General features: G+C 36.9%; 1 protein-coding gene across 1 annotated transcript; it reads right to left on the reverse strand.

Moving 5' to 3' along the window:
• Positions 1-7,603: 7,603 nt before the first annotated feature.
• Positions 7,604-85,281, reverse strand: FAM81A (family with sequence similarity 81 member A). Its single transcript, XM_020981969.2, has 9 exons — positions 85,181-85,281; positions 64,424-64,492; positions 63,448-63,721; positions 43,223-43,341; positions 30,237-30,366; positions 27,795-27,901; positions 15,164-15,299; positions 11,453-11,648; positions 7,604-10,307 (listed from the first exon to the last, which is right to left on the reverse strand). Exons 2-9 carry the CDS (start codon positions 64,468-64,470, stop codon positions 10,183-10,185), a joined length of 1,134 nt encoding a protein of 377 aa, XP_020837628.1. The 5' UTR covers positions 64,471-64,492; positions 85,181-85,281; the 3' UTR covers positions 7,604-10,182.
• Between the last annotated feature and the right edge of the window lie 42,331 nt (positions 85,282-127,612).

Below are 127,612 nucleotides of genomic sequence, written 5' to 3' on the forward strand. Positions count from 1 at the left end.
ATCTATCTTATCCTATAGGAAAATAGGGAGGAAGGGGATAAGAGAAGGGGGGTGATAGAGGGAAGATTAGGGGAGGGAGTAATGAGAAGCAAACACTTCTGAGAAGGGACAGGGTCAAAAGAGAGAATAGAATAAATGGGGGGGCCGGATAGGATGAAGGGAAATATAGTTAGTTTTCCACAGCATGACTACTGTGGAAGTGTTTTGCATGACTACACATGTGTAACCTGTATTGAGTTGCTTGCCTTCTCAAGCAGGGTGAGTGGGGAGGAAAGAAGGGAGAAAATTTGGATCCCAAAGTTTTAAAAACAAATGTTAAAGATTGTTTTCACATGCAGTTGGGAAATACTGGGCAATGGGGATATTGCCCTACAGGAAAACAGAAGGGGAAGGGGATAAGAGAAGGGGGGTGATATAAGGGAGGGCAGATTAGGGGAAGGGGTATTCAGAAAGCATGCTGTCTTGGGGTTGGGGGGAGGGATGAGATGGGGAGAAAATTTGGAACTAAAAATCTTGCGGAAGTAAATGTTGAAAAGTAAAAATAAATAAATAATAATAAAAAGAAACAGTTGAATACAATTTTATATTATGCCATTTCTGTTTTTAAAATCCATCCATTATGTTGAAATTTTCTCGATGTGGCATTGCCGTCAACAGATTTTTCAAAGTAACAAATATTCCCAAATATAAGTTTCAAAACATATTATTATATATCTATTATCAAAGAAGCATCTTTAATTACATCTGTGTTTCATCCACTTGAAATGCAAAATTGGAAGATTTGTTCCTTAGTTAATTAGTCACAAAAGTTTTTAGGTATGTGTGTAGTTTTCCTTCCAACTATATTTTCTGCAAGTAGAATCATTCAAAGTTATTTTTCATATAATTTGTCAAGCATCATTTCAACTATATCAGTAACTACAGGTGGCAGTTTTTCTTATGAAATGAGGCTTTTTACATTTAGCCGTTCTGCCAGGGACTTTATACAAGTAAACCTTTTGCTGTCCAGACATGGTTTTTGAAAAAGTTTATTTTCGTTTATTGTTGTTGTTGTTGTGGCATCATTTCAGTTGTATCTGACTCTTTGTGACCCCATTTGAGGTTTTCTTGGCAAAGATACTGGATGCTTTGCCATTTCCTTCTCCAGCTCATTTTAGAGATGAAGAAACTGAGGCAAACAGGGTTAAGTAACTTGCCCAGGATCATACAGCAAGTGTCTGAGGCCAGATTTGAACGCAGGTCTTCTTGACTCCAGGCCCAACATTCTATCCACTGCTTCTTTTTTCCTCTTCACATGCTGCCCTTTTGCTTCTTCTTCTTCTTTTTTTTTTTTGGGTAGGCAATGGGGTTAAGTGACTTGCCCAGGGTCACACAGCTAGTAAGCGTTATGTGTCTGAGTCCAGATTTGAACTCAGGTTCTCCTGACTCCAGAGCCGGTGCCCAATCTACTGCACCACCTAGCTGCCCTTCTTTTGCTTCTTAAAAGCACCTAATTTTATCTGAAAAAGTCTTGTTTTGCCAATGTAGTCCACATAAACACATTCAAGAAAGTGTGAAACTAAGCAAATTGAAATGATTTCTACTAAGGCTTTTATACCACAGAAACCCAGTGGTTTTTCTAGTCTTTCAATAACAGCGCTTGAGAAGCCTGATGATAAATACAATAAGTTCTAATTTCTGTATTTAGGCTAGCTTTCTGTATCTTCACAATTTAAATAGACTCTACCGTCTTTGCTTATACTAGTTTAAGCTGCTCGAATGGATTTTCTGTTTGAACTAGTTATGTATTTATCCATCACAAAGCAATATTTAAAACTTTTAATTTTTAAAATTAGAGAAAAAAACTCGAGATATTATATATGTTAAAAAATTTTTAAGGGGCAGCTAAATGGCACAGTGGATAGAGCACCAGCCCTGGATTCAGAAGGACCTGAGTTCAAATCCAGCCTCCGACACATAACACTGCTAGCTGTGTGACCCTGGGCAAGCCACTTAATCTCCATTGCCCAACAAAAAAACAAAAAAACAAAATTTTTAAGTTATTATAACAGTTCTCAAGTTACTTTAATTTTTTAGGCATTGAAAATTTTATAGAAGCCAGTTTATTGTATGCTTCTTTCCAAAATAAGTGCCACTGAGAAACAGAATAGATATTAACGGTACTTTTAACCTCCACACTAGGTGTTTAACTTTGAGTTTACACATTTCTCATTCAAATTGCAGGTATCATCATTATGAGTTATATATATGTATATATATATATATATATATATATATATATGAGGTATATCATTGAGTCTAAAACCCAACCTGATGACTTTTTTTTTCAAAGAAAGCAAGTTTTAAATCAAAATGAACAAAAACAAGACTAACCTGGCAAATTTGCTCCAATTGAAAGTGAATATAGCACCATGTTTTCTGTATTACACATACACGTGAGGTAAAACTTCAGTCTGTATGTTCAATCTTAGCACTTAAGTCATCTGCCATTGTGAACACTCGTCAGTCAGTCAATAAACATTTACTAAGCACCTACTGTGTGTCAGGCACTGTGTGCTAACTGCTAGGAACCCAAATATGAAAAAGAAAAAGTAGTCCCTTCCCTCAAGGAGCTTACAATCTAATAAGAGAAGACAATACACAAAAAGAAGCTGAAAGGAGGTGGGAAAGAAGTAACTTTAAAGGTGTGAGAGTGATGATGGGGAGGAGTGATGGAGAAGTTCAAAGGAATGCAACTGGGTGGGAAATGAGGGGGTGGCTGGTCTGATTGATCATATCTATTAGATACAGCTAATAGGGACAGAAAAGGAACATAACAAATGTTGGAAGGAATGTGGGAAAAATGAGACATTAATGCACTGTTGCTGGAATTGTGACCTGATTCAACCGTTCTGTAGAGCAATTTGGAACTATGCCCAAAGGGCTATAAAACCATGCATACCCTTTGACCTAGCAATACCATTACTAGGTCTATATCCAAAGAGATTAAAAAAAAAAAGGAAAGGGACCTATATGTACAAAAATATTTATAGCAGCTCTTCTCTGGGGGCAAAGAATTGGAAATTGAGGGGATACCCATCAATTGGGGAATGGCTGAACAAATTGTGGTATGTGATTGTAAAGGAACATTATTGTGCTATAAGAAATGATGAGCAGGGTGCTCTCAGAAAAACCTGAACTTACAGAAACTAATGCAAAGTGACACGTACTGTGTACAAAGTAGAAGCAACATTATAAGATCATCAGCTGTGAATGACTTAGCTATTATCAGTACTACAATGATCTAAGACAACTCTGAAGGATTTATGATGAAAAATGCTATCCATCCCCAGAGAAAGAACTGATGGTGTCTGAATACAGATTGAAGCATACTTCTTTAACTTTCTCTATTTTCTGAGGTTTTTTGTGTGTTTTCTTTCACAACATGACAAAAAGGAAATGTGTTTTGCATGCCTACACATATATAACCTATATCAAATTGATTGCCTTCTTGATGAGGGGTGGGAAGGGAAGAGGGAGGAAGGGAGAGAATTTGGACCTCAATGTTCTAAAAACTAATGTTAAAAATTGTTTTTACATGTAATTGAGAGAAAATAAAATACTATAATAATAAGAAAAAGAAAAAAAGTCAGTGTGTTTTTATGTGAGTTGTACTTGAAAATATCCTATACCTTTGGCTGTTGCTTTTCCCCCAGGGTGACACATTCCAGATTGCAAAACTCTTGAGGTAAAGAGTAGGGATTATTGATAGTCATCAGTTTTGAGGGGGAAAAAACTATCAGCATCACCTTATTGATGGGATATATAGTGAGAGGTAACATGACCTAGTGGATAGAGGGCTTTCCTTGGGGTAAAGGAAACACAGATTCAAATCCTGCTTCTGATATATACTATCTCTGCGTGATCATAAGCAAGTCATTTAATCTCTTATGGTTCCAGACAATTCTCTAAGAATAAATTAGATGACTTGCTGATTTATATCAGTAGGGGGAGTTTCCATATTGGGGATTCCTAAACAAATGAAATCACAGGCCCAGACCAAAAAGTTAAATCTCTAACCATGACCCTGAACAAATCCTGATCTACAACATAATCCAAACTCTAACAAAAAGCCAAACCATTGGCTGAATATAAACTGTGACCCTAAATAAAGCTTTAACCATAACTATAAAATATAAGCCTACCACTAAAACAAGTGAAATATCTGACCACAACTTAACCCTAATGTGAACCTAGGCCCTAACCCAAACCCGAAACTTCATAACACTCCAACTCAAATAATAGTTCAGATTCTATGTAACTTTAGTGATAATTATAGCAATAATGTCAACCATCTCTCTGCTCCCTGTATTAACTCCACCACTATATCTGATCCTAGCTGTAATACATTGACAGTATCTCTGATCACAGGTGTGTTACAGCCAGTTCAGTATCAGCATTTAAACCTCAGAAGCAAGTGCAAATCAGGGCTTGATTTATTGTTTTGCTAACAGTCTAGAAAGCGATGGGAAAAATGTAAACAAAAAAGTGTGCCCTGCTTCAAAAAAATGTTTTTTTGGGAGCTGGTTGTTAAACATTTATCAGCACACCATTGCCTTTGATGATTCCAGTGGCACATCCACCTGGGAAAATGGGAAAATATGTACCCTAACAATATCCTATCTTCTCTTAACATTACAAGTTTCCCATCCTGCTGGAGTAATATTGTTTTTGACTGATATGAGAGATTCATCCAATGTCCTTGGGCAGACCTAGGTCTACAAACATTCCCAAACTCTCAACGTCCCACTAGAGCAAATTGATGGTTTTCCCCTATAAGTTGGCCTATTTACCCATAAAACCTGTCTTTGGCCATGCTGGCCTGACGAACCACAAAACGTTCAGTTTGATTTTATCTCATGATTCTTTGGATTTCCTAGGCAGGGGAGGAAATCCACACCCCTGACAATTGCCTGTGGCCATCACAGAACTCCTTTCTGTACCCAAACTGCTGAATTCCTAGTTTCTCATTAGTGTCCCAGGGCAGCCAGAGCAATAGGTTCACCAGACCAGTCCTGCCTGTTACTGGCAACATCCAGCTCTTATCCTCACTAGCAACAATAGCTATCACCAAGCTTGGCAAATTTGTCCCAGAATTCTGCCACTGACTTCCAGACATCTTGAACAAAAGAGAGTGTTGTCTTTCCCAAACTAACTATATTGCTGCTTGATTTATTTCTAACCAAGAACAAAAATTCTGTAATGTTTCCCAATATAATCTAAGTTCCTTGAAAGAAAGGATTTGGGGGCAGCTAGGTGGCACAGCAGATAGAGCACCAGCCCTGGAGTCAGGAGGTCCTGAGCTCAAATCTGGCCTCAGACAAATAATACTTACAAGCTGTGTGACTCTGGACAGGTCGCTTAACCTCAATTGCCTCACAAGAAGAAAGAAAGGATTTTTTACTTTTTCTTTGAAAAAGCAAGTGCTTTCCTCAAAACTACTTCTCTTCTGCCCCTGAGCTGGAGGGTACATCTGGGAAAATTTGGAATGGGGTTTTATCCACTCATTGAAAGCAAGAACTCTAACTTTATCCATAGGTAAGAAGAGCAGGGCTCGTATCTTTGCACTGATGACTGACAGAACCCTCAAACAGTTCACAATCTAAAGTAGCTGTCCCTTTGCTGTACATGCTAAGACCAAACAGGCATAGGAACATGCAAGCTAGTGTAGAGCAAGACAGAGCCTGAGTAGAAAGTAAAATTTTCCACAAAATAGTATTTTACATGCCGGACAATGGTATTGGAATTTTGCAGTGCCTCAGTCACATTTCAAGATCTCATAATAATACCCAGCAGAACTTCCTGAATCAATTCTTGATCACTTATACTTGATGACATTTTAATCATTACAGCATACTTCAAGCTTTTATGTCCAGCTATTCCTTTGATACCTGCCCAAGTATTGCATTTATGTCAAATTTCAAAAGGGTTTATTTGACCAAGAGGAAATGAATTTTCAAGAATGTCCTCCAGATTACTAACAAACAGTTCTGCTCAATAGAACAACTGACATTTAATCAGAACTTTAGGGTTTGCAAAGCATTGTACGTATATTATTATGCTCACCAGGACAATCTTGCCAAACGCTGGCAACACCCACCTCTCATCCTTCTCCAAAAGCCATGACTAATACGATTCCTGGCAAGATGATTCAGTGACTGGCCCAGCACTCCAACTTCCAGGACATCTTTACCACATGAACTTTATTCCTAACAGCAGTCCTAGAATCACACGATTAGTAAACATCAAAGGTCACACTCGAACCCAGATCCCTCCTGATTCCCAATTCAGTATTCTTTCCACTATACCAACTAGATTATAATCTATATTTAAATAGCAATTTAAGGTTCAAAAAGCACTTTTTCGACTTGTCAATGGGAAAGACAATGGGAAGTCACTGAAGGTTTTTGAACAAGGGAGTGATATAGTCATACCTGTATCTTGTGAAGGTAATTCTGGCAAATAGATATGTGGCTTGAGAAAGGAAGAGGGGAAAAATGAAAAGATGATTCTGAGGCTATGAATTTAATGAGAGCATTTTAGCATCCTCAAAAGAAACAAGGAAATTCAGAAGAGAGGTGGATTTAAAAGGGAAAGATATGAATTCATGTCCATTTTGAGGTATGAATTGGGGCATTAATGGGGAGATGTCCAGTATGTACTTGGAAATGTGGGACCACAGTTTGAGCTGAAGATTAAAGCTGGATAGATAAATCTGAAAATTAGCTGCCTAATAGAGGTGCTGACTGAATCCTATATAATTTACTTCTTGAACATGCCGATCTTTTCTGCCTGCTTTCCAATCTACTATTTGCCCTGATCTGTAACATTTGTATATCCTCTGAATTCTGCTTGTCCTCCTGGAAATGACCCATGACTTTGCTCGTGCTTTACTCTGGACTGCTCACCTGCTTCCAGTCTTCAGATTAAAACTTTTACCACTAGTTTCTACAAAGTGGCCCAAGTCCAACTTTTTCCCATACCCCTTCTCTATTCTGTACACTCAGTCTTGTCTCACTGTACTTAAATTCCCACTCTTTACCCTGTGATCCATAATATGCATCCATCTGCAGGACCAGTACTTAGTGAACCCTTAGACTTTTGCATTACAGTCTTATATTAAAGAAAAGTTATGTGATTTGCAAAAAAAAACCCAACCAAATATACTATTAGTGATATCTTTTTGCATGATACATTTATGCAACAGCATGAGGAAGCCATTGTATCAACTAAATCAATGAGATTTTTATGAAATAAAAATTGTCCCTTATACATCCGTTATAAATTTAAAAGTTCATTGTAACATCTATAGGGTGGAGTTCAGTATATCTTATCTCATCTATTTTGGACCCTCCTAAAGAGATTTAGTTACTTAAAAATATAAGAATTTGTAACAAGGCAACCACACAACACAGGCACTATGACAGTGTAAAGAATATATGGAGAATTTTGTACCACTGAGGAATCCATATAGACAGACAGCTTAATGAACATATAGCATCGATGGAAACTAAGCATTCTACAGAGTTAAGTCCACACATCAAATTTAACCATTTTTTTTATTAAAACCATACGTAGAATTTACATGTGGGGTTTTTATGGCACTGTTTATTACAAATTTCTGGAAAAGGAAAATAACATTGGAGATGTTTTACATTTAAACTTTGGTGATAAGAATACAATATAGTTCATTACATGAAGGACCATGATATCAGAAGCACCTGAGAAATTCAGCACACAGCTGATAATCATCTGCTTTCATGTGGTCTCTCCTTCATTAAGAACCTCATTTGGTATTCACCACTTCTTTTAAAGAAGTTCATGGATACTGATGCTCCCTCCTCAGGAACGGACAGATCAACAGCTAAGGAAAGACAAAGCTCCCATCACCATTTATCCTGTGTACCTGGCTTGAAAGGGAATTGGTCTAAATGACTTTGATGCCAAAGAGATAAAATAATTTCATACTTTCAAAGAATATTGTTTTCTTTGTAGCGACTGGCGTTTTTTCTCCTTGCTTAGCATATGTATATGTAAAGCTGTGCCGCCCCGAATGAAGCCCTAACAAACTAACCCATTTCCCCAGATGCTCAATCCCATGCCTGTATCCTGGATCCAAGGATATGAAAAGAACCATGGGCATAGGATCCTGGACTCCAGGGTGTCACAAGATCCTTGTCGTGTGTCTGGCCAACTTACACGTACTCCAACCATCCTGCTCAGACAAGCCTGAGAAGGAAGACCTCACATACCCTGTCACCCCAGAGGAGAGAAGGAACCACTACAGCATCCCTCACCACATCCCAGCCAGTTGCTCCCAATCACCATGTGCCTATTAGAGAGGACCCAAGGGCTCTACTAGGATTGGTTTCTACCTCAACAGGAGAAACAATTCTGGTGGTTTGTAGAGGAGAGAGCTGCCACAGCCATAGACATTCGTTTAGAGGCTGGAATCAAAGTAAAGAAAATATAGGTTGGTGGCCAAATGTTTACAACTACTAATGTCATCTATCTAATGCTAGGGGCTATTTTAATCTTTGCCGAGGCAAGGAGGAAAAAATGTTATGTGTTTTAGTAGCATATTTTACAAGTACAAACAGTAGTAGCCAGTTAAATGATTCACTTATGACTAATCTTAAAAACAGAAGGTGCTTCTTTTCCTGAGTCCTTAGCAAAAAAATAAAATAAAATAAAATAAAGTAACAAAAAATTTAAAATAATCCCTATTTTTATTTTTTTCTACAGCACCCTCACAGTTTAGAACGGTTTTCTCAGTATAGATCTTACATCCATAGACTTATAAGCATCTAGATTAGATTACAACATAGGTGTTAATTTTCAATTTATAATTAAATGTAGCAATTGAAAATAATACACCTAAAACATAAAAATTCATTCATCTGGATGAAAATATCTTAACAATGTTATAAATTCAATGCTAGCTTGAATCCCTGTCCATACAAAAGTATGAATTATTTATTTCATTAAAGAATATACTGAAGTATCATATTTTAACAATGATAAAATTTCTAGTACATTATACAATTAAAATACATAGCATCTCATTTTTACATCACATTTTTGAATTATCATGCCTTCTATTTTGTCAGCAAAACCTTCAGTGTACAATGCATCGACGTAACAAAAACAAGGCACAATAATATACTTACAATAATTATTATAATATACAAAGTATTTTTCTAGATTTTTAAGTTTCATTTTCGAAACATTTAGGAAATGGTTCATAAAAATTCTCAAAAACCTTCATATCATATTGTAGTTAATGTGGAATTCTGCATAAACAGCTTATCGTGAGCCATAATTCCATTATAAAGAATAAGGTTCTCATCATACAAGCTGTGGAGAGCCAAAAAATATTCAGGTAACTCATGTTTTGTTTTAGGCATCTGAAATATCCAGATAATTCAAGAAATGTTTGGCTCTGCATTTTCCAGAAAATTATCTTGATTGTCTACTTGATTTTCAAACAGATACTAATATGGCAGTTGAAGAAGCATTATGAATCCCTTATACCGTTTGAATTGGATTCCAGTAGTATTGAATCCAAATAGAATAAATTGCAATTTTTTTAAATTAAAACTCAAATTGTCATGAAAGTCCAAGGGAAAGGGAAAGAAGAATTAAAGGAAGGAAACAAAGCAGGGAATGTAGAGACAACAATAAAATCCAAACATGGACTTAAACATTGAATTATCTCTTCTGTCAAGAGAAATCTTTTGCATAACAACTGCTCTAACAAATTCATTAGCTTACTAACATAAACCTCCATACTGACATTTTAAAAATGCTAAACAGTCTTAAAGTGTTACCATAATAATTTAAAATTTTAATTCACAGAAGAAAAATATTTTGAAGAGTTTTCAATCTTAAAATGAATAAAAGCCTTTCCAAAATGGAACAAATTCCATAGAATTTATATTCATAAGTGAAATTAAGTTATAAAAAATGTACTTACTCTTCTTACCTAAAGATTGTCTTCACAACGCAAGTTAAAAATTTAGGCCCATGACACGTTGTTTCATACATGCACATCCTCGGGAGAGCAAACCATACTGACAAACATCCAGGCTCCTAGCCCCACTAACAAGCTCTTCTTTTAGATCATCACTGTCCCAAATCTCTTTACATGGGAGCCTCTTGTTTCTTTAGCTGATGGATTTGCTTCTGTATCTGGTCTTTATCAAGTTTCATTTTGGCTTCAAGAACTTGTCTGAGTGATCCTATGCTTTCATAGATGGCAGCAAACCCTTATAAAGATGGAAATTTCACAAAAGTTAAAAATTTGCAAATTCTGTATCAAGGCTAAATTCTATATCAAAATAAAAATTTTGATTATAATGTAATCTTACTGATTGCAGAAACAAGTTCAAAATGAAGTTTCAACCTTATATTTAAAAGACTCTAACACTGAAAAGTAACTTTTTAGGAAATGGTTAGGGAAAGACTCACTAACATTCCCTGTGCCACTTATTATTAATTCCCTCAGTGGTATATTGAAAGTATGCCCATAAACTAATTCATGAAATTACACAAAATTAAATGCTAATAAAATACTCCAACAAGAATTAATTATACTATGACATAATCCAATACACATTTCCCTAAGTAATTCAATAACCTATTTGGACAATATCATAACCCAAGAAAGTAGTTTCTACAGAACTATATTACCAAGCAATTATCTAATTTATACATTGAGTGTCAGTTTCTAGCTTTCAAAATAGTATTAAACCTTTAACATTTTCAACAAAGTCATTCCTGAACTAATAAATAATTTTATTTTCCACCTGACAAAAGAAAAACAAATTAGCACATATGGAGAATTAATTCCAAGTAGCACAAGCAGGTCTTTGAAATATGTTGAAAATCAAGTTTCCTGCCCCAGAAGCATGAAAGACTAGATTTCCTTATACCCTAAAAGGCAGAGGAAGGTGTATACTGATTTCTGCATCATAATAAGACCTTGGATATTATGCTAGCAACTTACTTGCTGTCTGTTTGACTAAAAGATGAAACCTAAAGAGGCAAGTTAAGTTGCTACCACAAGTTGGTTCCCAACATAGTCCTTTACAAAATGCTGGCATGGCAATAGCTTACTTTGGCCAGCAAAGGGTAATTGTCTGTATGGAATTTCAAAACCGTTTTTATATATTAATACACCATAACTGTTCAGGAAAGTGGCTTGGTATATTTTTGGGATACTACTTTTACTATTAACATAGTAAATGTAAATTTACTTTTACTATTGATACAGTAAATATTAATTTACTTTTATTTATTTTCTTACTTTTACTACTGACATAGTTTCTAGAAGATTGTAGAGAATGATACAAATTATTTTGTTTTTACATCAAAGAGAACATAAACTATAATTATATATTATTTGCTCTACCAGCATTGACTTCTGCTTTCATTTCTTTCATCTCTTCATTCATCTGCAATTCAATCTTACTGATCCGGATATTGATCTTCTCATCATCAGATTTCAGTCTCTGTGCTTCCATGTTTTTCTTCTGTATCTCTTCTATTTTATCAAGCTTTGCTGACATCTGACTGAACTTTTTCTCCATGGTCCTTTCACTGATTTCCTAGGATGGATGAAAATAACTGCACTTAATCACTTCAGGAATGAAACTGCATTCCATGTGGGGAGTATTGATGTCACTTAATTACTATGCTGGACATGGACATAAATAATGGGCCAATTAAATGTAATACATTTGTTAAGCACCTACAATATTCAAGGTATGGTACTAGGCAATGAGGATAGAATAATTAAAAATGACTGGAAACAACAATTCTTGCCTTAAAGAAAATTATCCAATGAAGAATTGAGAAAGTGGGAAAGAAAGCAGACATATAAAAATGAGAATAATATAAGGGCAAAAAATCAATCAATCAAACATTTATTAAGTGCCTACCATGTTCCAGGCACTGTGCTAATCACCAGTGATATAAATAAGAAAAAGAAACAGTTCCTGCCCTCAAGGAGCTTACAATCCAATAAAGGAGACATGCAAACAAATATATACAATGCAAGAGACATACAGGCTAAATAGGAGAGAGAAGCACTAGAATTAAGAGAGATTTGGAAAGGCTTCCTATAGGAGGTGGGATTTTAGTTGGGACTTACAGGAAGCCAGAGAGGTCAGTAGTCTGAGCAAAGGAAGGAGAGCATTCCAGGCATGGAGGACAAGCAGAGAAAATGCCCACAGCTGAGAAACAAAGTGCCTTGTTTGTGGAACAGCCAGGAGGCCAGCATCACTAGATCAAAGAGTATAGGGTTTTGGGTTTTAAGTTGTAAAGGTATGTGGTTTTAAGGTGTAAGAAGACTAGAAAGGTAAGAGGGGACTAGGTTATGAAGGATTTTTAATGTTAAACACAGCATTTTGTATATGATCCTGGAGGCAATAGGGAGCCTCTGCAGTTTACTGAGTAGGGAACATGGTCTGACCTGGGCTTTAGGAAAATCCTTTAGCAGCTGAATGGAGGATGGATGGGAGTGAGCAGAGACTAGAGGCAGGCAGACCCACCAGCAAGCTATTATGATAATTCAGGTCGGAGGTGATGAGGAACTGCACTAGAGTGATGGCAGTGTCAGAGAAGAGAAGGTGATGTATTCGAGAAATGTTGAAAAGGTGAAATTGACAGGCCTTGCCAATAGCTTGGAGATGGGGGAGAGGTTGTGAGAGATGGTGAGGAGCCCAGAATGACTCCTAGGTTGTGAGCCTGAGGGACTGAGAAGATGGTGTTGCCCTCTACAGTAATAGAGAAGGTAGGAGAGACGGAGTGTTCAAGGTGAAAGATACAGAGACAGGAAGTACTAGAAGAAAGTTTGAGATGCAGGAAAATCTTTTTCAACTGGAAGGGATCAGAGAATAAAAGAAATGGCAACTAAGTTAATCCTTAAGGAAGTAAAAGATTTCAAAAGGTAGAGATACGAAGTGCTTTCCAGGCATAAAGGAGAAAGAGTCAGCAAAAGGGTAGGAGAAGGCATAGAAAATGCAAGTCTTGTAAAATAAGGCCAGCAGCAGGGGATGGAGGGCCTTGAAAACCACCCTAAGGAGTTTGTCTCTTTTTCTCTAGGCATTAAGGAGGCACTGAAGGTTTTTGAATTAGGGGAGTTACCCTGATTAGATCTGTGTATTAGGGAAAGTTATTTTGGCAGTTGCATGAAGGATGGATTGGAGGGGGGAATAGTAGTCCAAGTCAGGACCTAGAGTAACAGTAATATGATTAGAGATGATGGAACCTAAGAGCTACAATGGAGATAGGCTCAGTGACAGGAGTTGGCACCTGATTCCACGGAGGGAGAGGGTGAGGAGTATAAGTTCCATATACCCAAAGTCTAAAGAAATCAATGTGAATCTAATGCATGTCAAACTATGGGTCAGTTGGATTCCAGCAGATGATCTGAAGGGAACTTGATAAGTCTTTTTCCCTGCTTGTCTTACTTTAAGAGTTGGTTCATGGAGGCCATGTCTAAGAGTCCCAAATATGCTGGCTGTGGTATGGCAAAATTAGAGGGAACCAGTCATTGATGATTTTCTTCATTACTAACCCAGATTCATGCATGGTCAATTCAGGAGCACTGAATTTGGGGAGAACAGAGACCTGTGTCAAACTGTACTGACCAAATCAATCATCAATCAACAAGCAAATATCTCAATCCACAAGTGCCTACCATGTGCCAGAAGTTTGTAAACATGAGCTCAGAGTATTTCTAGCAAGCAAATACTTTTCTTAGCTTAATGATAAAACAAAACACAAATTAGCAGGAGAAAGGGTTGGCTAAGAGGAAAATGGAGGGATAATGCTGATAAGTGATCATGGAATCATGTAAGTTATCAAGCACAACCTCTTATTTTACAGATGAAGAGATTAAGCCTAGAGAGGTAAAGGGAATTAGCCAAGATCACTGAGATATTATTATAAAACTTTGGTCCAATCACAAGGCCTATGATTGCAAATTCACTGTGTCATGCTAAGGTTAAAAACTAATAAAAATGAATTACCCAAAGAGTTTTGCTGCCCATTAACTTCTGAAAATCAGATGTATAGCTGGTTGGTCAAGGAAGTTCCCTGATCAACTTAAGCTGTAGAGTAGTTAATCTTTGTTTGGGACTTTGTATCTTCCTAGGGAAGGTGTGGACATGCCCCATAGAGGCTGTTGAGGGAGGAGCCACCTATTTGTGCCGACCTATTAAAGCATGGCATGAGACCTTTTTCCTTTTCTTCCAAAAAGGTCCTGGAAGCACATAAGAGCTAAGAGGGAATCTAAGTGCCTCGTTGGAAATATCTTACCCACATCTGTAGAAACCTAGGCCACATCTGAGTTTATATTAAAAGTCTCCTGGAGTAAACTCTGGGTGGGGACATAAAGAACTAAAGAGCATTATGAGGGAGAGGAGAGGAAGGACATCCTCTAAGCCAGAACCAAGTCCATGTAAAAGCCAGAGCTTAGGAATTCTTGACTATCTGCAATATCTTGGGAGCTATTTCAGCAATCATCATTCTCTTTGAATCACTACATATGCAAAATTTGTTCTACACCAAATTTTCAAATTAGTCTGTGGAACTCTGAGCAGTTACTAGGAGTCCTTAAGCACAATGACAGAAGCAAATGAGAAAAATAATGGCAGCTATAATTTTGTCTCTACTTTTTTAAATATAACTTCTTCAGATATATTTGATTTTAGGGCAAACAAAAATTACTCAAGGATAATAGAATCGCCAAAAATAGATCTCTGAGGTTAGGTGTCTACAAAGCCCAACGTCAAAAAGATAATAGCTGGCATTACTTGGTTTACTTGCTTAATGGGGATGATCAATTTGGATAACCCCAAATTAAATTTATTTAGTCCAAAGTCCCTGAATTTATCTATCCATACAGGATAAATAAGCCCAAACAAATCTAAGTCCCTTTGTCTCTTTAAAGTAAAATACAAAATACAGAAAAAGACTATGATTTAAAAAACCCTAAAAATTTACATAAAATTAAGTAAACTAACAGCTAGTTGGTATGTATAACCAAAACAATCCTTAATATGGATTTTTAAATGTCATTTTATTAGGTAATACAAACATAATAACAGATACCTACACTATTTTCCTTAACAACCAAGGCAAGTTGATCAATTTTCTGCAAAAGTTCTTTTTCTATCCGTTCTTGCTCCTGTTGCAACCAATTCCGTGCAGACAAAATCTGGCTGCTAAGTTCTTCCACTGTACCTTTAAATCTAAGAAAGGAAAATTAGTGAATTGAAAACCACTCCAAAGCATTTTACTCTCTCACTTATAGCTCTATACAAATATCAGGGTTCAAGAAATACTTATCATATACCAATTTGTGTTCTGAACTATGTTAAGATATGGAGAATAGGAAAGACCAACAACAGAAATGAATAAAACATGCTACTTGCTCTTAAGGAACCAATTCAGGTGATAATACTTAAACACATGAAACAATTAGAGGCAATAAGAAATTGAACATAATCAAGCACCATAATGCATGGTACAGCAATGTGTGCTATAGAAGATTAGAAAGTAGAGAAAGAATTATATAAATCACATTCCTTTTCAAATATTGAGAAAACCTCCCCAAATTTTAAAGTTATTTTATCCTCAAAAAGAAAAAACAATCATCCTTAGGTAGTATTCGTCTCTGTGACTTACAGATTGGAAATGTGGTTACAGTCAAATTGAAAAAGAACCTGTCATCAGCTGTCTCATCTTTGCAAGGAGATGACTCTGGAATCTCAAAAGCAATGCCAGCAAAACACAATCTCTGGCTGTTCCTAATTTTCTAAGGTGAAAAGACTTAGAGAAAAGGCCTTACAACAGACTTTATGTCTATCGTCTGAGGAATGGTCTAAGCTTATAATGGCTTATCACCAACTGAGTGATTTTTTGATCACAAAAATTCATGAGATAATCTCCCAATTGTGTGTGAGTGACAAAGAGGAGAGCTGCAGTTGCAATATGCATTGATGGAGAGGATACTAGCATTGATGCCCTTGAAGTATGTAGGTTTACAAAAAGGATAGAAAATTTTACTCCTTTTTAGAGATCATGACTAAACTAAAGCTGGTAATGTGCCTCCCTGTTTTCTTCAGAACAAGCTCCTACCATCTTTTTGCTGCTTCCTAAGCAGTTTATGTAATTGTGTTACCTAGAAGCTATGGGCTAACTAAGGGGAGAGCTTTTAGAGCAAAGAAACCAGGGAATGGAAATGAAAGAAATGTTCCTCCTCTTCATAACCAAGGAGTACTCTGCTACATCCAATACACCTAGAAAGAAAAATCTGGCTCTGGGTGGGTACACACACATATGCCGTGTAATTTTTACAAGATACAAGATTTTTTCATTGTTAGAATGGAAAAATAACATAGAAAAGAAAACGCTTTTGATTTTTCCAAATGTTAAAATGAACAGAAGAGCTTGGGAGATTAAGTATTGTTGGGTTTGGTTTTTTTTTTTACACTTAGATGAAAGGATACAAAATAAAAGGAACAAGAAAAATATGGGAAAAGTCAGCTACATTTCTTTCTCTACAGCCGCAAATGCTTCTGAGGAAAACATAAATCATGATACTTTTTAAGGTTTTGTATCTTTAGCTATTAAGAATGGTCAACACCTGCTCAAAGATGTTTTATTTAAATGTATCATTATAGTCACTAATCATTTTGTAATCTTAACCATTAAAAAACAGGCTAAGAGAAAATACACAAAAGAATTGTGGCATAATGGGGGGGTGGGAAGCACTGTAATTTTGAAATCAGATGATCTGAGTTCCAAAATCCTGTCTCAGCCATTATTACAGTACTTGTCTGTGGACAAGCCATTTTCCCTCTGGGCCTCAGTATCCTTATCTGCAAAATGAGAAATTCGGAATAAAGGGGCTGAATGTGGAGTAGAGGGGCTCTTAAGTCCCTTCTGGTTCTAAAACCAAGATACTATAACAAAAGGTTAAACTGTTTTGGCTGCCAATTCAGAGACAATACAATTCTAATCTATTGCACTTGGCAGAAGAAAGGTAGCTCAAGATTAGGCAGCTGGAATGAGCAATATGTGCTGTTGCAGCTCAGAAATTAAATGGCTAATGAGTTTAAACATTGATAAACCTTCACAGATTTATACAAAATATGTCAAAATGTTGTATAAATTATATTTCCCTTTGAATAATATGCCCCCCAGATTCTAAAGTAGTTTTTCCTTCACTAGTGGGAGCTATAGGTCTATACACACCTCACTTTACACAGAGGGTATTTACATAACCAACAAAGCTGCAAAGCCACATTCCTTACTGCTTCATAATGTAAGACCAAAAAATCCTCCACTCCTCCAAGGGAAAAAGAAACAAAGGCTGTGGCAAGGAACAAATAGGAACTGGGAGGAAATACATTCACATTTTCTTTGCACCTTATGATCTTGCAATTTTTTATTCCCATAACAACTCTGGAGGTCAGTTATGGTGAAAAGTAGTAAAAATATCTTATGGCCTTTTTCCAGATGAGGAAACAGAGGCTTAGAAATATCAAATAACTTACCTAGGGTCACATAGCTAATAAGTGATGGATAGCAATGAAGCTGGGACTCTATCCCAGGACTTTTGACACCAATGATGAACTAATTGCATATATTGTGAACTGAATTTTATTTAGAAGCAGCTATCTATTTGTCAAGGTCCATTTTCAGAGTCCTATACCAACGTCTGCTGTTCACACCTGGATTTGTCTCTTTTCAAATGAGCAAAAATAATTCTTCTAAATGTTGCCATAGCCCAGTCGTTTTGTTCGTGTCCGCAAAAAGAAATAGAATTACTTGCTTTTTTTGTAAACTTTCAGTAAATGTCTGAGGTATCCTCTTTGGCAAATATGAGTAGGGGAGACTTTGGCAGAGTGCTTGCTTTGATAGACTCATTTTAAATTTTGTTTCTTCTTTTAGTTGCCTGGAAAGAGGTGGGAGGGGATAATATACTACAAGTTAAAAGAAGTTTATCTATGAGCTGCCTGCTGTTCCTCCGAACGTACGGTTTCTTGGAAAGCCTAAGGTTACTACATTGAGAAGTTTTAGGGGAGAGTCTGATGGTGTCAGGAAAGAATGGGAGCATATATGAGACATGTTAATGATGGTACTTGGCAACAGATTAGATGTGGGGAGTGAGAGGGAGTGAGGGAAGAGTCAAAGATGACAGCTAGGCAGTGAGCCTGAGTGACTGGGAGAGTAGCACCACCCTTGACCTTGAAATAGGAAAGTCTAGAAGTGGAGAAGGGTTGGGGTGTTAGTGGGTTGTTTTGGATTGGGTGAGTTTAAAATGTTTATCAGACATCTAGTTCCAGATTGTGATAGGGAGTTGGAGATGAAAGACTACAGACAGAAGAGAGGTTAGATATGGATAAATAGATCTGATAATAAGATAAGTAGATTCTCAGCCTAGAGATGATCATTGAATCCATGAGAGCTAATGGAATCACCAAGCAACACAGGTGAAAAGTTGTTTTTCCTCCAAATAATATGTTTAGATAAAATTAATATGATTGGTTAAAAAACCCATACCATTTGTAACAACTGATTCAAGATGGAACATATAGGGGCAGCTAGGTGGCCCAGTGGATAGAGCTCCAGTTTTGGACCTGAGTTCAAATTCATCCTCAGACACTTGACACGTACTAGGTGTGTGACCCTGGGCAAGTCACTTCACCCTAACTGCCTCACCAAAAAAAAAGGAAATAAAAAGATGGAACATATAAATGGTTCTAGAAGAACCATAAATTGATTCTAGAAGAAAAAAAAAAACAAAGACAGGTGCTTGCAAACCAGTGATTTAGCCTGATCTGTTTAGCATCTCAGAAGCTTTGTGGGAAGTTCACCAAAGGACTATGGGTCTACCATACTATAAACTTTATTAGAAGGACAAATGGGAGAGGACAAGAAATTCCAACTGAGAAATAATTAACTAATACTACTGCTGTGAACCTGTGATCTTATCAATGTGGATAGTTCCTCCAACAACAGGGACCACAACCCATCGATGGCCTCTCATCCTGAGCAATACTTGTCCTTGCTCTTCCACATATCCTGTCAAGGGCCTTCCTCTAAATTCCATGATGTCGTATGAATACCAGTGAACTACACATTGGGGTGGCTATCATTAGCCATCTCTCACTCTTACATGACGGAACCACCTCTTCTAGTCTCACGTCTCTTTGACAACATCTTCTTGCACAATTCTTGGATGATGTCTTACAAGCTTCAGTACATTGGAAAAGCCACCTTGGGCTTCTCAGATGACCTCTGAATAACTTTAATTCCTCAGTGACCGTGGTATTCTAAGACTCTGGAAGAATATTGTTAAAGATTCTCAGGGAGAAGTTGTTGCTCATGAAAAGTACTATGCAGTTTCCCAAAGGCTAGAATTTAGGCCCCTCTGCTTTTCAATTCTGGGTCCAGCTCCCTGTTCATTTAGTGTCTGTCCAAAGCACATGGGCTGATGGACTGTCTATCCAACTATAAATCAGTCTGGACAAAAGGCATGCTCCATCAACTAGTTTTTGCCATGTGAAGAGTTAGGCTGAACTCTTGCAAGTCACTGTAGAGCTCATTTAAGAAGTCCTGTAATGTTCCAGGGCATATGAAATCAACACAATGTCATCTGCAAATAGGAACATGCGAAGAACTTCAGCACCCTCAAGGAATCCTTCTTCCATTTGGACTCTACTCTGAACATGCTCAATGATGGTGGCAAGCATCTTTGGTAAGTCTGCCTCATTTTATGTCTGGCTTGGTATTAACAGAGGATCAAATAAAATTATCTCAGCTGCAATATCTTTCAAGGAATTTTGTGTGATTTTGACAAATTCATGGGTAATGCCTTTTGGAGGAGGTGATGGTCTATCAAATCAATGCCTTTTTGTGGTCAGTGAACAATGGGATCTTATATTTCCCATATCTTTCATTCAGTCAGTTGTGTGACTATAAAGATGTGGCCTGCTGTCAATTATTACTTACAAAAGCATTACCAGTTTCCTTCTCATATTTTTATCAAAGATGCTGTTGATGAGTGCATAGACTAGTATCATAAAATGGTATAAAGATGGGAAAATAGGAATATGGGCTGGTAGTTATTAATATTCTTTTGATCATCTTTTTTTAAAAAAGGTAATAATAAAGTCAGATTGTTTTCTTTGGTATGCTCCCATCTTTGAGATACTTTCAGAATCCATGTGTTAATGCTCATAAAATTATTTCACCTTTAGCACAGACTTCCTCTGTGTATGCTTGGACTAGGCCAGCTGTTCTTCATCTCATCTTCATTTTCTCCTAGCTCATTTCTATTTCTTCATATAGAATTTTAGCTACTGTAATGTTATTGCCACATGTCAGTAGCAAAGCATAGTGAGAGTACCCGAAGAAGTTAGGAAGACCTGGGTTCATATCCCACCTCTTAATACCAGATGTGTGATCACTTCTTCGATCCTCAGGCAACTTTATAAAGCTGTAAGTTATATATAGGTTGCAATTTATGTCAATTAAGGGAGTTCCTACATTAACTAAATCACAGGTCCTCTTAAAAAGGAATAGTATAGAAATCTTACAGGTCTAAAAAAGTCATACGGAAATTCTATTGATGGAACTTCCACACTTTTATAAATACATGTGGCAAACAAGATCATCTATATTTGATGAAATTGAGCTATCAACATAAAAAATTGAAAAAGCTGGAAAATTAAGCCAGGCAGAAACAAAAGGAAATCTCAATTACCAATTCAAATACAAAACATGAATTGTACAAGGCCTTATCCAGACAAATATAGAGAACAGCTTTGGGATAGCAAAGTGGCCTTTCCTAGGAAAAACACTTTTAGAACTCAAGATAAACACAATGGATTTGTTCCTGAAGAGAGCCAAAGAACCAGTAGTTGAAAGTGAACCACTGAGGAGTCACAGCACAATTCACCATTCATCTGAGAGAAGCAAAACCAAAGAAATCCATCACAAAGTTATTCATTTTTAGCAAATACGGTACAATAATAAGGGAAGAAAATAAAAGAAGTTAATGTGACTAATCCACAGGAAGTCTGAAGACTATTTAAAGAATTCACTGAAAGCCCAGAATAAAAATCTGTTCTAAGGACTAAAAGTAAAAACAAATCATACATTTGAAAATTCATCTTGGAGACTTAGTGAAAGTAGAATATGGTGTTGCTATGCTCTTGAAACTTGAGAGGAAGGGGATCCCCACATGACAGGCAAAGGACAAGAAGCTATCACAGGGGAAAGGGGCATCTTTCAAAAAAAATACAATAATCTAATTAAGGAGTATGGGGAATCCCACAAAATTTAATGTGTCAAGTGAAAGTCATAAATTAGGTGGACCAAATAAGGAAACATTTTACAAAGGATTCTAGAGATTACAATAACAAGTTTCTTTAAAATGTTACAAAGGGAGAAAGCAAGGTAAAAAACAATCGGGATTACTTGATGATGGTACAAAAGATGGACTTAGTGATTAAAAGGAGGAAATAAGTTATTTACCTTGGTCTTTAGAAGGGGAAAATGGTCTAGAATAACTAACATGTAAAATAAACTATTAACTAACACGTGTAAGTAATTGCTACAATGACCACAGTACTAAAATACTTCCAAATTGCTACTGTGACTCACATGTATAAGAAAGTTCATAGCAGAAACCCTAGAGAAATACTTGATAGTCCACTGGAAACTAAAGAATGATGAAGGCTAAGAATCGACATTTATAAAATCCTGAGGAACAAGGGTAGGGTGAAAATACATAAAGAAAGAAGACTAGAATTAGCAAGCACCCCTTGATGTTTGACATTTATAGCATTTATTTCTTCAAGAGGCACAGAAACTTATACAGGCTATTTATTTTTAGAGTGAAGATATTTTTTTTAAATAGGCCAGAGACTTCAGGAAAAATGGAATGTTAGGGTACATATTCCTTACCTTCATGGCTAGTTCCAAGGACTATTACACCCTTATAATACATTTTTTCAGTGTTTCTACTAGACAGAATTCTAGGCATGAAAAACCGCTTGAGTTTGGCTCAATAATGCAATTTTTAAGTTCTTAAAAATAAGATGGACCTTATTATGTGTGGATGGACATTCTTTATGGAGATTTAGTCATCTGGAACTCTATTATGAGATGAAGAAAGTCAGGAACGCCAAGATCTTTACTATTCTGAACTCTGGCACAGACTAATTCTAAACTAAGGGTAGTGATGACTATCTATTAGTTAATATAATTTTTCCCACTTGGACCACAACCACTGTTCATTATTGTCTTTGTTCCCTCATTTATTTCACCCAAACACTGCAAAAGAAAAAAAATCCAAAATTAATTTACCAAAGCAAGCATCCCCTGCAAGATCTCCCATACCAATTGCTGAAATAATAAAAGACAAAAGACAAAATATTTGGTAAACTTTGAAAAATCACTCCAAAAGTTTATAAAAGCAAGGAAATAATTCCACTGTAATGCTGATGCAGCAAAACTAATGAAAATAACACAAGAAGCAGTTTCAGCATGCCTATATCTCTTCTGCTCATTTGCAAAATGACAAATAGGTAAGCTCAATTGAAGTTCATTTTAATTTGTTTTTTTTTATTGTGAACTAGAAAACCATCAACAAACATGAACATTTCCATACACAAAGACTAGAAAACAGAGATTACATGTGAATCCATGAATCTATTATACTTCTTGTTCCTTTTAAAATATAATGCACTGAAGCCAGCAGTAGGCCTTAAGGCTACTGAATCAGTGATGGAGGCTGCTGGAGCTCACAGCCCATAGATGGTAAGGAAGTCATACAAGTGGTCAGAATGAGATTACAGGAAACCCTTTGCTGTCACTAGGTATAGGATTCCGTTGCATTGCCCGTACATGGTTCTGGGTCAAAGTCCCAGAATGGGAAGGAGCATAGGACAGGAGAGCAGTGACTACATCTCTTTTTACATCATAACACCTTGGAAGAATTGAAAACTTGCAGACCCCCAGAACTACCTCCGAAAAGAACAGTACAAAAAAAGCTAAAGCATGAGACAATGCCCCCTCCACCCCAGGAGCAGAGCCCAATTTAATATAAAGTTAAAAGTCAAGAAATATGCTGGAAAAATGAGCAAACAACAAAAAATAATAATAATCTGACCACAGAAAGTTACTAAGACGACAGGGACGACCAAAACACAAACTCAGAAGAAGACAACAAAATGAAAACATCTACTTGCAAAGCTTCAAAGAAAAATGTGAATTGGTCTCAGGCCAAAAAAACAGGAATTTCTGGAAAGCCCAAAAAGGATTTGAAAAATCAAATAAGAGAGGTGGGGGGAAATAGGGAAAAGGAATGAGAGTGATGCAAGAAAATCATGAGAAAAGAGTCAACAGTTTGGTAAGGAAGGCACAAAAAAGTACTGAAGAAAATAACTCCTTAAAAAACAGAATAGGCCAAATAGTAAAAGAGCACAAAAATCCACTGAAGAGAAGAACTCTTTAAAAAAGCAGAATTGGCCAAATGGAAAAAGATGTTTTAAAAAAATTCACTGAAGAAAAGAACTCCCTAAAAAGTAGAATTGGCCAAATGGAAAAGGGGTACAAAAGCTCACTGAAGAAAAAAATAATTGCTTAAAAATTAGAATTGGGCAAGTGGAAGCTAATGACTCTATGAGACATCTAGAAAAAAATCAAACAAAATCAAACGAATGAATAAAAAAAGAAAATGTGAAATGTCTCATTGTAAAAATACTTGACCTAGAAAATAGATCCAAGAGAGATAATTTAAGAATTATTTGACTATCTGAAAGCCATGCTCAAAAAAAAAAAACCTAGACATCATCTTTCAAGAGTGTATCAAGGAACACTGCCCTGGTATCCTAGAACAGGGGTAGAGAACCTGCGAACTCAAGGCCACATGTGGCCCTCTAGGTGCTTGGGTACAGCCTTTTGACTGAGTTCAAGCTTTACAGAACAAATCCTTTTATTAAGGGGATTTGTTCTGTGAAGTTTGGATTCAATCAAAGAAACGCATTTGAGCACCTAAAAGGCCACATGTGACCTTGAGGCCACAGGTTCTCCATCCCTGTCCTAGAACCAGAGGATGAAATAGAAATTGAAAGAATCCACAATAGCCTCCTGAAAAAGATCCCAAAATAAAAACTCCCAAGAATATCAGAGTCAAATTCCAGTAATCCCAGGTCAAGAAGAATATATTGCAAGCAGACAGAAAGAAACAGTTCAAATGTTGAGGAGCCATAGTCAGGAATATACAAGATTTAGCAGCTTCCAAGTTAAAGAATTGGAGGGTTTTGGAATATGATATTCCATAAGGCAAAGGAGCTAAAATCACAACCAAGAATTACCTACCCAGCAAAACTGAGTATAATCCTTCAGGGTTAAAAACGGATATTCAATGAAATAGAGGATTTTCAAACATTCCTGATGAAAAGATTAGAACTGAATAGAAAATCTAACTTTCAAATACAAGACTCAAGAGAAGCATAAAAAGGCAAATATGAAAGAGAAATTATATGGGATTCAATAAGATTAAACTGTTTGCATTCCTCCATGGGAAGATGATACTTGTAACTCCTAAGTACTTTATCACTATTAGGGCAGTCAGAAGGAGTATACACAGGCAGAGAGCACAAGTGTGAGTTGACTATGATGAGATGATATCCAAAAAAATACAAATAAGGGGTGAAAAAGTGGGATGCACTGGAAGAAGGATGAAGGAAGAGGTAGAATGGGGTAAATTATCTCATGTGAAAGAGGCGTGAAATAGCTTTTACAATAGAGGGGAATTGGAGGGAGGGGGGAGGAGGGGCAGGCAACACTTGAACTTTACTGTCATTGGAATTGGCTCAAAAAAAGAAAATAATAGATACACTCAACTGGGTATAGAAATCAATCTTACCTAATGGAAAAGTAGGAGGGAAAGTGGATAAGAGAGGGGATACTGATAGAAGGGAGAATAGATTGGGGGAGACAGTGGTCAGAACCAAAACACTTTCAAGGAGGGAACAGGTGAATGGAAAGAGAGAAAAGGATAATGAGGAGGAAAAATTAGGATGGAAAGAAACACAATTAGTAATCATAACTGTGAATATGAATGGGATGAATTCATCCACAAAATGGAAACAGATAGCAAGAGTGGATTACATGATTTAGAAATAAAAGGAGATACCATAAGCAAACTAGGGAAACATGTAATAGTTTACCTGTAAAAATCTACGGATGAAGGAAGAATTTATGACCAAACAAGAGATACAGAGCATTATGGGATATAAAGTGGATAATTTTAATTACATCAAATTTAAAAGGTTTGCACAAACAAAACTAATGCAGACAAAATTAAAAGGAAAGCAGAAAACTGGGGGGAAATTTACAGCAAATTTCTCAGAAAAAGGCCTCATTTCTCAAATATATAGAGAACTGAGTCAAATTTATAAGAATACAAGCCATTCCTCAAATGATAAATGGTCAAAGGATATGAACAGGCAGTTTTCAGAAGAAGAAATCAAAGCTATCCATAGTCACACAAAAAAATGCTTTAAATCACTATTAGTTAATCTTCTAATTAACTTTCCCCAAGGTACCACCTCATACCTATGAGATAGGCTAATATGACAGAAAAGAAAAATGACAAATGCAGGAGGGATTCTGGGAAATTAGGACACTAATGCATTGTTGGCAGTATTGTGAACTGATCCAAACATTCTGGAGAGCAATTTGGAACAATGCCCAAAGGGCTATAAAACTGTACACACCCTTTGACCCAACAATACCTTTCTAGGTCTGTATTCCAAAGAAGTTAAAAGAAAAAGGGAAAGGATCTATTTGTACAAAAAATATTTGTAGCAGCACTTTTTGTGGAGGCAAAGAATTGGAAATTGAAGGGATGCCCAGCAATTGGGGAATGGCTGAACAAGTTGTGGTATATGATTGTGATGGAGTACTACTGCACTATAAGAAATGATAAGCAGGATGTTTTCAGAAAAACCTGGAAAGATTTACATGAACTCATGCAAAGTGAACTGAGCAAAACCAGGAGAACATTGTACACAGTAACAGCAATATTATACAATGATCAGCTATTCTCAGCAATACAATGATTTAAGACAATTCAGAAGGGTTTAGGATTAAAAATGGTACCCACCACTAGAGAATGAACTGATGGAGTCTGAATGCAGATCAAAGCATACTTTTATTAACATTATTTTTCTTGGAATTTTTTGTCTGTATTTTCTTTCACAACATGACTAATATGGAAATATGTTTTGCATGGCAGCACATGTATAACCTATATCAAATGCCTTGACTTCTTAATAAGGGGTGAGGGGAGGGAGAGAATTTGGAACTCAAAAATCTAAAAAACAAATTTAAAAATTGTTTTTACACAGAATTGGATAGCTGGGGAAAATATTGAAAATATATATTAAATTTAACATGTGTGGGGGCAGCGATATCCTGACCCATCTGTCCATGCAGATTAGACTAATTTTCCTTAAACAACACTGAGAACGTCCCACTGAGACATTCCTCAAGAGCTGGTTGGCTCAGAGGAGTAAGGGCACAGACTGAGGAGCTAGAGGAGCCTTCAGATGCTTATTTGGGGGGGTGATCTAAATGAGAGTTGCACTCAGCTGAATCAACTCAAGGAGTTTTGAATCCCTATTCTTGTTGAAAATCCTTCTCTAGCTCTAGCTAAGTAAATTTCTTTTTGTTAACACTGGAATGATCTATGAATTGTTCTAATATAAAACCTGAACTACTGTGAGACTAGCCTGAGTCAAGCCCAGAACAGCACAACATGGTAGTACCAACACTGCCCTATCAATCTTTGTCTCCTTCAGAACTTCCCCTCTGGTGTCATCTGTATATCCACTGAAAAGTTTTGTGAATCAGCTTTTCTTTTCTTTCCGCTCTTTCCTTTTTTTAAAATAACACTATCACTAATTGCCACCTTCCTTAACTTCTCCTGAAGCACTCTTTAAATAAAAGGCCTCCCTTTTGTCAAATGGTTGTATATGAAAATGCATGTCTTATACTGTATCTATAGTATATCACTTTTCCAACAAAAGGAGAGAGATGCTTCATCATCAATCTTCTGGAGTTGTTACTGATCACTGAATTGATTAAAGCCCTTAAGTCTTTCAAAAGTGTTAGTCTTTATGCTATTGTGGTCACTATATAAAACAGTTCTGTTTATATATTTTACTTGGCATCAATTCATATGTTTTCCCACATTTCTCTGAATTTGTCCCTTTCATCATTTCTTATAATGCAGTAATACTGCATTATATAATTCATAAAACACAATTTGTTCAGCCATTCCCCAACTGATAGATATTCAGTTCATCTCTAGCTCTTTGCTACAACAAAAAAAGTGAAGTTATAAATATTTTTATACATGAGTCCTTTCCCTCTTCATCCAATCTAGGAAGAGAATTTCTACTAGCAAATGAGCACTTCATGAACTACAACATATTCATTCCTGTAACTATTAAAAAACTTAAGAAGCACATTGGGAATTGTAGTATATGAACAGCATAGCAATTAAGAATGAATAACACTGCAGAAACTCACAGATCACCTCCATTTGGTTCAACTATGCTCCTAAAAATATATTGTAAATCATATGCACTTAATAAATGTTTACTAAGTTGAAATTTCTGAACCAAGAAAAATTTCTTAGTACAATGGCTACTCACTTAATGTCCAAAAGGTGAAGCTGATGGTTGCTATCTCTGTGGGTCATTTTCAGCTTTGTGCTTTGCTCTGATATTGACAGGTCTACTCTGCTTAAAAGCTGAGAAATCTGAAAAAAGTTATTCACACTTTAAAATTCCGTATTGGATCACAGAATTATAGATTTAAACTAACAAAGAACCTCAGAGGGCATCATCTATTTAAATCTTTACAAAAAGTAACTTTAGAAAAGAGAAATTAATTAATTATACCAAGAATTTTAAAAGTAATCAATAATCTTGTTTAGCATTTTTAGCTTTGTAATAAACCTTCCACTAAAACCCTACTCACAATGCCTCATCAAAGGGGAAGGTTACAGGGTTCCTGAGGTCTATGCCAGTGAAGTACAAGACCTGACAGATACCGTCAAGCTGGAAAAGCTTCTATACTGGTCCAGTAATGGGCTGTGGTCCATTGTCCTAAGATCAGCCTAGCTACAAGCAGAGATACTCATCTCCAGAAGTTCAGCCTTGAAGTAATGATTATTTGGGGCAGGGGGAGGAGGGGTTTCTTAGCAATTCATGAAGATTTTCTATTAAGGCATGGAAAATATTCCATATATATCAATGGAAGAACTCAAACAGAAGAGGAAGAAGAGGAAGAGGGGAAGGAGGAGGAAAAGGAGGTAAAAATCTTCCTCCTTGTCCCTCCTCCTTCTCCTCAACTCCTCCTCTTCCTTTTTCTCCCTCTCCTCCAGGTCAGAAGTGCCTGCTCCTAATACTGATTGGCATGAAAGCTAAAACCTGTTCTTTTTTTTCTAACCTGGGCTGGAAGACTTCTAGTGATGGAAAAGCCATGGAACATATAATACCATGTATTGCTATATAAATTCATGCACATTCACCTTTCTCTCCAACTACACTACATTTTTTTTTTACAATGGAGAACAATTCTTAGGTTTCTCTGTATTCCCTAGATTGCCTGGCACAGTACTATACACATGAAGATAAAAGTAAACCCAACCTTTTTGCTAGAAGGAACTACCCTAGTCTAGGATTATCTAGTGCTTTTTCCATTATCACAGCCACAATCATGGAGCTGAGTGGAAGGAGAGGAAATGGTTTTATTCATGTGCCATACCACCTCATCTCTTCCAATAAGTCCAAACTAATGACCCTATGGCTTTTTTACAATTGGCTGACTAGTAAAATGGACATTTTACTGCAGTCTCTGTACCATCTGTGTGACTGTGAGTGCTCTAATCTCTTGCCAACTTCAAGGTAGCTGGAACAATTCTAATTTTGATGACATATACCATGTGGGCAGGCTTTCTGGTGAAAGTTCTGAATAGACCCTACTCAGGAGACAAGGGGTTCCAGGCTGCAGCAGTAAACAACTCCTGGGAGGCTACAGCTCTCTTATTTTGTGCTTTGCTCTGATATCGCCACGAATGGCCATGTTTAACAAACTGACAAGGCTGCCTTATGAATTGCCCACACCTAGCTTAGTGTCTGGCACACAGTAGGTGCTGTGGAAATGCTCATTCCCTTTCCCTCTACAATAAACAATTGGTATCTAGGTGACCCACTTCTCAGCTATCCCTCCCCAGTCATCATAATTAAGTGAAAGCTCAGTATAAGGACTATAGAAGAAGACTAAGTAGCTCTATTCCCAGTCCATGCTGCCTTACTCCTAGCCCTGCCAACTCATCCCACATTGGCTAATGGAAAATGAGATCATTTTAAAGTCTAAAGAAGTCTGAAATGGAGTCAAATGCCCCTGGGTGAATGCCTAGGAAAATATATCAGCTAACTTCCACCCTTTTAGAAGCTGGCCTGGTATTGGCGAATGCTTAAGGATAGGAACTTAAATAATGGTAGATTGTGGATGAGGGGGGCAGGAAGAAGAGGGAAAGGAGGTATCCTCTAGTCTGGGTTTCTCTGAAGAGACTCGGCCTAGCCTCTGTATAGAAAATCCTCAGAAGGGATTAAGTTCATGCCCGCCCTGGAGTAGATGTGAGCCTTCATGACATCCCTGGACTCAACTGGGCTTCTTAAGGGTTTTAGGAATTAGAAATTACCTGGGACTGAGCCCAGCTTCCTTAGAATAGACCATCTGTACCTCTTAGCACTAGAGGCTGAACTATACTGCCACACCACCCAATACACTCAGGAATTTGCCTAGGTTTTTTTTTTCCTACCTGTCACACAATAACATCAATTGTTTCATTTCATGTATGCAACATATAAGCAAATAAGATGATACAAAAGGCTACTATGCTAATACATTTAAGATGACAAAGGACAGGAAGATGTGGGAAATAAAGGAAAAAAGTTCTAGTTCTACATAAACCCAGCCCCAATATTAAAAAAATGACTCATCTGCTTCAAGAAACTATTAACCTCAAGGTATTTGTGCTAACTGCAAATCAATCATTTTAGAAAATTATTTTTAAAATATCATACCTGTCCTTCTGCATCTTTGATTTTAGTTTCCAAAATAAGTTTGGCAGCCTGCTGTTCTTTGTTCAAGTGCTGAAGGCCTTCATATGTTGTTTTATGCTCTGCAGACAGTCTAGCTATGCTAGCATCACACCTGTCCAAGTGAACACCAAAGTTAAAAACAATTAAAGTTAAAACAGATGAACCAAAATTTTGTTTTAAATACCATAAGATACATTGTTTCTATTAAAATAACAATATGTTCCAGCAGTTTTCAAAGGAAGACATCCAAGCTATACACAAACATATGAAAAAAGGCTTCAAATCACTCATAGAGAAATGTAAAATAAAGTTGCTCTGAGGTTCTACCTCACACCAATGATATTGGCAAAGATGACAAAAAAAAGAAAATGACAATTGGAGGATGAGCTGTAGGAAAATGTTAACACTATCAGTAGAGCTGTGAATCAGTCCAACCATTCTGGAAAGCAGTTTAGAATTATGTCCCCAAAGTTACTAAGTTGTACATACCCTTTGACCTACCAATACTACTACTAGGTCTATGAAATGAATAGATTTTAAAAAGAGGAAAGGGGCCTATATCTACAAAAATATTTATAGCAGCTCTTTTTATTGTAGCAAAAACCTGGTAACTGTCTGTATAGGAAGAGCTAAACAAATTATGGCATAGGAATGTAACAGAATATTATTACACTATAATAATGCTAAAGTTGATGGCTTCAGAGAAAACTGAGAAAACCTGATACAAAATGAAGTAAGCAGAACCAAGAGAATAATTTATACAACAATGCCATTGTTATAAAGAAAAACAACTTAGAAAGACTTGAAAACTCTAATCAATGCAATGACCAGCCATAATTCCAGAATACTGAAGATGAAACATGCTAACTACTGCTAGCCAGTGATATGACAGTATATACATTTCTGGACAGGGCCAATGTGGAAATCTGCTTTGCTTGACTAGATATGTTACAAGTGTTTTTCATCTTTTTTTTTTCAAATGGGGGCTGGAGGTAAGCAGGTGATAGGAAGAAAAAATAAATGCTTGTTAATTTTTTTTTAAATTTTAAATAGTATGTTCTGCAAAGCTTTCCTTTGAAGAAAGGAACTGAACAACTCTCTTCAGAATAAATGTATTTCATCCAAATAACAAACAATTAAGTAGTAGAGTTCTCAACTCAAATCAGGGACTCTTATTTGGGGCAAAATTTGTATTATGCCTACTGAAATTAAAAGCTTGAAATGTAAGATTCTGGTATGACAACACAATTTCTAATATTCCTTATCAGTCACATACTTTTTGTGATTAAATGGATCTGAATAGAGAGAATTTTAAACTATAAGTAACAATGCTTTAACATGCTATCATGTGTACCTCACATGGCAGAACTGGAATGATAGTAGCGCTCTAACATTAGGTCAGAGTTTAAGAAATCAGAGAGATACCTACAATAGTATGGTATGTATCATAGAGCTATGGGATCTAATCTCCGTTTTGCTACTAAGTCTTCTTGTGACTTTGGGGAAGCCAGTTCATTTCCTGAGCCTCACTTTCATGGTCTATAAAAATGGGGATGGGACTAGATGGTATCAAAGGTGTCTTCCAGCTCAAAAGTTCTATGATTCTAAAATGGACTAGAGAGAGAAAGTAGATTTAAAACAAAGGTGGCTTTGGAATTTTCCTACAGTCCCCTGGGTCAAAGAGTAAAAAGATTTTAAATTATTGCTATGCTATTCTAGTTAGGATGTTATTGTTTTAATTCAAAACTTATTTCTGCTCTTTTCCCATAGAAAATAAGCTCAGGATTTTATGGCAAATCCCTAAACAGGTCTTTCTCAAGTCCATATTAACTTTCGTCTAATATACTGCAATAGCCTGCTAATTAGTCTTCTCCTGACTTATTCCAACCCAAACCATCAGTCAAACAGCTTCCAAAGTGATTTTACTAAAGCGAAGGTTGACTATGTCACTCACCTGCTCAATATACTCCAGTAACTCATTATTTTATCTAGTATCAAATATTAATTCTTCTGTTTTGTATTTAAAGCCCTTTACAACCTAAGCCCCAACCTACTTTTCTAGTCTTTATTATATATTACTCCCCTCTTTATGCACACTATGATCCCACCAAATTGGCCTTACTGTTCCTTCTATGTGGAAGCCAAAGTCTTTGCATTGGTTGTCCCTCATACTTGGGATATACTCCTCCCTTACCACCAAGTCCCAGTATCCCTAGTTTCCCTCAACTCTCAGCTCAAACACAACTATCTACATGAAGCCTTTCCTGATAGCCATGCCCCCATCCCCATTCTGGATATTTATGCCTTTCACCCAAAATTTGATTTTATTCACTTTCTCTTCAATATCTGACTTTCAAGGCAGAGAGGCAATTCTGTATAGTTTCAATAAACACTTATTAAGAATCTACTTTGTGCTGGGCACTGAGCTAAGAGCTAGAGATACAAGAAAGGCATAAAATAGTCTCTATACTCAAGGAACTCACAATCTAATGGAGAAAGGCAATTCATTTTTTAAAAAGGTGAAAAGAAGAGGGTCACTAGGGAAAAGGTCATGATGAAGTCCTATAGCTGGGGTTAGAATCTGAAGGAGTGAGTTTCAGAGTTGATTTTAAAGTTGGTTTCATCTTGCAGAATGATGAGTTTCTAAAGATGACAAAAATCTAGGAGCAGGCAAGGGAATAATGAGGAGAGTTCCCTGGGTGCCCTCCTTAAATGGTTGAGGATCAAGGAGGTGCTCCCAGATGTCCATCCTCAACCAGAAGGAGAGAGTGGAGAGTGCTGAACATGGAATCAGAAAGATTAGGGTTCAAATTTCACCTCTGACCCACAAGTTATGGGAAAATCACTTAACATTTCTGACCCTCAATTTCTTTTCAGTACCACCCTCCCCTGCTGAGCCATGTGGTATTAGAGAGTTGGCCTCCAAGTCAGGAAGATCTAGGTTCAAATCCTATCTCTGACACACATTAGCTTCTAAGTAAGTCACTTAACCACTCAGGGCCCTAGACATTGCTCTTTGTAGCACAGACCATTCCAACCTGTAAGCAGAAAGAGTTTCCTCAAGCAGGAATTCTCTAGACCGATGAAATCACAGGTGTAGTCCCATCCCTATCTCTCAAATGCTGGTTGTATACACCATATATATAAAATCTGCTAAGAGGTCACGCAGAATAAGGATTTTAAAAAGCCAGTGGGTACAGCAAAAGCCAAGAATGAAAAGTGATTAGTGCAAGCAAGAAAATAGAGACAACAAATGAAATACTGTGACACTTTTCAGTGATAGATTGTACTCATTGATTAGCTTTCTGAAATAGTTCTGAAGCTTATGGATTATCACCAACTAAGTCTTGGATCCTAATGCTAGCTCAGAGATGTGGGCATTCTCTTATTCACCAAAAACCATTATTTAAAACATCATTTAGGGATGTCAATTTAGTATATGGATGTCACAGCATTACCTGATATCTTTACTTAATTAAGAATTTTATCAGCTCTCCTTTCTAGACTTTAGTATTATAAGATGTAGATGAACCAATAGTGTTCTAATCATTCCAAATTTTCCCTGTGCTGGCCCTTTTCAAACTGTGTACAGATCTCTATTTTCTGGCAGGTTCATTTCCTAGGCTCAGTCATAAAGAAGCAGAGAGATTCCAGTCTCTTTCCAAAAGAAATAAAACAGAATGGGAGACAAGGATCTGTTAAGAGATTCCAGGAGAATTTGGTACAGTTGATAAGCCCAACAACTAAAACGATTTTGGCAAAGTGTTTCAATGAAACTCTTTCTAATTGTTAATAACAGGTTTTTAAGTATTTCCTGAATTGCTCATTTGCTTTAGAGATCTAAAGAATAGTTATAGTTAACATTCCTCAGCTCTTAGAAGCTAAAGGAAAAAATGGCTAACTTGATATTAGCTATGTATGAAGATTTTATATTTTAAGTTAATAGTGAATTGCCCTAAATGGAATACTAGTCTTACTGTTCTTAATTCTAAACTCAAGCATTTTCTAGTGGTAATAGCAATTAAACAAAACCACATTTCAAATTCAGTTCCATTTTAAAAAGTTATGAAGCACCTGCTCATGTGAGGTAGTAGGGATACAATAATGGAAAAACTGTGAACTTTCTTTGTGAACACATTAATGAGTTCATACATATTTGCATAGTATCTATCTTTGAAAAAGACAGCTATACCATTTAAAATAACCATAGACAGCATAAAATACTTGGAAGTATACCTGCCAAGACAAACCCAGGAACTACATGAATATAATTATAAAACACTTTTTATACAAATACAACCAGATTTAAATAATTGGAGAAATATTAATTGTTTAAGGGTGGACAGAGCCAATATAACAAAAATAACAATTCTATATAAACTAATCTACTTATTCAATGCCATCCCAATTAAATTACCAAAAAAAATTTATTGAGCTAGAAAAAATATGAAAATTCATTTAGAAGAACAAAAGGTCAACAATATCAAAAGAATTAATAAAAAAAATTTAAGAAAGAAAATAGTATCAGATCTCAAACTATATTATAAGGCAATAACTATCAAAACTATTTAGTACTGGCTAAGAAACAGAAAAGTGGATCAATGAAACAGAGTAGACATACAATACACAGTAGCAAATGATTATAGTAACCCTGTGTTTGATAAATGTAACAATTTAAGCTTTCGGGATAAGAATTTACTATTTAGTAAAAATTGGTGGGAAAACTTAAAAGCAGTCTAGCAAAAACTGGATATAGAGCAATATCTTACACCATTTACCAAGATGAGGACAAAATAGATACGTGACCTAAATATAAAGGGAGATATCATAAGTAAGTTAGAAGAACATGGAACTTATTGACTATCAGACCTATGGATAGAAGAATTTACGTGTAAACAAAAGATAGAAAGCATTGTGAGATGCTTTCTATGGATAATTTTGATTACATTAAATTTTTTAAAAATTGTACAAATAAAACAAATGTAGCCAAGATTAAAAGGAAATTAGAAAATGGGGGGGGGGAATTTTATGGACAGTTTTTCAGATAAAGGTCTCATATCTCAAATATATAGAGAACTTTGTCAAATTTATGAGAATAAGTCATTCCCCAGTTGATAAATGGTTAAAGGATATGAACAGGCAGTTTTTGGAAGAAGAAATCAAAATTATATATAGTCACATAAAAATGCTCTAAATCATTATTGATTAGAAAAATGCAAATTAAAACAACTTTGAGATATCATTTCATATGTATCAGATTGGCTAAAATGATAGAAGAGGAAAATGACAAATATTGGAGGGGATGTGGAAAAATTGGGACACAAATACATTGTTAGTGGAACTGTGAACTGATTCAACAATTTTGAAGAGCAATCTGGAATTATGACCAAAGAGTTATAAAACTATGTATACCATTTGACCCAACAATATCATTATTAGATCTGTTTCCCAAGATAATAAGGAAAAAGGAAAAGAACTTATATGTTCTAAAATATTTATAGCAGCTCTCTTTGTGGTGACAAAGAACTGGACATTGAGGGGATGCTAGTCAATTGGGGAATGGCTAAACAAGTTGTAGTGATGGAATACTACTGTGCTGTAAGAAATGATGAGCAGGTTGGTTTTAGAAAAACATGGAAAGACTTACTTGAAATAATGAAGAGTGAAATGAACAGAACCAAGAGAACATTGTATATAGTAACAGCCATATTGTTCAAAGAATAACTGTGAATGACTAAGTTATTCTGAGTATTATAAATACTCAAATCAACAAAGGACTTATGAAGGAAGATGTTATCTACTTCCAGAGAAAAAACTGACAAACAGAAGAGTGTGTGTGTGTGTGTGTGTGTGTGTGTGTGTGTGTGTATCTCTGTCAAATGGTGGCCTTCTCTAGTGCAGGGTGGGTAAGCAGTAAGGGAAACAAATCAGAACTTAAAATGTAACCAAAAAAACATTTTCTGAAAAGAAAAAGGCAGCTAGAGAGTTAATGCCACAGAATTAAAATGTCTAGCCCAGCTAAAAATGTGGTTAAATACACAGAACTTCCAGTATTCTCTGTTCATTTTCTTTTTATTGGGGAAAATATGGCTTCTCTCATGAAAAGGGGGTGCTACAACCAATGGGAACAAAATCAGGGAGCTTATATTTGCCAGTGGGCCAGAAAGGCCATCTTATTGATACACTGGCCACAAAATGCATTTGTCAGGGACCAAAAGATAGGTCTGACCTTCCAAAGCAGCTGTGCTAGTATTCAGACGTAGAAAAATAGCGTTAAGAGGATTGCAAAATCTTCTTGTATGGTCCCACTAAGTTCATTTTTTTTAAGAGGACAGAATGGACATTTTCCAGTTCAGATCATTTCCAGCTAAGCAGGGTCCAAGTCTGCCACAGGACTTGTGATTTCTGCTTATAGACTTCTCATTCACTAACTATCTTCTTAGAGACAAATATTCAGTCACCAGAAATTCACCATACTACATACAGGTGGAGCAAAGCAATCTGAGGAAGACTAAGCAGATGGCCATCCAGTAAAGCTAAAGAATAAAGTGCAGAAATTGAAAAAAAAAAAAAGGTGATTCAAAGGGATGGCAAAAAGGCCCTAGGTAAATAAGGTCATTTTTTAAATTATTCTAAGAAAACAAGCAAAAGCATTCCCCAAAACCACTACTAAGTACTTAAGGTTTTCTCTGGTTAATGATTTTCCCTGGTTATTACTGATGCCCTAGTATCAAGTTTGCTGATTAGGGTCATGGGACAAGGAAGAGAAGAGAGTGTTTTTTTTCTGATTTTTCTGATCTTTTCTTCTTCCAGAGTACTGACTATAGACCCTGGACATCTTAGTGCTTAGGTTAAGCACATTAACCCATCTTAGTTCCAGAGTGTACATAATGAAACACTTTCCTCCTTCTGCTAGAGAAATCAAGTACTCTCAAATATGGGATGCTGCACAGACTGTCAGATGCCATCATTACATTGGTTGCTTTGCTTGACTTTTGGTTGTGGTGGTCATGGTCATGGTCGTGGTGGTGCTACTGTTGTTGCTACAAAGGAGAGATCTATTAGAAGGGTAGAAAAACCAGGAAGTGACTCTGGTTTAAAAAAATAAAAAGCAGCCAAAAAAATTTTTTTAAGAATATATCTGTCTGACTTCCTATTTATCCATTTCTAAGTGTAATTGTGAAATCCACACTACAGAGAAATGGATTCAGAGCTGAAAGGTACCTCAGGCATCATCTAATCAAATATCTTTCTTTTATATAATTTCTTATTTACATAGCAAACAAGTTCTTAAATTGAATTGATAGGGAATCTTAGGACTGGCCTTGAGTCAATTGATTTAGTTTGAGAATAAAAATCCAGGGCTAGCAGATTTAGTGATTTAAAGGCCTCCAAGGATGTGACAAATTTCCAGCCAACCAATCCTAAACTCCCCTTGCAATTCAACCAAGGAACTTATAAAGAGATCACAGGGTAGCTATATTTTTACATTTAATGTAATGCCTTGTTAATATATTACCACTTCAATACTTCTGGTGTCTGCCCTTTGCTTTCTGTGACTAGTTTAGAGGGAGTGGAGGGAAACCAACTGGTCAAAAACCAACAACCCCTCTAACCCAACTACATGAGGAAGCTGAGGTCAGGAGGTGAGAAGTAAACTGAACACAGGCAAGAATGAAGCCTAGTTCCTCTAATTCCAAATCCAGAATTCTTTCAACTACACTACGCTGTCCTGAAAAGGAGTATGCCATCAAACAAAAAGTCTTCAGGACCTTAGTTTGAAGAGCTTTTCAGTCAAAGTCAATCAAAATCAAATATGCCAATGAGGCACATAAAGCCATTGATACATTATGATCCATAGCATCACAGTACTGCCTGAAGAGTCAAAATACCCACTTCAATATCCTTCCATTTCCATTTCTTTAAACCCTAGGTCCTGAGAAAAGTATTAAAAAAACTCATATGACTTCTGATATTGAGCCATCTTTATGAGGTATCTAAAAGATCCAATAGCATTAGAAGGAGGTTAAAATACTTTTCTCCCTAAACTACGTATTGACAAATGGCTATAGAGAGGTATAGGTACCAGATTCTCTATCATCCTATTTTTAAATGAGGCCATATATCCCCTGAATGAAGAATCATATTTAGTTTCAAGAAGGACAGGATAAGAAAGCGCCTGGCACACAATAGATGCTTAATAAATTTCTATTAATTGACTGATTCGTCTCTCAACTATGACAAAGGTTAGCAGATGTAAGATTAGCACTAATTAAAGTCCATAATATAGTCCAGTCATCTGCTAGCACCAACTGGAAGGGACAGACTCATCTATCTGGGAAGCCAGCAGATCCATTTTCCTTATCCAAAAGTAATCCAATAAGAGAACCTGCTGTATCAGAGTTCTGGCCCAATGTAGCTGGCAACTTCTCCTTATTTTGGGTGTGTGTGTATCAGGCTATCCTTCCCCAATGTTCCAGTATTCCACAGAAAAAGCAATGAACTTGTAAATGTGAGAAATGCTAAAAAAAAAAAAGGTCTTTTTTGAAGTTGTAATCCAAGCAATAGGATATGCAAGGAAAGTATGTGTCCATAGTGGGTAAAACGCTAACTAATGACAGAGAGAAAGTAAATTATTCAATTTTTACTCTGCCTCCATCTTCATCAGCAAGGAAAATGATATTTAAATTGGAAGGAATAAAACAAATGTCTAAGATCTATAAGAAAAATAAGATAGTAACTAAAGGATAGAGAAGAACTGACTTGACAGCAATTTGTGTGAAAAAGACCAGTGTCTTTTAGTCGATCACATGCTCAAAAGAAGAAGACAATATGAAGTGGTTAATAAACAAAAAAAAGAAAACCTAATGCATGGTTAGGCTACATTAATAAAATTAGAGTATACAGATCAAAGGGAATGACTATCCCCCTGTACTCTGAGCTGGTCAAACACACCAGGAATGTAACATTCAATTCTTGACACCATGCTTGAAAAAGGATAGCAGCAAAGTAGAGAGCACCTAATGGAGGATAACCAAGATGGTGAGAGATCTGGAAACTGCATCATATGAGGAATTATTGAGGAGCCAGGAAATGTTTAGCTTAGAGAAGAAAATACAAAAGGGAATATAATAACTGTCTTCAAGTTTTTGAAGGGCCAGTAAATGCTTGTAGATTGAACGGAAACAAAATAGTACAAGGGAAAGAACAATGACTCTGGAATCCTCCCTTAGCCTGATGCAATTGCCTACATGGACTTTGGAGAATTCAGTTCGTTTATAACTATTTCAGGTCTGCTTACTGCACAGTAAGGAAAGGCTTTTTGAGGCTTCTGAGCTACAACTGAGCACACATAAATAGGCCTCAACAAGTAGACTCTGCTCTCTTTCCTGGTGGTAAACAAGGCGAGGGCTGTTGTAAGCTTCTCAGTAAGAAGATGATGTAGCAGTGGCCTTCTGCTGACTGCTGCTAATTCCCCATCCAAGTAAATATGTGGCCATGAACATAGGGCCCCTATCTGCTGGTTCTTTGCATTTGTTCTTTCTTGTTCTTGGATGAAGGAGTATCGGAGATGGAATGGAACAGGCTATAATCTCACAATATCTCAAAAAGTCCCAGGCCAGTGGGCCATGCTATAGTTTGCCACCAGCGCAACCCCAAGCAGTAACTTACGGGACTCAGCCCAGTAGACCTGTCAGCCAAGATATCATTTTCTGATTCAACTTCATCCACTAACCTTGTCAATATGGTGGAGTTAGTGCATTGTAACAAATGCCTTAAGTTTCAGCCTGTTCTCCCCAAGGACCAAAGTGGCATGGGGAAAAGTGTGCCACTGATTCAGGAAGATGTTTTGGACTTCTGTTCTCACTATATCTTCTCAGTAAAATTCTTTTATAAAAGCTAACTGATAAAAATTAGTGAAATGATTCCCAGGCACTAATGAAGAAGAAATCATTATGTACAAACCAGATATTCAATAAGGAGAGAAGAAGCTGAAAGGAATAACAGTAAATCCCTTGCTAAAATTTCTCTCCTAATTAGGAAAAAAATTATCTTGGAAATTTACATAGATCAGGATCAAAGACACATGCTTTTCTCTAGTTTTTCCTCTACCTTCCCTCTTTCAGATCAGAAAAAATAATAGTGTGAATAGGAAAAAGTGGTTAAGTCTTTCCTTGAAATTATTGAGGGACTTCACTCTCAGGAGAGAGCTAACCTAAACTAACAATGTGTCATCAACAATTCTAAATCCATGTGAGAAAATAGATAAAAGGCACAGTAGCACTGCATAAGGAGATATGGTCATAAGAAATCTCAATGTTCATAAATACAAGAAAAATAAAATTATAGTTGTCCCTTACAACAGAATAAGAGAAACCAAAATTAGATTAAGCACTGATTAATCAGAGATTTAGTCAGAGATACACTATCCCTAAGTATTTAAAATTCTTTAAACTTTGTCTTAATTATGATTTATTTTCTTATATTCATTCATTGTCATTTTTAATAGTAAAATTTCAAGTGAAAAATGTTACTGGATCATGTACTAATCTATTGTCTTACTTGTTTGTCCTTCAAGTAAGGCTAAACATTTGGTCTATGTAGCCCAAGTCAGCTAAGGGTAGACCTGATAACCCGAACCAATTAAATGATGACAAATGTCACAGTCCTTTTAAAGTAACAATCAAATTGAGGAGTGAACTAGAAGACCGCCAGAGATACTATTATTTATTAGCTAATATGTAGGTTTAGGTATTCTATGAAAATTGTTATTTAAACAAGCTCTGACTTGAAAATAACAGGGATATACATACAGTCAGGTTCCTAGATCACTTAAGGGAAAGTCACACTAGGAAACAAGGAATACATAAAATATAAATACAAGCAACAAAACTGGTTTCCATGTGCATGGGAATGATCTCATTACTTTAAAGACATGACTTGTGCATAGTTGTGATTTTTTTCTTCTGAAAGGCCTCATGTAAAGAAAAGGCTGACTTCCGAAAGGAAAGGCACCAACCACTTTGAAAAAATTCTTCAGTAGACAATGAAGGTCATAAAGAGCCTATCTGATGAGAAAGTCTAACCAGAGACTACACTTACAAGTCCTAGAAAGTCATGCAGAATTTTAGGAATACAAGTTGGTCACTGATCCGGTATTACAAAGAGTTAGTGTAAGATCTGTACTGCACATCCTTCCAAAAGGATATGAATCAACTTAAAGACTAAAACACTGCAACTGAAGGAAATGGAAGAAATAGACATTTTCCAATGCTAGTCATCCAAACACCTACTATATGCCAAGCACTGTGCTAATGTTCAGATACAAAGAAAAAGAAAAAAGAATCAATCCCTCCCCTTAAGAAGCTCACAGTCTAACGGGAGAAAACAAACTCAAGCAAAGAGCAATACTTGGGTAATAAATATTCTGTTCTCAATCCTCATTCTTCTGGATCTTTCTGTAGCTTTATTACTATTGACCCCCCTCTACTCCTTGATACCCTCTTCTCTCTAGGTTTTGGAGACACCATTCTCTCCTCATTCTCCTCCTACCTATCACACCACTCCTTAGTTTCCTTTGCTGGATCCTCATTCGGATCACACCCTGGGCTCTTTTCTTTTCTCCCTCTGTACTACTTCACTTGGTGATCTCATATAAGCTCCAATGAATTTAATTTTCATCTCTATGCTGATAATTCTCAAATCTCCCTATCCTGCCCTAACCTCTCTGCTGACCTCTAATCTTGCATCTCTAATTGCCTTTCAGACATCTCAGACTGTATGTCCAATAGACATCTTAACTCAACATGTTCCAAGCTGAACTCATTTTCTTTCCCCAAATTCTTCCCTGCTTCTACCTTCCCTATTACTGTAGAGGGCAATGCCATCCTCCCAGTCCCTCAGGCTCCCAATGCAGGAGTCATTCTGGGCTCCCCATTATCTCTCACCCCACTCCCCATATTCAATCTGTTGCCAAGGCTTGTCAATTTCACCTTTACAATTTGTTCCCTTCACTCCTCTGACATTGTCACCACTCCAGTGCAGGCCTTCATCACTTCACACTTGGACTATTGCAACAATCTGCTGGTGGGTCTTCCTGCCTCAAGCCTCTCCCCACTCCACTCCAATCTTCATTCAGCCACTAACATGATTTTCCTAAAATTCAAGTCCAACCATGTCACACCTAATCATTAAACTCCAGTGGCTGTCTATTGCTTCCAAAATCAAATCATACCTTACCTTACTCCCCAACACTTACTCTTGAATCCAGTGACACTGTCTCCCAGCTGTTCCATAAACAAGATACCCCATCTCTCAGCTCTGAGTAGTTTCTCTGACTGACTGCCATGGCTGGAATGCTCTCCCTTCTCATCTCCTCCAGATGGCTTCCTTGGCTTCCTTTAAGTCCCAATAAATCCCATCTTCTATAGGAAGTCTTCCTTAATCCCTCTTAATTCTAATGCTTTCCTTTTTTTAATAACTTCTTATTTATCCTGTATATAGCTTGTTTGTACATTATTTGTTTCCTTGTTCTCTCCCCCATTAGACCATGAGTGAGCTCCTTGGTGAAAGGGAGTCTTTTGTCTCTTTGTATCCCCAGGCTTAGCACAGTTCCTCACACATAACAGGTGCATAATGTTAACTAACTGACTAAGACTTCCTCCAGAAGTTGGAGACACTTTGAATATACTCTTAAGAGTTCTGCATTAATCTGTTAACCAAAGAAGGGAAGCTTGTACATCTGCTCATAAACCCCAAACAATTAGGTCTGAGGAAACTCTCAGTAACACAACTGTGATTCCTACCAAAGAACTCTATTTCTTACCCCCATCCTGTATAATCAACCCGCAGTAATTCTCTAGAAGCAATGTAATACTGCAGTTTGTGTTTCTTGAAAATGTAGATAATATGAAATATGTTTTAAAATAACTTTACTAAAATAAATATACCAACTCCTGAAGCCTTACCTTGCTACTCTTCCTCGAAGATCTCCCAAACCAGAAAGTTGGCGCATCTCCAGACTCTTTAAGGCAGAATTTGTTCCATAACTGATGTTATCCCTGGCACGTATCTGTTCTTGTAGGACCTTAATTCAACAAGAAAATAGCAAACAAAGTCACTTGGACTTACAGGAAAGAAGTTTTAAGCTTCTTGTGTGAAAAAAAAAATTTCTCATCAATTACAAGAGGGTACATCTGAAACAATAACCTGATATAAAATTATATATGGAATGATGGAATTTTTGAGGTTCAAGATATCTCAGATTCTGCTCTTCCCCCCATTTCACAGATGAAGACACTGAAACCAAGAGGTGAAGTAGCTTTGTTCCACATCATCCAGAGAGTTGGTGAAAGAAACCAAACCAGAACCCAATTTTCCTAACTTCCAATCCAGCAGTCTTGTCTGATAACATTCATGGCTTTGCATGAAGCAATCTTCTACAACTTAATAGATGTAACACCTAAGGGAGGAGTTAAATTATTTCTAGCATTTTCTCATAGTGAAAGTCATTTTTTCACAAAATCCTTTGAGACTCAAGAGTTAGCTAACTTCATGGGTAGACACTAGTTAAGCTTAACACAGGATTTTATCTTATGCATGAAATATAGCATGTATCAAGAATTCCTAAAAAGAAAAAAAAACAAGAACAAAAATAGTATATATTGAGAAAGGTGTTAGACAGAGTGTTATATTGGGGAAATCACCTAAAAGAGAACCAAAAATGTTATCAACAGATTGATATCAGTCTTGGAAGAAGTGCACTAAATGTTGTCCCACAGAAAAAGGATTTAAAGTTAAGATAAATGGAACATAGAGACATTTTGAGATACTGTCCTATCTGGTGATCCTAGGAAATTCTGTCCCACCTCCAGTTATTCAAATTTGCATGTGCCCAATAATTAACTACCATATAACAGTGAAAAATTTCTTTATGTACAATTATGTTTAAACTAAAACAAAGATATTTCAGCCAAACATAAAGAAGGATTGCTAAACCATCAAGTATGGCAGTTATTAAGTCTCCATCTCACAAAATCTTCATAAAGAAAACAGACAAGCTCTCTGTTCTAGAAAGGGACAGAAGACAACCCCTAGTACAGCATAGGGAACACAGAACCAGACTTTGGGTCAAGAAGAGCAGGTTTCAAATACATACTGCCTCTGATATTTTCTAGCATAAACATAAACAAATCCCTTTGCCTCACTGAGCCTCACAACTTAGCTGTAAAATAGAGGCAAAAATAACTGGAATAAATTCCTTGTAGGATTCTGGGAAGCCCAAATGAGATAATACATTTAAAGTACTTTGCAAACCCTCAAGAATCATACAAATGTGAGATGCCAATATTATTATTTATTTTTTGGTCTAAACCTGTGATTTCATTGTGATTTCATTCAAGGGAGGAAATCTCTATCAGTGCAGGTCAGTAACCCTTCTGCAACTTAGAGAGATGCACTGAGCACTGAAGGGTTAACTGATGGACCAACGATCACATAGCCAATACACTTTCAGAGACTTAATTTGAACCACATCTTTTCAACTCCAAGGTGAGTGCTGGGTTCTGAGCCAGAAGTGTAATAATTTCCTTCCAGTTCTAGAAATCCACACAGGTATGTATTACTACCTATTTGCATAAAAACTGTCAATTTAGAGAGAACCAGAAATTTATGCACTCATGATTCTACACCAGTAGGGATTCCAAAATTTTACTTGCAGATGTGCAAATAAGCTTTATGATCAAAGGATCCCACAATCAGCACTCTTAGTGTGCAAATGTTGTCATATCAATGTAATTATTACTGTGCTTTCCATTATGTCTTTTCTCCTCTAATACCATCTTGACCCCATGATTGGGCACTTCAATGGTTCACTAGCCATTACCCTAGAATCCTTCAGTCTGACCTTCCATCCCCAACTTGTGGATTCTAATTTTCTACTAACCCCACCTTCCAATTTCTTTGTTGTTTTTCCAAGAGGAATGAGTATCACTACAGAAAAGTCACAAAATCAAGTTAATTTCATCCCCACATAATTCAAGTACTTAGGTTCAGCTGGACCCATGCTATTATTCAAAAACCCTTCAACTCTACCTTTATCTAATTCCACAACTTTTTCTTTCTTTTTTCACCACCAAATACAGTGCTTTTCCCTATATGTGCATCAGATTACCTAGCTATCTCCTTCTCTGAGGTGACTGAGCCCATTTGACATATAAATTCATTCAGCTCCCTCCTCTATTCCTCAAACTTTCTCAGCAGCAACATCTTTATCTCCTTCATTTCAATGGTCATACAAGAGATTGCACCTTCATTCACTAAGCATAATCCCTCTATTTGGACCAATGATCTCTTTACCTAGTTCTAGCAGTCATTCTTTCTCATGAGTGTTCAACCTCTCCTTCAACACTAGCTCCATCCCAATCTCCTAAAGATATGCTCAGTTCTCCTTAATCCTAAAAAAAGTTTTCCTTTAACCCTTCTCTCCCATCTTTTTACCTGCACTACTAAATTTCTAGAAGTGTGCCTTCACGCTGTTCTCCTTAATTCTTTGCAATCAGATTTCAATCCCAACCACTCCACTTAGAAAGTTACTAATAAACAAATCCAATCCAATTACCAAATCCAAATCTAATCCAATCACCAAATCCAAGAGTCTTTTCTTAGTCCTCATCTTCCTCAAGCATTCTGCTACTTTTGATGGTGTTGACCACTCCCTGCTAGTAGGATATACTCTCTTCATTTGGTTCTCCAGTTTCTTCTTCTTCTCTAAATGTTCCTCTCCTCCTTTCCAGGCTCCTCATCTCCAGAGCTTCTTAACGTGGGTTCTCCTCAACGGTCAGTCCTTGGCCCTCTTCTCCTGTCTTGGTGCCTTAGCCCCATCTACTCTGTCTTGCCAGTCTCATTCAATTTTGTAGCTTAAAGATAACTACAAAATTTGCAGCTCCAGAACTAAGCCTTATTTTTTAGCTCTAAACCTATAGTACTCACTAAGATACATCTCCAACTGGTTCTGCTATATCTCCTCAAATTCAACATACCTAAAACCAAATTCATTAACCTTCTCCATAAACTTCTAATTTTAATGTTTCTTTGTGACATCACCATTCACAAATTCTCCCATATTGCTAAGCTTATTATTATCTTTGACTTTTCCTTCTCTCTCATGTCTTGTTTTGAATCAGTTACCAGGTCTCATCATCCTACCTCCAAAACATCATTTGTATCTGTCTCCTCTTCTCTATTCACACTGCCATCATCCTAATTTATAGGCCCTTATTAATATCCATCTGGACAACTGCCTTCTTTAAGCGTTCAAACCTCCACTCTCTGCCTCTAATCCATCCTTCATACTGCTATCAGAAAAATCATCCTTTTACATTACTACATAGCCAAATTTCTACTCAAAAACCTCTAATGGCTCCCTATTATATACCAAGTTCAAGCTCCTTTACTTGATACTCTGGATCCTAGGCAATTAAGCACCATCCTACCTTTCTAGACATATCTTATTTCTCTGCTTTACTCTCCAACAAAACTGGACTATTCCCTGGCCCCTGAGCATGTGCTATATTCTCACACCTCCATGTTGCTCAGGCTGTTTCTTATACCCCAATTGCCCTCCTGCTCCTTTTTTGACTAACAAATTCCTATTAATCCTTTAAAGACCCAAATTAAGTGCCATCTCTATCAGGAAGTCTTCCCCACTTTTCCCTGAGTAGATATTGTCCTTGTCCCCCTGACCTCACATAGAACTGTATAGTTTTCTAATGCATTTATCACACATCAGTGTAGATATCTATGTTGCTGTGTTATCTCCCTACTGGATTCTAAATTCTGAAAGGGCAATAGCCTATCTAAATGGCACCTTCCTCTAGATGCCTTCCCCTCAACAACCTAGCTATAGGAAGCAAGTGCTTTCACAAATGTGTATTGTGTTGTATTGTACTCTATTGTACTGTATGGTACTGTATTGTTCTCAAGGTCTCTAGTAGAAATACTCTGTTGGATGTGAGTAATTAGTCATTGTTACTGCTGATATTGTTATATGCCACCACCAACCAGTAAAATTGGTCTCTAATTTCATTCCTTTCATAAAAGAACGATGGTGGAACAAGGTTTCAAAAGGGATAGCCAAGTGAATGGGGGTGGCTGGCTTAATAGGAGTAGCCATGGCAGCAGCAAGTCACAATTCTCTCTTACTGTTCTAGTGTCTTTTTCTTTTTCAAACAATTAAGAAAACAAAAATTCAAACAAGAGATACTCATCGGCAAATGCAAAAGTAACCTGGCCCATTTAAGTAGCCTTGCCTTCATAGAGCTAGACAAAGGAAAAGCAGCAGTTGGCAAAATATTAGAAGCCAAAAATACAAATTAAGGCTCAGACTGTCTCTATTAGTTCTAACACTATATGGATAAGAAACTTCAACAGAATGTGGTTCACTTTATACCTACGCAAATAATAAAATAATTTCTAGTAAATGCATGATGTCACAAATTTTCATCTCAATTTTTAAAAATAACAACTTTAAGTCTTTTACGGGATAAACTTGGGGGTTTTTTAACTGGAAATCATGAAAAGAGAAAGTTCATGAGGTCAAGCCATTGGCAGGGTCAAATAAGATAACACTGGTAAAGAGCCTTGTAAATTTTAAAGTATGATATAAATTATCATCATTATTATCACTTATTATTATTATTATTAAAAGTAATCTGGGAAATATTTAATGTATAACCTAACCATCACCAATCAAATGAGAAGTCAAACAAGAAAAAACAGGTCTAAGCTATCTCCAAAAGAAAAAGCAGCAAACACAAAAGTAAAGTTATAGAAGTAAACCGGTGAAAAAACCTAATGACATTTTTAAACTTTTTTTTAAATTTATTTGGGGGGGGGTTGGGGTTTTTGTTGTTGTTGTTGTTTTTTGCTCTTTAGCTAGGCAATGGGGTTAAGTGGCTTGCCCAGGGTCACACAGCTAGAAAGTGTCAAGTGTCTGAGGCCAGATTTGAACTCAGGTTCTCCTGACTCCAGGTCCTGTGCTCTATCCGCTGCACCACCTAGCTGCCCCCCAATTTATTATTTTTTACATTCATTATTTAAATTTTGATTTCTGAATTCTCTCCTCCCTCCTAGTCCTCCCCACTAACTGAAAAGGCAAGAAATGTGACATCAATCATACAGATGAAATAATGAAAAACATTGCCACATTTGTTGTTCTTGTTAAGTCATTTCAGTCATGCCCAACTTTTTGTGACCCTATTAGGGGTTTAATTGACAAAAAATGCTGGGTGATTTCTCATTTCCTTCTCCAGTTCATTTTACAGATGAGGAAACTGAGACAAACAGGGTTAATTGACTTTCCCAGGATCATACAGCTAGTAATGTCTGAAGACATAGTTGAACTCACAAAGCTGAGTCTTCCTGACTCTAGGCCCAGTACTCTAACCTCCATGCCACCTACCTGCCCAACTTTAGCCATTTTGAAGAAAAAGAAAGAAAGAAAGAAAGAAAGAAAGAAAGAAAGAAAGAAAGAAAGAAAGAAAGAAAGAAAGAAAGAAAGAAAGAAAGAAAGAAAGAAAGAAAGACAAGAAAAATAAAGTGGAAAAATTATGCTTCAACCTGCACACAGATTCTGTCAGTTTTTTCTCTGGAGGTGGATAGCATTTTATATCATAAGTCCTTCAAAATTGTCTTGGATCCCTGTACTGATCCGAGCAGCTAGGTCATTCACAGTCAATCATCATAAAATATTGCTGTTACTGAGTACAATGTTCTCCTGGTTCTACTCATTTCACTTTCCATCAGTTCATATACATCTTTTCAGGTTTTTCTGAAACCATCTTGCTCATCATTTCTTATAGCACAATAGTATTCCATCACAATCATGAACCACACTTGTCCAGCCATTCCCCAATTGATGGACATCCTTTCAATTTCCAATTCTTTGCCACCACAAAGAGTTGCTATAAATATTTATGTACATATAGGTCTTTTTCCTTTTTCTTTGACCTCTTTGGGATACAGAACCAGTAGTGGTATTTTGGGGTGAGAGGGTATTCACAGTTTTATTCTGTAATTATTCCCTATCATTCCCTTTGGGAATAGTTCCAAACTGCTCTCCAGAATGGTTGGATCAGTTCACAACTCTGTCAACAATTCATTAGTATTCCAGTTTTTCCATATCCCCTCCAACATGTGTCATTTTCCTTTTCTGCCATATTAGCCAATCTGATGGTATGAGGACGTACCTCAGAGTTGTTTTAATTTGCATTTCTCTAATCAATAGTGGCTTAGAGTATTTTTTTCATACTATAGAGAGCTTTGATTTCTTCTAAAAACTGCCTGTTAATATCCTTTGACCGTTTGTCAACTGGGGAATGACTCATATTTTTATAAATTTGATTCAGTTCTCTTTATAGTTGAGAAATAAGACCTTTATTGGAGAATCTTGTTGTAAAAAAAAAAACATTCCCAGCTTCCTGATTTATTTCTAATCTTGACTGCACCGGTTTTGTTTATGCAAAAACTTTTAAATTTCACATAATCCAAATTTATCATTTTACTATCCATGATCTTTCTATCTCTTGCTTGGTCATAAATTCTTCCCTTACCTATAGATCTGATAGGAAAAATTTTCCATGTTTCCCTTATTTCTTATGATATCACCCTTTATGTCTAAATATTGTACCCATTTTGACCTTTCTTCATATATGGTGTGAGATGTTGGTCTTTATCTAGTCTCTGCTAAACTGCTTTCCAGCAAGTTTTGTCAAATACTGTCCCAAAAGCTTAGAACTTTGGGTTTATCAAATTACTATGATTACTATGGTCATTAACTACTGTACATTGTGTTCCTAATCTATTCCAAATTTCTTAGCCAACAGCACATTGTTTTCATGATTACCACTTTGTTTGCAGTTTGAAATCTGGTACTGCTGGCCTGCCTTCCTGAAAAGTTTTTTTTTCATTCATTCTCTTGATATTCTTGACCTTTTGTACTTCCAGATAAATTTTATTATTTTTTTCTAGCTCTATAAAATAACTAATGGTGGTTGGATTGGTATGGCACTGAATAGGTAAATTCAGTAAGACAGAATTGTCATTTTTATTATATTGGTTCTGCCTATCCATGAGCAATTAATATTTCTCCACATGTTTAGATATGTCCTTTTTGGGAATTATGTTCATATAGTTCCTGAGTTTGTCTTGGCAGGTAGACTCCCAAGTATTTTATATTGCCCGCAGTTGTTTCAAAAAGAATTTCTCTATCTCTTCCTATTGGACTCTGTTGGTAATATATAGAAATGTCAATTATTTATGTGGGTTTAATTTGTATCCTGTAACTCTGCTAAAGTTGTTAACTGTTTCAGCTAGCTTTTTAGTTGATTTTCTAAGATTCTCTGAGTATACCATCATATCATCTGCAAAGACTAATAGTTTTGTTTCCTCATTGCCTATTTTAATTAGTTCCTTTTTCTTCTCTTATTGCTATAGCTAGCATTACTAGTACAATATTGAAATCATAGTGCTGATAATGAATCTTTGCTTTACCCTTGATCTTAGTGGGAAGGTTTCTAGCTTATCCCCATTACAGATGTTTGCTGACAGATTTAGATAAACACTACTTATCATTTTAAAGAAAGCTCCATTTATCTATGCTTTCTAATATTTTTAATAGTAATGAGTGTTGTATCTAGCCAAAATATTTTTCTGCATCTACTGAGAAAACTATGACTTTTGCTTTTTGTTGTTATTGTTATTGATATCATCAATTATATTGATAGTTTTCCTAATACTGAACCAGCCCTGCATTCTTGACATAAATCCAACCTGATCATAATGTATGATCTTTGTGATATATTGCTGTAATATCCTTCCTAGTATTTTATTTAAAATTTTTTCATCAATATTCATTAAGGAAATTGGTCTATAGCTTTCTTTCTCTGTTTTTGTGCCTCCTAGTTTAGGCATCAACACCATATTTCTGTCATAAAAGGAAACTGGTAGGACTTCTTCTTTGCCTATTTTCCCAAATAGTTTATATAGTATTGGAATTAATTATTTTTAAATGTTTGATAGAATTCCCTTGTGAATCCATCTGGTCCTAAATATTTTTTCTTGGGGAGCTCATTTATGGCCTATTCAATTTCTTTTTAAACGAAGATCAGTTTACTTAAGTATTCTGTTTCCTCTCTGTTAATCTGGGTAATTTATATTTTTATAAATACTCATCCATTTCACTTAGATTGTCACATTTATTGGCATATAATTAGGCAAAATAGTACCTGATAACTGCTTTAATTTCATCTTCACTGGTGGTACATTCACCCATTTCATTTTTGATACTTGTAATTTAGTTTTCTTCTGAATTTTTTTAATCAAATTAACCAATGGTTTATCTATTACATTGGAAGTTTTTTTCATAAAACCACCTTCTAGTTTTATTTATTAGTTCAATGATTCTTTTATTTTCAATGTTATTAATCTCTCATTTGATCTTCAGGATTTCTGTTTTAGTGTTTAATTGGGGATTTTAATTTGTTCTTTTTCTAATTTTTTAATTAAATGCCTAATTCACTGATCTGCTCTTTATCTATTTTACTGATATAAGTATTAAGAGATATAAATTTTCCCTTAAGTACTGCTTTAACTGCATACCATAAATTTTGGTATATTTTCTCATTGTTGTCATTCTCTTCAATGAAATTATTATTTCTATAATTTGTTCTTTGACCCCACTCCTCCTTTATAACTAAATTATTTAGTTTCCAATTAATTTTTAATCTATCTTTCCATGGCCCTTTTATTAAGTTTTTGCATCATGATCTGAAAAGGATGAATTTAACATTTCTACCATTCTGCATTTGATTGTGAGGTTTTATGTCCTAATATATGGTCAATTTTTGTGTAGTCTCACACACTGCTGAGAGACAAAGGTATATTCCTTTCTATCCCCATTCAATTTTCTCCACAGGTCTATCATATAAAACTTTTCTAAAATTCTTTCTTATTTATTTTGTGATTATATTTATCTAGTTTTGAGAATGGGAAGTTGAGGTCCCCAACTAGTACAGTTTTACTATTTCCTCCTGTAACTCATTTAACTTCTTTAAAAATTTGGATCCTATATATTTGGTGCATATATGTTTAGTATTGATGCTACTTCATTGTCTAGCAAGATGTAGTTTCCTCCCTTATCTCTTTTAATTAGATCTCTTTTTTTGCTTTTGCTTTGTCTGAGATCATGATTGCTACCCCTACTTTTTTTACTTCCACTGAAGCAAAATATTCTGTTCCAGCCTTTTACCTTTACTCTGTGTGCATGTCTCTGCTCCAAATGAGTTTCTTGTAAGCAACATATTGTAGGATTCTGAATTTTAATCCACTCTGCTCTCTGCTTCCATTTTATGAGTGACTTCATTCCCTTCACAATCATGGTTATGACTACTAACTGTATTTCCCTCCATCCCATTTTTCCCCTAAGTATTCTTCTTTCTCTCTCCTTTCACCCTATGCCCCCTCAAAAGTGTTTTGCTTTTGACTACCACCTCCCTCAATCTGCCCTCCCTTCTATCACCCACGCTTTCTTGTCCCCCACCTCTCCTACTTCCCTATAGGGTAAGATAAAGTTCTAGACCCATTTGAATGTGTATGTTATCCCCTCTTTCAGCCAAATCTGATGAGAGTAAGGTTCAAGCAATGTTCACCAAACCACTCCTCCCACTTTCCCTCCATTTTAATGGGGTTTTTGTGCCTCTTCATATGAAATAATTTACCCCATTTTACCTCTTAGTTCCCTCTTCTTCTCCCAATACATTTCTCTTTCTCACCCTTTAAGGTTTTTTATGTCATCCCATCAAGGTCAATTTATATCCACACCCTCTATCTATGTATATACTCTTTCTAACTTCCCTAATAAGTGATATATTTCTTAAGAGTTACAAGTATCATCTTTTCATGTAGGGATGCAAACAGTTTAACCTTCCTGAATCCCTTATACTTTCTCTATCCTATTTGCCTTTTTATGTTTCTCTTGAGCCTTGTATCTGAAAATCAAATTTTCTGTTTGGCTCTGGTCTTTTCATAAGGAATGCTTGAAAGTCCTCTATTTCATTGAATATCCATTTTCCCCCCAGAAGGATTATACTGTTTTGCTGGGTAGGTGATTCTTGGCGATAATGCAAGCTTTTTTGCCTTCCAGAATATCATATTTCAAGCCCTCCAATCCTTTAACTTGAAAGCTACTAAATCCTGTGCAATCCTGACTATGGCTCCTTAATATCTGAATTATTTCATTCTGGTGGTTTGCAGTATTTTCTCTTTGACCTGAGAGATCTGGAATTTGGCTATAATATTCCTGGGAGTTTTCATTTTCTAATATCTTTCAGGAAGGGACTAGTGGATTCTTTTAATTTCTATTTTACCCTCTGTTTCTAGGATATCTGGGCAGTCTTTCTTGATAATTTCTTGAAAGAAGATGTCCAGGCTCTTTTTTTTTATTTATCATGGCTTTTCGGTTGTCTAATAATTCTTAAATTATCTCTCCTCAATCTGTTTTCTAGGTCAGTTGTTTTTCCAATGAGATATTTCACATTTTCTTCTATTTTTTTTTCAATCTTTTGATTTTGCTTGATTGATTCTTTATGTTTCATGGAGTCATTAGCCTCCACTTGCCCAATTCTAATTTTTAAGGAATTATTTTCTTCAGTTAGCTTTTGTACATCCTTTTCCATTTGCCCAATTCTACTTTTTAAATATTTCTTTTCTTCAGTGAAGTTTTGTACATCTTCTTCCATGTTTTTGTGCTTCCTTCACCAAGATTTTGAGTCTTTTTTCATGTTTCTCTCATATAATACTCATTACTTTTCCCAATTTTTCTTTTACCTCTCTAATTTTATTTTTCAAATCCTTTCTTAGCTCTTCCAGGAGATCTTTTTGGGCCTGAGATCAATTCATATTTCTCTCTGAGGCTTCACATGTAGACATTTTGATATCATTATCCTCTTCTGAGTTGGTGTTTTGATCTTCCCTGTCACCATAGTAGCTTTCTATAGTCAGGGTTATTTTTTGGTTAGTTTTTGCTCATTTTCCAGCCCATTTCATTACTTTTAAAGTTGAGCTCTACTTCCTGGGGTGCAGGGGGACATTGTCCCAAGCTTCTTGCACCAGGGACCAGGGGCCTGACCTCTGGCCTGCTGCACTAGGGCCACTGGGCCTTCTGTACTTTGCTGCTCATATGCTATGCCAGAGACTAGAAGCCTCACAGCTAGTTCACTTTGCCACTGGCCTACTGTACCAGGGCTGCAGGGCTTAGGTTTCTGACTTGTGCTGGGGCTAAGAGCCTTCTACTGACTTGCCCACACATTGTCTGTTCTGGAATGCTCTCCCCTTTAACTCAAGTAAGATGGACCTTTTCAACAGTTCTTCCAAGTTATCTTGGGCTGGAAATTTATTTCACCCCATCCTTTTGAGGGTTCCACTGCTCCAAAATTCATTTTGAGACATTACTTAAAGTTGTTTGGAGGGGAATTTGGAAAAGTTCAAGCAAGTCCCTGCCTTTTCTCTGCCATCTTGGCTCTACCCCAAGGCATATTTTTTTTTGACATGGCCAATGTGGGAATTTGTTTTGCTTGACTATGCTTATTTGTGACAAGGGTTTTGTTTTTCTTCTTTTTTTCCAGTGGGGGGAGGGAGAGAGAAAATTAATTTTTGTTCATTGCAAAAAAAAAATTTAATTAAGAAAAAAGGCAAACTTTTAAATTTTTGTCTTTATATTCCCAGTGCCTGAGAGGTAGAGTGGCATAATGGTTAAAGGGCCAATTGAGGAATCAGGAAAACCCTAGCTTCAAATCCTGCTTCTGACATATACAATATTAGTTCTATGATCACAGAAAAGTTCTAAGTGTTTAAGGAAACTCTCTAGAGAATAAATGATAGATAAGTCTGCATCAGTCTGGGGAGTACCCACATACAAATGAAACTATGTGGCTAGACCAAAATTTTCTCAGTACCTAAAACACTGCCTTGTACATAAAAAGTATCAAATTGTTTGTGGAGAGCTTTCAATATTGGCTGAGTTTATATTTTTATCCTAGGAAGAACAGGGATCCATTAAAAAATTTAACAGACCACTGGTCTGGGCAGAACTGTGTCTTAGAAATATTACTTGGCAACTATGTGGAAGATGGATTGAACATAGCTGAAACTGAAAACAGTCTCATGGCCAATTAGAAAGCTAGTACAACAGTCCAGGTGAGAGGCAATAAGAGCCTAGAATACAGGATCAACAAGACTTATCAATTGATTTGGATATTAGAGGTGAGGGAAAAGGAAGAGTCAAAGGTTAGAAATTATATGACAAGAAGCATGGTGTTAATCTCAACAGAAATAGGGCTATGTATTACACAGGCAGGCATAAGGATGAAAGCAATGAGTTCTACTTTGTACATACTGAGTTGAGATGTAGCTGAGACACTTAAGTCAACTCCAGCAGGCAGTTAGTGACATGGGACTAGACTACAGGAGAGTACTATATGGTTTGGAGATTCATCTGTATAGATTCTAACTCAACTTGAGGGAGTAGATGTGATCACCAACAGAGTGGGAAGACACTATGATAGGACAGCATCTATGGGCAGGAGATGGATGATAAGTCACCAATAACTTATAGAGCCAAGATGACTGAGAGACAGAGAAAAAGAGAAAAGAGAGAAAGAAGAGATAGAGAGAGACAGAGAAAGAGAAATAGAGAGATATCTGCCAGAGATTTAAGGTAAAGAAAATACTGTACTTTCTTATACAAATACTAGAGTTAATAAGACTAGAGTCTTACACAAATACACAAATACTAGAGTTATTAAACACTTCAAGAGAGCTATCATAATACCTTCTATAGTCTTCTCTTTTCTAAGTTAAACATAGCTTCTTCAACTGATTGTCATATGGCATGATCTAAAGGCCCTTAACCATCCTAGTTGTCCTGCTCTTAATGTTCTCCAATTTATATATGTTCTCTAATATTCCCGTTTGAGTATGATCAGAGTGGAGCTCAACAGGACTGTCCCCTCCAGAAAGATATGCCTCTCTTACAGTAGCCTAAGATTACTTTAGTTTTTTTAACTGCCATATCACACTGCTGATTCATACAATTAACGGTCCATGAAAATGCCTAGATGTTTTCCAAATGAACTGCTATTCAGCAATACCCCCTTCCCACCTCTCACCCCAATTACCATACTTATGAAGTTGGAGGTTTTCTTTTAGTCCAAATATAAGATTTTACATTTACTCCTATTAAATGTGGTCCAACATTCAATCCTATCAATAAGGTTCTCAATATCCTGCCCTGTTTGTTCCCCTTATAAACTCCGTATTCCCCACCCCCATACCATATTTCACCCACCTCAACCTCCAGGGAAGGATCCCTTTTAAGTACTGAAGTCACACAATAAAGATTGGGGGTTAGGAAACACTAGAGAAATGAAAAGTAAATGTATAAATGATAAAAGAAAAACCCACTACAGACAGGAACACTTGGAAGAAGTAGAAAAGGCTTCTACTCTAGAACACAAAAAATCTCTTCCTTCTTTACTTAGAGTCACACATCATAGGATGATTTAGAAGAACTGAGAAAAATTAGAACATTATAAAAACTAGAAGAGTTAAAGGAATCGTGTGTTTTTAATGAATGCTTGGTTTTTCCATGACTTTTTTCTGGTGATGGAGAATATTAGGTGGAGTTCACCTAAGAACCACCTGTGCCTATGCAAAGACCAAGGAGGCACAGGTGAAGTCCAAAAAAGAGAAAGCAGAAAGCTGTCTGATTATGATTTGCACTGGGCTTTAAGGCTCCAGAAAGGGAAAGAGAGCCTTCAGTTTTAATACTGGCCTTGGCATCAGGAAACCTAGATTCAAATTATACCTGAGATATATACTAGATATATGACTACACATGACTCATTTGATTTCTGAGCACCTCTTTCTTCATCTGTAAAATAAGAGATAATTTCCAAGGTCCCTTCCGGCTGTGACTGTCTGACATTATGATCATTCTAATTTATCCTGTCCAGTTCACCAGGACAGAAGAAGAGAGAGGAATTAGAGTAAACACTGCATCCATGAATAGAGGCTGTACACTGTTTGGAACTTCCTTTGGGCCACCTGTATCAGACTAACGTGTGTCAGACAGAACTCAGGAGGGTAGAAATCTAATGCATCCAGGGATTGTAGCAACTGACAACATTTTTGTATTCCATAACTCTGCTGTTGATAGCACACTATGACAGATCCACTAGGCGGATAGGAAGAGAATGGGAACAAAACTGTTGCAGGGAGAATGTAAAAAATGTACGTAGGTGATCCCAGCCCTGAGAAAAACAGGCTGCACAGAAAATCAATGTCAACAGTGGCACAAGGACAAGTACAATTTTAGAAACCATTCTGACCTGAGTTATTTTCCCTTCCAAAACTCAAGCAGTTCTGTACTTGATGCCATCTGCATGGATACACTCTCAGCCTAGGCATGCTTGTCACCACTGGCTGAGAGCACTCTCTCTCCTTTCCTCTTCTCATAGATATAGATATAGTGATATAGATACATACAAGTATATGTGTATGTATATATTATATATACATGAGTATATGCATGTATACATGCATGTGTGTAAGGCTTAGCTGGAACTAGTTGATCAAGTACAAAGGACTATACTGTGGAGATGAAAACTTTTACAATTAAACATCTGACTCCATTTTTATATACATATATATAGCATGTGTGTGTATATACAGATGTATAAAACATCTATATGTAGTTAAGTCCCAATATCTAAGCTATGAAACACTTTCCCACCAAATTTAGAAGAATAGATCAGACATCTTCAGTAATTTAAGCTACTATGAAATATTGTTAGTGTACCGGCCCTGAAATCATTGTACTACAGTGCTTTGAAGGATTTGGCAGTGACTTTATGCAAATATTTCCAAACATGCTTAGTGGGAAACTATAGTGCCCAACTTAGTTTCTATTTTATATTATGTCATTTGAATTTAATTGGGGAGGAGATAACTGAAAAGCAATTTCAGGAATCTTGAATAATTTATTTAGATCATTCTTATACCCATTTTTGTTCTCTTATTCTTCATTTTGATATGGATCTTTGCCTTATGTCTCAGGTTAATCTTAACATTAACCAGTATTCTTTCTTTAGTCATGAAAAACTCATCTAGCTAGCTAACTGCTTAGAATAACCACATGTGACAGACTGTGGCACTAATGTTAGTACAGTATATTATTGTATGATATAATCTATATATGGTAGGCTATAAATTTTTACACAAAGCTTTTTCTGGACAGCTCTAAATTTAAAGTAGACTAGACAATTGAACATACTCCTATCCTTCCTATCTAATAAGAGATAAGGGAGGTACAGCTGGAATAGGGGTGATGAAAATATATGTGAATGGCCAAGGCAAAAAAAATCACAAATCAGAATGTCGAAAACTTCCAAGAAATGCTATAAAACTTAACATAGCCATGACAGAGAAAGACAGAGAGTTCAGAAAACTCCCAAGAGTAATGATTCTACAAAAAGTTCTCCTCTGTCACATTCAGAGAAAGAATGACTGTAGGTCTCAAGATCAGTTGTTAGAGGCTATAATTTTTTTCTACTCATTCCTCTCCAGGCTATACTCCAGACTTCCTCTATCATGCCCCAGTTCTTCATACCTCACTCCAGCCATGTAATCCACACATTGGAAATACCCTTGCTCCTGCGGCCTCACCCTCTGACTAAATGGCTCCTTCTAGAAGCTTCATTTAAGGAAAGAGCCCAGGTCAGCTATGTCTCATTCCTCTCCAGGCTGTACTACAGACTTCCTCCATCATATCCTAACACCAAGTACCTGTGTTCCCTCTCCCCTTTTTAGCTTCATTTTATTTGTTTTCCCCATTCAAATGTGAGCTCCTGGAGGGCAGGGACTGGCCATCTTTCTACTTGTATTTGTACACTTAACACAGTACCTTGAACATAGCAAGGGCTTAAAAAATGTTGGTTGACTGACCCTTAAATTAACAAAATATGGTGGAAAACTGAGTGTCAAGAGAAGAGATTAAGACTCACTTTACAGACTAACTTGGTATAGTAGATTTTCACTCTTAAGGTAGAATTCTATTTTAATATATGGCATTACAGTATGATATCCAGTTTTATGTCACAATATCTATGCAGGTTTCACAGCCCCAATGACAGCACATTCTCATGCCATTTTATTGATGAGAATACAACAAATTTTGTTGAATAAGAATATCCTTTATGACAAATATATTCACAGGTCCCATTCCATTTATTAGACAATGTATATAAAATACACAAAATTATATATTAATAAAATTTGACATGACTAATTTCTTCATGTTGACTATTGCATCAGGATTTCAGGGAATGGGAAGCACTAAATTTCTTGGGTTATCGTTTGTATTATATTATTAAATAAAAAGAGTTATTATTGTTCATTCGTTCGGTCATGTCCAACTCCTCATGATCCCATAGACCATAGCACCAGGCCCTTCTATCCTCCACTATCTCCTGAAGTCTATCTAAGCTCATGTTTGTTGCTTCCATGACACTATCTATCCACTCATCCTCTGCCATCCTTTTGCCTTCAATCTTTCCCAATATCATGGTCTTTTCCAGAGTCTTGTTTTCAAGCTTCAGCTTCAGTATTTGTCCTTCCCATGAGTACTCTAAATTAATTTCTTTAAGTATTGACTGATTTGATGTCCTTGCTGTCCAAAGGATTTTCAGAAAGTCTTCTCCAGCACCACAATTTGAAAGTGTCAATTCTGTGGAGCTCAGCTTTCCTAATAGTCCAACTCTCACAGCCACACATTACCACTGGAAAAACCATAGCTTTGACTACACAGACCTTTATCAGCAAGGTAACATCTCTGCTTTTTAGTATGCTGTCCAGATTTGCCATAACTGTCTTTACAAACATCTTTTAATTTCACGGCTGAAGTTGCCGTCTCAAGTAATCTTTGAGTCCAAGAATATAAAATCTAATACCATTTCTATTTCTTCTCCTTCTAGTTGAGAGGAAGTGATGGGACCAGTTGCCATGATCTTAGTTTTTTTAATATTAAGCTTCAGGACAGCTTTTACACTCTACTCTTTCACCCTTATCAAGAGGCTTTTTAATTCTTCTTCACTTTTTGCCATCAGAATGGTATCATCTGCATATCTGAGATTGTTGATATTTCTCCTGGCAACCTTAATTCCAGCTTTTTATTCATCTAGCCTGGCATTTCACATAATGTAGCTAACAACATACAGCCTTGTCATACTCCTTTCCCAATCTTAAACCAATCAGTTGTTCCATGTTCAGTTCTAACTGTTGCTTCTTGACCTGCATACAGGTTCCTCAGGAAATAAGTAAGATGATCTGGTATTCTCATTATTTTGAGGACTTGCCACATTTTGTCATGAGCCACAGAGCCAAAGGGGAGTAGCCAGCTGCTTATCATTGTCTTGGTGATGGCGTAGTGAGGGCTTATCCGTACTCACTCCTTTGTCCCCAACCAACTATATCTCATGCTTCCTACCTCTCTTGGCCTTTGGATACAAACAACAATCAGCACCCAAATGCACCTCCAACCCTGTAAGGGGATGTAAGCAGTAAACTGGGGTTGCTGCAGCTGCCTGGTTCTTCTTCCTTTTGGATCAAAAAGGCTTAAGCCTCAAATCTGAAACTTAAAAGGAAAGGAAATTCTAAATATAAAAACCACTTTTTAATCACTTGAAATTTTCCCAAGTTTATTTTTCTGTTTCTGTCTCACAAATAAACAGCAAGCAGTCTTTTTCTTTAAGCAACATAAGAAACAAAGGAGGGGAGACCTTTTCAAAACCTAGAGGCCAATTAACTTAGCTGCTGATTGCAGTGTAGTAAATTCAAAAGATTAAGAAAAGCTGGTATTACTTGTGATAAATTAATATCATAACTTACATGCACAGAGAATTTTTATTTGTACTATCAATTAAGTCTGGTCAAATGGAAAACAAAAGACCTTTTGGAAAGAACTCTAAGTATATGATATTTGTAATTAAAAACATTTTCTTTATATCTTTTATTCAGATATTTGACAACTATACATAGAGCATTTTAACCTCATATTAGCATTTGGTACCTATAAGTCTTTAGTTATCAAATGTTTTCCAAACTAGAGTTTAAGTTTCTTGAGAATAGCAATTGTCCCATGCTAGCACACTGCCTTGATCAGTGCCTTGCATACAGTAGGTATTTCATGAATACTTATTGATTATAAAAAACCAATGTCAGTTTTCACTGTGCACATTTAAGAGAAATTTGGAAAAATTAGAAGAGAGTCTAAATAGAGTACTAAAAATGAGCAAAAGCTGGAAAACAATATTTATGATAAAGGATTAAGAAAAGTGACACTACTTAATCTGATGAAAGGAAAGGTGATAAATGGCTCAATAAATGTGAAGTTCTTATAGAGAAAACTATTTGGTTTTTCTCCGTGAACAAAAAAAAGAAGCTGATAAAGGAGATACAAGGGAAATTTGGATTATCCATGAATATCACTGACTGTGGCAAATCTTAGAGGCAGGATGGAACAGTGAAAAGTGCCCTGGATCTAGAGCTGGAAGATCTGCATTTCAAATCTTGGCCTGGCAATTTCCTATGTGACCCTCAAAAAAAATTTATCTTCTCCAGACTTCAATTCCTTCATCCATAAAATGAAAAGATGACCCCTAAAGTCCCTTACAAATGTAAATATATGACTCTATTAAGAATAGCTGTGAAAGCTGCTTTCCTGGGGCAGCTAGGTAGTGCAGTGGATAGAGCACCAGCCCTGACCCAGCCTCAGACCAAACACTTGACACTAGCTGTGTGACCCTGGGCAAGTCACTTAACCCCAACTGCCAAAAAAAGAAAAAAAAAAGAAAGCTGCTTTCCTGGAAATCATTAGGAAAATGATAGAAAAATATTTGTTTGGGATAGTTTAGGCTCAGTATTGTCCATACAATCTCTTGAAATTTCTTCCAGTTCTAAGGTTTAATAATTATACTGATACTAAATAATCAAATTTTTAAATGTGACATTTTTAAAGTGCCTACTATGTGAAAAGCACTGAAGTAAAGGCTCTCTCCCACAAGCAGCAAAAGACTTGTATGCAAAGAGCTAAAATGCAAACTAGAATATGACAAAAGCATTATGACAGTTTTAAGTTCTAAAAGGAAAATCATTTCCAACTGAGGAAAGAAAAATCATTTCTCAACTAAAAGGGTTGGAGAAGGGTCTTGAAGGATGAATAAGATTTCGACAGGTAGAAATTGGGGGTAGAGAAATACATACATAGAAGACAGGTGGAGTAGAGGCATGGTATTAGGAAAACATAGGAAATATTCACAGAATAGTGAGTGGTCCAATTTGGCTGAAACACAGAGTATGTAAAAGAGTGTAGTGTAGGGAACCTGCAGCCTTGAGGCCCCATGTGGCCCTCTAGGTCCTTGGGCGAAGCCTTTTGACTGAGTCCAAGTTTTACAGAACAAATCCTTTTATTAAGGGGATTTGTTCTGTGAAGTTTGGATTCAGTGAAAGGGCCACACTTGAGGTCCTAGAGGGCCACATGTGTTCCCCACTCCTGTAGGATAAGGTTTCAAAGGCTGGCACCAGCTGGTGAAGGACTCTGTCAGGCAGAGGAGTTTGAACTTTATCTGATATGTAACAGAGAATCACTAAAGAGTTTTAAGCAACGGAGATGCTTAAATACTCAAGGCAATATGTAATGATGGCCAGGGGTGGTAGTGATGGTGGTAGGAATGGAAAGAGGCAATGGATACAAGAGATATTGTGAGAATATGAAGGACTTAGCAAGTGAATGGATATAGGAAGTGAAGGAGAAAAAGAAGTAAAAAATTACATGTCAGGGCAGCCAGGTGGCAGTAGATAGAGCACAGGCCCTGGCATCAAGAGAGCCTGAGTTCAAATCCAGTCTCAGACCAGATACTTGACACTTACTAGCTGTGTGACCCTGGGCAAGTCACTTAGCCCCAATTGCCTCGCCAAAAAAAAAAAAGAAAGAAAGAAAGAAAAAAATGACAAGTAGCCTTCAAGAATAGATAACTGCAACATCAACAACCAAGCACAATGTCTCGGCTTTAAAAAATCTTACCTCAATATCACGATTAAGCTGTTTCACTATTGCCGTGATATTTCTGATGTGCTCTTCTAAGAACAGTCTAGCCAAGCGATCTCCTCCACCTTTATTTTGCATTTTCTGCAAACTGTTAACAATGTCATCTTTTATACGAAAAGCATGTTCCACGAGTGCTGCAGTTGTTTTCTCATGGCACAGAATTCTATCTTCCAACTGCTCGACTAGGCTTGCAGATGAATATGGAGCCACACTCAAAGACTGGCTATGTCGTGGCATGGTTCTAACTCGCCTAAAAAAGGCAATAATTTCACGTGTATTGCTAACATAGGAAAAACCATGAGTGATTCTACATATTCCATAAAGCAAAAATAAGCATGTAAGCATTATGCACAAAAGGGGTATGGGGCAGGGTTTTCTTCGTTCTTCCTCCTAATTTTTCCCCCCAAGACTAGACAGCAGCTAGCATACTACCTGAATAATAGAGCAAGAGGGAAACAAATATATTAATATCTGGTCAAACATAATCCTCTAACCTTTGGGGCGCACAAAGCTACTATGACTAGGTAGGAAAATCTTCCATCTTACCCTATCCCTCAATACTTACAGACTTTATCTTCTCAGTGGGGATTCAACTGTTTCCCCAGTAGCCTGGGTGGGTCAAGAAATTAGGCAGAATTTCCAAGGGCAAAAATCTACGGCTACTGCCTCTTCTGTCCTTCTATCTTTATCCTTCTAAAAGTACAAAAATGGAGGTTACCCCTCTAGCCTTAGGGAAAACAGCTCACTACCTTCTGATATTGCATATTACAGGGTAGAACTTTGGAAAAGAGTAAACAATAATTCTCTTGCCCTTCAACAAAGCTATTCATGGTTAAATAGCCATAGGTTAAATACCCATATTACAAAACTATGCAGGATTATTACAGAAGAAAAGCAGTATTTGTATTAAAAAGATTAAGTCCTTGAAATTCATATTTTTCATATATTATACCTTTCCTCGGTGACAAGAGAAGGAAGTACAGTGCTTCGTTGTGCCATTTTCCTTTTCAATAATTCACATCTGTTGAAAAATATGCATCAAATTATTTAACAGTTTATATGTGGTACCAAAATAACTTCATAAATCCATAACAATGGGAACTATAAAAATGCGCAGAAAACTCCAGTCCTAAATTTTCACTCTTATTTTTAAGGAAGTTGGGGTTTAAATATGAAATAAACAACAAAAGATAAAAGTTAAGAAGAAACTTAGGTAAAACCAAAAAGCTTCTTAACATATACTAGTCTGATCAAAAAGCTTTTACCATAACAAAGCTTGAGCATTTTCCTTTATTATCAATATGTCTGAAGCAATAAATTTGTTAATAAAACTTAGAAAATTGTGAGTCTTTGTTAAAAATTAAATAATAAGTTATCATTGTACTATGATTCTGTGAGTCCATTACTGGTAACAATCATATTAATACTATATCTTTATTAATAGCTTACAGAATTTAGATCTAGAAGTCTTCACGAATCATCTAATCCAGAGGTTCCCAAACTTATTTAGCCTACTTCCCCTTTTCAAAAGAAAAAATTACTTAGCACCCCCTCCCAGAAATCAAGTTTTTTTAACCCCTTTAACAGTTTTTTTTTCAAATTTGCATCATTTCAAAAAAATTTTTTTTTAGTTGACACATCTTAAATTTAATAATTTATTGTAAATTTCTGGGTTTTTTCCTGCATTAAAATTTTGATGACATAATATTGCATCTTGTAACTATAAAGTATCATATTATAAACAAGTCACTACATGCGCATATTCCTGCTGATGCATACTGGACCTTCTGACAATGTGCAGCACACTTGCCTGCCAATACTGGTTTGTTAAGACTTGTTGGTGTACTTGACCACTGATCATTATAACATGCATTTTGTGGGTTTATCTGGAAAATAATATAATCACTACAACTTTAACTCTGTTACACAACAGATGAAACATGTACAAATGGTTTTTCAAAATTTTCTTCTCTTCTTTCCTTGTTTCCACTGCCCCCTTATTTTTATTCAATGCCCCCCCAATTGTACCTGAAGCTACTACCACCACAACCACCCCCACCATTCCAGCACCCCCCAGGAGGTGGTATCACCCACGTTGGGAAACTATGATTAGTCCAACCTCACCTATCAAAGGAAGAACTGTGGGTCAAAAATGTGAAGTATTCTGCATAAGGTTACACAGGGAGTAAAAGAATAGAAGCAAGACATGAATCCAGGTCCTCCTTGAAGAATTTCATCCTTCAGAGGTGGAAGAAAAAGGGGAAATTTAATTTTGGATCTGATTTTCACTAAGAGGTAGAAATGGGTTTTTAGGGTAAAAAATGATGGGAATCCTAGAAGAAAATGACCACTCTTTTAGAATTTGTGACACAGCAGAGGAAATTCAGGCATAGTGAGACATGCATTATGGATTTTGGAAAGCAGACATCAAAAGAGTGAGAGGAAAGAAAGGTATGAGCCGTATAGGCTCAGGAGGAAGGAAAGATGTTCAAGAACAAAATTCTGAAATACAAAAGGAAACAATTCTGGTGAGAAGGAAAAATATGATTTGTTTGTTTGTTTTTTGTTTGTTTTTTTTTTTTAGGCAACTGGGGTTAAGTGACTTGCCCAGGGTCACACAGCTAGTAAGTGTCAAGTGTTTGGTCTGAGGCCAGATTTGAACTCAGGTCCTCCTGACTTCAGGGCCAGTCTCTATCCACTGTACCACCTCGCTGCCTCGAAAAATATGATTTGTATGAAAAGACTGATATGGATACTCAGTGAATACACCAACCAACTTAGATTTAAGCAAAAATCATAGAGAAGTTGCAAGGCCAGATAACAAGATGAGTATAGCCTAGTCTTGTAAAAAGTATCAGGAATGCAAAAATTTGGAATGAGTTAAGGCCAGAGAAGGAAGCCAAGGATAATAGAAAAGGGTTGTTTGGTTTGGCTGGTTTTGGGGGGGGGGTAAGCTATTTTGAGAGAAAGAAGAGCACCAAAGAAGGGATGAGATGTCTGTCTGGAGCAGATGGGGCTATGATAACTGACAACAAAGAGAAAGCAAAGCTACTCCACTCTTATTTTGTTTCTGCTTCCCCTGCCAAGGAGAATGACTTTTGCAATAGGAATAACAGAACAAAAATGACTAACAAGCAACTAATACCCAGATAAGTAAAAAAGTAGCATGAGGGCACCTAGCTGCCCTAGGTAAACAAAAGAGAATGCATGAAAAAGCACTTATTAAGTGTCTACTATGTGCCAGGTACAGTGTTAGGCACAAGGGATTTAAAAAAAAAAAGATGACAGGCCTCATTCTCAGGGAATGTTCATATTCTAATTGGGAAAGATGATATATGTAAGAGATGATACTGCAAACAGGATGGAAAGACTAGCAGGTCCTAAGGAGGTGGCTGCAGGAGGGATTAAAACCCCATGAGTCCATGAGTCTGTAAGATGCATCAAGGTATCTTCCTCTCATCACTGGGCACTGGAGAGTGGATTCATCGGTCACAGCAGAATAGAGATTCCGGGTGTCTTCGGGCAGGGGTGGGAATGGGAAGGTCAATATCTGGCCAAGTAAGGGAAAAGCAAGAAAGTTAGAGGTGAGAAATGAGGCAGGGAAGGAGAAAGGCAATCCCAGTTCCAGCTTGGGCCCTCTAAGCAATCCCATTGAGTAGAAAGGGGAAAAGGCTCCACTTGGCACCAGCTATAGGAATGAATCCATGTCACCTGAGTCAGATGAACTACATGGTTGGGCACTGAAATATCTGGCATGTAAGTCTGCTGACCACTGCCAACAATATGAGAAACACCATGGGAAACAGGAAAAGCGCTCAAAAAGGGGAAAAGTCTCAGTTTTCAAAAGAAGGTAAGAAAACAGTCCATAAACAATAGGCCTGTGAACGTGACTTCAATTCTATAAAAATTCCACAATGGATCATTACAGAGATGCCTGGTGAACATTTACACAGGGAAACAGTGATTACAAAGCCAGCATGGCTTTACCAATAACAGTGCATGCTAAGCTAACTTCATATCCTTTTTTGTTGCAATTACTAAACTCAGAAAAAAGACAGCTTGGTGTAGTAGGCAGAAAGCTGGTCTTGCAGCCCAAGAAGACCTTGGTCCAGTTCTGACCCTAATACATCCTGGATATGTAACCCTTCACAAGTCTCTTAAGCTCTCCAGACAACTATCTAAACCTGTAAGTTGAAAAGTAGTTGCCAACTGCACTGGTAGAGAGAGTTTCCTCATCTTTAATCAATCAACATTTATTAAGCAACTACAATGTGCCCAGTGTTGTGCATTGCTATATCAATGAAATCACAGGTCCATCCCTCACCTCTAATCCCCCAAGTAATAGATGAGGAGAATGATGACAAGACAGAAAGATTTAGATTAAATAATAACATAAACAGACATATTCAGAAATGGTTGGATGGTTGCATTCAAAGAATAGCTGTTAATGGTTCAGTGTTAATACGGCAGGTCTCTAGTATACAACCCCCAGGGGATTTGTACTCGCTCTGTGCTAGCTGACATTTTCTTCAACCGTTTGGATAAAGGCATGGAAAGCGCGCTCATCAAATTTGTAGATGACTCAAAACTGAGAAGTATAGCCAACCCACTGGATCAAAGAATCAGGAACTAAAAGGTTCTTGAAACAGTAAAACAAGGAGTTGACTCTAATAAAATGAAATTCAATTGGGATAAATGTAAAATCTTATACTTTACAAAAAATCACCTATACAAGTACGAGGGGAAGATATCAATAATCCCACTGTACCCTGCCCTCAGCAGACCTTATCGGATATACTGTGCTCAAGTGAGATACCATAGTTTAAGAAGGACATTAGCTAAAGAAGATCTAGAGGAAGACAACCAGGACAGTAAAGGGCCTTAAATCCATTTCATCAAATATCAGCTGAAAGAAATGGGCATGATTAACCTAGAGAAGATTTAGCTGTTTTAATCAAGAAAAAAAAAATATATGAAAGGCTAGCATGTGGAAAGGGATTAGAATTATTCTCCTTGGCCCCAAAAGGCAGAATTAGAAGCAATAAGTAGAAGCTGCAAGAGTCCAGTTTAAACCTGATGTCAAGAAAAACTTTCTAACAGTTAAAGCTGTACAAAATTGAAACAGGCTACATCAAGAAGTGTTGGCTTCTCTGTCCTCAGAAGTATTCAAACAAAGGCTGTATATTAGAATAGGGATTCTTTTCATGTATGGGTTAGACTAGCTGGTTGCTATGGTCCCTTCCAATTCTCAGACTCTGTGATTCTACAGTTTTGTAATTCAAAGCAAGTACTCCTTTCATCATACCACACCATCTCACCAATTACTTGGATTACATTTTAGTTATAATAAATATTTCATAATCTCAACAAACAAATAAGAGAACCATATCAAAATCTTTTAGTTTTCATTTACTAAATGAATTAGTGTGATAATTTCTTACAAATGGTATTCTAGTTATTGATATTTAATTTGTTTTCACTTAACTTACAGATTTATTTTTACTAGTTTAAATATTTTATTTTTTCAATTACATGTAAAAATAATTTTAACATTAATTTTTTTATTTTAAATTCCAAATTATCTCCCTCCCTTCTCCCCTTATTGAGAAGGCTAGCAATTTTATATAGGTTATACATGCGCAGTCATGCAAAATATTTCCATATGAATCATGTTGTCAAAAAAAACACAAAAATAAAGTTTTAAAAGTATACTTCAATCTGCACTCAGATTCCATCAGTTCTTCCTCTGTAGATGGACAGCATTTTTCCTAAGTCCTTCCAAATTGTCTTGGATCACTGGACTGCTGAGAATAACTGTTATTTATAGCTGATCACTGTATAATATTGCAGTTAATGTATACAATGTTCTCTCGGTTCTGCTCATTTCACTTTGCCTTGTTTCATGTAAATCTTTCCAAGTTTTTCTGAAAGCATCCTGCTCATCATTTCTTATAGCACAATACTATTCCATCACAATCATATACTACAACTTGTTCCCCAATTAATAGGTATCCCCTCAATTTCCAAACCTTTGCCACCACAAAAACAGCTGCTATAAATATCTTTGTACATATAGGTCCTTTTTTTTTTTTAATCCTTTGGGATACAGACCTAGTAGTTGTATAGCTACGTCAGAAAGTATGCACAGCTTTATTGCCCTTTGGGCATAGTTAGCGTATAGATTTTTAAAATATTTTGTGAAAACCATGGTTTTGGCATCATTCTCCATCATATCTTATAGAGAGATTTCACCATTTTCTTAGTAAATATGTTATATTACAGAATTAATAAAAATAAAATGTCATGCCTAAAGATTTCTTCAATATCAAAGTTAACAATAATTTATGGCACTTGTAGAATACGAAAGCAAACTAGTAGAAAAAATTCAGCATAAACAAGTTCATTCATTGTTGGAGAAGACAGACGCATTCTTACACTATTGGTGAAACTGGTTGTAAATTGGTCCAACAATTCCAGAAAAGGGGGATATATATACGACACGTACACAGATATGCAAACACAAGATCATCTAAGGAATGAAAGAGCACCAAGAATTGGGGGCGATGGTCGGAAAAGCATTACCACAAGAAGTAGCGCCTGAGCACTGGAGGAAAACAAAGATTCTAAGTAGTAGCCTGAAGAGAAAGAGGTAGATCCTAGGGACAGAGGATAGCTTGTGCAAAGGCATGAGGCAGGAGACAGGATGCTTGGGGCCCGTGGGGAACAAGAAGGCCAGTTTGTCTAGAATAGTGTATAATTTGTGAAAATGTGAAATAAGTGTAGAAATGTATGATGGTACCAGGTTGTAGAGGGCTTTAAATGGCAAGTGAGAAGTTGGTAATTCGTCTTAGGAAGACATTAATGATTCTTGAGCAGGGGTGGTACATGATTAGGCCAATGCTTTAGGGAAATTATTTTTGTAACTATATGGATTATTTAATAAAAAGAGAAACTGGAAGTTACTGAAAAGCTATTAAGCTGTTCACACCTTTGGAGTAGTGGGTTCACTATTGGGTATGTATCCTAGGAAGATTAAAGACAGAAAGGTTCCATATGTACCAAAATATTCACAGCAGCATTATCTGTCATATCTAAAAGCTGGAAACAAATTATGTGTTCAATGACTGAGAAACAGTTGAGCAAACTGTATCATAAAAGCAGAATAATTTGAATTTTTTCTACAGGGGCAAAAATAGTTGAGGGGGCAGACACAGAAGTGTTGAGAATAAGAAGGGAATAGGGGGCAGAGGATAGTCTGACTGCTGGTGCAATCACGACATAAGATAGGATAGTATGTCTTCCCACCCCAATCAATCTCCTCTAAACTGAAATCCTACTCTCTTTCCCTGGGACTTCCCTCAGACCCAAGGGAAACCAGGCGGGTGATATACTGTGAGGTAAGAGGATAGTCTCTGGACCTCTGCAAAAAGAAAGCTATCTTCCCTAGCAAGTTGGCACAATGCACTGAAGCACAGGCTGCCATGCCCTAATTATGTTTCTATATATGAACGCAGAGGCAGTATAGTGCTGGCTTTGAAGCATAACAATAAATATATAGTAGAGTACCAGACTTAAAGTAAGGAAGACAGCTCAAGTCCTGCCTCTGGTACCCACTGTATTTGTGACCCTGGGCAAGTCACTAGAAAGCTCTCTAAGACTATTAGTTGCTGAGGAGGAGCCGACTTGCATTGGTAGAAGGTATGTCCTCATCTAGGAATTCCCTGTATCAACTGAAATCACAGGTTCAGTTCCTATTCCTAGCCTACATGAATATAGAAACATTTCTGGCCATAAGGAACAAAACTATAAAGAATGAAAGAAACATGGGAAGAGCTATATGAACTGACACAAAGCAAATAAGTCAGAACCAAAAGAACGATATCTACAATAACTGTGATCATGTAAATAAAGATAAAGCTAGAAGACTTTAATTCAGGCCGTCCAATGTTGGTTCCAGGTAGCTGATGTTAAAACACGCTATCTACTTTCCTTTCTATTAACATCAAAACATCACACTGCTGTCAAGGACAAACACTAATAATGGTGGGCTTGCTTAGCTTTTTTATGGAAAGGTTATGGGATTTCTGACATGCAAAAAAAGAAAAAATTGTGTCCATAAAAAAAATTTTAATACACATCATACAGTGCTTACAGAACTCTAATGTTAATCTATTAGAACAAAGAATAAACAGTGACAAAAGTTTAAGATATTAAATTTAAATTAGTGAGTCAGCTACAGTTGAATGATAATTAAAGCATATATTTCTATTAAGAATAGATAAGGGAGCTGAATCTAAGATAGGACACCATAAATGATGGCACAAGAACAAGTGTTTTGGTTATCCTTATTCTCCCTCTTCCCTCAGTTGTGTGTCTTCTTCATTACTGGATCTTTCTTTAGCACAAGGGCTGGCTCATATCACGAAGATGATCTGATATGGCACAAAACAAGAGGTCAGTAATCTATGGCATTCTTGCCAAAAGTAACATATAAGATGAACTTGGATGGTAGATCTGGAGGCTCCATCAAGGCTATGGCTCCATACTAGAGCACAGGAGTTCTTCTGCTTGACTAGGCTGCCCAGAACAAAGCAAGATATTTGTGCTGAACAAAACAGGGACTCCTGAGAACAATCCACTAAGGTATGTAGGGCCATGGTAATACTGGCAGATGTTTGCAATTGCAAGTTTAGACATGTGGATCAACAGCATAAGGACCAAAATGAAAGCATGCCGGTAGCTGATAACTGCAGGGATTAGGTAGATATTGGGCAATTAGCGTTGGGTAAGACCTATTAAAAGGCTGTAAGTTGAAAAAACGGAAGAGATATTCCATTTCCCAGATGGGCCACGGTGGGGACAGTCTATGAACAGTTAGCCTCCTCCATTAAGAATCTTTAAACACTTGTTGGAATTTTAAAATGAAATTCTCCCAGAGCAGGGGGCTTATGAGGCAAGACCCAAAAGTCTATTTCTGGTCAAGAGGATGAACAGGAAGCCCATCTTTATATGATCTCTGAGCAATTCAGCAGTTAGTCTGCTCCCCATGATGGCAATAAAATGTTCTCTCAGAATGATGCAAAGCAATAGACTAACCAGAACTACCTTCTTGCAAACCTTCTCTGCTAGAGAGACGATGGTTCTATGCTAGGATCTTAAAGTTTTCATCACTTTTTTAAATAGGCTAATAATAATGTAATCATAAATATGAGGCACTGTCAGCAAAGTAACATCAAAGAATTAAATGAGCTAATATTTGTAAAGCACTTAATACAGTGGCTGGAACAGTGGAAGTGCTTCATAAATGCTTGTTCCCTCCCTTTAAAAAAAATATACTGAGGGGCAGCTAGGTGGTGCAGTGGATAGAGCACCAGCTCTGGACTCAGGAAGACCTGAGTTCAAATCCAGCCTCAGATACATAACACTTACCAGCTGTGTGACCCTGGACAAGTCACTGAACCCCATTGCCTAGCCAAAAAATAATAATAATTATATATATATTTATATATATATATATATATATATATATATTTATATATACTGAACATATGCCATAATCTATATAACATAATTTTGACTCAGTATCTTTTTAAATGAAGAAATGATGACAAGATAAAGTCACACAAAATTTTATCAGAATTTGAATTTGAAATTGGTTTTAAAAGCAACTGTAGTTTTTCTGTAGGTATAAAAAAGTTTCACTCCTTTAGCCAAATTTATTCTAAATTGAAAAATAATTTGCATATTTAAAATCAAGAAAGTTTATCTTTTCCAACCTACAAATATACACAAATAATTAGAAATATTGGATTAAAAGCATAACCTGGTACAATAAAATATAGTTACACAGGAAGCTCAGTGAATGAGATTCCACGTAACTTGATTTTCTGATTTGGTATTAACCATTTAGGCATAATTATAAATTATAATATGTCAATTACAATCTTCAGGGACAATAACCTAAAAGTCCATGGCGGGTTTTGCTATTAAAGGATACTTTTTCTTATTTCCATGATGAAGTAAGTGATTCAGACATACAAGGACAACAGTCATTCCCCAACTGACAAGTGGTCAAAAAACGTGAACTGGCAATTTTCAAAAGAAGAAATCCAAGCTACCAACAGTTATGTGAGAAAAATTTCTGCCCCAAATCACTAATGATGAAAGAAATGCAGATTAAAGCCACTCTGAGGTTCTACCTCACACTCATCTGATTGGCAAAGATGACAAAAAAGGAACAAGAAAATGGCAAATGTCCAAGGCACTTCAGAAAAACAGGCACGTTAATGCATTGTTGGTAACTGTGAATTGATACTACATTCTAGAAAACAATTTGGAACTATGTCTTCAAAGTCACAAAGCTGTATATTCTTTGATCTAGCAATACCACCACCCATATCCCAGAGATCAAAGAAAGAGGAAAAGGACCTATATGTATCCCGCCCCCTGCAAAAAAAAAAAAAGTAGCAGATTTTTGTAATAGCAAAGTACTGAAAACTAAGGAAGTACCCATTAATTAGAGAACGGCTAAACAAATTATGTGAACGTAATGGAATATCATGGTGCCTTAAGGTCAATGTGAGACGGTTTTGCTTTACTAAGCATATTTTTATAAAAGTTTTGTTTTTATTCTTTTTTTCAGTCACGGTGGAGAGAAGGAGATGGTGGGGAGAGCATAGATAAAATAAATGCTTGCTAACTGAAGAATAAAGTCCAAAATATTTTTTAAATTTAGCTACATAGTCAGGAAAGTGGGTGCCTATCATTTGGAGAATGGCTGAATTAAACCTTAATAAACAAGGCCGTAAGAAAAAATTTTTAAAGCTAGTATTTTTGAACTGACAAAGTAAAGTTAGCAATACCAGAACAATTTATACAGTAACCACGATAATGTAAAAACAAACCAAAAAAATTTTTGAAATACTTCAGAACTTTGATCAATGCAATGACCATTTGAGATTTCAGAGAACTGATTTCAAAATAGGTGCTTCCACCTCTCATCAGAGAGGTGGTGTAACAAAGATGCAAAATTAGGTACATATTATCAGATATGATCTATGCGTTGATTTGTTTTGCTTAACTTTACTTCTTTGTTACAAGAAAGGTTTCTATTGGATGGAAGTGGAGAGAGAGTAAATGAGAAGTGACAGCAATGTTTTAAAAAAAATCAATAAGACTTTTTTAAAAAAATAAAGAGGTAGCTGACTAGAGGAAGTCACACAACCACAGTGACTGGGTTCACTGAAATTTTATGTTATCTAATCTCTACTGGGTCCTCATTACTTTCACTCTTCCCTAACTTTTCCACTTTCTTAAGCATTCCCATATCACCCCTACCTTTTTAGAAGTCCTTAACCCATAATTTACTGAGAAAATAGGTCATGTACCTTGTGCTCCCACTTGTCCCCCTACCCTACATCTCAAAACTCTTTAACACCATTCTGTCCTCCTTTATTCTAGTCTCCAAGAAAATACAAGACTCATCTCTTTACCCCTGATCCCACCTCCTACCATCTCCAGCAGATTGCTCCCATAATCACCCCTACTTTCTCACTAATCTCCAATCTCTCCCTCTCTATTCATTGCCCCCCTGCTACCTATTAAGATGCCCAGGTCTCCCCTATCCTTCAAAAAAAAAACCCTTCATTTGGCCCTACAATTCATTCAAGCTACTGTTATCTCTCCTCTCCCTTTCACAACCAAACTCCTAGAAAAAAAAAATTGTTTACACACATTGCCTCTGCTTCGTTTAATCTCACTCCACAACCCTTTACAATCTGGTTTATGACTTCATCATTCACCTGAAACTGCTCTCTCCCAAGGTACCAATGATTCCTGAATTGCCAAACGTAGGGACTCTTTTTCAATTCTCATCTTTCTTGATCTCTCAACAGTATTTGACACCGTTGACTACTCTCTCTTCATGAATACCCTCCTCTTTGGGCTTTTATGACACTTCTCTCTTGGTTCCCCCTCTTATCCACTTGGCTGATCTGGGTGTCCTTTGCTGAATTATAATCCATGTTCCACACTTTAATTATAGGTATATTTCTAGGGTTCTGTCTTGAGCATGACTCTCTCTCTCCATAACTCTTAGTGACTTAATCAGCTCCTATGGATTCAATTACCATCTCTATGAAGATTTCTAGATCTACCTATCCAACCCTACTGTCTTTGCTGAGCACCAGTCCCATATTGCTGTCTATTGGATATTTTCAACTTAATATCCTATAGCATCTCAAACTGAACATGTGCAAAACAGCACTCATTATCTTTCCCAAACCCACTCCTTCCGAATTTTTTTATTTCTGTCAAGAGAACCACCATTCTTCCAGTCCCCCAGGTTTGCAACCTAAGACTCATCCTTTACTTTTCACTAGCCTTCACTATCTCCCATATCCAAACAGTTACCAAGTTTTGATCATTCTGCCTCCATACCTACACTGGTTTTGGCCCTTATCACCCTCTTACCTGGCCTATTAAAACAAGCTCCTGTTTGGTTTTCTAATCCTTCTCTTCTCCAGTTCATATGCCACATCGTTAACAATGGGATGTTCCTAAAGAACGAATCTGATCATGTCACCCTGCTCAAGAAGTTCGAGTGGGTCTGTCACTTGGAGGATTACATACACACTCTGTCTGGCATTTAAAACTCTTTACCATCTGACTCCAGTCTCTCTTTCTAGATTTAGTACACATTGTTCCCTTTCACACATTCTATAGTCTAGCCAAACTGGCCTACTTGCTGTTTCTCAAACTCACACAGGACTCTATCCCCTGAGTCCCTGCCTTTGCAAAGCCTGCCCCCATGCCTGGAATGTGCTCCCTCCTCCTTGTCTCCTCTGTTAAAAATCTCATCCTAAGTTTCCCTTAAATCTTAGCCCGGGTGACCTCCTCCTTAAGGCTTTTCCTGCTCCTCTCCCCAACCCTAGTTACTATTATCTCACTTCCAAAAATTACCTCTGTTTATTTTGTTATCTACTTATAGGAGTACATATTTCCCCCAAAAGAAGTCAATCTCCTTAAAAGTACAGACCATATCATTTTTGTCATTTTGTTTCCAGTACAGCGCCTGGCGCAAAGCACGCCGAGTAATCGCTGAGAGATGGTTTGGAATGGGAGAACCTGGGTTCAAGTCAAGATTTTGTCATTTACCAACCTCTATGATCTGAAGCAAGTCACTTCACGATCTTGTAAGAAGGCAGGACAGATAGGCTGAGAGATCAGGAAGGCAATAAACTGCCAATAAACCTCTTTCCAATTCTAAGGAGTTTACAGGCAGCATGGAAGAGGAAGAGATACAGGCCTAGACACAGGTCTTCTTCAATTGGCTATTACTCAGACTGGCTATACAGTTAATTGACTGTGATAAATACTCTTTGCGGCAGATTATTGCAGCTATGACAAATCTGATTACCCTATCTGTGTCTGTGTTCTCCTATAATATGTATACACTGGGGCAAGTCTCCTGCAAAGAGATCTGCTGTAAGATACTGAAGGTTTTTGGCACAGAGTAAAATAAAGGGGTGGGCAATGGTGGTTCTATGTATACAGAGACAAAAGTCACAAATAGCATACTTTGTGTGCAACAGTAAACAAAGACATAGCTGGCTCCAGAAAAGACTAAGGTTGTACAAAAATGCTTGCTCCTCTCCGACTGGTACAGTACCAGATACGCCACTTGCAGTACCTCCTGAGGTCTTCCCTATTTTCTCCACGACAGAGCCAGAATTCACGGGACACACAGAGGTCATCTAGTTTGACTACTTATCCAAAACATGAATCCCCTCTACGACTATGACACTTGGGGAATATTTATCCCCTCTTGAAGACCCTCTGTGACAGGGATTCCATCAACTCATAAGGCAACCCATTCCATTTTTGGACATCTCTAATAATCAAAAAGTTCTTTTATTAAGCTGAAATCTGTCTCTCTAGTTTCTACCCAGTAGCCTTAGTTTTACCTAGTGGGCCAAGTAAACAAGTCTAAATCCTCTTCATATGGCATGGTTTCAAGGTTTCTCATTATCCCAGTCACCTTCTTCTGGATGTGTTCCAGTTCATCAATGCTCTTTATGATGCACAGCACCCAGAATGGAACACAATATTCCACATGTAGCCTGACCATATTTCTACAAATGCAACCTAACAGTACATTAGCTTTTTTTTGGCTATCAGATATCACTGCTCTCTCATACTGAGCTCACAGTTCACCAAAACCCGAGTCGACTTTTTTAAATCAACTGCAGTTGATTTCATCCTTTATTTATGCAAAAGATTAAATATGTCTTTTGTCTTGATGTTTCAAATAGACTATTAGCAGATCTCAAAGACAGAAATGTCTTTATATGTCTTTAATCTTCCATGGTGCTTAACTGTGCTTTACATATAAATGCACGATAAATATTTGTTGATTTGATTTTTGAGTCTTTAAATCTACAGTTTCAAATGTTTCCTTCCTTTTCTTTGAGTGATATTTCCTTTGCCAAAAGACAGTCCCATTCCACCTGCAAGTTTGGCAGGCTATTCCAGCTGGCCCTTCAGTAGAAAACAAAAGTCTGAATATTACTTTTTAGGGCAGGTTGCTTTTAATAATAATAATAATAATAATAATAATAATAATAATAATAATAATAATAATAATAATAATGCAGCCACTATATTTAGCAGCTTTTCTTTCTAACATTTGAAAAAAAAAGTTCTCAAAAGTTGAGGTATCTGCCAAATACACAAAAACAGAAAAATATTGTCCAAAAACTAATGTGTACATCCTAAGTGCACCAAATATGGGGGAGCAAGCATTTTTCTACAATCTCAATCTTTTCTATAGAGAACTATGCCTTTGTTTATTGTTGCACAGGGTACACTATTTGTGACTTGTCTTTATGTTAAACTATGTCATAGAAAAACTCACCTGTTAGTTTACTCATCTTTAAAGTGAAGGGGTTGGACTAAATGATCTCTAACATCTCTTTCAACTCCAAAAAGCCTCTAATTTTATGACAGTGAATATCTTCTATCTGAAGTAACCACTTGGGCTTGGTAAATTAATTTTATAACCATTTGGGAGAAAGGAGAAGGATCGTGAACTCTTCTCTACATAATTAAAAAAGAAAAGAAAACTGAAATCAACAAAAAAACAAGCTTAAGGTACCAGGAGTGTCTGAATAACATCTTCCCAGTTAAACAATTTTAAGAATCCCATGATGTGAAAGCAACCCCCCACACGTTCTCTCCCACATAAACACATTTTTTTAGAAGCTACACTAAGCAACGGAGCAGGCTCTCCCAGTTAACTTCTCTGCCTTATTCAGAAAATAATCTCCAACCAAAGTATTCTGTGCTAAACCAGGGCTGACCACTATACAGCATGACCAAAAAATATTTTGAGAGACGATGAAAGTTTCCATCTTAGCAACTTTTCACCAAGATTTGATTATATGACATCAGGTAACAATTCCTTCTAAGTAAAAAATGAAAATTCTGCCCCTTTTTTTACACATTTTATTTACATTTGCTTTACTTTTTATGTAGTCAAAGGTAACAAGAAATGCTTGTTTAAACAATTTAGATCACAAGTAAATAAACTTTTTTTTTAATCAAGAATCATCTAATTCGGGGAGGGAAGAAAGCAAAGGAAAGAGAAGGAAACCAACTGCTGGCCACATACAAACAACAGCAACTTTTTTTAGTTTAGTCATTTGGGGTGTGGAGGAAAAAGATTTAAGAGAAAAACAAACTCAATACATTTTAGATTAAAAACACAAAAAGAACATAAAACTTTATTTAATACACATGAAAATTTGGGAGAAAAGTGGAAGAAAGTGAGATATACACAGAGGTAAAGAAAGAAAATTTAAAAAGAGGAGAGAAGGACAGAAAAGATGAGTGAGGGAAAGGTGAGAGTCAGAGGGGGAAAGAAAAGGAAAGACAAAAAGAGATTCAATAGGTTGCGAGGTGAATGTGGTAACTGGAATTAAACTGTTCTTGTAACACCCAGCTATTTTTAAAAATTCCTACAGTGGTTTTTTTACTCTGTTGTCAGGCACTCTGGGTTTTTGTTTTGGGGCTATTATATACAAAATGGGTATGCTAAAAAAGAAAAAGAAAAAAGCCTCTCATATTTATAAAATGAACATGTTTTTTAATTATCCTAAACTCAATTCTTCAAACTGAGAATACAATTTTGTTAAACTGGCTTATCAATATTTTGGTTCAACCTTCCTAAACTAAAGTCTTATTGCTATTCTAAGGCCCATTCTGGTGCGTACATGGGTTCTAAAAGACTTTGCAAATGGAGCTCTGGTAAGTCCATCAATAAAGAAGCATTTATTTATTAAGTATGTTATTGTGAGCCAGGCACTGTTCTACCTTCAGTAGATCCAAATAAAAAAGTGAGACAGTCCTCAACCTCAGATAGCTTATAGTTTACTAAGATGGAAAGGCACTAGGTATAGCATAATAAGGAGTTCTGTGTTTTCGTCCAGAAATCAGACTAGCCAAATTCAAAGAGTGTCATTAATTCTCCATTCTAGAGAACTGGTCACCAGGTAATTAATTTTAACTACAACTAATAAAACCCAATTACTAAAGCAAGAGAGAGTTATAATCTAGCAGGCTTCTGGGTTAGTATCCACACAGATAAAATCCTTGAAGTACCTAAGGATAAATATTTTGTTCAGTACAGCATAGTTCCATGGGTGGGAAAGGTATTTTTTCTCCTTACTTTTTCAAAGTAAGGGAGATGAGCATATTTTGTAGACAGTGAGGAAAGAACCAATGGAGAGTTTGGAGGTTGTAGAGAAAGGAAATAACTGACAACCATGTGTTAGATGTCACAGGAGAAGTTACAATCAAGGGCATTTACAGAGAATTTAGCCTTAAAAAGGCTAAAGGAAAACCCTTTCCTCTATGGTGAGTAAGTAAGAAAAGTTGAGTTGAGAAATTCTGAAAAGATGAAGAGCTCAGAGGAGTTTGACTCTCCATATACATAGGAAAGATGAAATGATTAGACATCTATTGCCCAGATTTCAACATGTGTCTGAGCTGACCCTCTTGTCTAAAAGTATACATATCTGCAACACACTTTCCAGAAAGAAAATGAGCTGAAACCAGAGTTAAAAAGGAAGAAGAAGGTAGACTAGTTTGTTCTGGTTAAATTGTATAACACTTTTGCTGACACCAAACTTCCCATAACAGTAAAGGTCTATTTAGGGGTGAGAAGTCTTCGGTCTCAAGGCCACATGTGGCCCTCCAAGTCCTCAAGTGCAGCTCTTTGACTGAATCCAAACAAAACAAATCCCCTTAACAAAAGGATTTGTTCTGTAAAACTTGGGCTCAATCAAAGGGCCTCACCCAAGGACCTACAAGGCCATATGTGGCCTAGAGGATCCCCACCTCTGGTATATCTGCAATACATTTTGCCAGTGTTGATGTTTGGCAATAACAGCTGGAACACTTGTCAAAAACTAAAGATGAAAAATAATTAATTGATTGATTAAATGGTATAATAACAAAAAACACAAAAAACTAAAGATGAGCACCACACAGAGAACAATGGTATGGTAGACATAAGCATATAACTAACGAGGAACTCTGAAGAACAGGAGTAAAGGATGTTCATTTCCCAGTAGCTGTTCAGCTTGATTTCAAATCTAGGAACATCAGGCTTTCCTCAGGATAAACTCATCACCTGAAATGTCATCTTCACACAGACTGACACAGCTTTTGATACTCAACACCTTCTCAACACCCTCAGTCAACTCTCTTTTAAGACCAAGGGGCTGAGGGGGGGCAACTACATAGCACAGTGGATAGAGCTCTGTCCCTGGAGGCAGGAGGACCAGAGTTCAAATCTGGTCTCAGACTTGATACTTACTAGCTGTGTGACCCTGGGCAAGTCACTTAACCCCAACTGCCTCACCAAAAAAAAAAAAAAAAAGACAAAGGGGCTAAGGAACTCCTCAGTTAACTCTTCATTTCCTACCAGATGCTCTACTTGGTTTCCACTCTATGAATATGATGTCCCAGCTGCACACCTCCCCCTTTTCATTTTTCTTTTGCGTATTATTTTCCTCCTTTAAGTTGTAAATTCCTTAGGATTGTCTTTATTTATTTGTATTCCCAGCTTAGCACAATACATCCACAGAGTAGGCACTTAATAAATATTTATTGACTATTGGTTAAGGATACGAGAAGACATTATAATGGCAAATAGATGGCTAAAGTGTTACACTGGTTAGCCTCATGCCCCAGGGAGGAATGAGGAAGATCTCTAGCTCATCAGGTGAACACCTACCTCAAACTTTCAGAAAGACTTGATTGGATTTTGATAATGCATTGTTGGAGGGAACTCCTGAATTAATTAGATTATAGATCTATTTGGGAGGAGCTCAAGCAGCATATTCTTGATCATGACTCAGTAATGTAGGAGGCAAGTTTATAAGCATGAGAAAGGTGGGAGCGCAGATTGGGAAAAAAAAGGAACATAAAAAGGTATGGAATAGTCTCTGTTACAAGTTAGCAAGAGGTAAATAAAAGTATAAGTAACAGCAGTAACTGTCCAGTTGAAGTTGGATAGTAGCATGAATCTATAGGGGACCTAGTCAGCCATTTTTTGACTAGAAAGTATTGCTTGACAGTACATGTTTGAGAGTTGAGAAATCAAACACAAAGAATCCAGGACTGGCATTTGGCATGGGGTACTGGCAGAAGGTCAACGAAGTAAAGGATTCTAGGATGCTAGACAGGACTGCATCAAAATGGCAACTCTCCCTTCTAGAGGACAAGTGAAGCCAGCTGGGGACTGATGGACTGGAAGAACAGTAATGGATTGTCAAAGGAAAAGAGGTCACAAAGAAAGCTAAAAGAATTTCAGTTCCATGAAGAAGTGGGACATGAAGGGTAAACCAGATTATGGTCAGAAAGGAGAAGACGGCAGAGGTTAGAGGTAGAACAGTTCTCAGTATCAAGATGAAGTCTCCAACATGTGGCCAAACTAGTTGAAGCAGAATAGTGATGGAAACCATAGGAGTGGAAGAACTTTGAAGCCAGGTGATGGATGGGTAACTAACATAGATGCTAAGTAAGGATAATGGCAAGAGACAGGATAGAGAGGAAAACTTGAAGTCATAAAAGGCAGGTAGAAGAGTAGCATAGAAATTAATAATACCATCTTTTCTAGTTCTCCAGGAAGCTGACTCTGGACTTCAAAAGAAGCTTTCGGGGGGAGAAGGAAAGCTAAAGCAAAGACTGGGAGGAGAATTCATCCTTGTGGGACATTCCCTCTACTGAATCAGAGGTACAACTCATAGTCTCAGAAAGTTGCCTTGAGGCAGCTGGTAGAGCTCTGAGCCTGGAGTCAAGAAGACCCAAGTTCAAATCTGACCTCAGACACTTACTAGCTGTATTACCCTAGGCAAGTCACTTAACCTCTGTTTGCCTCAAACTGGAACTGGCAAACCACTCCAATATCTTTGCCAAGAAAAGCCCATGGGCCCCATGGTCCACGGGGTCATTAAGAATCAGACTCAACTGAATAACAACTGAGAGTGAGTTGTCCCACATCACAAAGCCAGGCAGCACTGGAACCCATGTCTCTCAAACTCCACAGCCTAGACCTTTAGCCTATATACAACACAGCCCTCTCTCAGCAATAGTTAAATTGACAAATATTTTGTTTCCAAATTGGCACACTTTTAGATTTTTTTTTTTATGTTTGCTTAGAGGGCATTTCCCAGGAGGTGGGAGGGATGGTAAATCATACAGAATGCTCCTCCCCACATCCCAGTCCCACATTTATATAAATACACATGAGCAAAAATGAACACCAGTGGTAAGATGGTAAGATGGTGATGATAATTCATGCTTACAGAGCCCTGAAATCCATACACTACAAAGCTTTGAGGTAGGTAAGAATTCTTCCCAATTTACAAAGCAGGTAATACAAGTTCAGCAAGGTTATAAAACTAGATCCCAGTTCTTCTAACGCTCTTTACACTACCCAATCTGCCTCGAGACAGAAGTCATAAAAGATAAACCTCAGAACTTTGTAAAGAAATGAGGAAAGGCAGAACCACCTGTTTTGCTTAAGTTAAGATGAGGAGTTAATTATGTGGATTTGAGCTCTGTAAGTTTTTTTTTAGTATTAAATTGCTGAGTCTAATTCCTATGTCCTCTCCCTACTCTCTCTCCCCCTGTACCCTTTTCCTTTGACTTCTGGTAGATGCCCAGGCAGCACCTGATTTGCTATATCCTAGGTGTGGCTCTAATTACAAAATGTATGTTCTTTCAGAGATTGTTAAATCTGAATTTAAAATCTAAAACCCAAATTTTTAAAACTAAATTATATCTGTGCACCTGTTCCTGAAAACCTAAAACTGAATCCACCTTTGTCAAGCCTAGCAGTTTCAGTTTATTCATGTTAAATCATTAACATCACCATACAGAGACTAAGCTGAATGCCAAAAAAAAAAAACCCCTCATACATATTGAAGAAATGACTCACATCATTCCCAGACTCATCTACTATTGGGTTTTGATTTTACCTGTGAAAAATGCAGAGTTACCTTCAAGTCTTACACTTCAGGAAACCAAGAACTCAGGAGGTTCCCAGTTCTGCTGATGATTTAGACAGCTAAATAGATAGCTCACAAAAAGTGGACAATGTCAAAGTGACTGCTCCCACAAGGATCTTTGATAAAAGTATTGGCATTTCTCTGGATTCCTGCTGCATTCCACAAAAGCAAATGATAAGTAATTAACCTTTCTGTCTCCAATCTGTTTATGCAAGTGAAAAAAGTAATTAACCCTTCTCTCTCTAATCTGTTTTTTCCCTCCTGAATAACTGTGCTCTTTCTCTTAACTCTTATCACATTAAAAAAAAGGGGGGGGCAGGATATTTGATGGAACTAGAATAATAACGACTGAGTTAGACATCACTTTATGGTTTTCAAAGTGCTTTCTGATCTTTACAACAACCTTGTGAGGTAAGTGCTAGTTCTTCTTTCAAATGAGAAAACTGAAGCCTGAGAGAGAGGACTTTAGGGATAATCTAGTCCAACCTCCCTCATGTTGCAGGTGAGGAAACTGAGGGCTGAAAAGTGACCTGAGAAGTCAGTCTGTCCAACCTCCTCATTGTGTAGACCAGGAAACTGAGGCCCAGCAAAAATGATGGGGCTGGAGTCAAAGGTACATTACAAATCCAAATCCTTGTTGTTGTCGTCCTATACTAAAAGTGAAATGAATAGCCCAAAGTCACACAATGACTTGGTGGTAAGGGCCAAACTAGAATGCAGGTCTCTATAATAACTCAATGCCCTCTCTATAATAACTCAAAAGAAATAGCTTGGGGGGGGGGAGCAACATTATCAGGGTTTTCTCAGCATGCAACACTCCCAAGTCCCAATGCAATGTCAGTTGTCTTAGGATCCAACTTCTGCCCCTCTGTCCATCACACGCTCTCCCTGGCAGCAGCCCTTCGCCCCTCCGTCCTGCCAGGCGACTGCCCCAAGGTCACGGTCCCGGAGGGGGCGCTCCAGCGGTGCCCGTGCCCGACCCCTCACCCCTAGACGTCCCCCCCTCCTCGGGCCGGGGGCTGGGGTGGGGGGGTGGGGAGACTACGAAGCCGCCGCCGTCTCAGCAGCAGCAGCCTCCCTTCCTTCCTTCCCACCCGCCTCCCGGGGTGGGTCCCGGCGGGAGCAGCACTCACCGGCACTGGGGGCGGGCGGGATGCGGCTACCCATTTCCTCCAGCCTCCCTGCTGGGCGGCGGCGGCGGCGGCGGCGGCCGAACCAAGGCGAACCAGCAGCGGAGCACGCGCCCCTCGCCGCCGACACCCCCCCCCCTCCCCGCCTCACCCCTCTCCCCTGCAGCGGGAAGCCCCGGCCAATCGGCTCGCGTCTAGCAGCCTCAGACCCAGCGCGTGCCAGCCCCCCCCCGCACCCCCCGCTCCGGGGGGTTCGCTTCTAGGCGTCTAGAGACCCGCCCCAGACCCACGGCGGGCGCCGGAGCCAAGCGGTTTCCGGGAGCCCGTTGCCTGGACGCGGTTGCTTGGCAGCCCGAAGTGGAGGCTTTCCCCGCCAACCCCAGCCCCTGACAGGTTGCACTACCCCTCCTCCCTCCCGTTCCCACACCGAAAATAGTCTCCCCTAGTCGTCGCTGTTGTCCCCACCCCCCCTCAACCCCCCACCGAGCTCCCGGTAGCTGACGGGGCGGGGATTTCTCCTGTTGGAAAATAAATCCCAGAGGTGGAACGGGCTGGATGCAGGGAAGGATGCAGCTCCGCGTGGCCCGTAAAAATAATATTTATTGCCCTTTAAAAAACAACAACAACAACCCACACTGGGGGGAGAAAGGCTTGCTGTGATTGGACCCGTAGATCTGACCCTCAGACTAGTAAGCACTGGTCACGCCTCACCTGAGCAAGGTGAATGAATACTCAGAGCAGGAGGAGGAAAGGGGGGTTTCATGAATTACCTTTCATCCTCAGCTGAGACACGAGTTGGTTACTTCCCTGGACAGTGCCTCACTTAGTCTGCATCCTTTACTTTGCACGCCCTTCAGCAGGAGATGCTCGCACCTCCACAGCATGTGGGTTCTCTTCGGAATTCATTCTTCTCTCTTCTGACAGCTTCCTTCCAATGCCCCCACCCCCTACTAAATATCCTTTCCAGACTTCGGTCTGCATTTTGTGTTCCGAGGGTGATGCACGAGGCATCCCACTTTATACATTTACAAATCTTACTGGCATTGCACCTATCAGCAGCATTCTTTTCAAAAGCAATCACCGCAGGGCGTAGGATCATAGGTATAGAGCCAGAAGAGATCTTACAAGTCTTTTAGTTCAAGCCCTCATTTTATAGGTAAAGAAACTGAGGCCCAGAAAAACTGAATGACTTACACAGTTAACAGAGAGAGACAGACAGACAGAGAGACACAGAGACAGAGGTCTATTTTTTTCTTTTTATGCTCTTTTTAAAGAACTCTCCACTCACATAGCTTCCTATCTGAAGAAAATTCGTCTATATTTTGGAAGATATTGCCCTGAATAATAATATTTGTTATAAAATATTAACAGTAGTATTAAGTATTAACTATACTGTATATATAAATGTATGCAGTACTGTTTTCAGGAGATATAAGCTGCATTATTACCTAACCACAACGTAAGAAGTTCATGAGAAAAAGTTTCTAACAGAAGATATCCATAATAAGGCTATTTTTTAAGTATACAGCCTCACTGGCAATTAAGGAAATGCAAACTAAAACAAGTTTAAGATATTATATTCCTGATACACTAATAAAAAATAAAATAACATTATAAAATCCAATATTGATGGGAGAAATAAGTACACTACTAGAAGTGGCAATGTGACATATTGCCAGATAGCTCTTCAGAAAATGTTAACTCTTCTGTACTATGAGCAGTGGAGAAAAGAAGACCATCTTGAAGGCAGTTGCTGAAGTAGTCAAGAGTGAGCGAGGCTCTTTGTAAGAGAGACAGTCAAGGAAATGTAAGAATACCGGTGGAAAAGATATTGCAGAAGTCCAACCTAGAGTACTTAAAGGCTGATTATATGGGGGTGGGGGAGAAGAAGAGAGAAGAATCAAAGATATATTACAGAGATCTCAAGTGTAGCTATCTGGGAGGATGGTGATATTGCTTTCTTAGGTCCAGAAATAAGCTCTCACTTTATAACAAAAACTTGCAAAAAGGGCATTCAGGAATCATTAAGGCCATGAATCAGGCCAATTAAGGTCAAGTACACAAAGGAAAGCTGCAAGAATCAGGTTGAAGACACAACCAAGTTCACAGTGCCAAGGGACAGTCATCGTTCCTGCTGCCCCAGGCCTGCTTTTCCATGCCAGCTGGCACTTAATAGGTAGTCTCTGCTCCAGTGCCAGAACAGCTGCTGGAAGTGTACAGGTGGTGACAGAAATAGGAAATTCAGGGGGATGAACAGGTTTTGAGGGGGAAGACAAAGTTTGAGCAGTTCTGAGGGATAATGGGATCCAGGGTGTGGCTTTGTATATATGACTGGCATAGTGGAGTAGAGATGAAAGTTTTTGGAGTTGAGGAGGAGAAACTGAATAACTATTAACATGGCAAGTATGTGTACTATGTCAATACATGGAAATGTGTATACGAATTAATATTTCAACACTTCTGGGGATCTAATCTATGCATCATTGTTCATACACCCTCAACTAGTGTTAAGTTCTAACCTTTTTATGCCCTGTCATCTTCTTTAATTCTTGTTCATTCCATTCTGTAAGTTCTCCAGAGAGGACCTGCCCAATGTACTTCAAGATCTCCCTCTTGCTTTTTTTATTTTATGGCTAGCAGTGTAACCTTCAGACTTAGTATCTGTTATCCCTCACTTCTGCTTTAGAATTGACACACCTCCTTTTCTGGTCATGCATATCTTTGATAATGTCTATTATGCCACTTATCAAATGAATCATTGGTAATATGTTCAGTGCTGGGTTTCAGGCATAAGCTAGTTAAGTAATGCTACAATTTAGGACCTTCCATTATTATTACACCCAAACACAATAAAGATACAGGTTAAAAAGGTTTATCATAAAGGATATCAGAATAATAAATATCTTAATACTCCAGTATGTATTTGTCCAGCCATGAATATTCTGCATCCCACTTATATTTATCATTCTTTCCATTTCCTTTCAGGCCACCTGAGATTTTGATTCTTTACAGGCTATAGTTTTATTAGCCATGTAACATCACTCTTAGAGTATTGATACTAAAATATAAAATAATGCTAAAGGTGAAAAGTAGACCATATAACAATTGGAAAAAGATTTGAAATTATGTAAAAAGAATTTAATTTTTGTGGATTTTTTGTTATGGGTATTTTGTTTATGCTGGTATTTGCTGGTATGTGTATAAAATTGCTTTAAATTCATGCTTACGTTCCAATGAATCCACAATCTCATCAGTGTGGGTGTTTTCTCCATTGGTGTAGATTGCAACACATCCAAGATTTCTTCTCTGGTGCAATTCTTGCCATACAACTTTCACAGAGGCCTTCCTGTAGGTCTTCTTACATTTTGTGAGTACCATTATGACATTTAGACTGTCTACCCATCCATCCCTCATACTTGCTTTATAACTGGCCCATTTCTTTTTTCACTCATACATTTTTCTGTAGAAGATACCTTAACTCTATTGTGCCTCAGTCATCAATGGGAATTTAATTCAACTTAAGTTCATGACTATACACATGTTTTTTCCATCCATCTATCTATATAATATGCATATGTCCCTTTCATGGTCCCCTTGAAAATTATTAATGATGAGGTCAATATTTACAAATAAAAAATAGTAACTGAGAAAAAAGAGAGATGCCACCTATTTGAACATCAGCTGGAGTTCTAGCTACCAAAAACACAGATGCCAAGACATTTTTTAATAATGATTTTTATTTTCCTCAATTACATGTTAAAGTAATTTTTAACTTTTTCAAGTTTTGAGTTCCATATTCTATCTACCTCTCCCTACCTTTCTTCTTCCCTGGAAGAGATGGTAAGTAATTCTATATAGATTATACATGTTTAATCATGTAAAACATTTCCATATTATTCATTTTGTACAGGAAGACTCAAATAAAAAAAAGTGAAAAATAGAATGCTTTAGTCTGTATTCAGTTCTTTCTCTGGAGGCAGATAGCATGTTTTAATATGACTCCTCTGGGATTATCTTGGATCATTGTATTGCCAAGAATAGCTAAGTCATTCACAGTTCTTCATTGTACAGTATTGCTTTTGCTATGTACGATGTTCTTCTGGTTTTCCTCACTTCACTTTGCATCAGCTCATGTAAGTCTTTTCAGGTTTTTCTGAAATCATATTATTTGTCATTTCTTATAGATGCCAAGACATTTGATGATATTGCAACTATAACTGTGAACTTGCAGATTCTGAAAAGCAATCTGAAAGTATACAAACTTATTAAAAATAAGTATATCCATTGATCCAATAACTCCAATGGTAACATTTTTTTAAAAACCCTCTGATAAGTGCTATCCAAAAGAAGGTATCTGTTCAAAAATTTTCATTGTAATTGCAAAAATTGGAAACAACCTAACTATCACTAATATGGGACTTGTTAAATGGTGGTACATTAATGTAATGCAATATTGTAACAAAACTAACAAGTATGAGAAATACAAAGAAATCTAGAGTTTTATGAAATAACGTAAAATGAAAAAAAAAACTAGCAGACTGTTTAAATTATATACAAACTACAACCATATAGAGAAAAAGTAAATTAGATGAACGAACAAAGAAACCTAATAGTAACTTAAAGAGAATTATTGAAAAATTCTTATATTTTACATGTTGAGATTAATTTATATGTAAATAGCTATTCATGATACTTATTGACTACATTTGTGCTCAGTGTCGAGTTTTTAATAAAACATTTACTTTAAAATACAGCATAAACAAAATACCTATTACAAAAAATCTACCAAAATTATTAATAGGTAGAGGTGACAAGTATTCCTAATTTAGACCTGATTCTGCCTAAGAAGGCAGAAATGGTTGACAGAATTAAAATGACAAAAACTTTAGGAAACTGATCATACCAAGTGACAGCAGAACTTTCTGAAGTGGTTGTTAAACTTTGAATGTTTGAAAAATTGTGGCAAACAAGGAAGTCACTACATTATTTTACTGGAAGTGAGCAAATGTCCTAAATTCCAAACAGAAGATAGATTCTCCAAATTATAGCTGGAGAGCTTGACTTTGATTCTTGGTAATATTCTAGAGTCCGTATCATTTCCTTAGCCAAGGAAATAAGAGCCAGCAGGACTTCATCAAACTAGACTAACCTAATTACTTTTTTGAAACATGGTTACAAGACTGGCAATGCTAGAAATCACATTATTACTATGTTTATTTTAGGAACCCATTACTGTCAAATGATTTCCATATTCTCAGCCTAGCATTTCTAAACATACATTCATTTTTTTCATTCAATAAACTTGTTAAGTGCCTAGAACATGCAAAGCCCTGTGCAGATATTCATAATAATACCTGATTTTCATATTTGAAGATATTGGTGCTGATAGTATTATTTAATACAATTTAACAAAAATGTTTTAAGCATCTACTATTTGCAAGGCACTCCAGTAAGAACTAGAAATTCAAAGATGAAAATGACAGAATCCTTGCCCCCAGGGAGCTTTCAATCTAATATGGACCTTGTATTTTTTTTATATATATTTACGATTCTAAATGTCCTAATACCAGCAAAATTTACTCTCAAATTTTCTACAGAATTATTAAATAATTTGTTACAAGCCATCTAAAAATGATGCACAAGATAAAATGTTTAGTTTTGTGAGCTTCCTTCCACTAGACTGGGTATTTTGGAATTTAGTGGGGAAAGAGACTATGATAGGATTGGAAGGTGGGGGAGGTATTCTAGAGGAAGGAAAATTCTTAAAGAATATGACCATAAAAATATAACCACTAATTTTCAATCCAAGTTCATCTGAGACTGGAATCCTGTCCCCAATATTCTAGTTATTATAAAAGATAATATAAAATCTCTAAAAGGTCTTTTAAAATTAACTTTAGTTTAATATATAAAATAAACACATGCTATATAGCATATTTAGAACCAGGAAGGGTGTTGTAAAATAAAACAAATGATCATAGTTGTGCCACAACTCTAAAAAGTTAGAGAACTTCTAACATGAAATTTATATAAAGATAAAAATAGAATCTAGCTTGTTGTTATAGAGATAAGGATATACTATGGTATAGTCAATGTATTAGCAGGCTACATGTTCCAAAAAACCCAGATTTTGGGGATGAGATCAGAAAATGTCACCCTGTGAAATTTAAGCTAATTAAAATCCACATGAAAATGTATGAGATTAGCGGTCTGCAGAAGCAATCCATTCTAACAGACTGTATGTAAATGTTTAAGAGCAGGTTGTCTTTCCATACTTATCAAGATTAGGCTATATCCCACACCCCATCAAGAAGATACTGATCCAATGTAATTAATGTAAAATAACTGTAATTTTGAAAATTGTGATTTGTGAATGGTAAATGCAAACAGAAGGGTGAGTAGTCTGCATGGAGTCTAGAAATAGGAAAGCCAAAATGTAATAATTTGTCAATGTGTCTCAAGCAGCGTCCAGGAGAGTGGGTGCTTTGATTCTTATGACTCATAGCAGTTATCAAGCCAGAAATATCCTTAGAATAGAGAAGGGCAATTACCAGCCTACTGTAGCTTGATAGAAATGTCCTTTAAGAACATGAAACTAAAGAACATGTACTCCTCCCACCCCAATTTTAACAAAATTCTCTCTGCTAAGCAGACTTCTAACTTTCAATTTGGTTTCTCATTTAGACTTGTATCAGAAAGAAGTACACTTTACAATTGACCAACACTGGTTATCTTGACAAAATGAATTCCAAAGTAAACATGGAAATATCCTCAAAGATTTCTTTTTCCCCTTCTGTCAGTTTTTTTGCAGTACTTTTTTAAGATAAATTTCCACATTTGAAAAAATGGACTGTCTAGTTCTCCACAGTGACTTTGGTCTCAACCTATTAAACAATAGACTTTGTTAAATTAATTCAGTGAATGAGCCCTGGCATCTTATAAATTGGTTTATACTGACAAACTTATATATTAAACGAAGGTCTTCATTTCACCAAATATGCCAATTTAATAAACTTGGTAATTGTTATCACTTTACTACTGGTCAGTGTTGACAAATGTTTACTAAGTGCTCTCTAAGTACAAGTCTTTGCTAAGCACTATAGAAATTACAAAGAAATAGAAATTAGCATACCTGAGCTCCAATTTTGGCTTTGCCACCCTGAGTCTAGTCTGTAAAATTAAAAGGTTGGATTAAATAATCTCTAAGGTCTTGTCTATTGTAAAATTTTATGAATCCATAAAAATAATTGCCCTTACTCTCTAGCAACTTATCACTTAATTGTGAAGATAAGACATACACATATGAAAAATAGCTAATAATGAGAAGTATTCATTATAGGAATTCAATGGCAAGAGATACCACTTTGGGTTAGGATAGTCTGGGACGCTTCACAGAGAACTGGGGTTTGATCTGAGTTTTAAAGAATTTGGAGGGAAGAGGGAAGGACCCTAGTTGGATTAGGTTGGAGTCAGTTTGTGAAGAATTCTGATTTTCAGGCCAACGAATTTAGCTCTTATTCATTCATTCATTCAAAAAGCATTTATTAAACCCCTACCATGTCCTAGGTACCCTGCTAGGTGCTAGGGATATGAAGACAAAAACAAAGCAGTTACTGCCCTCAAGGAACTTATATTCTACTGGTGGAAAACAAACATGTACTCAGATAAAATCACAAAATATATGAGGTAAATCCAAATTCTTTGAGAAACAACAGTAAGGAGATACTGATGAGAGAAAGCCTCATGTAGGAAACTGAGCTTGAGCTAAACTTCAAAGGATATTAGGATTCCAAGGAGTAGAGGTGTCAAGGGAATGCTTTGTAGGTATGGGGAACAATTTGTGCATAGATATGGAAGTGGGAGATGGAATGTATGTACAGAGATCAGTAAGTAAATTAATTTGGTTGGAATGTAGCGTATGTGAGGGGGAGTAATGCAAAAATCAGTCTGGAAAGATAGATTGGAATCACATTGTGAAGGATTCTACATGCTAAATAGAGGAGGTTTTGTTTTTGCTTTCGTTTTTTTTTATCCTAGACAACTGAAACATCTTGATCAAGAGAGTGGCATGATCAGATCTGTGTTTTAGATTATCAGTCTAGCAGCTGGCAGAAGAATAGACTGAATAGAGTAGAGATTGGAGAGGCAAGGTGACCATTTGGAAAGCTATTGCAATAGACTCGAAACACAAGAGCTTGTATAAACACAGAGTCCCTGAATTGAAGTGGCAGACATATGAGCAAAGAGAAGGGGATAGTTGTAGGAGATATCATAGAGAAAGAATTGACAAGACTTGAAAACTGATTGAATATTGGAAAGTAAAGAGTAGGGAGAATGAAGAATACAATATGACCCCACAGTTACAAAAATGGGTAACAAGAAGGATTCTATTGTTGGTGATACCCTCAAAAGAAATGGGGAAATTTGGAAGAGGAGTGGGTTTGGGGGGAAAGATGAGTTATGTTTTGGACATGTAGAGTTTAAAATATCTACAGGAATCTAATTGGAGATTTTCAATAGATGTCCAGTGTTGGTAGTATGAAATTGAAACTCAGTAGAGACTAGAGCTATACATACAGATTATCAGAGTCATCTGCATAGAGATAGTCACTGAACCTATAAGAACGAATGAGATCAACGACAGAGAAGACATGCAAAAAAGAAAAGAAAAGGGACCAGGAAACAAGACTTGTGGAGAGTCATTGAGCAGCTGTGTTCAATGTTTTAGGAAGATGAATATGGCCATTTTATGGGGAATGGATTAGAGAAGCAAAAGACCAGAAGCAGGAATGCCAATTAGGAGTCAACACAATGATGTAATAGAAAAAGAGCTGAATTTATCATCAGGAGACCTAGGTTCAATTCTGGTTTTCTTAATTACTGCCTGTGTGACCAGAACCTCTCTGGTCTTCAGTTTCCTCATCTGTAAAATAAGTGATGTTTATGGTTCCTTTCAGATTGAAATGTGTAAACCTATTGTAATAGTTCAAGAATTAAGAAATAAAATCCTAACTAGTACTGTGCCAGTAGGAAGGAATCCATTCAAAATACATTACAAAGGACTTGGTGAATGATTTAATATGGAGAAATGAGAATTTGACAAAAATGACTCAAAGCTTTTGAGCCTAATGAATAGGCCAATAGTGACAACACTTAAGGAATATAGAAGTTAGGGAAGACAATAAGCTTTGAAGGTCAAATGATGAGTTATACAGGTTGACTTTGATCTGATAGTAGTCTATCCAAATTCAAATGTCTTGCAAAGAGCTGAGGATTTAGGACTTTTCTCAAGATAGAAGTCTGGACGTGTAAATTTGGGAGTCATTCACTCAAAAGTGATAGGCTACACATTTGAGAATAAACATTCTCCAAAGGAAAAAAACATGTAGAGAGAAATACAGAAGACTGAAGCCTAAACCTTGAAGAACGTAGAGGAAAACCACATCGGAGAACCTGAAAGAGAAGCTTTTTGAAGAAGAGATAATTGGCATTCTGTATAAAGAAAGATTAAGAAGAATGGGTGCTGAGAAAAGTTACTGGATTTGGCAATGAGAAAGTCATTACTGAAAGTTGTTGATAACTTTTAAATGTTCCAATAAAGAGCCTGAGGCATAGAATTAAAAAGGGAATGGATGCCTTTTGACCCAGTGATACCAGTAGTAGGCTTATGCCCTAAAAGGCACCAAAGAACATGGGAAAGGGTTTATCCATACAAAAATGTTTATAGCAGTATTTTTTGTTGGCGTGAAGAAACAATTAACCTATTAATTGGAAAATGGCTGAACAAATTATGGCATATAAATGTAATAGAATATTATTGTACCGTAACAAATGACAAAAGATTCAGAATTGATGCAGAATGAAGTGGGTCAGGGAACAATTTATGTAATGACTAGAAAGACAACTATGAAGGATTTATAAACTGTGATCAACAATTTGATCAATTATTACTCTAGAAGAATAATGAATCATGCTTTCCAGCTCCTAGAGAAAGGTAATGAACTAGAGGTATAGAATATGACATATTTTTATCCTCAGAAAATGTGTGGACTTGTATTGCATGACTATGCTTATTTGTTACAAGGGAGGGGTTTTTTTTGAGAGGATTGAGAGTAGAGAGGAAGAGAAGTGAGAGGGAATTAATTGCATTGACACTTTTTTTTTAAATGCGCATCAATCAGTTATTTTAAAAATAAACAGAAGAGCAGTACAAAGTTCAGAAAGGGACACAAACAAACAGCGTAGTGTTGGAATCATCATATTAAATTTGAATTACACACACACTCTAATTTGTACATAATGAAGGGGAAAAGATAAACTTTTTATAAGAGAAGTTCACACTTTCACATAAAATCCCCTTTTTGTTTTTCTGTGCATACTGAAATGTGCGTATTGATGTTTATCAAGCTCATAATAAAAAAAATTTTTTTAAAAGAAGGAAGGGTATTCATAAAATAGAGGCAGGGGCTTTTAAACCATTCTGGCAGTTTGGTTGTACAATGAAGGAGAAAAACAGTACAGTAACTGGACAATTCAGCAAGATCAAGTTCATGGCTTTTTGGCATAGGAAAAACCTATGCACATTTGAAGACTTGTATATGTTGTAGCAGTTATATTAGAGTAGTCAACATTCCCTTTGATCTAACCTAAGATAAATATTATTTTATTTTGTGGCTGCAAGCTTTTACTTTTCTCTTTATATTTTTTTTAAGTATGTAACATTCTAATCAAATAGGAGTGTCCTACCTTGGGCAAATTTAGGGCTCAATCTATGTGACATTACCCTTTGGTTTATAGGTAAAAAAAATTGGGGCAGCTAGGTGGTGCAGTAGATAGAGCACCGGCCTTGAAGTCAGAAGGAGTTGAGTTCAAATCTGGTCTTAGACCAAACACTTGACACTTACTAGCTGTGTTACTCTGGGCAAGTCACTTAACCCCAACTGCCTAAAAGAAAAAAATAAGTAAACAAATTAGAAGACTGAGTTAACTATAAGTTGATAAATCCTAACAGGTCATTTTAAATGAATTTTTATTGATACCTTTTATTTTTACATTACCTAAGTGTCCTTTTGTATTCCCTTCCCCACACTCCTTTCTAGTGATCCATCTGTTAAAATTAAGATTTTTTTTCCAAATGAAAGAGAAATAGGAATTCAGCAAGACTAATCAACATAGCAAAAAAAAAAAGTCTGCCATTCTTATAGGTTGTTGTTGATGACTTTTCTTTTGTAGTACTCTGTTGTTGATAGAAACATCTTAGAACATAGGAAATCCATTTTTTTCTTTTTGCATTTCAAAAGCATTGTTTTTTCCTTATGAAATAAACCTAATTGTTTTTGTTAACAACTTCCCCTTATATGGAATGTAATTATTCCAGACACCTGGGTTTGTATAAAACATTATTGATGTCAGCTGCTCAAGGATTTTTAAAACCAGCTAATATTATTGCAGAACCAGCAGAGGGAGCACAAAATATTAGGATATATTTTTGCTGATCTTTTTGACATCATACATAATTGTTGCTATATTTATAAGGACAGAATTAGCCGTGGTTGGTGCTCTTGTTGACTTCGTGATTCTATGCTTTCTCTTTTTGAAAATTTGGTTGTAGATGATCTAAACAGGATAAAGTGGAATCTTACCACAGCAATCCTCACAAGAGTAGAATTTGTTATTTTTTGCTGTTCGGTCACGTCCAACTCTCTATGACTCCATTTGGGGTTTTCTTGGGAAAGATACTGGAGTGGTTTGCCATTTCCTTCGTCAGCTCATTTTACAGATGAGGAAACTGAGGCAAACAGTTAAATGACTTGCCCAATGTCACACAACTAGTAAGCATCTGAGGTGGTTTTTTAACTCAGTTCTTAACTCCAGCACTCTATCAACTGCGCCATCTAGCTGCTGCCTAACCTTTTTGGTATTCACTTTGCCACTTGCACATGGCATTTATTACTTAATATTGACATATTTCTGCTTCCAGTATGTACAACAATCCCATATCCTCAAGGAACTTAAAATCCAATTTTGGAGGGGCAGCTAGGTGGTGCAGTGCATAGAGCTCCAGTCTTGGAGTCAGGAGGACTTGAGTTCAACTCTGACCTCAGGCACTTAACACTACCTATGTGACCCTAGGCAGGTCACGATCCCAATCGCCTCACAAAAGAAAAAAATCTAATTTTGAAGATAAGACATATGCACATAAAGAAGGCAATACATGCATGAGGCCAGAGACAATGCACACTATAAAAGTTCGGAGCAAAGAGTTTACTTTTCACTGAGACTGTCAAGGAAGGCTTCACAGGGAGATGAGATTTGATCTGAGCTTGAAAGGGTGGAGAGAATTTCAGTAGATAGCATTTTAGATTGGAACAACAGAAGGAGGAAAGACAAAGAGGCAAGAATTTTGATATGAATTTATTTTCAAATATCTTAATTCTCTAAGAGAATAAGATATTAAATGAAACAAAATGGAAAGTACTTTGCAAACCTTAAAGGACCATATAAATGCTAGCTCTCATAATTATTATTTTTATTTATAATTTTTATTTTAAACAAATATAAAATGAGAAGAAAAAATAAATTTAAATACTAAAATTAAAATAATATAGAATAAGAAAAGGGGGGGAAGCATTGCCATGTGCACAGCAGAATGTGAGGCAGGATTCAAAACATATAGTAATAAATTTCCATTTCAAGAAAGCTTATATAATAAATACTACGCATTGTGTTGAGAGCTGTCCATCTTTTCTTTGCTTCCTTTGAAGTTTTCTTTTGTTCTCTGCTGTGCACTTTTTGCTTTGTTCTTTCTCCCCCTTTCTTTCCTCCAACCAAAAGGTTACAGTTAAGCACAGATACACACACACACATACATACACACACACATGCATGCATGTGTGCATATCTATATGTATACATACACATATGCATATAGACACACGCATATTTACACATACATACATGCATATACACACATATACCTATACATACATATGCTTACACACACATATACTTAGATATCAATAATCATAGTCCTACACAGACATATACATTCATATGCATCTATGTAAGACTTTACTATACTCATTTGTCCTCTGTTTCTCTGAGGGTAGATAACCTCTTCCTTCATAAGCCCAAGTCTTTCCATATTTTTCCAAGTCCACCAACTCATCATTTCTTAGCATTATTATTCTAGGAGCTTGGTGTTAATTTACTTAGCTGGTTTTGCTTCTCCTGTGTGACACATTAGTTGTATTGACAAATCTTGCCTACTTTGAAATTTTTACCTCTCGTAGATCCTGTTGTAATTTGATTTTTGACATTAATCAAAAACAAAATGTCAAGTAGGTAGCTATTATCTCTGCTGACTTCACTATTTTGATATGGATCATATCATCAGCTCCCCCAAGTTAAAGTATAATATATAGGGGATATATACAAATCGAGACCAATAGAAACCCTGCAAAAACCCCATATTCCTCCCAACAAAGGGTTGAATTCTCTAACAGAATAAAAGGGAAAAATCCAGTTCTAAAACCTCTGTTATGTTACTGAACCTCTTCTCCCAAACTCACTAGCCTTTCCTTCTACTCTGTGCCCACACACTTTCTTTCTTACATAAAGTTTGATCGATTATACATCAGTCCCATTTCTTCAGTCTGACTCCTTTCAATGCCCTCGCTAAATTCAGGCCAGTGGAGGAATGTTCACGAAATCAGCTCAAAACTCACCCCAGCTACTCCCCCTAGCCTTGACAAGGCAGAAGTGTTCTTGGCAAGCATCCAATACAAAATTCATGCATTTCTCCTTGATCTTTCTCCACCCCCAAGCCCTGCTATGCTTTTCTCTAACACTATGAATGTTCATAATCATGGGATCTAAACCATGTACGATGGCAACTACAGAATTTCAAGTTAATTTTAGTGGTAGTATTTTCATTATTGTAAGAATTTGTCCTAGAAATGGCTTTAGAGCTAGCAGTGTAGCCCAGTAATTCCATTTAAGTCAATAATAATCAGACATAGATTTTTTTACACATGAAGATATAAACCCAATAACCAGATTAGTCATGGAGAGTAGCATTAACCAAAGAAACCTCCCATTCTCTCTCCTATTTTTCAGACCTTTTATTGTTCATCTTTTCCTCCTCCTTAGTCTCACTTCCTTATTCACTATCTTCCTTCCATTTAAAAAAGTGTCAAAGTATGTGTGTCCAATTCAATACTATCAAAGAATAAAAATGGTGCAATTATCCAAACAGTTCAGATAAAGAGAAAAGATCTTGTTCAAAGTACCCTCTTCAATTAAACAATAGCTCACATTGATAGAATTTGCAAAGCATTTTCCCCACAACAGTCTAGTGGAAGGACAAATAGTATTATCCCCATTTTATAGATAAGGAAAATAGCATAGGTTTTTTTGAGTATTTTCAGTAACTTTTTTTCTTTTTTTAAATAATATTTTATTTTCCCCCAGTTACATGTAAAGACAATTTTTAACATTCTTTTTTTTTAATTTTTGAGTTCCAAATTTTCTCTCTCCCTCCCTTACCTCCCTCTTCCCTGAAACAGTAAGCAATTTATTATAGGTTATACATGTTCAATCATGCAAAACATATTACCGTATTAGTCATGTTGTGAAAGAAGACACAAATCCAAAGGGAGAAAAAAATGAAAAAAAAAGCAGAAAGTGAAAATAATATGCTTTGATCTACATTCAGATTACATCAATTCTTTCTCTATAGGTGGATAGTATTTTTCGTCATGAGCCCTTTGGAATTGTCTTGGATCATTGTATTTCTGAGAATAGCTAAGTCATTCACAGTTGATCATTGTACAATATTGCTGTTACTGTGTCCAATGTTCTCCTGATTCAGCTCAGTTCACTCTGCATCAGTTCATATAAGGTTTTTCGTTCCAGGTTTTTCTGAAATCCACCTACTCATTCATTATTCATTATAGCTCAGTAATATGCCATTATAATCATTTACCACAATTTGTTCAACTGTTCCCCAATTGATGAACATCCCCTCAATTCCCAATATTTTGCCATCACAAAAAGTGCTGCTATGAATATTTTTGTGCATATAAGTCCTTTTCCTCCTCCCTCTCCCCTTTTTTTAAAAATCTCTTTGGGATACAGACCTAGTGGTCATATTGCTGAGTCAAAATGTATGAACAGTTTCATAGCCTTTTGGGCATCATTCCAAATTGCTCTCCAGAATGGTTGAATCAGTTCACACTCCACTAATGGTGCATTAGTGTCACAATTTTTCCACATCCCCTCCAACATTTATTATTTTCCTTTTTGGTTATATTATCCAATTACAGTAACTTTTTAAAGAATAGAATTAAAGTAAACTCCTTGTGGTTGTATGACAGGCATTATTACTATAATACTTAAAAAATCCATGATTTCATTTCCTGATTTCCATTCACCAATACAAATTACAATCCATCCATAATGGAACAGATAATTTCAACACTCATTATGGTCAAACTATATTATCTGATAGCCAGCCTTCTGGTGATCAAGTTTCCCTGCATTTAGGTAAGTATAGATAACAGTCTCTCACAAGCCCACATTCAAAACCATCTCAAGTTGACAAAACCTTTAAGAACTTGGACTTACTGAGAATGTCCTTTAAGAATTCAAGGTCATAGTGGAGAGAGCACCAGCCCTGAAGTCAGGAGGACCTGAGTTCAAATGCAGACTCAGATGCTTGACACTTACTAGCTGTGTGACCCTGGGCAAGCCATTTAACCCCATTCCCTAGCAAAAACAAAACAAAACAAAAATACGAAAACAACAACAAAAAAAAGAATTCAGGCTCACTTTCAAGTTATAATGAGGCATCAGAACAAGACTTTAATGAAAGCTAGGCACTATGCAAAATAGCTAAATGTGGCCTGCAAATTTTAAATTTTAAAATCAAATTAGTGATTATATGTGCACATTGTCACATACATATAGAAATCCTTTATGCAGATTTCTGGAGAGGCAGAATGGCATAGTAGATAGAGCACTAGACTTGGAGTCAGGGAGATCCAAGTTTGAATCCTTCCTTAGACCCTCAGTAACTATATAAACCTATATAATCATCTAACCTTTCTGAGTCTCAGTTTCCTCACTTTCAAAATGGGAATAATAATAATGATGATGATAGTAATGGTACCTTCTTTACAGGGTTGTTATGAGGATCAAATGAAATAATGCATATAATACACTTTGGAAATATTAAAGTGCTATGTGAATGGGAACTGTTATTGTTCGTAGCGTTATCATCATCATCATCATTATAGAGGAAAGCCACAACTGCCTCCAGGAAACCTGAACTCTGAATTGTAAAGCTCTGAAGATGCCAAATTGAAAAGTAGATAGCTATTTTGGGAAAAAGACAAGGACATGCAGCTGCCTAAAGTACATACAGATGATAATTAAGTCCAAAAGTTTCTTCAGAGAGAGGAATAAATGAGATTAAAAAGAGGAACACACTCATGTGGAAAGGATTCAGAAGAAGGGAGTGGGACTTACTATTTCTCATAATGAGGAGTCAGGAGAATAGACATCAAGTGAACCTCACTCTTAGCTCAAATGAACAAAGGAAGATCTTGACCACTCAAACACAGACACATGCAAAAGTTTGATGTAGGAATATATCAAACTTAACAGAGAAACAGGTGGGGATGAGAGGAAGGGATTAAAAGGGAAAATAATATCAAGGAGAAAATAGGCATAAGCAAAACAAACTTGCTACTATTTAAAGGAAGAATTAAAAAGGGGAAAGAAAAGAACAAATCTAAACATTGTTTTTTTGACAACTGGGAAACGGATGAACAAATTGCAGTATTTGGATATAATCAAATTTGGAAAATCAAATAATTTTCCATAAGAAATAATGAAAGAGAATTTCAAAGAATCCTATATGATATGACTTGAAAGAGTGAAGTGATCAGAATCAGAACAATTTTAAAAGAGGCAGCACCATTGTAAAGAAAAGCAACTTTGACAGATTTAAGAACTCTGATTCAAATGATAATTAACCATGTCTCTGAAGGACCTGTGATGAAGGATGTTACCTATATGTTGGTATGGAGGTGATAGATAAAATGTGTAGATATACATTTTTGGATATAGCCACTCTATGGATTAATTTTGTTTTATTATGATTATTTACTACATGGGTTATATTATTCCCCCTTTATTTCCACTAGTTAATGGAAGGCAGGAGGCAGGAGAGTTAGCAATAGTGATGTCTCACCCATCCCCCTGCCCCGACCAAAAAAGAGTGTTACTAAAACATTCTTTAATGCGCAGAAGAGGAGGAAAAAAGGAAGTCCAGAAGGAAGCCTAGATAAGCAGGACAGCTTTAAAAGTAACATTTAAAGTTTATAATATCTTTTTTTTAAAGCAAGCAGTATGAAATGGAGATTCATAACTTAAAATAGAATCCTATTTTTGTGTTCTGCTATGTGTATAGAAATGCTCTCTTTTTTGGTGTTTAAATTCAAAATAATAGAGAAAAATAAGAAAGTGATGAACACCATCTGCTATGGTGACACAACTGGGAAACTAGCAATGGAGCTGAATTACCAAAGACAGAATTTCAAAGGACAATGGTTCCAGGAGCTTAGCTGCAAAAAATAGAGCTGAGAAAGGCAGTGAACAGGGCCTGCAAGGAGCTACTCAAATTTGCTGGTAACCCTGGAAATAGAGTAAGAAGTAATGTGGAGCAGTGATGACTGAGAGACCTGATGGAATAAGAGTTGTCCACTGTGGACACCATATTTCAAGGAATTATCAAAGAAAATTGTCCAGAAATCTTAGAACTAGAGGATAAAATAGAAGTTGAAAGAATCCACTGATCACAACCTAAAAGACAGTTCAAAATGAAAACTCCCAGGAATAGGATAGTCAAATTCCAGAGCTTCCAGGTCAAAAAGAAAATACTGCAAGCACCCAGAAAGAAACAATCCAATTATCATGGAGCCACAGTCAGGATTACACAGGATTTAGCACCTTCTCCATTAAAGAACCAGAGGGATGAGAATATAACATTCCAGAAGGCAAAGGAATTAGGATTACAACCAAGAATTACCTATCCAACAAAACTAAGTATAATCTTTCGGAGGGAAAAGTGGATATTTAATGAAATAGAGGACTTTAAAGGATTCTAATTAAAAGACCAGAGCTAAAAAAAAATTCATCTTCAAATACAAGACTCAAGAGAAAAATGAAAAGGTAAAAAAAATAAAACAAGATAGAGAAAACATAAGAGATTCAATAAGGTTACTGTTTATATTTTTACATGGTAAGATGATATTTGTAAATCTTAAGAATTTTATCACTATAAGGGCAATTAGAAAGAGTATATATAGAGTGTGGGTGTGAGATGACTATGATAATATGATATTCAAAAAAAACAAAATTGAGAGATGAAAATCTTCTGATTGCACTGGGAGAAGAGGGAAGGGGGACATAGAATGGGATAAATTATCTCACATAAAAGAGGCATGAAAAAGATATTACAGTGGAGGGGAAGATGAGAGAGTAGCAAGCATTGCTTGAACCTTATTCTCATCAGAATTGACTCAAAGAGGGAATAACATACACACTTATTTGGACATAGAAATCTATCTTACTCCATAAGGAAGTAAAAACAAACGAGAATAAGACAAGAGGAGGGGGGATTGGTAGAACAAAGGGCAGATTAGAGGAGGTGGTGATCAGAAGTAAAACACTTGTGAGGAGGGATAGGGTGAAAGGTAAAAGAGAGAAAAGGATAAACTAGGGGAAAATAGGATGGAGGGAAATGCACAGTTAGTTATCATAACTATGAATGTGAACGGGATGAACTCACCCATAAAACAGAAGTGAATAGGAGAATGGATTAAAAGCCAGAATCCTGCAATATACTGTTTACAAGAAACACATTTCATGCACAGAGACACAGAGAGAGTAAAGGTAAAGGCTGGAACAGAATCTATTATGCTTCAGCTGAAGTTAAAAAAAAAAAGCAGGAGTAGCAATCATGATCTCAGACAAAGTAAAAGCAAAAATAGACCTAATTAAAAGAGATAAAGAAGGTAACTATAACTTGCTAAAAGGTACCACAGACAATGAAGTAATATCAATACTAAATACATATGCACCAAGAAGTATGTCATCTAGATTTTCAAAGATGTTAAATGAGTTACAGGGGAAACAGACAATGAAAATATAGCAGTGGGGGACCTCAACTTTCCCCTCTCTGAACTACATAAATCTACCCACAAAATAAATGAGAAACAAGTTAAAGAGGTGAAGAGAATTCTTGAAAAGTTAAATATGATAGCTCTCTGGAGAAAATTGAATGGCAATAGAAAGGAATACACCTTTTCTCATCAGTACATGGCACCTTCACAAAAATTGACCATAAAAACCTCACAACCAAATGCAGAAAAGCAGAAATATCAAATGTGTCCTTTTCAGATTATAATACAATAAAGAAAAATTCAATAAAGGGTCATGACAAGATAGGTTTTAAAAATTGGAAACCAAATAATGTAATCCTAAAGAATAAGTAGGTCAAAAAACAAATCATAGAAACAATCAATAATTTCATTAAAGAAAATGACAACACTGAGACAACATACCAAAATTTATGAGATGTGGCCAAAGCAGTGCTTAGGGGAAATTTTATATCTCTAAGCATTTACATCAGTAAAATAAAGAGCAGGTCAATGAATTGGACATTCAAAAAAAACTAGAAAATAATTTAAAATACCTAATTAAACACCAAATTGGAAATCCTGAATATCAAAGGAGTGATTAATAAAATTAAAAGTAAGAAAACCATTGAATTAATAAATACAACTAGAAGCTAAAAGCCAATAAAATAGATAAATCATTGGTTAATTGATTTTAAAAAGGAAGGAAGAAAATCAAATTATCAAGGTTAAAAATGAAGGAAGTGAATTCACCACCAATGAAGAGGAAATTAAAACAATTATTAGGAGCTATTTTGCCCAATAATATCCCAATAAATCTGACAATCTAAATGAAATGCTTGAATGTTCACAAAAATATAACTTGTGTAGATTAACAGAGGAAATAGAATAATTAAATAACCCAATCTTAGAAAAAGAAATTGAAAAAGCCATCAATGAACTCCTAAGAAAAAGTCACCAGAGCCAGATGGATTCACAAGAAAATTCTACCAAACATTTAAAGAACAACCAATCCCAATATTATATAAATTATTTGGAACAAATAGGAGAAGGAATCCTACCAAATTCCTTTTATGACACAAATATGGTGCTAATGCCTAAATTAGGAAGAGTAAAAACAGAAAAAGAAAACTATAGACCAATTTCCTTAATGAATATTGATGCAAAAAATTTTAAATAAAATACAAGCAAAGAGATTACAGCAATATATCACAAGGATCATACACTATGACCAGGTGGGATTTATACCAGGAATGAAGAGCTGGTTCAATATGAGGAAAACTATCAACATAATTGACCATTTCAATAACAAAACCAAGGGAAATCATATGATTATCTCAATAGATCTCAATAGCCTTTGACAAAATGCAACACTCATTCCTACTCAAAAAAATGCTAGAAAGCATAGGAATAGGAGCTTATCTTAAAATGATAAGTAGTGTCTATCTAAAACCAACAGCAAGCATTGTCTGTAATGGGGATAAGCTAAAAGCCTTCCCAATAAAATTGGGGTTTGTGAAACAAGGATGCCAATTATTGCTAGTATTCAATTAGAAATGCTAGCTACAACAATAATAGAAGAAAAAGAAATTGAAGGAATTAAAATAGGTAATGAGGAAACAAAACTATCACTCTTTGCAAATGATATGATGGCATATTTAGAGAATCCTAGAGAATCAACTAAAAAACTAGTTGAAATAATTAACGACTTTAGCAAAGTTACAGAATACAAAATAAACCTACATAAGCCATTAGCATTTCTATATATTACCAACAAAGTCCACCAGCAAGAAAAAGAAAGAAAATTCCATTTAAAATAACTGTAGAAAATATCAAATACTTGGAAGTCTACCTGCCAAGACAAACCCAGGAATTATATGAACACAATTACAAAACACTTCACACAATTAAAATCAGATCTAAACAATTAGAGAAAAATTAATTGCTCATGGGTATGCTGAGGCAATATAATAAAAATCATGATCCTATCTAAATTAATCTACTTACTCAGAGCCATACTAAACTACCAAAAAATATTTTATAGAGTTAGGAAAAAATCATAACACATTCATCTGGAAGAACAAAAGGTCAAGAACATCTTTTTTTGATTTTGGTGAGGCATTTGGGGTGAAGTGACTTGCCCAAGGTCACACAGCTAGTAAATGTCAAGTGTCTGATGCCAAATTTGAACTCAGGTCCTCCTGACTCCAAGGCTGGAGCTCTATTCACTGCATCACCTACTTGCCCAAAAAGGTCAAGAATACCAAGGGAATTAATAGGGGGAAAAAATGAATGAAGGCGGCCCAGCCACGTCAGATCTTAAACTATATTTTAAAGCAATAATTATCAAAACAATCTGGTACTGGCTAAGAAATATAATGGTGGATCAGTGGCATAGATCATGCATAGTAGTAAATGATCACAGTAATTTAGTATTTGATAAACCCAAAGATCCAAGATTTTGGGAAAAAACTCACTAACAAAAACTTTCTGGGAAAAATAGAAAACAGGATGGCAGAAACTAGGTATAGACCAATATCTTACATTGTATATCAGGGATGGGGAACCTGCAGCCTCAAGACCACATGTGGCCCTCTAGGTCTTCAGGTGTGGCCCTTTGACTGAATCCAAACTTCACAGAACAAATCTCCATAATAAAAGGATTTGTTCTGTAAAACTTGAACTCAGTCCAAAGGCTGCACCCAAGGATTTAGAAGGCCACATGTAACCTTGAGGCTGCAAGTTCTCCACCCCTATATATACCAAGAGAAGATCAAATTGGGTGCATGATTTAGACATAAATGGCAATACCATAAGCAAATTAGGGGAGTATGGAACAATTTACCTGTCAGATCTGCGGATAAAGGAAGAATTTAGGACCAAATAAGTTATAGAGAAGAACATTAAGAAATGTAAAATGAATAATTTTGAGTATATTAAATTAAAAAGGTTTTGCACAAACAAAACCAATGCAACAAAAATTAGAAGGAAAGCAGAAAACTGGGGGAAATTTTTACAGCAAGTATCTCTGACAAAGGCCTAATTTCTCAAATATATAGAAAACTAAGTCAAACTTATAACAATACAATCCATTCCCCAACTGACAAATGGTCAAAGGATATGAGCAGGCAGTTTGCAGACAAAGAAATCAAAGCTGTCTATAGTCATATGAAAAAATGCAAACAACTCTGAGGTACCACCTTGCACCCATCAGATTGACTAATATGACAAAAATGGAAAATGGTAAATGTTGAAAGGGATTAGGAAAACTGGACAGTAATGCATTGGTGGTATAATTGTGAACTGATTCAATCGTTCTGGAGACCAATTTGGAATGATGCCCAAAAGGCTATAAAATTGTGCATACCCTGTGATCAAGCAATACCACTGCTTTTATACATTTAAAATACATTTTTTAAAAAAAGAAAAGAACCTATTTGCACAAGAATATCATAGTAGCTCTTTTTGTGGGGACTAAGAATTGGAAATTGAAGAGATGCCCATCAATTTGGGAATGGATGAACAAGTTGTGGTATATGGTTGTAATGGAATATTATTGTGCTATAAGAAATGACAAACAAGTTGATTTCAGAAAAACCTGGAAAGACTTGCATGAAGTGGTGCAAAGTAAAGTAAGCAGAACCAGGAAACACTGTACACAGTAATAGCAATATTGTCCAATGAAGAACTATGAATAATTTAGCTATTCTCAGCAATAAAATGATCCAAGACAAACCCAAAGGACGCATGAAGAAAAATGCTATCTGCCTCCAGAGAAAGAACTGATGTCTGAATACAGACTGAAACATACCATTCTTTACTTTCTTTTTTTTCTTCAAGTTTTCTTGCACAAAATGACTAATATGAAAATATGTATAACCTATATAAAATTGCTTACCATCCCAGGAAAGAGGGAGAGGAGGCAAGGAGAGATAGAATTTGGAACTCAAAACTTTAAAAAAAAAATGTTAAAATTTGGTTTTATATGTATTGAGGAAAAAATAAAATGTTATTTTTTAAAAAGAGTAGTTCAGTGGACACAAGGGACTTCTCAGTAGCATAATGAAATAAAAGAAGCAAATCTTTGTTGGAAAGCCACTTAGAACAATACTTTAAATCAGAGGGAGTGTAAAAATCTCTGAGGGAAAGAGTTGATAAACTGTCATCTTGTGAATCACAATGGGCTTAGATGCAAGTCTTTTCTGTTTTCGTTAAAAATGAAACTCTTCTTATTTTAAACCTTGTGAGTATGTACTTATAAAGGGAGGTAGTGACTAACTTTATAGGAATGCCAGATATTGACATTCCCAGTCTCCACCTGCATGGAGGCAATGAGCCAGAGAAGGAAGAAATCTTCAGAGTATACATATAGTCTTTTGCCAGGAGGGAGTCTCTGAAGGAATTGCATGTAAAATTGTCAATATGTTGCTTTGAGGCTGATGATTATAATAATGAAATCTGTCGTATTTGGGATGCAACAGAAAGCACTAGTTAAATGTAAGAAGTAAAATGACCAAAAAAGCAATTTGTTAGTGATATAACTATGTAGAAGGAGAAAATCAGTACTAAAGAGTGAGGAAGTGACTGAATTAGAAAGAGCAATGGCCAATGTGGAGCCTAATAGTTTGAGATGCTCCAGAACAGGAAGTTTGCAATAGTATCTGCAGTAGTTTAAGGCATGTGAAGATCAGGGAGGTCAAGAGAGGTAAGTGTAACTTACCTGTATAGCTAGCTAGAAAGACTGAGTAAGCACTGGGTCCTAGTGCCATCACAGCAATTGTAGTTGGAGAGTAATGACAGCCAGTCAATCAGTGAACATTTATTAAGCTACCTACTGTGGCCAGGCACTGTGCTAAGCACTGGGGATACAAATAGGAAAAAAAAAGACAATCCTTGCCTTCAAAGAGCTTACAATCTAACGGGAGAAGACAACACACAAAAGGAAACTGAAAAGGTGTTGGGAGTGGGGCCAAAGAAGGTAACCAACTCAGCAGCACAGTGGAAAAGTCAGAGAAGTCTCAAAGTAATGCATCCAGGTGAGAAATGAAGTGATGTCTGAGCTGGGATTCCTCTTTAAATAGAGGAATTGGGCTTCATGGCTCCACCCTCCAATCAGAGGAACAGAGGGTTGGAAATGAGATAGTCTGAAGACTGCTGGCATCTTGCAGAATGATAAGGCTTTCCCAAGTAAACTTCCTGGGGCAAGGTAAAGGTCAAAGAATTCCCCAAGTAGTGCAACCAGGTAAGAAACAAGGAGCATCAGTTCATCAGATCTGATCTTGTGCCACTTTCCTGAATCAATGTTTTCTAATTCTATTTCTTATGCAGGAAAAAAAAAGATAGGGGGAGGAGACACAAGTAAACCTAGGGTTTAGCATATGAGCTTCAGAGTAAGAAGGACTAAATTGGTCCCTAGGAAAAGTTCCATGCTGCCCTATATCTTCAGTGTCCAAAGTCCCCAATCCACTGTTCCACAATCCACATTTCAACCTACCACATGACCTGGCACATTTTCTGTACTCAATGGACATTTTGTTAAAAACAATAATAATAACTTTGCTATATAGTGTAATGAGAAAAGCAGCAATGGAACAGCAACAGACACACACACATACACACACCCCACTTGGAAAATATAGTTTCCCTATATGGGAGACATATGAAAATTAATTTAAGAATGTTGCCAAGCTCCCTAAATACCTGTGTTGAGGAAAATTGTGTCAAAACACCAAATGCCAAATCCTAAGGACAACTGTGGATAATATGAATACTCCAATTTTTTAAGCAGCCATGATTTTGTCATTGTGGGTATGTGCCTTTCCAATGAAGATGGCAACTTCTCCATACCTTAGTAAATGATTTTATGAGTTTCTATAGATGATAAATTTCAATACCTAATGGCCATACATTTGTTGATGAAATTCTTTTAACTGATTTAGAATGGTTCTCAAGTGACAGACATACAGTATGTCACTATATTTGATGCTCCGCTTCCCCCCCACTGATAAAGTCCAATAGAGCTCTTGTTCTATTGACATGAGAACCCAAGGTAACCGTCACTGGTATCAGAGGAGGTCTTTAATGGAAGGAATACAGATTACATACACACATGCATGCACACATACATGTGTGCATACATATACATATATATACATGTAGATGAAATTTTGAAAATGTTTAGATTATATAGTTTGTCACCTATTGCTGCCTTTCTTCCTAAGACATAATTTCTATACTTTTATCCAAAATATACTCAAGATGAGTGATTTGCCAACTGAAAATCTTATAGGTATTTACCATGAAACTCTTTTCAGATATACTAACATTGAGAAAAAGAATTTTATTCAATAAAGCATAAAACCATGGTCTACATTTTAGAGAATTTGTTCTAAATATGTTTCAGAAACTTTTGAACAAACATGAATGAATGTTTTTACCATCAGCTTACACCAATTAAAAAGCAATTAAGGCAGTGCATTTCTCATTAAAACATAGCCATAGACTTATCCAGATTCATAGAGCTCCAATTTAGAAAATTATTCTTTTGGAACTATGTTAAGATTTTAGAGTAAGGGGGAAAAAAGAAAATTCTATTTAAGTTTTGTAAAGGGTTGTAGAAAATAAAGGGCCAATTTAATCTTGTTTCAGAGGCCAATCTAAATCAAGTAATTACCTATTGAGCATGTATAAATCATGATTTTTTTTAGAACTGACATATGGGTAACTTTAAAAAAGACAAATTTTTTCATTAGTTCTATTTTTGTTCATTCAATAAGCATTCACCAACTCTATCACTTATTAATGTAGAAATCTCTGTGTTTAAAGCAAATGATATGTTAGAGGAAGTCTTTCATACAAAAGGGCAAGTCATGTACAGAAGATGTCAGACAGTAAGTGAACTGTCAACTTTTGTGGACAGATTTGATCCCATGGAACCAACAATGGCAAATCAGAAAGCTGAGTAATCTGTAGAATGAGATAGTGACCTGTCTATTTTGATAAGGATGGAAATAGAATAGGATTATTGATTCTGGCATTCAGTGGATCCACTGAAGAACTACTTATTCAGATATATGGTGATCTATAATACCTACCCTGTTCTGAAGTCCACTGTCCTTCCCATTTTGAGCCTATCTTTACTTTTTTCAGTGATGGATGGATGTGTGTGTGTGTGTGTGTGTGTGTGTGTGTGTGTGTGTGTGTACTGACTGCATTCCAGGTATGAATCCTCCATATATACTCCAGTGTTATTGGAGAAGATGATTAGCAGCGAGAAGATGAACAGAATCTCAGCCCATCTGGCTAGAAGATATCTTCCATGAAGGGAGCTGGTGCAATGCTGAGGTGAAATGTGGAATGCCTATTCAACAGGACCACAAACTGTTCACTCTCTGCTATTTAAGGCTCAATTTACTGATGAATTGTAATAGTAGTTACAAGTTAGATGTCCTTCTTTGTATTTACTTCCCTAGAATCTACCACAGTATTTAATATATAATAGGTATTTGAATATTGATTAATTGATTGATAAGTTGTTGATTATTTAAGTCTTAGAAATTTTGTAAGCTTGTGAGCTTTTTGTATCACTTGGCATTTCTTTTGCCTATAGGGGAAAAAAACTACACCCATCCCATAAATGGTTCATATTGTACATCATGTACCTTTGTACTCACTCTTTTGTGGAGACCCTAGGCACAAGTCAGCACCTAAACCTTAAGCAATTTTTCCTCAGGATACTGAGATGGAGGATGTAATGAGCCAAAGAATGTGCAAAGAGAGAGCCTATCATCTCTCGTTAGAGGCCAGGCTTTCCAGCAACTGAACCCATATGACCACTTATTTGGGTGTAGTGGGAAGGCATATAGTAGAGAAGGAAGAGGGGTGAGTACCCTAGACCCTAGACCAGTATCAGTTATTATTGTTAAATAAGTCTTCTCATATTTTCCCCAATCTACCTTATTTTTAATTGCCTACAGTATCACTGGTTCTCCCACCTTTCCGCCTTTCCCAGAAATGTCCCTTCCCACATCCTCAATATTTACACAAAATCTTACCTACCCTTCGGGGCTCATGTACAGCTCCGCCATGAAGCAGTGTAATGAAAGGAACACTAGATTGAGAAGAAGGAAACATGACTCTAATTAGCTACATCGCCTGGGGCAAGTTATTTCTTCCCTTTGCAACTCAGTGGAATTCTATTCTTTTGTAAATTAGGTAATAAGAGACTACAAAGATAGATAAGATAGGTAGAGTGTGAGCATGCCATTCTCTTTGCCTGAAATCCTGGAAAGTCTTCCCTCTCTTCTCAGACTAAGTATTAGCTATCTTTTAAGACCTAGATCACACTAGATATTAGAGTCACATTACCTGAATGCCACTATGTATGCTACCACTAAATTACTGTACACTTGGGCAAATCCATGAAGATTTTATTCTGGAATTTGCCCTAGCCTATTGTGTCACCCTTGGGACCAATAAGTGGGCTTCCTAAAAGAATTAGTACTGGGGACAGATAGGGGGCCCAGAGGATAGAGCACTGGCCCTGGAGTCAGGAGGACCTCAGTTCAAATGTGGCCTTAGACACTTGACGCTTACTAACTGTGTGACCCTGGGCAAGTCACTTAACCCCATTGCCTAGCAAAAAACAAACAAAAAATAATTAGTATAAAGTAATCATAAAATTAATATAATATTAAAAGAAGTGAATAAATAGAAATCTTACAGGACCCCAGCTTAAATCCTACTTTCTTTTAGAACATTTGAAATAGTATCTTTCTCCCAGAATATAGGATTGATAAAGTTTCCCTGACTAATTTAATACACCTTTAACTCTTAAGAGTCATAAAAAGGAAAGAGTCCTTTATGGTTTTTTCCATGTATTTTGTCATTCTCACCTATATATTGTCTTGAATGGACTATACCTACATCAGATTACACCCCTTTCTTGGGAAGGGGGGAAGAGAAAGGGGGGGGGAATTTGGAACTCAAAATCTTATAAAAGTGAATGTTGAAAACTATCTTTACATGTAACTGGAAAAAATAAAATACTATTAAGTTAAGGGGGAAAAGACTGAAGACTATAGCAAATCAGGTTTTGGTGCTGAGTACATTTCACCCTTGTCTCACCTTTTCCAATTCCTCATAGTATTCACAGGCCCATTCCAAATCCTAGCTCCGCAACAGATAATTCCCCACTCATTCAGCCAGTTTCCCTTCTGTGATCTCACCTGTCTTTCCAACAGTATTCACTAACTAGAATCAACCTCGTGCTACTGCTTAGGTAATTCAGATATTCTTGACATTATTTCCAGCTTGTTCTACATTTCTAGGACAGAATCAAAGAGTCTTTGAGTTGAAAGGGATCTCAGAAGCCATCTAGTCCAGCAAATGTCTGAGCAAGAATCCCCTGTACGATGTTCCAGCAAGAAATCTTTCAGACTCTGTGTGAGCAAAACTTCAGGAAGGGTTTGCTCCAGGCTTCCCATGCCACTTCTGGATATCCCTAATGGTTAAGAAGTTTTTCCTTTTATCCTACTGAAATCTAACTCTCTCTACCATTTTCATTCATTACTCTGAGATCTGTCCCTTGGTAATGAGTAGAACAAATTTGATCCTTCTTCCACCTAAGACTTTTTCAAATTTTGGAAAATAGCTATTATATTCTTCTCAAATCTTCTGTCTAGAAGTCCTTCACTATCTGGACTCCTCTCTTCTGGACAGTTTCCAAGTTATCAGTGTGCTTCCTAAAAAGTAGTGCCCATAGCTAAACACAGTACTCTAGCTATGTAATAGCCAGGGAAGAGGATCAATGGATTATCATTTTCCTTATTCTGGGTACTATACTTTTTTTTTCAAGTAGCCCAAGATCACAATAATACCTTTTTGGGCTGCCATATCACACTTAACTCTTATTAAGCAAAATGTTCCCTTAGCCATGCCTCCCTCCATTTTGAATGAATGAATGAAAAAGCCTTTATTAAGCATTTACTATGTCCAAAGCAAAGTACTAAGCTCTGGAAATGCAAAGAGAAAATAAAGAAAATCTCAGTTTTCAAGGAGATCACTTCTTAATAGGGGCAGACAATATGTGTAAGAGAGTTTAGCTTCAGGGTAGATGGAAAGGACTTTTGGTCCCTAGGGTTCAGCAACAGGATCCAGGATATGGAGGACACGATGATAATGGAAGTGGTAAGGCTTAGTAGTCCTTGGATCACAGGAAAATTGATTTTTTGAACCCAAGTATAAGATTTTATATTTATTACTACTGAATTTAATCTTATTAAATTCTACCTGATATCCTACCATGTTAAGTTTTCCTTGGATCCTGTCTCAGTCATAAAACATTCTACCAGTTTTGCCTAAGTGTGTCAGTGTCTATGTCTTTATTCAAGTCACTGGCCAAAACATTTAACAGCATGGGGTCAAGCACAGATCCCTGGGACATTTCATTGGGGATCTCTATCTAGGCTGATACAAGCCTATTAGTGATTGCTCTTGTGTTATAATTACTCCAACAGTTCCAAATCCATCTCATATTATTATCATCTAACCTCAGAACTGGAACCAATAGAGGGCAAGCAGGACTCTGTTCTAAGTAGAAAGGCAGAGATGAGGGTCAACATTTGCTCCTCCCTCTGTAATGCTAGCTGTTCTACTGGCCCCATTCCCTCATCAGGATCAGAGGCCCCATCCCTGGGTCCTTTGGCTTTCATAACCTTCACCAAGAACTACCTTTTTACCTGGCACAGTGGGTCATGAGATTAGGGTTAAGAGTAGGAAAGAGGAATCACTGGAGGCTCAACCTCAGAGATTATGGGCTTGGACTTTGCCCCTGGTCCTGCTCTCATAATAAATTCTTATTCAATTATAAAATGAGAGTAACAATACTTGCAATGAGTACTTCAGAAGTGGTTGGAAAGAAAGTGATTTGAAAACTGTAGAACACTGTGTAAGTATGAGTTTACTATGTCATCAATTCAGCTCTAGTCTAAAATCCCACTGTAATTCTAGGGTATTTATACAACATGTGGATTACTATAAAAGAGCTTTTCAGCTTCACAAATGACAGTAAATGTCTTTGTAGTTTATAGAGAGAATTTAGAAATCACCTAGACTTGTCCATTCCTTTGTGAGATAAGGGACTGGATGCCTGAAATGGTGATTTGACTTACCCAGTACTACACAGCTAGTTAGCACAGGACACAGACCTAATAATACCCCGATTTTCCAGTCCTGGATTTGTTATTCTTAGTGCTCCTATCTCCAAATTCATAAGCTGCCTTTCCCTTTGGTGGTCCGGTCCCCAACCCCCCTCCATGGCCACCCCCACTGAATTGTAGGGCCTTGTATGAAGTTAACATTCAATAAATATTTGTGGGATGAAGGAAAATGGATGAGTGATCAGATAGTATGCAGGCAGATGTTTGTAAAGAGCCTGAAACAGAGAAACTCATCATTACTAAGAGAGAATTCTGAAGTTGACAGAGAAATAACTAATCTTAACTACCCGTGGTAATAAAATGCATAAAGGAACGGGGTACTTTTCACTACATCTCTTGTGCAAATCATCAGAAAAATAGTCTCCATAAAGGGATAACGCTGCAGTCTCTTTCACATTCAAAGTAAATCAAAATATCCTTTGATTTAATTCTCTGCTTCCTCCTTTTTCTTCCTTTCAACGTACTTAAAATGATATTCGCTGCCAAGGCACTGGAACATGGGAATGAAGTAATCCATCTGTGTCAATGTATAACGGGAAGTGTGAGGGCTTATTATAAGCAATATTCAACTTCAGGACTTCCAGGTTTGTGATGACATTAATGGAGATAGGCTATCCACTGATTGCAGCCTCTCTACAACTTACTAGATCTGGCCTTTGAGAGTTACCGTGGCCAAAACACTCGTCACCTTGCAGCCTGTCTGGTGATGAGTCTTTCTGAACATAACTGGGTTTGTTCTCAAAAGAGAAAAATAGACATACATGCGCTTTGCATAACTTCACATGTATGATTGACAGCATATTGCTTGCCTTCTCAATGGTTGGAGGAGGAATAGAAGGGAAGGAGAGATTTTAAAACTCAAAAAAAAACCCCTTTAAATGAATATTAAAAAAAAAAAAGACATATTGACCTTCCCTGAACCACTATAGTGAAGTTTTACTCTTGATTCCTTATTGAAGTGCGGAAATGACATTGAATTCCCAAAGGCTTTGCCAGCAGAGGGCAAGCTCTAGCTGGTCCTATCAAACTGGAACACTTTGAGTATAGGCCTAGATATTAAAAGGAATATCTTATTTAAAATTCTGCAGTCTCTGAGATGCATAGGACTCCTAGAATTCACTAAGTTTATCCTTATGCCTAAAATTGGGATTTAATTTAAACAAACCCATTAAGAATCTTATCTTTAATGACCAACATAGGAAGAGATGCATGAATTGCATGAATTCTTCACATTTTTTTGTGCTGGACTTCCTTTGCAGTCTGGGGAAGCCTATAGACTCGTGAAAATAATGTCTCGGTTTTTTTTTTGGGGGGGGGGGTTGTTTTATTTTGTTTTTTGGTTAGGGAATTGGGGTTAAGTGACTTGCCCAGAGTCCCATAGCAAGTTAGTGTTATGTATCTGAGGCCATATTTGAACTCAGGTCCTCCTGACTACAGGGCCAGTGCTCTATCCGCTGTACCACCTAGCTGCCCTGTTTTGTTTTGTTTTGTTTTTTAAATAATGTCTTTAAATGCATAAAATAGAACAGATAGCATTACAAAGGAAATCAATTATATTGAAATACTTTCATCAAAAATTTTTTAAAACAAGTTTACAGGGGTAGCTAGGTGGCACAGTAGATAGAGTACCAGACCTGAAGTCAGGAGGACCTGAGTTCAAATCTGGCCTCAGACCAAACACTTGACACATGCTAGCTGCGTGACCCTGGGGCGAGTCACTTAACCCCAAACAAAACAAAACAAAACAAAAACAAGTCTGCAGATCCCAGGTTTTAAACTCCTGCTGCGCAGTTCCCATTTCTCACCTTCTCATGGCTACACAATCAACTACAATTCAAGGCAGCGTGTGATGCCATTGTGAGTGGTGGAAAGGAAAGGAAGAGTTCTGTGCCTGTACTAGCTAAAGAAAAATAAAGCTGAGAGAAGAAAGGAAGAGTAGGTCAGAATAAAGGAGGCTGCTAATAAAAGTTCCGTTTTAAAGCATTACGTAAATGATAACTATTATTATTCTAGTTGTTACTTTCTCCAATCTCTTCGATGCACTCAACAAACATTTATTGAGCATCTTCTATATGTCAGGTACTGTACTGGTACTGGGGATACAAAATCAAAAACAAAACAACCGTCCCTGCCCTCAGGAAACCTACATTCTTTTGGAGAGAAACAATACATACATAGGGTTGAGTATCCTGATCTCCTTACTTTCACATCCTCAATTCTCATGACTTCTGTCTCTAGTCTACCTCAGCCATGAATAGAAATGGCTATTAGACCGTCCTCTATCTTCACACCCTGCTCAACTGAATTTGCCTCAGGCACCAGAATTCCTGATTATGGCCATCTAACTCACTTATCTCCATCTTATCCTCAAGAAAAGAATAAGACTTTTTTCGAATGCTTTGCTAAAATTTAGGTAAACTACATTTCCAGTATTCCCTTGATCTGGTTATACTATCAACAGGAAGAAATCATCTGTTCTTGATGAAGCCATGCTAGCTCTTTGTATAACTACTGTATTTTCTAAATATCCACTAACCATAACCTTACTTAATAATATTTTCTAGACTTTTGCTAGGAATCAAAGTCAGGCTCACCAGTGTATAGTTAGAAGAGTACTCTCTTCCTTTTTTTTTTTTCCAAAAATGGGACTCTATTTGCTCTTCTCCAGGCCCATAGCACTACCGAAAGTAGTTCAACAAAATCACATCTGCTAGTTTTTCAGTTTTGCCTAGGATCTAGTTCATCTAGGTCTAGTGACTTAAATTCCTCAAAGGAGCTAGCCATCTCTAGGGCAGGGGTGTGGGGAATAGAGGGGAGAAAAAAAAGGAGGGGGGGAATTTACATAATAACTTTGTTGTATATTTAGAGGGAATAGCAAATTGTACGTGGTAGATTTGCAGATTCATGTGCAATCATCTTTTTTACTTTACTGTGTTATGGAAATGCTTGTTTTGTTTTGTGAATTGGAAATAAAATAAATTTAAAAGGAAAGAAAAAAAGAAGCTAGGAGCTCTCTTCCTGTCTTCCTGTAGCCTTAGTTTCTTGAGTTTTAACTATTCTCTTATCCATTCTTGTTCTGCCTTTCCAGTTTAAAAAAAAAAATCACTCCTTTTGACAAAGAAAACCAAAGCAAAATAAGATTTGAGTAGCTCTCCCTTCTCTAGATATTTAATTAAGATCATCACAATTGCCCTATCTCTTCTTTGACCTTCGTCTTTTACACAGTATGACTAACAAAACCTTTTTGTTTTCTGTAGCATTCCTAAGCAACTTGTGTTCTTTTTGAGCATTAGTGCCAGACTTGTGTATTCATTCTCCACTACCTACCCTTGGTTCACCTTGTCTATATGTCTTTTTAAAAAGCTAAATTTTATAATAAATCCTTTGTGCATCCAAATCTTTCTTTTTAAATAACTCCTTTTCTTCTTCATCAGAATTTTTCTCATTATATTTTTCAAATTTTCATTTTTGAGAACTTTCCATCATTACTTAGACTTTCCCAATAGATTTTTAAGCTATGAGATCCTACCAATGCTTTCTCTGAATTCTTTGAAATCTGCTTTCCTAAAATCTCGGGTACATGTCAGATTATGTGTCCCTTTCTAGAACTTATAACAAATCCTGAGGTAGAGTGGCTGCTTCCTTGGGAGGATCTTATTGTTCTACTTTAAGAAGTTCTTCCTTTTTAGTGAGAGTTAGAGAAGAGCGGATCCCCATATCATTTCCTCTGCCTTTTGAAGGATAAAATTATCATTAAGGAAAACCAAAAATGTATCAGCTGCTCCTCTTTTAGCTTAGACAGAAAGATATACAGCAGACATCCAGATAATTAAAGTCTCCTCCCACTATTGTGTCTCCATGCCAAGCTTTGATTCATTTCCCAAATTCCTTATCTGTTTCCCAGTTCTGTCCAGGTAGCTTTTGGTATACCTTTACAAAAATGCCATTTCTGTTTCTTCCTCCATCAATCATAATCTTAAACACTCTCTACCATGCTTCCCTCCTCTGGTTTCCAGATTTCCTCACATGATTATATTTTCCACACATCCTTTTATCTAGTCTATTCCTTTTTAATGAAGGTACATACTTTCAATCCATATTCTGATCAAGGGTCATATCCCACCAAGTCTCAGGGATAGCTATCAGATTAAATTTGCCTCCTTACATCAGGATCTCTAGTTCATCTTACTTATTTCAATCCACTGCAATCCAACAAATAGATACTATTACCTAAGACTTCATTCATTTGTATATGGATCACAAGTTTTATTTACAGCTATTTTATTATTTTGTCTACTGTGAATTACTAGGCACCACTATGATCATCTTTTGCCTACTTTGTAGTTACTCAGTGATTTCTAGCTTGGTAAATACATGTATGCAGTTTTTTCACTCTCTCTTTTTTTTTTTGCAGTTTAAAGCCTCTTAAATGAGATTTTTTCAGATTTCAGCCAAATATCAGCAATACTTTGTAATAGCAATTAGCTCATGTTTAGCCGGGGGTGATATAATAGCCATCAGGTCCATATGACCCTTTTTCTTGCTATATTATGGAGTTTACATTGGACAAAAATGTTATTAATCAAATCATAGCAGCTCAGAGTCCCAGTTAGGAAACTTCCTAACATTAGGATCATAGACTTATAGTTTTAAATCTGGAAGAGACTTTAGAGGTCCTACCACCTCATTTTACAGATGAGAAAATTGAGGCACAGAGAGATCAAATGATTTATCCAGGATCACACAGACAGTAATATTTTGAGACAGGATTGGAACTCTGGTCATCTTGACTCTAGCTGCATCACTCTATCCATTATACCATTATATTAATATCCCCATTTTATAGATTCATTTAATTCATTCAATAAAGATTTATTAGGTGCCTACTATGTACCAGGCATTGTGCTAAGTGATGAGGAAACAAAAAGAGACAAAAGACAGTCCCTGTCTTCAAGCATCTTATAATCTAATAGGGAAGAAAACATGCAAACAAATATATATACAAAGCAAGCTATATACAAAATAAATAGGAAATGATTAAAAGGGGAAAGCACTGCAAATAAGAGGGGTTAGGGAAGGCTTCTTGTAGAAGATAGGAGTTTAGTTAGGACTTTAAGAAAGCCAGGAAGGTCAGTAGTTGAAGTAGAGGAGGGAAAACATTCCAGGAATGGGGGACAGCCAGAGAAAATGCCTGGAGCCCAGAAATGGAGTGTCTTGCTTAGAGAACAGCCAAGAGGCCAGTGTCATTGGATCAAAGAGTTTGTAGCAAGGTGTAAAGTATGAGAAGACTAGAAAGGTAGGACAGGGGTAGGTTATGAAGGGAGTTGTTGAACTCCAAGCAGAGGATTTTGTAGTTGAACCTGGAAGCCATAAGGAGTCACTGGAGTTTATTCAGTAAGGGGATGGCATGGTTGGATCTACACTTTGGGAAAATCATTTTGGCAGCTGAATGGAGGATGGGTTGGAGAGGGGAGAGACTTGAGGCAGGCTGACCCAACAGCAAGCTATTGCAATAGTCCAGGTGTGAAGTGATAAGGGCCTGTGCCAGAATGATGGGGGAAATATTCAAGAGATGTTACAAAAGTGAAATCAATAGGCCTTGGCAACAGACTGGACATGAGGAGTGAGAGATAGTGAGGGGTCCAGGAGCTCAGAGAGAGAGAGAGAATGAATGGCCTATGTTCATACAGACAGCATCTAAGAGGCAGTATTTGAACCCAGGTCTTCCTGATTCTGAGGCCAGTTCTCTATCTAGGTATTATACTGACTTGTTATTTGAGTCAAAAGTTTCTGTCTCTGCCCTATTTAAATTGTATTTATTTCCAACTAACCCCTTTGTTAAGTACAGACTAAGTGTATAGACATGCAGGATAAGTCTTTCTGTTCAATCATAAATTTTTACATGAAATAAAATCAACATAAAGAAAACAACTTAGATTTTAAAAAACCAATAAAAGAATATATAATGATGCCTGTTATCTGAGAAGCATGGGGAGGGAAGTTAAGGAAAGAGTGGATCTTTTGGAACTTCCTTCAGTCCTTGAAGACGTAATTACAACTAGCAGCTTCTATTCTACTCCTCTGTTCCAAAATGGCATCAGGGATCCTATGCTCCACCATGATTTCTCTCATCTCTGTCCAAACTCAACCCTTCTCTACTCTCTCTCTTTGATCATCCTTTGCCTCTTGGCTTCATCTGTAGCTCATTAAGGCGTAGGAGGGCAATGAAGGTATTGCTCCCTCTACTTTTGCTACTGCCCAGTTACTGCAGTCTAATGTCTTTCTCTTATTCTGATTTCTTGCAGACTATGTGTCTCTGTTTCAAAGCTCTCAGGTGTGACTCAAGTTTTTTCTCAACTCAAAAGACTGTGACAGTCCAAATCTTTCCCATTTTTTTGAGTATTTTATTTTTATTTTCCCTGGTTACATGTAAAAACAATTTTTAAGATTTATTTTTAAAACTTTGAGTTCCAAATTCTCTTCCTTCCTCCCTCCCCAACCTCTCTCATTGAAAAGGCAAGCAATTCAGTATAGGTTATACATGTGTAGTCATGCAAAACATATCCATAACAGTCATGTTGTAAAAGAAAACATAGACAAAAAAAGCAAACAAAAAAATCAAGAAAGATGAAGAAAGCAAAAAAAAAAGTATGCTTCAATCTGTATTCAGACACCATCAGTTCTTTCTCTGGGGATGGATAGTGCTTTCCATCATAAGTTCTTCAGAGTTGTCTTGGATCATTGTATTACTGAGAGTAGCTAAGTCGTTCACAGCTGATCATCCTACAATATTGCTATTACTTTGCACACAGTACATTTCACTTTGCATCAGCCCATGCCAGTGTTTCCAGGCTTTTCTGAGAGTGTCCTGCTCATTATTTCTTGTAGTACAATAGTATTACATCAAAATCACATAGCGCAACTTGTTCACACATTCCCCAATTGATGGACATCACCTCAATTTCTAATTCTTTACCCCCAGAAAAGAGCTGCTATAAATATTTTTGTACATATAGGTCTTTTCCTTTTTGTTTTTTATCTCTTTTGGGATATAGACTTTGTAGAGGTATTGCTAGGTCAAAGATTGCGCATGGTTTTATAGTCCTTTGGGCATAGTTCCAAATTGCTCTACATACTGATTGAATCAGTCCACAACTCCACCAACAGTGCATTAATGTCTCATTTTTCCCACATCCCCTCCAACATGACCTTTTCTGTCTTATTAGCCAATCTAATAGGTATGGAATACTACCTCAGAATTGTTTTAATTTGCATTTCTCCAATCGATAGTGAGTTAGAGTATTTTTTCATATGGCTATAGATAGCTTTGATTACCTCATCTGAAAACTGATCATACCGTTTGATCATTTATCAATTGGGAAAAGGCTCTTATTTTTATAAATTTGACTCAGTTTTCTATATGTTTGAGAAATGAGGCCTTTATCAGAGAAACTCACTTCAAATTTTTTTTCAGTTACTATTGATAACTGTATTTCCCTCCATCCTATCCCCCCATTTATTCTATTCTCTCTTTCCTTTCATCCTGTCACTCCTCAGAATTGTTTTGCTTCTGACTATCCCTTCCCCCAATCTGCCCTCCCTTCTATCACCACCCCACTTCTCTTATCCCCTTCCCCTCCTACTTTCCTGTAGGGTAAGATGGGCATTTATACCCAATTGACTGTGTATGTTACTCCCTCTTTGAGCCAATTCTGATGAGAATAAAGTTCATTCACTCCCCCTCACCTTCCCCCCTTCCCCTCCACTGTTAAAGCTTTTTTTTTGCCTCTTTTATGTGAGATAATTTACCCCATTCTACCTCTCCTTTTCTCTTTCTCCCAAGTACATTCCTCTTTTACCTCTTAATTTTATTTTTTAAATAACATCCCTTCATATTCAACTCACACCTGTACCCTCTGTCTATGTATACTCCTTCTAACTACCCTAATAATGAGAAATGTCTTGTAAGTTATAAATAACATCTTCCCATGTAGGAATGTAAACAGTTTAACCTTATTAAGTCCCTTATGATGTCCCTTTCCTGTTTCCCTTTTTTTTTTCTTTTTGGCTAGGCAATGGGGTTAAGTTACTTGCCCAGGGTCACACAGCTAGCAATTTGATTTGAACTCAGGTCCTTCTGACTGCAGGGTTGGTGTGGTATCCACTGCGCCACCTAGCTGCCCCACCTTGATAAATTCTTGAAAGATGATGTCTAGGCTCTTTTTTTGATCACAGCTTTCAGGTTGTCCAATAATTTTAAAAGTATCTCTCCTAGATCAATTGTTTTTCCAATGAGATATTTCACATTGTCTTCAATTTTTTCATTCTTTTGGCTTTGTTTTATTGTTTCTTGATTTCTTATAAAGTCATTAGCTTGATTTGCTCCATTCTAATATTTAAGGAATTATTTTCTTCGGTGAGCTTTTGGACTTCTATTACCATTTGGCCTAGCCTGTTTTTTAAGGACTTATTTTCTTCAATATTTTTTGTGTGTGTCTCCTTTACCAAGCTATTGACTCTCTTTTCATGATTTTCTTGAATCACTCTCATTTCTCTTCCCAATTTTTCCTCTACCTCTCTTACTTGATTTTCAAAATCCTTTTTGAGCTCTTCCATGGCCTGAGACCAATTCACACTTTTCTTGGAGGCTTTGGATATAAGAGCTTTGACTTTGTTGTCTTCTTCTGAATGTGTGTTTTGATCTTCCTTGTCACCACAGTAACTCTATAGTTACTTCTATGGTCAGAGTTTTTTATAGTCAGTATAACTTCTGTACTCAGAGGTTTTTTTTTCCCCATTGTTTGTTCATTTTCCCAGCCTATTACTTGACTTTTAAGTCTTTGTTAAAGTTAGGTTCTGCTTCCAGGGTGGAGGGCACACTGTCCCAAGCTTCAGGGGTTTTGTGCAGCTGTTTTCAGAGATATTTCTAGGAACCTGTAAGTTTTCAGGTCTTCCAAGGTGGTATGATCTAAGGACAGGTGTTTACTATTCTCTTGGCATGTGTTCTGGTCTGTGAGTGACCACAAGCACTCTTTTCTGCCCTGGAATTGTGAGGAAGGTTCTCCCTCCACTGTGGCCACAAGCTCTGCCAAGCTAGTGCTCCTCTTTTCCCTGAGACTGCCACCCAGGACTGTGACTCAGTTCGGAGTATGGCCAAGTAACAGAGTCCTGCCTCAGCTCAGTTCTGCCTTCCAGAAGCAGCTAATGCCACTGCCACTGCTGATTCAGTCACATCCAAGGCCTGCTCCTGGTTTTCTGGGGCTGGGGCTATGCTGGCGCAGCCTGTGTTGGACTGTGCTCCACTCTCACCCAGGTGTGACAGACCCTTCCTGCTGACCTTCCAAGTTGATTTTGGCATCTGTGGACTGAGAAGTCTGGAAACCACCACTGCTGCTAGTGATTCAGTCACCCGAGGCCTGCTCCTGGTTTGCTAGAGTCCAGTCTGTGCTGGCAGGGACTGCATTCCTTTTTCACTCTAGTCTAACAGACCTTTCCTGCTGACCTTCCAAGTTATCTTAGGTTTGAAATTTGTTACACTCTAGCTTCTTGTGGGTTCTACTGCTCTAGAATTTGTTTAAAGTCATTTTTAAAGATATTTGGAGGGATTTGGGGGAGAGCTCAGTCAAGTCCCTGCCTTTACTCTGCCATCTTGGCTCTGCCCAAACCCGAATCTTTCTTAGGGCTGGGTGGAAACTTGTCTGTCTGAATTTCATATCTTAATAAATCAGCCAATTCTTGACCATGTATATGTGTATATGTGCATATATGTATACATATGTATATTATACATATGTGTATGCACGCACACACACACACACACACACACACACATATATATATATGTATATATATACATTAACACACATGTGAACTAGGCTCAGAAAGGGTGATTTGCCCAGGTTCACACAGTATATGTGTTTGTGTGTGTGTGTGTGTGTGTGTGTGTGTGTGTGTGTGTGTGTATGAGAGAGAGGAAGGACTTGAACCCAGGTCTTTCCAATTTTGAGGTCAGTTCTCCTCTCCCTGTTGAAGCTTAATTTTTCTCCCTCCTTCTCTCTCATCTTCTATCTCCTGACTTTTCTCTAGGTCAGCATACGTATATGTACATATGTATAACATGCATATGCATGTGTGTGTATACATATATATTCAGACTATAGATTGCAGAGAAGAGCTACCTATACCAGTGAAATCCTATGTTCAATCAAATTTACATATGTAGGAGAAGGGGATGGAAGAGAAGGGGAAGGGAATAAGTGTTTATATAGTACCTACTATGTTCCAGACTCTTGGCTAAGTGCTTTTTACAAACATCCTCTGGGCTAGTCCCCTAACTGGCACTCTTATTGGCAGGCTGCCCTCCATGGATTGGCTTCTACCTTGGATTCTGGGGTACTCCACAGGAACCTACTCCTCAAACTATTGTTTATGAGCCCGCAACTATATGTTTCCAATTAATAGTCAGCCAGCTGATACAATTAGCTCTTAGTAAAGGCATTTACTGAGATGGCATAGTCAAAAGAATAGTTATAAGACATTTTCTCCCATAACCTGGAGTGAACTCTACAGTAAAGGTATGCAATGTCTCTTACAAGAGTGCATAGAAACTTAGAGCTCAGTGGCAGGGAGGTACATATGTAGGGAACACATGTGGCCAAAGTAACTCACAACTGTGATACCACAGGGCCCTAATGTCAGGTCTACTTGATCGAGTCCTCATTTTCTCTTCTCTTCTCTCATTCATCCGAGGTAGCACAGTGGATAGAGCACTGGACCCAGAGTCAGGAAGACTCATCTTCCCGAGTTCAAATCTGGCCTCAGGCACTTCCTAGCTGTATGACCCTGGGAAAGTCATTTAACCCTGTTTGCCTTCATGTATAAAATGAGCCGGAGAAGGAAATGGCAAACCACTCTAGTATCTCTGCCAAGAAAACCCCAAATGGGCGTCACAAAGAGTTGGACAGGATTGAAAAATAACTCAGCCACAACAATAACAACAAAAAGCTCTCTCAAATCCACAGCTTTGCTTTGATGCTAGAGGGCCCATTTCCAGCCCTGATTGCTGCTGCTGCTGGTGTGTGTGTGTGTGCGCGTGCGTGTGTGTGTGTGTGTGTGTGTGTGTGTGTGTGTGTGTGTGTGTGTGTGTGTGTGTTCTCCCTCAGCTATGCCTTAAACTCTTTAGCCGACTCCAACTGTCCCATGGTGTAGCTGAGTGAGTAGTTCTGCCGCAAGATACCTAGCAGGAGGTAAAGAGGAGAGAGAAAGAAATCTCCTTCTTCCTCCCACCCTACAATGAGCCCCCAGCACACACTGGCTCAAACTGACTTGTCTCCAGGGTCCTAACCAATTTTCAGCCTGACAAATGGTGTTGCCCTCATGTATGTGTGTACTTTATGAGGAGACAAGAGGGTTTTAACACCTCATTAACACGTAGACACTAATCATCTGTGATTATCTCCTTTGACTATGTCAACTAGGGGGGAGGGAACAAATCCCCCCTCCCACACACATTTTTGGCATCCTCACAAAGATTTTTATATAAATTAATTCTAATAATATCTTTTATTTTTATATCACCTTCATTTCTCAGTAGGTATGTCCTTCCCTCTGTGTTACCCAGAGAACTATCCCTTTTAACAAAGAATAAGACAGAGGAAAAAAAGCAGTTCAGCAAAACTAATTAACACATCAATCAAGTATGATTTGTGTATTTAGTGTTCCACATCCATAGCCCCACCTACCCACTCCCCTACCTATATAGCACCTACCTATAAAGAAGAGAAGAAAGTGTGTTCTAATATCTCTTCTTCAGAGTCTAGCTTGATCATTACAATTGCATTGTGTTAAGTTATTCTTTGTTTTTGTTGTGGTTCTACTCATTGTGTACATTCTTTTCCTATAGACCTAGAAAAGGTCTGGGTCAAATGGTATAAGCACTTTAATAGCTTTGGGAGAATAGTTTCAAATTGCTTTCCAGAGTGGCTAGATCAAATTAACTATTTAAAACGCCA

This window comes from Phascolarctos cinereus, unplaced genomic scaffold (genome assembly GCF_003287225.1).
Source record: "Phascolarctos cinereus isolate Bilbo 61053 unplaced genomic scaffold, phaCin_HiC Scaffold_3;HRSCAF=262, whole genome shotgun sequence".
NCBI classification, from domain to species: Eukaryota; Metazoa; Chordata; class Mammalia; order Diprotodontia; family Phascolarctidae; genus Phascolarctos; species Phascolarctos cinereus.

Excerpts from the sequence above, each read along its gene's own strand:
- FAM81A (XM_020981969.2), bottom strand. The coding sequence starts at position 64,470 with ATGGCACAACGAAGCACTGTACTTCCTTCTCTTGTCACCGAGGAAAG. Across the intron at positions 30,367-43,222 it reads CTTCGAGGAAGAGTAGCAAG|GTGTGATGCTAGCATAGCTA; the intron begins GTAAGGCTTCAG and ends TCACTTGGACAG. Across the intron at positions 27,902-30,236 it reads TCAAAGATGCAGAAGGACAG|ATTTCTCAGCTTTTAAGCAG; the intron begins GTATGATATTTT and ends AACTTTTTTCAG.